The 144,179-nt window shown below is 43.4% G+C and overlaps 1 protein-coding gene across 6 annotated transcripts; it reads right to left on the bottom strand.

Annotated features, from left to right (window-relative positions):
* Positions 1–68,289: 68,289 nt before the first annotated feature.
* Positions 68,290–124,085, bottom strand: LOC309602833 (mothers against decapentaplegic homolog 2). 6 transcript variants are annotated; one of them, XM_082336839.1, is made up of 13 exons: positions 124,031–124,076; positions 123,264–123,488; positions 115,203–115,490; positions 111,293–111,585; positions 84,447–84,536; positions 83,097–83,290; positions 82,450–82,584; positions 79,197–79,271; positions 77,293–77,346; positions 75,997–76,209; positions 74,045–74,182; positions 73,736–73,880; positions 68,290–70,158 (listed from the first exon to the last, which is right to left on the bottom strand). In XM_082336839.1, exons 4-13 carry the CDS (start codon positions 111,526–111,528, stop codon positions 70,035–70,037), a joined length of 1,404 nt encoding a protein of 467 aa, XP_082192965.1. In that variant the 5' UTR covers positions 111,529–111,585; positions 115,203–115,490; positions 123,264–123,488; positions 124,031–124,076; the 3' UTR covers positions 68,290–70,034. The 6 variants fall into 6 exon arrangements, with proteins under 6 accessions (XP_082192965.1, XP_082192963.1, XP_082192966.1 ...); XM_082336837.1 differs by lacking the exon at positions 115,203–115,490; XM_082336840.1 differs by lacking the exon at positions 123,264–123,488 and having other exon boundaries at positions 124,031–124,070.
* Between the last annotated feature and the right edge of the window lie 20,094 nt (positions 124,086–144,179).

Below are 144,179 nucleotides of genomic sequence, written 5' to 3'. Positions count from 1 at the left end.
AAAAAAAATCCAAGTTGTCCTTATTTGTCACGCCTGGCTTCCTTAAATCACACTGGATGCTCAAAGTCTGCCTGAGCTCCAGGGGAGACAGATGAGCTCATGGAAGGGAGGTAATTTGCACAGAGCAACCATATTTAGCTCAGGTTGCACAAAAAATGGAAATTTTGGGGAGCTGGCAGAGAGTTCACAGGAAGCATCACATATAATGAATTACCCTTAATATGCATTGGTATTTTAAAGATGAAAGGTGGACTCAAATGCATTGATCTGTGCTTTCCATAGCTGTCTGCTGTGGCGGGAAGCGGTGCAGGAGAAGGCTGCACATGGTAGATATCAGCACCACCTGTCTGGATCTGGCAGACTTGCCCTCCTTCCACTGGTGGATATTTTTGCTTCACCCAGCTCCCGTTGTGCAAAAAGCGTAACTGCTGGCTTACCTTCGTGGGACTTTTCATAATTTCTTTAGTAATTTTAATCCCATTTTGGATGTTTTGTATGCCATCCTCTGTTATAGTCTCTTCCCTAGCAAAAATCAAGCATTTTCCATGCTATGGGAGATTTGGTTTTGTCTTAAAAGAGGTAGAAGGAAAAACAAGGCGTCACAACTGAATCTCCAAAACATTTTCAATTTCCATGAGACTTCTGGCATACACTGGCAAGAAAGCATAGCTAGGAAATACTGTAGCTGCTCGCTTTTCTGCTGAACAGTCTCCAAACAGCCCAATTCCATAGCATAGCTCCAGGGCAACGCCTTCTCCTCCAAGGCTACTCTTCTGCTGTTGATACGGACCCACCTGGGATCAAGCAGAGCATCCGAGGTGCTGGGAGGGTCCCATGAGATAGTTCAGGCTGGTGGCATTTCTGCCCTGACCCACAGGTAGGGTCTTGCTCTGCAAGACATGGAAGGCACTGCTTGCTGCACAGGGATAAATTGCTTCTCCAAGGTTAAGGTGACTCTGCAGCACAGTTTTCTTTGTATAACCCAGAGTAATTGTCTCCCACACCTGAAGGGACAAAGCAAAGGCTCTTTTACCACTGTACACCCCATCAACACACGCCTTCCCAAAGGACAAGCCTCTCACTTGGCATCCACAGGTGACAAATACCTCCTTTAGGGTCCTCTCCAGTCCTTCTCTGGGGACACACAACACAGCATCAGCTGCCATCTCCCTTTCCTCCAGACAGCCTGCTGGAGACAAGCCCTTTATAGCCTTTCCCCCATTTACCTGCAGGCTTTGCAGTAGTGCGCAGGATGAGATTAACAAAGGAAACCCACAAGTATTATTTTTTTTCCCAAAAGGATGTTTGAAAAGGTATTTCTTTTCCAAGATTATGGGGGATAAAAATGAGGCTGGGTAAATACTGTGATAAGAACATATCTAAAATGCAAAAATGCTGAGAAAGCCAGACATTTTTAACAGTAAGTGTTCTGCAACAATGTAATCTCACATTAAAAAAAAAGTGTTTTGGACAAGTTGCCAGAAGTCCTATAACCTAGGAAAAAAGTAAGTATGCATGACATCTTAGTCAGCACCTCCTAAACAAGTATTGACACAAATCACCCCAAAGACACGCTTCCTCCATGCCCAGAAAGCTCTCTGAGAGTCTCCAGCCAGAAGGAGATGCAGGAACAGCCTTGATAGCAGCCCAATGCCAAGTGTGCCCATAAGAACTTTTATCTTACTCCTGAATGACTTCATGGGCAATACAGTTGCTTGCTCCTAAGTAGATAATGGGAGTAATTTAGCTTGCAGTTAATCCAGTAAAAATTTCCTTTAAAACATCTGGGGAGAAAAGAAAACCTCATTCATTTTTAAGTGAAACCTAAAATAACCATTTTTTCCCCTTTTTAATTTTAATTTCACAAATTATGTCTTTACTTTGGTTTTGCATCTACAGAGTAGTACTTTCTGCAGTGTCCTCACAAGGATTAGTAAGACAATCTCCCGTCTGTTCCTCGTGGCTTTGTGTACTTGGATGGCTCTGAGTTGTCTGTAATTTAATTATATCTATATGCAAAGTCTTGAGTGCTGGGGAGAAGGTTCAAATGTCATCCGGGTAATGCTGGACCTGAGCCCTGGTGTTTGCAAGGAGAATGATAGGACCTGTGTTGGGTTAAACCCATTCTAAACACAGGTCATTCTAATAAGTAGTAAATGTGATTTTGGGGGAACACCATGCACATCCTAATTGATCCCTCAGGTTCCTACCAAGCCAACAGGAGCTCACCCCCTTGCCCTGCTCACATCCAGGAGTTTGGATAGTCAGTAATGAAGAGGAAATCCTGCCCTGGCAACGCCAATGAGACAGGCTGTTTGCTGGTCTCTTGGAGACAGCGCAGTGCTGCATTTTTGCAAGCAATGCTTTTAGTAGTCAAACATTACAGACCTCTCTCTGGTTGGCTTTTGATTCCCATTTAAGAACAAACCACTCTGGCAAATGGTCCTATTGACCCATCCGAATGTTTCACTTACTCCGTCCTGCTTAGATAAAGTCCCAGAAATGTTCTGTGAAGTAATACTTGCATGGTAAATATTTAACAAAGGGAATGCCTCGGGCCTTCCTCGTGCTCTCCGTATACTCAAGACGACTGTAATGCTTTATTTTGGGAAGGGAAAGTCTGTTCTTCTGCCCATCTCCTTTTCCCATTTCAAATTCCTGTTATGAACTAGCTTGCCCTTCTTATGGGACCATTAATGATTTACTCTTGCAGACTGCTGAGTCAAAGCTGGTACATAGAGGGCTGTAGACATGAAGGCCAGTCATGCAATTTAGCTATCACCTTTTAGCTAAATGGAGCCTTGTTCTTTTAACAAACTGATTCACAAATGGGGAAGCTAATGCTGCTCCAGTAAAACCATTTCCCATCCTTTTTGTTTTTGCTTGTTTTGTTTTAGTGGATTGAGTGAGCCAGTGATGCTGGACTCAAGTTTTCTTCAGACTTGATTCTGAAATGCGGGATATAAACAGAAATTCTGAACCTGAGTGAAGTATGTGTGTGGACAAGACACTGAGTGGGAGATGCTTTAGTGAAGTTATCCAGGAGTAGATACAGACTGAGAATAACCAGCTGGTTATTCTGCAGTAAGTCAAGGTATGAATATAAATCCCATGCTGGTGAGATGTGCAAGGTAGGCAAGCAGCAATTCTCTGTACCTTAATGCAAAGGATGCCAAGAAGTCCCCAAGCTCCAGAGCTGACCTAAGGACAGCTTACGGCCTCCTAACTTGTCATTATTATGCAAATGTTTATTTGTTCCAGGTTTTAGCTGATAAAACTGTCTGTCAGTAAAAAGACACCAATGGGCCAAAGGAGTGAGTAAAATAGGAACTGGGAGGTTGTTACTGTTTCCATGACTTGTAGGCTGTCTCCAAGCAGCCTGAATTATGAGATAGGTCCTGAGCAAGTGCTGAGTGACATCTCTTACCCTGGAAAATGATCCCCTTCTGCTTTGGGTCCCTGCTAAGTAATTTCTCTGCTCGTGGCTATGCTGCTAAGGACATAAAGCAGCAGAAAGAAAGCAGAACGAAGCATTCAGGAATTGGGCTTCTCTGATCAAACGCCCATTCTGACACTTGGACTAGCACTTTAATTTGGAGAGAGCATCTGGATCGCAAACAGAGCCCCAACAGCCAGGAAGCCGTGCTACACAGAATGCCTCATTCTCCAAAAGCATTTATCCCTCCCCCTCTACCCACCATTAGCCAGAGAAGATAGGCTCCGTCTATGTGGTTGACTTGTTAAAGTACCCATTGTGCCTAAACCTGCCAGTATCCATGATGTACGACTCACAGACAAGTGTGCAAACACATTGGCAGAGAGACCTGGTCCTCATAGCAAACGGTGCGCTGATAAGACAAGGCAGATGCTCAGTGGAGCATAGGATGCTCCAGCCAAGGCAGCAACAACGAAATGGGGTTATTGCCTAATCCTGTGATTAGCACGCAGGCTCCAACCAGGGTTGTCCGGCCACAGCCCAAGCCTTCATTTGTTTCAAGTTGTTTCAGGCGGGTTGTTGTGTTGGAAAGCTTTCGATTAGATTTCTCCAGCCAGCCTGGTGCTCTTATGGGAAACAGTGGGAGATCATTCCATGCATGGGAAAGTGTCTTTGCTCAGGGCAAAATGTGCTGGTTGGTGAACCGAGCTGCATTGCCTTTGTGTCAGGATGATTTGAGGGCAATGTTGAAGCTTTAACAATGCAGAAAATAAATTCATATCTCTCTGTGCGTCTTCCTGTGCACACACTTGTGAAAGGGGGAACTGCCAAACTTGAAACAGAGGAGCAGGGGAGGTTTTACACAAAACCTCTGTCTGGGTGGAGAAGCGCAATTGCTCTAACCCTCAGAGATGGGGCAAAGAGAATAAGGCATCCCTGTACCAGAGGCCACCATGCACCAGTAGTTTTAACCAAAATGGAAAAAAAAAAAATCACTTCTTTGTTGGCAGGAAGCAAAAATGTGCAGCCTGAACCCTTGATCAGCAGGAGCAGGGGAAGGAGTAGGGCAGCCCTCTGCAAATGGTGCAGGGATAACGGCAGGACCAGCCCTCCCTATCCACCACAGAATCATCACTGGGTGCTGTGGTCCCTCAGCTTGGTGGCTTGGTGAGGACTAGCCTTGGGGAGTGGTCAGCAAGGACCCCACAAGATCTCCCAATGACTGCTTTTAGGAAACGGCCATGACTTCTTCATCTACATCCTCAGTATCATCAGGAAGTTGCTGAGGACCACGGTGCAGCCTGCATCCATTTTGGGGGTGATAGAAATGGGATCAAACCCTTGTTGGTGACTTTTAGTGACAAAAACAGGGCCAGAAAGTGGGGTACAGAGCTCACTCTCATGTTAGAAGACTGGAGAGGGAAGAGGGCACTGGTGTGAACACAAGCCATACTGCACCTCTTGCTCTATGGGCTGGGGAGCACGTGTGGCCCACTTTACTTACTGGTAAAGACACAGCCATAAACCTCAGTGATGCTAAAATGATTTACATCCCCTGTCTATGTGGCCTTTAACCCTGGACTGTAAGAATGTCCTGAGGTACATGGTCAAGTTTTCCGTCCTTCCTTCTTTTTTTTTAATTTTTTTTTTTAAACCTGAAGTGAATGTCCTCTGTAATGATTTTTTTTTTTAATATCCTAGTTGAGTGGTATGGAGAGAAACAGGGGGAGGGGTGCCTGTGTTTTTCTTTCAGTATGAGCTCCTAATTCCCATCCATGCTAATGGGACTGGCACGCATGCATCAAGGGGAGAAGAGACCCCTGAGGGTTCACAAAATATGCAGATGACTGGTTTTTAATGAATGCAAAATGTAAAACAAAAGAAGTATCACAGTCAAGCTGCTCATGCATAATAAAGTCACAGTGAAAAGGGAGCAAATAAATAGAAAAGTCTTCTTGGCTATAACCATCCTTAATATGCAATGGACAATTGGGAACAGCAGGCCTTCCGAAGCCCACATCATCAAATAGCAAATACATTTTGGCAACATGAAACCATCTACGGCAGCATTTCTCAAGCTCTGTCCCACCAAGTTATAGCAAAAATACCCAGGCCTCTCCTGGCGTACATTTTTTAGGGGAAGCAGGGAGGTCTCCCCGAGGAGGCTGGAGAGCTCTGGCAAGATATTACAGCAGGGCGGTGGAGTCAAAGCCTGCGGAGAGGAGTGAATGCTCATTTCGCCTTGTTTTGGGAGGGGTTTCACCGGGAGTTCATGGAGGCAGAGCCGTAGACAGAGCAGTCATGCTGCAGGGCAGGGTGAAGCGAGGGAGTTGTCCCACCAAAGTCAATGCAATTTGTTCACTTGCTAATTTGATGACATTCTGGGCAGCAGACTTAATTAGACATAATTTGAGAAGTCCAGCATGGGAACCTGCTTAGAAGGATGCTGCTCCCTCCTCCTCCTCCCCTGAACAAGCACATCCCCTCCTTAGCATGTCTTTGCACCGCACAAAATCCCTTCTGAAATGGGACTTCATGTCCCTGTTGCAACCAAACACACACTTCCATGCTAGCAGTGTTATTCAGCTGTGTCCAGAAATCCAGGTCATACCTCCCCCTCTTTTTCTGCCGGCCTCCAGTCACTGGATCCTTATTTCCCAATATGACCTGCTTTTTCTACTGGTACAACCCCAAATACAAAGTCCTGCTCAACCTGAACCCAGCTGGGACAATTTGCTCTTCAGTCTGCTTATAGCAGCTATATCCAAGCATGAGAACATCCCAGTCTTTAGGCTTAGCTTTGGCTTTTTGGAGGAATGTGATTTTTTTTTTTTAAATCCAGGTCTTGACTCAGATGTGACTGCTAGAGGTTCAATACGTGTTCAGGTCTGCTCTGCTCTTTGTCTTGCCCCTGACTTGAGGGACTGCCTAAAAAAACTTTTCTCAAAAGCTTACTAGGGAGCATCAAATGCTCAGATGGAGGGTAATAAGACTAAACCCCTCTACAGTAATAGCACTTATCACATAATGAAAGTATTGGTGAAAACACAAGGAAGGCATACCACACCAAAACACAGTACTGCAGAGCTGTACTTAGTAAACCTTAAAATAAAAAATGAAACCTTAAAATAAAACCCCTGATAAAACAGTTTTCAGCACTTAGAAAAATCAGAGAAGTGATAATATCTGTGCTCTGTACCCGGCAACTAGGGGAGAGATTAAAGAGAACACATGTATAAATGTCATTAGCATGCTAGCAGTGATATAAAAAAACCTCCAACTTTTAAAATAAATGAGCTGCTACAAAATAAACTACCTTACAACAAAATGTACGTAGGGGATGTACAAAGTAAATTAAAAAACAGATTAAAGCAACATCTGTATATTAACATCGTCATAAAACAGCATAGTAGTAATAGCAGTGGCATGCAAAGGTATTATAAAATTATAATCTATCCAAGATGTTATGTCATCTTAATGAAACTGTACAGCCAATACATCTCAAGTATTATTCCTTTATGGTTCAAAAACATCCTTTGCTGCAGCTATGCAGAATCAGGCCACATCAGTCCTGGTGCAAGGGTCATGCCTCCTTGCAGGGTTGCACAAGTGATACCCAATGGTCAGCAGGGCCCACTAGTGTAGTGATTTGCCTTCAACACACTTTTTTGCCTTTACAAATTCCATTTTGCCCTTTTCTTTTTCTCCTAATTTGGGAAACAGAGCATGAAAACATCTATTTGTCTCTGAGTTTGCATCAGGACTTGCCTGTGAGGCATGCAGGACGGCAGCAAAGTCCCGGTCCACAGGTGACTTCTGGAGGGGAACTGGGCACGGTTTCCATCTCTTGGCAGAAATGTTTTTTTTCCACTGTTTCATATTCTGACATACACTCCCACTGATGTCAGTGAGCTGAAGACTCATGTCCATTGGTCATGATTCATAGCCTTTTCTGTCCCTATCCTTCCTGCTCTCTCTGGAAAGAGCTACAGAGTCACGGATTTTTGCTTTACAAAATTTTCACCACCACTTTTTGGTAAAGTCTGTTTCTCAGCTTTTCCATGACATCCAAATGAACATTCAGTGATCTCATGAAATTGTCTTTCCTCAAAAAACTGCATAGATTTTGAAAGAGTTGTGCTGCTTTCTCAGTGGGATTTGCTAGCCCAGGTTTCCTACCATTTCACTGAGAAACTAAGCAGACTTCTGCAACATTGAGATGAGGGTTGCCTGGGGCAAGGGGGTTGAAAATTTTGCCCTTGAACTGGTTCTCCTTGAACCTTGGTTGTTACACAAGGACCATGTCAGACTGAAGAGGCCTTCACCTTTTCTTCCTTCCCTGATTAGAGCTTGGTACAATAAAAATGTTGGATTTCCCTTTTTGAGGGGAGGTCCCCATAGGAAGAGGAGATGGAAAACATAGCATGGCATAAATGGAAATCCCTGATTGCCAGGGAGGACGCATGGGCAGACTGAGCCCATCTGCACATGACTGGCTTGGTCCCCATATAGGAAACATACTTGCCTGGATTCATCCCACCTAAAAGGAGGAGCTTACAGGAGACAGCTCGCTTTGGAGCATGGTTGCCCCATCTCCATTGCTCCTTGATAGAGGCAGACCTGCAAAGAGCAACTCAGTCTCCCTAAGTTCAGTGTTGTCCTGAAGTCTTCCACCGAGTGCCTTGAGTCTTTCACCAAGTGTCTAACAATAATGGGATTTATTGGCACAGATTTATGAACACACCTAAAAACCTCAGCATTTCCATTTACTTAACACTTATAACCAGCTTAAAGCCACCTACAAGTTGCCATGGGAGAGTTATGGACACTTACCTGTTTCTGTCATTTACCAGCTGACACACTGAAATAGTTCATGTGAGTTCAAAAGAGTCCAGAAAAATTTACAGAAGAAAAATACACCGAGACCTATGCAATACAAAGGCTGGGCCTGTGGCAAGGGAGGTCCCAGAGCCAAAGGGTTTGGGAGGTTGGGAGAGTATCCTGGGGTGGAATTTCTGCGTGTTCGCCCTGTTCCTATATCCTCCCCAAGGCACTGAGTGTTGGTCACTGTCGGATAGCGGTCTGGATTAATCTTTAGTCTGTGCTCTTTTGTTCTTGTGCTACACCCTTACAAGCAGCACGGCTAGCCAGCGAGACAGCAAAACATGCTCATTCTGCACTTGCAATTTCCCATTAATTTTCCATTACACGACGCTATGGCAGTAGAGGGCTAAAAACGTCTCGCTGGATTAGGACTAAAATCTCATAGATATTATTAGCATCACATAGCACAAGAGTCTACATTTGCTGCTATCACTAACTTAGCACATTAATGACTTATGTAGCAAGGCTAATGCTATAAGAATTATGCAATATATATCATAATTGCTGAAGCAACTGTGCAAGGCTAATGAGAAAGTGAAGAGCCTGCCTATGTGATACAAGGATGGAAAATCCTGATACTATGTGCCTACTAGTCTTTACTAGTGCCTTGTTTCCTTTCCTTTCTTTCTTGCTCCCAGAGAAAGGGCTGGAGGAAGGGGAGTGAGCAAAAAAGACAGCACAGCAGTAGGTGGGAGAACAGGGTTATGTATCTACTGGAAATGCACTTCTGCATGGGTCTCGCTTTCAGCTAATTCCCCTAAGATGTTACCTGCAAAAGTGGGCAGAGGTGGGAGAAATGCTCCATCTTTGAGGAAATGTGGTTTGGTTTCACCTGTTGCCCTGTAGTCCTGTGTTGGCATGGGGAAGATCCTCCTGAGCTGTGTTTGGCTCAGCAACGAGCTGGACCATCTAGGGTGAACACAGAAGAGCTGGGGAGGGGCAACAGTCCCATGAGGCTCTCCAAAAGCCATGAGTGACAGGGCAGGGCTCATGTCCAGCTCACGCATCGAGTTTAGCTGCTAAACCTGCTTCTGCTTGTGAAATGTATCGAACGCCCCTGGATGCCGTGGCTGCAAACTTGGCAAGGAGCGAAGTCGTGGCAATCCATACCAACAATGGGAAGATCCTCACCACAGCAGGTTGCTCAGGCCTGGGCAGATGTTTGTCTTTGGCAGGCAGCTGAGCAGACAATCTCAGGTAGGCTGCTGTTTGCATTAGGTATGGAAAGTTGAAAAGCAAAGCACTACCCACTTAACAAGAGGATTTGAATCCAGGATGTCTCCTATTCACTGAAAGGGTGGTGACGAGTAAACCTTGCAGATGGTTATAACTTGGCTCACTCCCATTCTGCCCTGTGGTGGTGCCTGCTAAAAAATACATTTCCAAAGCCTCAACAGTGTGATTTTTGTTACTACCAGGCAAAAGAAACGCGGAGAAACCACCTCTTTCAAACACAAACCCAAGCTCACAACACCGGTGCAGGGGAAGCACCCCGTTAGTGGTGAACACCACCTCTTGCATCTGCTCTTCCTGCCTCTGCAAATATGTGCACGGCCACGCAGCACATCCCAGCCTCATCCCAGCATCAACTCCTGCAACCCAGAGCCGTACGGCCACCTCTGTTATAAGACCTGCTGTGTGTGAGAACCACAGGTATATTTTTGTGTAGCTCCCTGCTGATCAAAGGACATATTGAGAGCTAACCCAGCCCAGCTCTGGCTTTAACCGCTGAGCCATGCCCTGCTCTTACTCCATCCACCATGGGCTTTGTGACTGTCTCTGAAGCAAATCTCTCTGCTGGTCTCTCTGTTTTGTTGGTGTTTTGGTGGTTTGTTTTTATTTTAATGCAATACATCAAGTGAAATGCAGAAGTTTTAATAAGAGAGCAACGATCATTCAGTGGATTTCACTGCAGTGGGAAGAAACCAAAAAGGAGGGGTAAAAAATGGGAACATTCACGGCTTATGGCAAGGGAAATGAAATATTTAATAAGCAAAACACTGTATGTGCAAGGAGGGCTCCCCCAGCCCCCCGCTTTCTTCCTTGGCAGAAATTAAACAACTTTTACACACCACGTAGTCTTCAGTACAGTATGCTAATGATGTCCCTGATGCCCTCTTCATCTGATCAAACTTAATTGTCTGTGTCAGGCTGCCAATTAACAAAAGGATCTCCTAGAGTACCAACTTCCAGAGCTACCTTAAAGGTTAATTGAATCATGTAAGCCCAATGCTCTGGCGGACTCAACTTCAGGATCCTATTCTAACCAGGGGTCTGTAGGGGTAACAAATAAAGGAAAAGTTTAATTGCTAAAGCAGCCAAATCTAACAGTCACATTAGGAAAGAAATGATCTTTCACAGCTCTCCCTCCCCCCCCTTTTTTTTTTTTCCAAAGCTTTGAAATAATCTTGGGCTTTTTATATATTTCAGACAGTTTCTAGATTTCACTAGCAGGGGGTAAATAGGAAGAACCAAATTTTGCTCTTCGATGTTTATGCAAACTGGGTCAAAAGAAGATACTCAGGTAAATCTGAAAGCACTTTACTTTGGTAAATCCAAAAATTCTTTTATTCACCCACTATTTTTGGAAATGTTCCCCTACCGAATGCAAAGCGGCAGCAGGTGGAGTGTCACAGCACAAGAGCTGTGGGGATATGGAAGCAACAAGCACAGCCATCGCTCAAGGCATTGAAAGCCACCTAAAAGGTATTCCTATTTCCTCTCCACCTGCATTGTTTTCCAAGATATTCATTATTACCCGTTTCTGATGGTTTCCCACTTTTTTTATAAATACATTTTTAAAGCGCCTGCCTTGCCATGAAAAAGTGTTATGGCTATTTCAAAGATGGTGAACTGAAAAACAGAGTACCCATAGGAAGTATTCAATAAAAAAAATAATACTATGACTAGGATATAGCCTGGGTTGTGAGTAGGGACCCTGAAATCATAGGCTGGAGCTGGGGTCCCCCATTCTTTTGGGAATATTTACTTCTGGGAGATATCCTGCCATGTTTGGACCAAGTGTGGCATCACCCCTATTTGCCTTGGTACCCCAGAGCTGGTGTTTGAGCTCGAGGGACCCCTGGGCATCTTATTTGTCTGGTTCCAAAAGCCAATAAATAACCCTTTGGGCCCTAAAAGTGTACAAACCCACAATGAAAGTGGTAAGAAATAAAGGAAATCCTAGTATTTTGGAGAGTATGAGGGGGGTTGGTTACAAGGAAATACGAAAAAAAATGAAAACAGGCTGGCAAAGCCATGCCCAAACTGCAATACCATGGATGAGACAACCAGGGGGCTGGTGAAGGGGGTACCTGAGCTGAGTGTGATTTCAAATTAACTCCATGAGTATGTAAACAGTGTGAGGACCAAGCAGAAAAAGGCATCCCTAAAGGGGTAAGAAATAATAAGTCAAATATATAAAAAAAAAAACCTTGCCAGCAGGATTTTATGAAGGCAACGGATGACGGTGTTTGGCCAAGTTGGCTTCTCTGGCATCCTGCTAACCCACTGGGTCACACAATCATAGAATCGTTTAGGTTGGAAAAGACCTTTAAGATCCTCAAGTCCAACCGTTAACCCAGCACTGCCAAGCCCACCACTAAACCATATCCTCAAGCACCACATCTCCCTGGCTTTTAAATACCTCCAAGGATGGGGACTCAACCCCTGCCCTGGGCAGCCTGTTCCAATGCTTGACAACCCTTGACAATGGGTCTCCGCGTGTTTCTCCCATCTTCACCCCAGAAGTGCAGGAAAGTGGCTGGTACCCTTTTTCCATAGCTGAAAAACTGAGATGTAGAAGATGGCAGTGCCAGGAGCAACAGAGGTGTGATGGGACAGGGCTGGGGATCCATGCCCCTGCCCACCATCTCGTCACCCATCTCATGTGAGGGGCTGGTTTCACTGCTCCCCATGTGGAGGGGCGACCTGAGAAGGGATGCAAGGGTGCTCATAGACCATGCTGCCCAACAGCTCGGCAAGGAGCAGTTTCCTACAACTGCTCTGGGGCAATTCCCCCATTTCCCCCAAAATAGCTCAGCAGGTCGGCACATCGTGGCTATCCCCTAGATGTGCCAAGTGCCTCTTCACCTCCTGAACCACGGGTGAGTTAAGCAAAGTAAAATCCACCACATCCACCATCAAAAAATGCGCTGCTCAGGAGGAGCAGACAAAATACCACAGCCAAGAGCTTAGGAATGCATTTTAAACTGCGAAGTCTGGGAAAAAAAGGGCTGTAAAGCTAACAGAGCTAACTTATGTTATACCCATGGATGATATGATCCTGGAGGTATTTATCCAGAATTTATTCCCAAAATTCTTTTATTTGCAGTTTGACGTCTCCATCCATTTTTCATTTAAATATATATCACTTTAATAGGCTAGGCTTGGTGAAAGTTTCCCTTGCTTAAATATTATGCTCCTCTTACAGCGTAACACTTCCTTTTCGCTCTTAAAGAAATAAATTAAAAATCACTACATTCCTCCCATTTTCCTGTTTTGTCTTTTCCAAGGGTACTCCGGCAGCTCTTGCGCTCTCTTGCAAGAGCTCTCTCCCCTCCCACAGCTGCTCATCCCGATGATGTTGGTGGTTTGCACTTAACTGACATTGTCTGCATGTGAGCAAACAGAAGCAGACACGACCGCCCCTCTAACAAACTCCTACAAACTGATCTATTATCAACGGCAGGGGCCTGCTGTATCGCTGGCGGGCACAGTAATTAATTTCCATGCATATCATTGCCAGGATCGCTTACTGATCCAGGGAGCAAGATCAGAGATGTCACACCATAAATTGAGTCAGAGCCTTCACCTCTGTGTTCAGCGTGCAATTTTACACGCGCTTGACAAAGTAACAAACAGGGGGTAAAAAAGGCAGCAGTTCCCCAGGGTGATGGACGGAGGGAATTGGCCCAATAAATTGTTCCCTGTAAAAAGCAATGTTTTCCTCATTAAAAGGCAGTGAATTCTCTATTGCTTTTCATTAGTTGTGGCCTTGCTAGACGTGAGGTTTAATTGGCAGTGTGTTTACAGGACGCCGGCCCCAGAGGTGAAGGAGACAAAGAGGCTGAAAAGAGATTCTTATTTATTAAGGAGAGGTGACAGGCAGCCGCTTAATAAGTTTTTGTGCGGGTCCTGGAAGAAGTTGCACCATGAAGAATGGCTGTGCAGGTGTAACCCCTTCTGTGACATTGCTTCATCCATTTTTGCCATCAGAATTTTAAGTCTACATCCTTCCCCTTCTTGCAAGGATAATAAAATAAATAATACTTGTTTTAAAATAATAAGATAATAATATAATAATAAAAATAAACTTGCATTGGTTTCAAAGGCCTTGGTTGACCACTGTGCTCTCAGATTCTTTTGAAATACTGAAGCACCCTTCCCCTGCTTGGTGTTGGTAAGAGAGGACGTATCGGGATTACCCCGTTGCTTGTTATTCACAGGAGAGTACAGATGCAGGGTCAGTGCCTCTGCACCCCGGTGAAGTGAGAAAAGCCCAGGTAAATGGAAAAATATCCGTGTGCAGAAGGATGGGCTTTTTGCAACCATCCTCTATGGGCAGCAGCATCTGCAAAAAGGCCCTCAGCACCCAGCAGTGGCACAAACACAGCAAAATTAAAAAAAAAAAAAAAATTAAAAAATTCACGTATAGCAGTGCAAGGATTAAATTAACTCACAGAGAAAATGCAAAAAGCGAGGTGCTTTTTAAAAGGAGAAAAGAGGCATGAGGAGGAGAGAAGAAGCTCTTCCCATTGATGTCCAGCAGAACTGGTTTTAGCTACAGATCTGAGCTGAATGGAAGAAAAAGCCTATGACTTAGCAAGCAATGTTATCTGTGACACTTTTCCCACCAAAAAGGATACATCCGTCCTTGAAAATTGTACATAAAATGAAACAAATCCACCTTTTTGGTAAATTCCCAGCTGTCTGTCTACCTATAAAAATACAGTACTGGAATTTTGTAGTGATTAAACACATGACAAATAAAAAAAATGTAAAGTGCCACAAGTTCTTGAAAAAAATAGAAGATGAGAGCATCTTTCTGTCTAAAGGAGCTTGAATGTTACACTTCATCTTAATTTAGCAATCAGAGAAACCCCTAAGTTTAACACAAAGTGTGTTTTGAATCCCATCGCCTGTCACCCAAGATTTTTTTGTCTTGCCTTTTAACAAGCACATGTAGAAATGCATCTCTTCAGCACATCTTCTTCCATGCTTTGAACTGTCTCCACCAAAGAAAAGGATTTATCAGGGTCTGCCTGGAAGCTTGTAGATGAAGAGCATCACATAAATCATTTCACTCTGTTAACATGGGTCTTTCCTTCTGATCATTGGATGGGCTATGAAATGAGGTGGATGGGCTGGGGCAGCGGTACAGACTGTGCTGTGCTGGCAAATCCAGCTTGCAGAGCAATTTGGGGTCCCCTCCCTGAGGTAACAAATGGAGGAGCTCAGTTTCTGGGTGCTACCTAAGGTTATAGATGCTTTATGTAACTTAGGGCAGCAAACTGCAAATAACATCTCCAAACAATATTGCAAATCAATGCTCCAACACTTACTCCCATTTTATATTTGTCTCTAATCAAAATGTTTAAGAGCAATACAGCCATCCTGGCACTCCGTATCTTGTTGTGCTTACAAGAAATACTGGTGGAATGGGAGCCTTAAAATTAAGTAGCATGGAGTGTCCAGTAATTAATTTGATTTTTACTTCCATTCTTTATTTAATGCAACTTTAAAACTACATTAGAAGCTGGAATTGAGCAGTGTAGCATGAAAATGAACTGGCCAGGTTCCAAGTGAGGCAGGGATTAGCATAATGTTAGATGTTGAGGATTGCCCTCATCACTGAGCTTGAGAGCAGGAGATCTTGATGGAGGGAGAGGCCATCCACATGCCTATCACCATACACCGAGAGATCAAAGTACAGTGCTGTGCCATGCAAAAAGACCATCTCTGCTCCAATCCCAACTGAAGAGAAGGGAGAGAAGGAAGCAAAGACCAGGGCTTTGACAGGGGCTTGGGAGGAGACTGGTGTCTGGATGGGAAGGCTGGAGCACTGACTGGTTCTGCTCTGGGGACCATCACACCTGCACTTTGCTCTTCATGATTCATGTTGCATTTGTGCCTTCACAAATTACTGTAATGGTCCCACTCCCCAGCATCAAATTGTTTAAACTGTATTTGAGGGGGATACCTATAGGAGCGGGAATGAATCGTTTCCTCCTCTAATCCCTGTAGTCACAGTTTTTCCCATCACTCCATCTGCTACATTCAGGTGAGCTGACCCAATAGCAACATTGCTCCTGTGATTCCCATCACTGTACAGTTGTTTTGGCAGTACAACTTCTTCATGCTGAACTTTGGGAGTGGAGGGACTGGTTTACCATGGAGCAATGCAAAAAAAAAATCCAGAAAATCCGGATCTTCAGAATAATTTTCAGTCCACAGAAATTCAGGCTAAACAGCAGCCAAATATTGCTTACCCTTCATGCTTTTCTATATCGGCCTACATACCAGTTCCTTAGACAATCTGTGCAACTTCCCCATCATCTAAGACTATCTGGATGAAGTTCTGCAATGGTCAAGAAAACGAAATTTTTCCCCTGAGTTCAGTGGGGTGGCAGCCATCTCCCCAAGCTCAAATCACATCTGGCACAACCTGTTTCTCCAGTTTTCTCCATTTCTCTTTCAATGAAATGCAGTGAGAAGAGACTAAGAGATGGGAAAAGTCAGTCTGGGTCTGAGCATAAAATATATAAAAATTGGAACTGTTTTACTTGGGTAAAAAACAGCCTAAGGAAAGCTGACAAAATCACGTACCGTCAGTGGTGATTGGCAGATTGGACAAACCAAACCCAAGCATTTTTTGAGGAACAAATTTCTCTTATGCTTAGGAAAAAAACCTCAAAACAGGATGCCTTTTAGTCCCTAAACAGAGATTTGGGGCTTGAAGGAAATGAAAAACCACTCTGCACTACAATAGGTAGTTCCTGAGCAAGGAACTTAGAAACACCCAAATTCAAACTTGAGGAATTTTTGCTGAAGTATGCCATCAGGGTATCCTGATTTGGTGGCAATGAAAGGAATGGCTGGGAAGCAGGGCTGGATCTGTGCAGAACTGTCCTTGGGAGTTATAACCTGCAGCCTTTCAAACCATCGGTCCCAGCCTTGATTCAATGACTGGAAAGGGATGCAGCAAAAGTGTTTATCATTCACAGATGCCATCCCCCAAGAAAGACATGATGGCTCACACTCACGTGCAGGATAAGGAGCTGGAGGGTTTAGGGATGCCCATGCTCAAGCCTCCACCCTGAGAGTGTGGGAGACAAATATTTTTGCAAGAAAAACAGGAGTTACAACAATAATATAACATTTCAGCATTTCCCCTAGAGTTTGTTGTTTCTTTAAGGTAACTGTACAGGATCAGTTCCCAGTTCTCTGATACCTTGTGTGTTCCTGCTCTGTATCTTTTTGGGGTATTGTCTTCTTCTCCATTTCTTACCAGATGTGAATGTCTTTTGGGCAGGATTTGGTCTGGTCATTGCTGCTGCTGTTTGCTGATACAGCACCTGGTCCTGAGATGTTGGGTGTTGTCAGGTTTGGAGCCAAGGAGACACTGGTGCTAATATACTGCTCTTGGATACTCTCTGATGTGTTGGTTCATGGACACTCCCATCTGTGAGCAGATTTAATGGCACAAGCTCTTGTGAAGACGTTCCTACATGTGGCTTTGCAAAGAGACTGTGCAGTGAGTCCCAGCCCAGCAAGAGATGACCTGTGGATGGGAAAGCCATGCATAGGACCTAACTGTGTGCAGTCCAGTTGTATGCCAGCAAGCCCTAGCACAAGTATGCATGTACTGGCCACATGTCTATGATGGTCCACCACAAGCCCAGCCTAATGCCCATGATTACAGGTCCATTGCCCACCTTGCTCATGCTGAAGCCAACAGCAGCACATTTCTACTGTTTGGTTCCAGCCATTGGGTTTCCTACTCCAATTTGTAAGAATAAAACCTTAAGGTATTGAGTACATAAAACGGGCCTCACAAGCCATTACTGCAGCACGCCCAACTTTTATGCAGGCTTTTTTCATACTGAATGGCCATTAATGTTAATGTTAATGGGTGTTACACTCCAAGAGCAGCAGCAAAGGCCCTGAGGAATGGCAACCTTTATAGCACTGCTGCTTTCTTTACGGAGCATGTCCTGGCTTAAGGTTATCAAAAATCTCTTCAGGCCTTTCTAATTGCAGTGAGTGGGTTTCAAAGCCAAAAGGAAAAGCATTCGTTGTCAGATGGGCAAGGTTCATATTATTGCACTGTCTCAAAGTCTGATGCACATTGCAGTATGTAACAGGTAGTGAAGCGGAAACCTGGCACGTGAAAATCAATCAGTCATTGAGAAGATTGTTTCTTGTGGACACCTGGATGGAACCCCTGATGGACATCTTGTGGACCTTTCTTATGGACACCTTGATGCCTACTTAAAAAGAGACTTTTATCGTCATCTTGAATAACTAGAGTATTTTCTCCCAGCAGCAGCATGGTTGTTTATTGTTGGCTGATGCATGGGACCCCAATTAAATATATGACAGCCCCAGTGCTGGATGCATGTGGCAGTGGTGACAGCATATAAAATGCTTTTCTGACTCATTTCTCCCAACACAAGGGGCTCGTTATTTCCACTCCATTCTTGCCCACTGCCCAGTGTTTGCTGTTCCACTTAGGTGATCTGTTCTCCAGATCTTCACACTGATTTTAGGTTTGATCTAATGGAGTGATACAGGAGAGCAGGATGGTTCCTGGATCTGTACTTGAGCCCCTTTGCTGGTGCCTTTGCAATAAAGCTGACCCTGGGGCAGAGCCTCAGAGCAGCTTTCCAACAAAGCGTGGCTCCACAGCACACCCAGGCATCACCTCGCAAAACATCCCAGGGCTGCACCCAGCCTGAGTGAATGAAAGCAAAGCCCACCAGCATCACCGAGATCCTCCATTGCTCCTTTTATTGCCATTTATTTATGGGATGTTCATTAATTGAATTAGGAACAAAGCAAAGGTACTGCTGCCTGTGTACAGCCCTACCTGGCTGGTGGTGTGCACCAGTGGTGTACGTTGGTGTTTTCCTTCGGAGACCTTAACAATCCAAAGGAAAGCCTGTATTTACAGCTGGAGAAGAGGGAATCATTGTAATCCCCCATGACCACCCAGCACAGCCAGGACTGAGCCGATGAGGAGTTGCCGCTGCCCATGGGTCACAGAGGAGAGCAGAAAGTCCCACCAGAAGCTTAAGAGGGAAATAAACAGGTCCTTTTTATAGCGTTTACCAAACTGTCCCAGCATTTACCAAAATATCCCAAGTGTCAGCCAAAGGGGCTCCAGCACGGACAGCCCAGATCGCGATGAGGGAGGTTGGGATTCCGCCGCAGGCTCCATCCCAGAGCTTTGCCAAGGACATGTCCTTTGTGGCTAATCCTGGGTGAATGAAGTTAAAACTTTTCCACATCAAAAAGAGAATATCCAGTGCTTAATACTAAGATGCTGAGGGATTCCTTGGCATCCAGGGAAATGCTGATTTTTTTTTTTTTTTAAACCAAGAGAGAAAACTATCTGGTTTCCCCCCTCCTCCCCCCCATCTCTGCATGGACCCATTAACGTTTAAGGACCTTTTTTTTTAAACAAAAGTTTTAACACAACAACCACTAGAATGGCTCTACACTGCCACCAGTAATGAAAGTCAGGCTTGCCAGCCGGGAAGGCAGTTTAACCCCTTGGTGACACCTCGCCTTTTAATTCCCTTTGAATAGGCCTGATACAGTTTTGATGGAAAACGCACCCGGTGCATGGTTCAGAAGGCTACAGAATTGAGAGCTATTAAATACTAAAAAGACAAGGTGAGAAACAATTTGCAAAATCTCCTCTTTTTATAGACTGCAGCTATTGAGAAAAATTGAGTAAATTCCCCAGCTACCAAGACTGCAGTCTGTTTCAAGATTCCATCAATTTTTTACGGTACAATCAATATTTATGAATCCCCAAAGAAATGTTGCAAAGAGAAACATGGTGAAACATTTTCCATGCAGTTGCAAAGATGTAACACGGGGACCTAAATAACTTTTAAAATAATCTCAATGACAATCAAAGTGCCTTACATAGCCAATATGGTTTAATGTCAGTGTTTATATTAGCTCTCTTCTAAAGAATAGATGGAAAAGAGAAAAAAAGTAAGGAAAATGTTTGCAGTTTAATCTCTCCTAAAGAAGACATTTTGCTATAATAAGTATTCTGTAATTTGGTGCTTAAAAATTCAAAGGAAGTGTAATATTGAAAGTTCTTTGATTTTTTTATGCATTAAAAATATTCACCATCATGCAAGCAATGGATTTTTCAGTCAGCTGGAAAAAAAAAAAGATTTCTATAAAAACTAGGCAAACAAATCCACATTCCTTTAATGGCTACTTTAGGTTTAATATCTAAACTTATTTAAATAACTCTGAACCCTCCTGCTGAGAAATATTGAAAGTAATGGATTCCTTTGTGTGTAATCTCCATTTACATGTAGAGTTTAATTTCCCTCTGGGCTGAACCTGTGTAAAACTTGCCTTGAAATGTCCCTCTGTAAAAATACAATGTTTAGGGGGATGCTTTTTATTTTATTTAAAATTTATTTTGCGCATTAGAAGCAAACAGCCAACTCGCCTATGAGCTGCCAAATGGTGACAGTGGTGTGAATTTCAAAATCAGTGATCACGGGAAAGGTCAGTCTGCACCCCAGATGCCCTGAAGTTCACCCAAAAGCTAGCTCAGCCCTGCTATGCTCATCACACCAGTGAGACAGGTCCCTCTGGTGATGCTGGTACCTCCAACCTCCCTGTGTAGTGGAAGCAGGAGGAACAGTTTTGCTATGACTTTTCTCCAAGGAAGTCAGACAGAGTTTGCTTTTTGGGTGGAGCGATTATAAATTTTAAGCTTCTCCCTTGATATTTGGATATCCTTTGGCTCCTTCCCTCACCTCAGTCTTGTCCCACCTGGCACCGTGCAAATTTTAGCTGCAAATGATCTATCATGCACATTTTTTGATCACCATCATCTCTTTTATTTTTCTTTTTCTTCTCTTTTTTTTAACTCTGAGGAGACAATGTTAGGAGAGATCTCCGTTAATGAAACAGTAACTCAAAGCATTTAATTACCTAAAACAAAGTCTTACCTTCAATGTTAATATTTTATTTTTAAACATTAGTGAGGGCTAAAGAAGTAAGGAAATCTGATGAATTTGCAAAACAAATAAGTGAAGCTTATTTCCCCAAATTCATCAGGCAAGTTGCAGTCCCAGCTATTTATAAGTCTAGTTAAATGTTGTTCCCTTGCGAGGTGTCTTTTCTTTTCCTCCCATACTTACTGAGGTATCTCAGTAATTCAGCCTCTTACCTAGATATCTCATCCGGGGGAATCTCGGTGGGAAGATCTGATATCTGATCTGTTTCTATATTTAATGGAATATTTCATCATGCGGGAATATTTTATTGAAGCTTCTCCCCTGAAATTGTATTTTTTTTTACAGTGAGCTACATTCAAAATAGCAATATTTTAAAACATGTTTTTGCTGGAAAATAGAAAAAAAATATTTTTTCTCTTCTTCCAGGAGGATTAAGCAGGATCTGCCATAGGGAGAGGGTGGGGCAGCAGGTAAAAGGGCTTGTCTTGAGAAAAATTTTGGAACATTATTTCATTTAAAAAAAAAAACCAAACCAAAATCCAAACCTCTGAAATAAAGGTACCTGAAGATGGGGATGATGAGAGGAAACATCCACAGCAGGGTGACCCATGGGTGCTGCACCACAATGGAGATGGGGATACCCTGGCCGTCTGCACTCTCTTCTGATAAACACTAGCAAGAGTTAAAAGATCAAATGCTCTTCAACCCCACGCAGCTCTCCGGTTTATAAAATATATATTTTTTAAAACGCCACCCCTGCTGGGACAAAAAATACAACAATAATGCTGCAGACTGGTTTTGTGACAGAAGCCTCCCTCTCCACCCAGGCATCCAGGGACGACTTGGCCAATGTTTAATGAGTTTACAATGTTACGTATCCCTTTATCTTTTAATCCATTTAAACAACAAAATTTCAAACAAATAAAAAAAAGACGAAACAACAACAACAAAAAACAATGCCCCCAATTTGTGTTTTGTTTGACTGCGAGTAATATTCATGTCTGCATGAGGATGGCATGTAATTAACATGTCATAATCAAAATGACTAAGTTTGACACATTATAATCACTGCATGGAGATTATAGCATAGCCACAGGCGATCTGCACAGCCTATCTTAATATCATTTGCATAATGAAAGCATGGTGGCAGTAATAGCTTTTTTCTCTTGTTATCATAATTTCACCCAGGGCTGCAAAGGGCTTTGGTACTGTCAGATGTTGCCTGTTAAAAGTCATTGCAAGTTGAAGACTTCGGTCCAAGTGACCTAAGTATTTCCGTGTGAGCAACCGCTGTGTGGCTGCATGAAAATACAATGAGATGGTGGTTTTTCTTCTGTGATTTCCCAGAAAACGTGTGCGCAGCCTTCGTTTCGGGGTCCTGATGGAGGACCCGTTTCTTACCTGCACAATTGGACTGCATTTTCTGAGCAACCTCCAAATGTCCCATGCATTGGGAATAACAAGGCATGCTGACACAGCACCTTCCCTGAAACATCCACAGAGGGTGGATTGATGGTGATGCTCCAGCCTCAGAGCATCCACCCACAGAGGATGCTGGTGACAGTGCTTCGCTCTTAGCCACCCACCCAGAACAGAGGGACCGCGTCCAAGCAGCTCATCTGGCTCAGACCACCGACCGTGGCTCTCCAAAGTGATCCCAGGCTGGAAGGTGATCTGGTGCTGAGAGATCAGCACTGCTTCCAAAATCTGAGAAATGTCTGCAAACTCTGGGGAAGAAAAAAAAAAAAGGCTTAGAATTGACACCAGGTCTCTCAGAGCCACTCAGATCGATGCCCTGTGTCCCCTAAGCGGCAAGAAGAGCCATGTGCTGAGAAGGGCTAGTAAGGAGCAACCTGCTGTCCCTATGCATGCAAAATGGATGGCACAGTGCAGAGAGCTGTTCTGTAAACCACAGTCCTGCTTTTGACTCAAGTGGCTGCAGACCACATCTTGGCAGCTCGAAGGGTCCCATCGTGGGTAGGGATTATCCCAGCAGCTCCCAAACTTTGTCCATCCCCCAGAATCATGGAACGGTTTGGGTTGGAAGGGACCTTTAAAGGCCATCTAGTCCAACCCCCCTGCCATGGGCAGGGACATCTTCAACCAGATCAGGTTGCTCAGAGCCCCGTCCAACCTGGCCTTGAATGTTTCCAGGGATGGGGCATCTCCCACCTCTCTGGGCAACTTGACCCAGCCAATGGCCACAATGCCTCTCTTGCCGGGCCAAACCAAACTCCTAAGGACAAATACTCAATACAGGGATGCATTTGAGCTGGACCTTGATCTGGATATGAACCTTGTGCTTCCAGTTTTACCTTTGCTCTAAGTAACGCTTGTAGAGTTTGGTATTGTTTCAGGAGTTCACTCATACCAGTAATTCCATATTTTGTAACTCACAGTATCAAGCTTTTCTATCATTTCTATATTGTTCCAGCCAGTATACAGTCCAATCACATTAACACACAATAATCCTCTGGCAGACATTACACCATTAGGAATTACAAATTTATCTTACAGTAAAGAGTGTTACAGTAGTTTGTGTACCATAAACATATATAATCCTCCCAGATACACGCAGGAAAGTTCCCGCAGAATTTGGAAAAGACAAGAGCTGACGAACTGAGTTATTTGTGTAGTATCCTAGCAGCTGGGTAAAATAGTGTCATATATACAGAATTATATAAAATTATTTTAGCATGGTGTGTTAAAATGATTACGTTAAGTTAGGTTTTGGTAATAAGCTCAAGTTGTTTGCTGGGATCCTAGCAGAGATATTATGTTGGCTCTTTTTATTTAAGTGGAATTTTTATCATATCCACGCACAAAGAACAAATGTGCTTTGTGAGGTAATTTTTAAATTGCAATGGTATCAGTTAAAAGATCAGCAGTTTTCCCTAATCTGAAATTACCCAACCAGATGTACAGGTCTGTCCGTGCTACACCTATTTGTCCTTTAAAATACCAGCCTTGAGTATTCACCCAGCTAAAAAGACAGGACATATAACATTTCCTAAATATTAAGAGAAACGATATAACTCCAGGACCACCAAAGTGAATTACAAAATAAAATGTCCTTCTGCCAGCAGCTCCTTTTCCAGTATTTGCCCTGTGTGATCAGCTCAGGCTGGTTACCACCTTCTAGTTCTTGTATCAGAGGATGCAACCTGGCCCCATGGTTTCTGATGCCCGTTCAGGTGTCCGAGGGCTCAGTACATTCATGTTGAAGCAGCAGGACCCAGGACAAAGCCCCGTTTCTCTGTGCAGGTCGTACAGCTGCCAGCAGTAGCTGCCATGGGACAACAGTGAGATGCACTGGGGGATGCACAAGAGCTGCTGCCTGTCCCCAGACTTGCAGCACCTTGATGTTTCCTTGTGGTCGAGTATCTGTATGGCATCATCCCAGGTCATTAGGTGGGGGCCCCAAGTGGGAGTTTTCCCAGCTAACAAATCAGGAACATAATGGCCTTCAAGACTGAATAATGTTTCTTCTAAAGCAACAAGGGTCCTTGCAGAATAGGCTCAGTGGGCAACTTGGTGATACACCTGTGGGACTTCAGGCTATTATAATCCAAAACTACTTCAGCTCCAGTTGTGGCCACCTCATGGAGACTTCACGTCTAGTTGTTAAAGAGTAAAGACCCTCGAAATGGTCCCCCATCTCATGGATCCCCATGTCAAACCTGCAGTGTCCTAGAAAGACCCACTCATTTCTATTTAGCCCCTGATTTTTCCAAATAAAGCATCTTTTGAATGACAGAAATACAAATTTTTATGTCAATCACGCGTTTGTCAGTGACATCTAACGCAGACGAATGCCAGCCTATGTCTAGAGTCCTGCTAATTTCTATGCTATTTACAGCGTATTTCTATCCTGCTGATGTCTGGGACCTTTACACATAGATTATAAAATATTTATCTTCTCCCATAAAGGGACCAAGGAGCTGTTTCCAGCCTAATTCAGAATCTCTTCGTGTAGCAGACTCAGCGACTGTGCCCCAACAGGTATTATTTATATGACAAAAGCACCCAGAGATCCTGTCTGAATTGCATTCAACTCCGAAGCCCTGTCTCATAAGAGGGAATGCATGCTCCAGAAAACTGGTATTTTAAACCAACAAAGCCCTGAGATGGAAAGCAGCTGAGCCAAGCTCATAAGCTGGTATTAGAGAAAGTACCAGGGCCTGGACAGGGCAGGACACTACAAGGCACCCAGGGCCATACCCTACACTTTTCAGCCAGACATCACCTCATAGAAAGGGTCGATGAAAAGTGCCATGTTGCTTCTGGAATTAGGATCATCCCAGTCCTCTGCTGAAAATACTGTGCTGTTTTTTCCCTTCTGGGTTGTCCCATTCCCGTACCCCATTAACAGCAGTAGGCTATCAGGGACCAGTGCCTTGCAATGCACATCCCACGCTGAACGCACCGGGGTTTCACCGAGAAGGATGCCTGGACTCTGAAAACCACTCGTAGGGTTGAGACACAGTGAGTGAGGGTCTTGTCACCAGCTTGGCTTCTCGCGACAGAAACGGCGGTGTGCTGTGCTCCCTCCCGGGGCAGCCACCTACCGCTATCGCTGCAACGGCTTCTGAAATTCTCGTTCTTAAGTCGGACTAAAGTCAAAGCCCATCTCGCTGTCATAATTCCAGTAGTTCATGTGTCTTCTAATCACATGTTTTATGGTTAGCAAAAATGCCCCATGGGAGCTGATTAAAGGTTTATGAGAACCAAGAAAATCTGATAGGATTTGGTTTGAATCCGACCAGTTTTTTAAGTTTCCTATCCATAAGCTTTTAAGTACTTACAAGCCATTATTTCTGTCTTTGATGCAGTAGGGTGGTTGTTTTTCCTTTTTTTTTTTTTCTTTTTTTTTTTTTTTTTCAGCGGGAGGGGGAAAGAAAAGCAACATAAATCTCAGAGCAGAGATTTTTAAAAATGATTATCAGATTTGGGCAAGATTTATCTTCCTCTTTAAAAAAAGCTTTTCACAATCACAATATAAATGCATTAGCACAAAAGCAGTCTAAACTCACATTCAGAAAGCACAACCCTCTGATATGGGGCTTCTTTAGTGGAAAGTACCTGGAACGTGAAAGCAGCTTAACTCTTTGTCTCCTGGGTCTTCATCCAGACCTTGCCTTGGTTATAGCCAGAGATACTGTAAATGTGATATTTCAAGCCCCATGAAGTTGCCTCAGTGGAATGTCGTTGTTTGTCTATACTGAGGGTTTGCAATGCAGCAGTTACACCAATTGCTGGTGCACGTGAAGTTGGGATATTTTCCAAACCAGTTTCTTCTTTCCAGTAGTATAGCACACGGCTTTTGTTTCCTTTTGATGGGAAATGTAGAAACACCACTGTTTCAGCTTGTCACTGCAATCAAGCAGTGCAACTAGCTCCCGACCAAAGCTGGTTGGCAAATATTAATTCAGAGACATTGGGCCTTCACCAAACCCTTTTTTCTTTTTCTTTTTTTGCTTTCTTCTTTCTTTCCTTCTCTCAGTAGGACTGCATATAGTCTATGGGTCTTGCTGTACATGACAGATTACTTTTTTTCCTTGACAGTCTTCCATGCTTCCCTTCTCATAGCAATGAAACACATTTGGTTCCTTCCAACCAAAATTATTCTGTAATTTTAAGGCTATCTACAGGAGGCAGACTGCATGAGCCAGGAGGCACCGAGTTGGACAGCTGATCCGTTCACAGCAGTAATGAGGGGGTCAGGATGTCTTAGTTCTGCATCCAAGCTCTTCTCTGAGCACTTTGAGGTGAGCTTCATTGTATTTCACCTCATTTATTCACCTACAGAAGAAGGGGTAAGAGTGCTTAGCTAGTAATACTGGTGAATAAAAAGACCTTACAGCTGCCAAAGTGGCAGAATGCAAATTCACCTATATTATACCTATTTTATATGTTGCAGTGCATGGTAGGTATAAAGACTAGCTGGCTAGTTCTGCTGTCACCAACCTCAACTGCAATCAAGAGCAGCTTCATGCAGCTTAGCATTGGAAGCAGCCCACAAAAATCATCAGGCACCAAAAGTCTCAATTGAAAAGCGTTTTGACAAAAAGTAGATGGATGCAGGAGCAATATCCAATGCCAAGGACGTGATGTAGGGACAAACACCTGCATAAATGTTCAAAAGCCTTTCTCAGAGTCTGCAAAACTCTCCCTCAAGCAGGAACTGTTAATTTGATGTCAGTTATTAAAGCCAGAGTTCTAGTGGGCATCTAGCAGGTCTTCATGAAGAACAGCAATCTATGGTCCCATAAATTCCCTTTTTTCCCCATAAAGTGTTTAGTCCCATCCTGATAATCCTGCAGCACAGTTGTCAAACTTCCACTTGTGCTGCTGGGGAGGAGGGCCACGACACTGCCTGGATGCTCTCCTTCCCCCTCCATCAGCATGAGAGCGAAGGTTTAAAAGGCATAGCAAAAACCAGAGAGGGAAAATATTTACTCACTTGACTGACACTTATTTGCCCCCCCAAAAAACCTAATCCACCAACAAAAAAAGTGCTTAAGAAAAAACATAAGACAATGGTCTCACAGGTGCACCTGGAAACATGCATTTCTGCAAAACATGGTCTTACCATCCCTTGGTGTGTACCACTGCTCCCAGGATCCTGTTCGTGTGTACAGATGTTTTGGGAATGGCAGCACCAAAGGAAGAGGTTGGGTTCAATCTGCGTCGTTCCCAGCATCGATGATACAGAAATATTTAAGCTGATGCACGCTCTATCCTGGCATTCAACAGAGAGCGATGCTAACTTGTGGAAAATAGAAGAGCCCCAGGGCAGGCTAATAACAGCACTACTTAAGAATGTAAGACAATTATTACCTCCAACTGTGAAGGAGTCTGAGTAATTAAAAAGGGTTCTTTATTTTGATTAAAAAAGATTCCTTTCAGTCTGTTTGAATCTTTAGTAAAAGCCCTGAATGATATTTTTAGATGCCAGAAAAGAGACTCTGCAATTGATGTAAGATGCATAACAAACTCATTTGAAAATTTCTCCTATTATCATCATATTGTCCAAAATCAATTAATTTCTCATTCTTTCACCCACATCACTTCCTGGAGACAATGCAGGTCTAACCCAAAGCTTCCGAAACCTTTTCTGGATTAACAGAAACCCAAAATTAATTGGGTTTAATTACTATAAATTTCCTTCCCAATAAAATCTCAAGAATTTCCAATCATGCTGATTTATTTGAGTAATTAGAAAGCCATTCACAGATGTCACACTGTTAGGTAGTGTGGATAATGCGGGGTTTGCTTAACTGGATCCTGAGACCACAGCGCTGTGAAGAATGACAACTAAAAAAACTCCAATAAAAAGCCGGAGATTAAGGGAAGGCGAATGACACAACCTCAGGCTGTGCAAGCAATGCCAGTGGCTTCCCGCGGGAAACTCCCTTCCCTCCTCTGTGCCTCCCTGTGTCTGCTGCTCCAAAATAACTTGCTCTGGTCCTTGCATTTTGCACCCGTAGGTCTTGAGGTGCTTTGCAACCATCCCTGTTTTACAGAGGAGGAACCTCAGGCTCCTACAGATGAGGGATCTAAACCAGGGTCGCCTCAAAGGATGGTATCAAAGCTAAAAGAAGACATGCACTGAAGTCTGCAAAATTCTCAGGGGCTCAGGCAGGTCCTACTTTTCCACAGGGGAAGGTGGTGCAGATCCAGCAGACCCCGTGTCCCCATGGGCTCATTATCTCATGAACCTGTAGAACAAATGGGACTGTGTTTTCTTGCAAAGGTATTTTGCAAAGCAGATGATCTGAGTGTGTGCTGAGGTGGAAATCATCCCACCTACCTTCAAACACCAATGATGGTGCTTCTGAGAGCTGGACCGATCCCTCTGTCCATTTGGCGGAGAAAAACAGATTCATGACTTCCTACCAGTCCTTGTTTTTTCTGTGGAAAGGCTGAAGGATCAGGGTGAGTCTGGAAGAGACTCTTAATTTGTTTTTTCTTCCCACCTCTTCTCAGCAAAGCAAACCCTCTGCTCAGCTAGCAGTGGGCTTTTTCTTGGGAGAGAAAAGTCCCCGAGTTTTCTTGAGTTTCCTTTGTAAGGGTTCTGGGAGTTTCAGGAATTTAAAAACTTGGGGAGAGTAACACAGATTTCAGGTTCTTCTTCCCTCCGAGCAAGGAGACGATATAACACAACCTCCCACAAGTGGAACACACTTGATTTAATTAGAAAGGTCATTCACTGATTTGTAAATGAAAAGAAAGCATGTCAGGGTCACCAAACTTTAATTTGGTGCCGTAAATATAAATCACAGTTTGTAAGAGGGGAAGCATGTATTTTTAAAGATCCAGTTGTGAGATGAATCTAACAGCTTAAATGTGAGCCTTGACAGTGAATTTCCCCCCTTCTTTACCCCCCCCCCCCAATTATCTTGGGTTTATACATGCCAGTATTTGACTAATAACATAATATTTAAATACCACAGTAATCTTAGCACCATAATCCTGATACTCACAGGTTATCTTAAATAAGGGTCAGCTGAAGAACATAGTGTTGTTCATCCCCCCTGGGCTGTCAGACATCCTCAGCCATAAGAAAATCATCTTTAGTTTTGGCCTGAGCCTTTAATGGCTCTGAAAGCTGCTGCTTTTGTCTAAATACATATATCGTGCGGCAGTTTAGGAAATAGGTGAAAAGGCTTTAATGGAGAGATTAGCGCTAGATATTGTGAAGCTGCAACTAGGTCGTAAGAGATTTCAGAGGTCAGAAAATTTTACAGGGCTTAAGTATTTTGTAATGTAGTTTAGTTTGCCCCTGGACCAGGACATAATGGATGCTTCAAAACTTGATTTGCATTGATTAAAAATAACGAGGCTACTACTGTGGGATAAGAGTCACTTGACAAACTCCGTCATGTACCAGCAACTGCTCTGGTTTCTGCAATCATTTTAATGGGCTGGGGTCAGGTGGCGCAGAAAAGGCATTTCTTGCCAAATAAAGGCCACCAAAGTCAATGAATCAGAAAATCAGACAGTTAACAAAACCAGAAGCTTTTTGTCCCTGTTGTATAGTCATAGTCTTCCTAGTCTTTCGTCGGATGGATTAGGGAACATCTCATTAAATAATTATATACCAACCATTTAAATAAGGTATTCATAGGGAAAGGAGGGGTTTAAGTGCAGAATGAGCCTTCCGTGTAAAATCAATGCTGTTAAACTCCATTACACTAACTTTCCTCCATGCCTAAGTAACCACCTTTGCAATACCCACCAGAGCATAACAGTGACCCCAACCGGCACCAGCAACCGCCAGGAAAAGAGAGAAGTCATCTTCAGATGAAGCATTCTTGGAGGGTTATTTAAAAATGAATACCTCAAAGACATAAGGTCTTTCTCCCCTCCACTGAGAGCTGCTCTTTACTCCTCTGCCCGATTTGCCTATTTTCTACTCTCCCACATTTGTATAATTTGGCAGAGACTTGAGGGAAGGCAACAGAGATGCACCAATATGGGTGAACATGAAATCAGTGAGCATTCAGTCAGTGAGAAGCCATGGAAGTCAATCAACACCACAGATGCTGACAGCTCTGTGCAGCCGTACTGTCTGAAATGACACCTTGGTGCAAATTTATTTGGGTACACAGAGCATGTGGATCGTCAATAATCCATGCTCAATGCCTGAGAACAGTTATTCTGACATTTGAGGGGGAACTTAAGCTGTGCTCATAGACAATCATAATAGCACCTCTCAAAGTCCCATTCATGTCCAAAATTGGGTCTCACTTTGGAGTAGTTTCTCAATAATTTATCTATGAAAAACCATGGATTTGATCCAAAAAAGATAATCCTTTGCAACCAAAACTTGTAATGAGTCATGGTCAATCTGGAAGAAGCCTCAATACTGGAAAAGCAGCCTTGAGCCCCTCAGAGGAATGTATTTCGTGCACCAAGGAGATACTGATCCTGGACTACTGAGTACACCCCCCAGCTTTAAAACAGATGAGATGCAAAAATTGACTGAGATTCAAAAAAGTGACATGGACAATTTGTGACTGGAGAAAACTTTGGACAGAGAGCAAGAGCTCCATGCATTTAGCATATCAAAAGAAAGAGATGAATTATTGCCCTCCATCATGAGACCAAGAACCTGCCCTTCTCAGGAGAAAGTACAAGGTACTAGGCAAGATCTGCAAATCTACCAGGACTGGCACAATAAAAACCCACAGCTGGAAATGAAAGCCAGGAAAATCGTAGCATGGCATTAGAAATCATTGGTAATTCTAAAATTAATTAACCATGCATCAAGTAATAGCAGTGTACCAAGAGATATGGTGGATTCCCCATTGATTGATGTCTTCCAGCCAAAAGCGTCATTGCTTCTCTGGAAGATATACTTCAGGCAGACACAAGTTCTTGGCTCAATCAAGGGGGTCACTGGACCAAGATACAGAGCAAGCCAGACTGGCTGATCCATTCTGGCCTTCATAAATCTCTGAAATCCTTCCACAGGGACTTGCCCTGGGATGCAAAAGATACAAAGACTAGGGTCAAAGTGTTGGGTCAGCCATGTACGGCTTTGTCCAAGACTTCTCTCCCTCCTCCCAGCTAAGCAAAAGCAGTGGAAGAGGTAGCCATCAAGCTGAGGGGCAGTTTGGTTAAAAACACTGATAATGCACTTCCAGTTCTTTCTTCGGAAGATCATGCGGTTTCTCAACGTGTGAGGCCAAAACAGATGTGTGGCCCAGTGCACTCTTGACAAAAGCATAGATTCACTGAAGCTTACAATTAATATTTAATACCAACAAGTCTTCTGTGATGCTGTGCGGATGTAAATAAGTGGAGAGAACGTGATATTTACCCCACTATAAAACATTCATGAGAGCTAAGCTATTTACAAAAGCTAAATACGACACTGTATTTACTGTAGGTCACCTCCTAGGGTTAGAGATGAAAAGTTTTTGGTCTAATGGAAAGTAACATAATACACCATAATAACGCAACCACTGTCTCGTCTGCAAAGAAATATCTCCTGGCTCCTTCTTTCTATTGCAATTACAGGTGGGTAAAGCCACTACAGGGGGAAAAAATAATAATAAAAAAAACAAAAGGAAAGGGTGCCTTAAGGAGACTTGATACCTTGGGCTTGTTTTACTGTGTGCTTTCCTTGCTCATTGTCGAACATTGTCATGTTCATGCAGGAACTCAGGTCAGTAGACAGGTATGTGGGATGACTTCACTTTAATTGAAGTTACACTGTCCCAGGATTGCAAATTAAATATCAAAGTGTGTTGAGGTGATCTGGGGCTTTCCTTCTGCTCCAGTGTAATTCAAATTCCCCATGAAAATGTTCCTTTGTATATACCAAAATCCACAATCAATATAGATGGTTAAATGGGATTGTCAAAATTTAAGATGCCAATATGCTGGGAGTGAATTCATTGATGCAAGTCTCATGGCATTAGGCTCAGGATTTATAGAACAGAATAGTTAGGAATTTGTTTCCACAAACTAACACCCACAGCAGACCCCCCACCAGCCAGCTGCATTATTCGCTATAAGTCTCAGAAATCACCAAAGAATTGTCAAAGCCAAAGCAGAGTCCTGATTTAGGAAGCTTTTGGGTGAAGCTGTAGTATAAGGACTAACAAAAAAATTGCTTAAAAAGACTCATTTATCTCAGAAGTCTGCTTGGTTTGACATCAAAAAGCAAGCTGAAAAATTATGTGAGTAATTTCTAACATGATAGGCACTTTTGGTGGAGCAGTGATAAACGAAAAAAGGCAAGGAAGCTTCAGTCTTTGGTGCATATGAAAAGAGAATATGTGTTATTGTGAGCAAATTAGAAATGAGTCAATACCACCTACCTCTGTTTACTCCTTACCTGAGTATTTTCCAGTTGGTGACTTAGAGATAGCTGTCTTCAGCCCTTTGACATTTTTCCAGGGAAGAAAAAATTAGGTTGGGTTGTTGGTTTACCATTAATTTAACAGATATGAAAATGATAGCTAGGGTCAAATCCAAAAATAATAGAATAGTTCAGTTAGAAGGGACCTACAATGACCATCTAATCCAACTGCCTATGAAGTCAAGTTTGGACTTCAAAGATAACTGCCTTGCGCCTTAGAGAGAATTTTGAGAAAACAGTCATTAAAAATGGAAATAGTAACTAACATCTCCCCTTCTCCTCACCTGCAGGAAATCTCCAAGTAAAATGGGACCCCCAGCGCATATTTGCCAACCCCACTTTCCCTACAAATCCCTTCCCCACAGCTGCCCCAAGGCACGTTGCTCCAATGGACAGCAGCATCCCAACGTTGCTCTAGATACCATGAAGTGGCGCCTTCTCTTACAGCTCCTGTGTGAGACCCTGCAGCCTTTCCACCTCCTCCATCTCCAGTGGACTGAAGCTCAGGAGCTGAAAGGGAAGTACACACTGACTCTAATATGACACAAGCAAAGGGTCCATATTCTCAAAAACTCTACAATCTTCCATCCACATCAACAAGCTTGAAGTGCTTGTATTTTTGGTGATCTAGGAGCAAGTGACTTGCCCAAGGTGATTCCACCTAGTCAGTGACAGAACCCCAGAGTGCTCCCCTTACCCAGTAATTAAGCTCTGCTTCCTATACAACCATCTATAGATCAAACCATTGTTGGAACCAGTGACAAGATAATGAATCGAGACAGTGGTCTTTAACTAAGGCCTGAGATCTATCTCTGGGGGATTCTCTTGGGAGTAAATCTTACTACTAATATGCTCAGTGTGCATACTTCAGGATAGATGATCCATCACTGTGCCATGCAAACCCTTTGTGATATCTACTTATTGAATTCCCACAGAGACAGACAAAGTTTCAGTGTGATTAATGAAAAAGAATCAGTAAAAATAGGGACGTCTGCACAGTTTCAGAATTATTTAAGATAAGATAGCTCACCCCATCCCCTCAAAATTTTCCACAAATATTGGATGATTACCCTTCATACGTGGTATTTGGTGCTTCTTAGAGCATGGGCGGAGGGAGATGCTGTGCTGAGAGGCCAACAGGACAACCCCTACTACTAACCTACTTTGCAGCCCGAAGGTGGTGTGATTTTGGACTCAAATTCAAGTTTGGTGAACATTTGGGCCCATTGGCAACATGGTACAGGAGCTTTAGGTAGCCTTGATGCTTGAACATCTCATCCACTCCACAATGATGGAGGTCAGCTGGATGGAGTCTCAGTGGATCTCAACGCATCTGCCAGACAAAAGAGGTCGGACAGTCTCCCTTGACCAAACTGCAAAGAGGGTGGGAATGAGGTGCCCAAACACAGGTATCCAGTGCCAGATGCCATAAAACTAGTCAAAACATCTCTAAGGGGATAGCAGATTGAAGACATAACCTCCAGGAGACACGTCTTGCACAGTAGCTGGTGATCATGTTGGGTGCATTGAGGCATCTCGGATGTGAGTGAACACCTGGGTTTCCACTCACCTGGGTTTTCATTCAACTCCAGGCCCTGTAGATTGTAGTCCAATCATCGCCCACACAAGTGTGATAACTGGGACAAACTGGGGGGACTCCTGAGCCACAGAATCAGTGGTGTTTGCCTTTGAGAAGCCCATGCCAGAGGAAATAACTCACTGATGAGATCAACCCTGCAAGTATATTGGGGGAAAAACATATTCCCATGGAAACTGTAATACCTGTTGCCTTGCAAGAATTACCTCTCAGACACACTGAGCAGATTTGCATGGATTTGTTCCAGGTGACTACAGACAAAAAACCATGTAGAGATTAAAAGATAGAATGGAGCAACTTTTCCATTGGAGCAAAGTGACATTCACCATGTTGGCAGCTCCCATTTTGCTCTTTGAGCAGATCTGACTTCCTCCCAGAATCTAATTTCAAAAAGGTACCAAAATATTGGCTTTTCATTCAAATTTGATGAAATGTGAATTTTGAAACATTGAAGTTTTTAAAAAAATAGAAAAAAATCTTTTTTCCAACCTGCTTTACACACAAAGCATCTCCCCAAAACTGAGATGTTCAAAAACATTGTCATTAGAAATTCTTTTCCCAAGACCCTGTTTTTGAATCTCGTTCCTCCCCATTTATTGTTGTTCTCTCAAAAGCTACTTTGAAGCACATTACCTTTTGCATCACTTTTCCCTACATTTCCAGCTGTAGTTTAGGAGAATTCAACTACAGAAAAACACTGTTGCTCCCATCACTTACACACATTATTTGGGAATATTCAGAGTGCAAGTTATTCACAAGAAAGGAGAAACGACCCCAAATGGAGTAGAGGAGATGTTTGGCCACAAGAGTTTTGAAATTCTCCTTCTAATGCCAACCCAGGGAGTTTCTCTAATTATGAATTTCTCTGTCAGCCACAGAAAAGTGATGCTTCTTGCTTATGTGAAGTGAATTAATGGGGTGCTGGTGAGGGTTTGTTCAGCATCTGCTCTGATTGTGGACAGCCTTTACCTGGGAGCGGCCCCTAAGCTGGGATTTCTGCAAATGAACCCTGGTCAAGCTATGGAGACACATGAGCAAGGTGGTGTGGCATCCTGTGCTTACAGACAATTTGTGAAGAGATGATGATAAATGCACCAAAATTGGTTGCAGAGTGTGAAGGTGGGTGAAGTGCTCCACAGCCCAGAAGACCAGCCCATCAGTTGGGGCTCTCCTGCCATGTGCAGCCTGCAGAGATGATGTGCAGGATTTACTCTCACTGCTTTTCTCTTCTTCATCTTAACCGCTCCGCAACATGCACTGATGCTCTGCTACATCCTGTGGGAGGGAATATTTCTCCATTTACCCTGTCCATCATCACCGTTAGGTTCACAACTACCAAGTTTCTCATGCAATGAAACGTCATCAGAGGAGACAGGATGGAAGGGAAGATGCCCCAAATTCTAGTTCCACCTCCAAGATATGGGCAAATCTTATTTTTATCTTTCCATTCCCATTTTCCTTCGTTTACTACCCTGTACAAAGATGAAAAGGAAAGCCACCGCCTTTAAAAGACTGACGACTAGAGCTATGACATTATGAAATTGATAATGCAAAAAATGTTTAAATATCCTCCCTGCAGAGCTGTGCTGAGTAAGTCAGGTAATCACTAAGGGGTGCACAACCATTTTATGGGTCATCAAGTGATAAAGCTAATATGCTGCTTAAACTCCCCGGGAGAGAGGTCTCATTTGGTTGCATCAGGCCATTACACAGGGCTGTAAAAAATGCAATTGTTTGATTTGCCTAAATACAGGTGAGATGTAATAAAACCCCTTATTTGCCATCCCTTGCTGTGTTATGGCAATCTCAAAGCAGAGACTGACCTTTTTATTTGTCTATGAAGCACTATTCTTACCTATAGTACCATAGAAATAAAACTTAAGTATGTGTATGCATACACATAATCTATCGATGGTATGGCATGGGGGAATAAAAAGCAAGAGGTCTTTTCGAGATGAGGCCACACAGATCAGGAAACATGATTTCCCCGAGTTCACACCAGTATCTTCAGGCTTGGGGGAAAGGAGGGAACAGGATAGAGGAGGGCGGCACGCTCTTGGTTAAAAGGGGAACGGATCCAAGCATCCCGAACACCAGAGCAAAAAGGTCAAAGAGTGAGAAATAAAAGCATTCACCAGTGCGGTGGGGGAGAAAAAGAGAAGGACCCCCAGAGCATTACATCTTGATCAAGGAATGACTGATAATATTCCAGCACACCATCTTTCAGGCCCCTCGTTTGATGACAAAGCACGGCCAACATCCCACATCCATTATCCGCTTCCCTCCCCGAGGCAAGCGCATCAATAACGCTCCCTCTGCCTCTCGATGCCGCGTCCCCCCGTCTGCGCCGCGGCCGCTGCTGAGGGCTGGTGGGCATTTCCATACAGCCCGCGCGCATCATTACAGCCCACCAATCTTTCACCGCTCACGCAGCGGATCCTGCTGCTACACAGGAGCTGCGGTTTTAACCAGTTCCTCTCCTTCAGGGATGCTCCATCCATCCCAGGAGGGTTGCAGAAAGAGCGCAGGGGCTGCTCTTTTATCATATAACGTCCACCTCTCCTCCCTTTACACTTGATTACAGGTGGTGAAAAACCATCTGGAATTTTGGCACAACCACCTTTTTTTGTGGTTTGTTTTGTTTTTTCTTCTCCCCACCTTTTAATTAACAAACACCCTCATCCTGCCTAGTTCATCCAAGAGGGTGAACAGTTTGAATTTGAATGTGAACATCTTCAAACATCTGTTGCCATAATTTGGCTGGATTAACGGTCTAGTTTGTTCGACCATCTGCTGCTCTCCAAGAGCAGAGTTGGCTCCTGGCACACATGGTCCCGACAGCCCTCCAGCCCACACCGAGGTGGGAATGGCCTCATCCATGCTTTGGTTTCCTCCTGAAAATCAGCAATGGGCTCTGATACCCTCATAAGTCAGGGTCGGGTCTGAACTCCTCACCTACCAACTCCAGGTGAAGACATAACAGTTCAGCTTGGGAGGGAGATGAGCTGGACACAACACTGGGACCCTGGTGTTGATCTTCTTGACAGCATTTTGGAGGGGTGCTCAAGCCTGCAAGCACCAACAGTGGGTATTATTTTAAATAATTATGGACCTTCCCTGAAGCTGCAGGTGGAGAGAGCTGCAGCTGAGGTGTTGTCGGTGTAATGGACACGAGATAAACACCAAGCGAGGGGACCAAATTTGGAAGATGCGCTGGTCAAGCCTCTGACTAGCACAAGATTGAAAAGATCTGAAGCAGACTTGGTTACGTGCCTGGCTTCTCAGCAGCCTTGAGTGACTCCTGGCAGTTGCTTCTGCATCTGTATTTTGCATTTATTCAGGCCAAAAACGTGCAGCTTCAGGTGTGGTGAACATCAATTTGGAGAGAGGAGCTACCTGGCTGGAGCTGTAACAGAGGCAGCTCTTCCACCTCTGCCATGCCCAGTGCAAAACCAATTTGCCCCTACAAACTGGAGCTGGCAGCAATTCCCTTTCTGCCTCTGCTGAAGTCAACCCACTGCCTGACTGCTCTGCCTGTTCATCACGGGTGACCCAACAAGATGGCTGGTGGTGGAAAGCAGAGCACACCTAAGAAAAGCAGCAGAGAGCTTTTCTTCAAATTACTGGCTCAAATCCCAGCAGGATCAGTGGTGGGTTTGAAACTAGATCAGTTAAGTTCCAGGCAGCTTCGTGAGCCGCAGGAAAAGATGACTCAGGTTCAAGTCCTTTGAAAATGAAATCTCAGCAAATCAGGAAAATTTCTGTCTCACACGGAGTCTCCCATTCATTCCTGGGATAAACGGATGAGATTGCAGGCAAATCAGCTGGTAACACCTGTAATGAACCTTTGATAATGTTATAAAATAAATAGGGATTTTTTTAGAGTTGAAGCATCCACCATAACAAGAAAAAGTTCCTAACAACATCTCAGACCCACTAGGGGTTTTTATTGCTTTAGAAGGAACGAAGGTAAGCTCAGCCCATTCCTCCTGCTTTCCTGATCACAGATTTGCTCTGCCTAAATGCCGCGATCAGAGCCAGGACTCAGCTGTCACACCACCAGCTTTACAGACACCAAATCTTTCCCCTCTGGCAGGAAAAGACAAGATATGTGGGACTGAAACCTGTGCTTAACACAGAGGGGTGAGGGCCAGGCAGTCTCCAACCTGTCGCCTGCTCCAGGACAGGCTAGGAGGGAAAGGTCAGCTCCATCAAAGCAACCAGCAAAGTAAGCCAGTTAATAGAAAACCTGTTTCTAATTGCTTGCTGTATTATAGCTACACCTTCAACCACCTGAGACCACCAGGAACCCATTCAAAGCCTTGCTTCCTAGCTTACACATAAGCCTTTCATGTTTTATTATAACCCTGCCGATTTTTGCTTTCATTTATGTGCGGGAGAAAATGGCTTCTTTTCTAACCTCAACACACAAGGGGACTTTTTTAAGCCTTATTTCCACATACATTGCTTCCAGAAGCCCCCAGCAGATCCCCTTTGGATTCCTACAGTCTGATGCTCAGTGCACAAACGGCTGTGTGCAACACGCCGCCAGCACGCTCGGGAGCAGGTTTTTCATCCTTTCTTGCTCTGTGTTCACATGGACAATGAAACCACGCCAGTGCTCTTCACATTTTGGTTGTGCTATTTTTAAGTGCAGCCTATTGTTTAAGTCCCCTGCCTTCTCGAATGCAGCAGCTACCAAGGCATGGAGGAGGTCCTCAAAGGAGCTCCACGAGAGCTCCCTGCACCAGCAGCTCTTACTGTGGCCTCTCACTCATGCCCAAATCCATGCAACCTCATATGACACCATGTGTGTGCTCCCTCCATCCCATCCCAGCCTCATCCAGGTCCCCTGTGATGTGACTCAAGCAATGGGTCAGGAAAGGGCTGGGATGCAAAGCATAGGGAGCAACCAGAGCCAGCCCCAGTGTTCCTCTCCTGACTCAGCCCCACAACATTTCAGCTCTTGCCCATCAGAGCATGACCTTGGGGTTCCAACTCCTACAGGAAGCACCACAAACTGGCTGTGCTCTCCTCCACTCCCCCAGGATCCCAACATCTGGGCTACCAAAAAGCCCCATATTTCTTTGGTGGGATGACAGGTCCTGGCCAGGTGTGGGAAGGAATTGCACCCCCTCCCCAGACCAGATCCCTGGCACTGAGCACCTCTCCCCTGCCTGATTCACCTTTCCCTTGACAGCCTACACCTCTGACAGTTAATTCCTCATCACCAACTGTTAATATTTCATAACAGCAGTCACCACTGGGAAGCCACCATCACGGCTGCTTCAGAGTTGCAGGTGGACCATCGAGATAGTCTGATCACTAAACGGATTAGGGTCGCTCCGGCATCACAGGGCATTTTTTTGGCATGGCTCAAGGTTACAGCACGGGGCACCCACCGGCAGCAGCGCCTTGCCCTGAGTTTTCAGGCAGATGTGGTGAGAATGCACTGAATTACAGCCAAACCCAGCCACACTCAGCACTTAATCCTGGCTCAGCTGAGCCCCAGCCACCTTGCTTCTGCTTTTTTTTTTTTGCCTTTTTTTTTTTTTCTTTTCCCTGTTATTTAAATGATTTTGAGCAAGAAAGTAGGCCATGAAAAAGGGGGTAGCATTGTTTTAATAATTAGCAATTATGATCGCTGCAATATTAATTGCATATTTCCATAGCAAACACCCCCCTGGAGGGGAAAAGTGAGCGGTGGTTAGAGACCGACGAAGCCTAAAACTGGAATTCCTGGTAACAGGGAGGGGAAAAAAAGGGAGAGAGAGAATGAACTTCTTACATTCAAGTAAATTACTACAGGGATTCCTTAGAAACCTTTAATTAGCCCTGCTCTGCTGTCACATTGATTGGTCTGAAACTCATCAATTATTCAATGGCAGCGGCTCTTTCTCTCTCTCTTTTTTTCCCCTTTTCATTCTTTAGGTGGAGGAGCCTGTTCTTAACCTGCTGGGGCGTTTCTGTTTCCATGCCATCGAGCCACGGGCCAGGAAACTCAGCTCGATTTCCCACCTCCAGCCCAAACCCTGCGGGGACCCGGTCTGATCTTCATGCCAGAGGATCCCGGTCCCGTGCCCTTGCCTTGCTGGGGTTGTCTCTCCCTGGCAGGGCTGGGATGGTTCGGGGGGGGAGCCATACTGGCTTTCAGGGATACCTCACTGGCCCTGGCTGCTTTCCAGCTTGGGTAATTGCACACCAGCCTCCAAAAGTGGGGCTTTTCAGGAGACAAGGTGCTCCTTATGCCTGGCATTCCTGCAAAGTGGCTGTCACCAGAGGGAAAGAAGGTGTCACAGCTCGTCCTGAGTGAGGGCTGCATTTCCATGTTGCATTTCCATGCAAAGCCATTTTGGGGAAAGCAAGAAAAGGAGATCCAGCAGACAGCCCTCATCAACTCTGGCAAGAAGATGGGGCTGACCTGGATATGTAGTTAATTGCTCCCCAGCCAAATTTGGCCCAGGAAGTTGAGAGTCATGCATGCAAGGCACTATTTGAAAGTTATTATTTCCACTGCTGGTTTGCGGCTGGGAATCAGTGATATCCATCCCAAATTGATCACTTTGTCCAAAAAGCCACAGTTTCCACGTGTTCATTTTCCAAACAAGGTACAGTCCTCATCAGCTGTCCCCTCTCACACCAGCGCTGTCCCAGCACCACCTTGCTGGGCTGATTTGTCCCACCAACCCAAGAGCAAACCCCTCCTCGTTACCTGTTGTTTGGCTACTGAAAGCACCCTGGACCTTGTCCTCCCAGCAGCAGTGAGCCACGGCGGTGGCTCGGCTGCGGCGCTGGAGCATCGCAGATGAAGATGAACTGCAATGATCAAAATTCATCCCTGGCTGCCTTGCACTATTTAAACTGTTAGGAGAACAGCTTTGCTCCCCATGTGTGTACACATATTAGCCTCTATGTTTTTCGATCCCACTTATCCCTGGGAATTTACTCTAAAGCTGGCTTTTGGAGACCCCTACGTATGATGCAGCTTCACAGACTGCATGGCCGCGCTTTGCGGTTCAGCGATGCCGGCTCCCGCACGGCGCAGATGAGCAGCCGAATCGCAGCGAGCGCCTGCTCACGTTAGTGCTTAGGAAAGAGAGGAAGTCGCTGGGAATATAGGGCACAAACCTAGGCAGGCTTATGTTTTTCAGGTTTTGGTCTAAACCGCAAGCCTTCCCTTGAATTTGTAACTTTGAAAAATTCTGGTTAGATATGCAACATTTGTTGATTCCAAATAATTTTTTTTTCCTTTAATAGATGATATTTTAATTTTTTAACTTTGAAAAAAAAACCCCACTTTTTAATGGATGAAATGGAGCTGTGAGGTTTTTGCTTTTCCCAGGCTGAACGTAATTTTTCTGTTCCTGCTTCTCCCCATGCAACCATCTTTAGACTTGCAGGAAGATAAGATACAAGATAAAGGACTTCAAAGGAATGAAAGTCCATGGGGAAAACACAAAATTCAAAGCCTTGACTCTGTGGGCAGCTCTGAAAGGTGCCGGTGGAGAAGTGGGGTGGGCAGCACTGCAGGCTGGCACAGAGGCAGTTCTCTTGGGCTGAGCAGACCCCGGTCCCCATATTTGCAACAGCAGTGGAAAAATTGAAGCCATTTTCATGACAAAGTGCCCAGAATTAATTTTCAAATGGTTACTCACCTAACTGAATGCAAACCATTATCACAAATGGTGACTGGCTTTTCAGAGAGATGAACTTCACTGCAAATGGAGTTTGTGTTTTCCCCTATCCGAAACAAAACTCTGAGGAGACCTAAATAATATCGAGATGAGGCAGAAAATTGGCAGCTATTCTCCACACTGAAAAACCTCAGTTTTCAATGAAAACCCCTTTGTTTCAGGGAATCCCAGCCACCTCCCGTGCCTTTTTGTAGTGCTATGGTCCCATTTTTCTCACCTTCTCAAGGAAAAGCTGGCAGGGCTGCACAAATTGCCCCGGAAAATTGCTTGTCCAGAAAAGAGCTCTCACCTTTTAACGGAAATGAGCTTGGAAGGGTGATGATGACTTTAGGATAATTTACCAAGAATTAACCTAAAAGTGGATGCACACCATGTAAGAGAAAAATAAAAATGCCAAACCTGGATGAACCCTCCAAGCACAGTGCATCTGTGCTGGTACCCTAGAAAAAGCCATATTTAAACCAATAGGGAGAGAAAATCAGGGCAGCAAAACCCCTTTTTCAGAGGTGCTGGCACAGATTAGAGCCACTCCAGTGCCCATCCTTCCCAGGGCAACCCGCATCCTCCCCAATGACCATCCACTGTCCCATGGATCAAGCTGAACTGTCATCCCTTATTTTCTGACCCGGGCAGAGTTCTTTTGGAGAAAAACAATTTGTCCAACACATAAGTAAAGTTAGTTATTTTTTTCTCTTAAAGTTAAGAACATTTATTTTAGATTAAAGGAATGTTTAATTTGACCCTGATTGTTTTACTTATATTCATTTTTTTATCAAGACAGCAGTGGGGGCAAGGGTTTCACATTTTCAAATTAATATTAGATACTCTCAAAATACTATTATGAAACGTAAATATACCATTTAGACTTACTTATAATGATGCCTCACCTTTAAATTTTTCGGGACACTTTTTTTTCCCCCAGACAAAATGTGTTTAATTTTATGCCATTTTGTGATGGTTTTGTTTATAGAATCATAGAATCGTTAAGGTTGGAAAAGACCCTTAAGATCATTGAGTCCAACCGTTAACCCAGCACTGCCAAGCCCACCACTAAACCATGTCCCTCAGCACCACATCTCCCCGGCTTTTAAATCCCTCCAGGGATGGGGACTCAACCCCTGCCCTGGGCAGCCTGGGCCAGGGCCTGACAGCCCTTTCGGGGAAGAAGTTTTTCCTAATATCCAACCCAAACCTGCCCTGGCGCAGCTTGAGGCCGTTCCCTCTCGTCCCATCGCTTGTTCCTGGGGAGCAGAGACCGACCCCCCCGGCTCCAGCCTCCTTTCAGGCCGCTGCAGAGAGCGATGAGGGCTCCCCTCAGCCTCCTCTTCTCCAGGCTGAGCCCCCCCAGCTCCCCCAGCCGCTCCTCCCCAGCCTTGTGCTCCAGCCCCTGCCCCAGCCTCGCTGCCCTGCTCTGGCCACGCTCCAGCCCCTCCATGGCCGCCTTGGGGTGCGGGGCCCAGCGCTGAGCACAGCATTCGAGGGGCGGCCTCACCAGTGCCCAGCGCAGGGGCACCATCCCCTCCCTGCTCCTGCTGGCCACACCGTTCCTGATACAAGCCAGGGTGCCACTGGCCCTCTTGGCCACCTGGGCACCCTGCTGGCTCATGTCCAGCGGCTGTCGACCAGCACCCCCAGGCCCTTTCCCGCCGGGCAGCTCCCAGCCGCTCCTCCCCACGCCTGCAGCGGTGCCTGGGGTTGCTGTGCCCCCAGGGCAGGACCCGGCCCTGAGCCTTGCTGACCCTCACCCCGTGGCCTGGGCCCATCGACCCGGCCTGGCCAGGGCCCTCTGCAGGGCCTCCTGCCCTCCAGCAGATCGACACTTCCACCCAGCTTGGTGTCCTCTGCAAACTTAGTGAGTTTACCCCAAAGTCCACCTTTTGACACGTGAATGATCTGTCTTTTCCCCCACTCCAGCTTTCAATCCCTTCTAATACATTCCACAGTTTCCTTTCAGTGAAGCTTGTTTTAAAATTTGCTATTTAAAACAAAGAGAGGAATGAGCAATTCACGTTGGCAACAAAAAAAATTAAAAAAAAATTGAAATTTACGATATTATCCAAAAATAGGACTTTTGGTACATCAGAGGAGCCCATCCCCAAGCAGCGTGGATGTGCATGGAGACCCTGGGAAGGTCGGGATGGTCCCACCGGGTACCTCAGGGTTCCCCCGCTCCTACTCTCACGTTCAGGGATAGCTGCAGAGAAGTCACTGCTGCATACAGGCAAAATAAAAAAATACCAAACCAAACAAAACATGAACCCCTTGCCCCAAGAGGGGGATAAGAAATGATCTATTGACTATGAATTTCATTTATCTTACCACCTTTCTCGGTTTGAGCAGTTGCAACAGCATCGCTTGCGATGTGTGTACACATATTAGCCTGTGTATTTCCCATCCTACTTATCCCCGGGAATTTATTCTAAAGCTTGCTTTTGGAAATCCATAAGTAGGACATAATTCGGAGGATTTGATGTTCTGGTCAATGTTTTGTCAAGTAGTTATTCTGCAAGCCCTGATATTGTGGAGAAAAATGTCCTTAAAAACATAGATATATATATATATAATTTTAGTTACCTTATATATATGTAAAAATCAGGTCCATACAAAACACAAATATCCAGAAACACACAGGACATTTCGTTTGCCTGTCTATGCCGGACAAACACTTTGAGCCTATTTTAGAGTAAAACAGGCACAAATGTGCTCCCTTGTTCAAGACAGCTCTTCGACCTCATGCTGGGCAGCCAGGCACAACTGTGCCACCCAGAATTGGCAAAAATGCTGCCAGTTAGAAACTTTTATTATGGATAATAATTTCTATCCCTCTGTTGAGAGCTGTAGCCCACATGCTCATCCCGTCACCTGCTGCAGCTGGCAGGACACAGGAATTCTTCTGCATCCTATGGTAAAACCCAATATATTACTATTAAATGTCCTCAGAAATATTCTTACTACAAGTTTTTTGAAAACAACTGGATTATTTTCTCTAGTTTTGAGGGGAGGAGGAGGAAAAAGGTGGCAGCTCTTTCCTGGCTTTCCATGTCCCACCATCCCCATCTGCCCTCTGAAAGCAAGGAAAGGGGAAGAAAAATTGAAAATAATACTTTTTCTTCATTTTTCTAATTTTGTTTCCCTTTTTAATTTCAGTAACAGGTGGGAAGCATTGCGGATAAAGAGGAGGGTGCTCGATTTCTATCAAAGTCATGATACTACATGAGAATTGACCAGATAATTGATTAAAAAAATTAACCAAAACCATACTTTCCTCTTGACCAAAAAAAACCTCAAAGCTCTAAGGTGTCTTAAAGACAAGTTGTATTTTCAGGGAAAATATTTAATTGGATTTTTAGAGGATATATTGAAAGACATTTGCTTCAAATGCGGTTTTGTCCTTGCTGTTAAATTTTGTGGATTAAAAAAATAAAAAAGTCAGAATTTTTCTTTTTTTTCTCCCTTTTCATAATTTTTAGAAACTTGTACTTTCAGTATAAACTTTTTTTCTATTCCTCCATGAAATACATTCTGGGGGTCCCCAGGGTGATGCTGGGGGGGGAAATGGGGTATATCTTGAGCCTCTCTGGCAGCTGCCTGCCTCTGCCTGCTGGGAGGCTGTGAAACCCCAGGGGGGTACAACCACTTGCTTTGCTGGATCTTGTCCTCGCTATAAACCCAAAGCCGTGGTCTTGCTGCAGGTCAGCTAGTCCCAGCTAAAAAAAAAAACCTTTATACACGGGAACGGCAGCAGGCGAGCCGGCCCTACAGCTGTAGGGTAGAAATCGACCACTGATAAATTAAAGTTTCATGCAGTGGGGAAGGTAAAGCTCTTTAAATCCTTACCCCTCACAAGAGAGGAGGGTAAGAATTTAATTGTTGCTAATTTTTTTTTAAATTTATTGCTCATTTTTTTTAATCCCCTGATCAAGCCACCATTGATCCCAACACCTTCCCTGGCATCACTAAAAGGTAACCCTTTCCCAGGAATTTACAAGTTTACACCCTGACTGCACCAAGGAAGGATTGCATGGGCTACAGGCCCACAAAACTTGCTCAAAGGCATTTAGGAAGCTGGAAAAAGGGCTGAAAGTGAAAATCGTCTTCTCAGCCCCCAAGGAAACCTTTTTTCCTCAGGATCAGCCTTGATGCCACAGCCTTGTGCCGCAAAGTGAGAGGGCAGGGACCAAAACTCCACCTGCCTTGCAATTTTTTTCCCTGTGCTAGTGGGTTTAAGGCTGGATCTCTACAGTATGTGAGAAAAGGCTTTTTTTGTTGTTTTGTTTTATTTTTTCTTTTCCCTGTGGGTTTTTTTTTTCACTTCTCTCCCTATCACTAAAGCAAACACACATGCTCGCACCCCTGCCTTTAAGAGAGTGCTGGTTACTTTGCCCCTCTCTTTCCCCCCACCCTCCCAAATTTCAAGGAGAACATACAGCTCATGAAAATTTAATGCCATATGTAACAAAGCAAAATGAATATTTAATTGGGGCTTTTATGTGAAACCAGATAACAAAACCAGTTACACACAGGAAAAAAAAAAATTAAGCCCCTCTAATGTTTGATAAAAACTGGTACTGAAGCAGTTAAGCTATTGGCAACAAGCGGCTCCTAATAAACACTCAGCTAATTCTGTAGGAAAAGCACTAATTAGAAAAGCAATAATAATCGGTGTAATTGCTCTAAATTACCCTCCTCACAGAGAAGTGTGTTTGGATACTGAAACGCAGCTGCTCCTGCTCCATCCAGGCGCTCGCAGCCAAGGATGCTCTGCTTTTCTCTGCTGCCCTCTCCAGGCCCAGGAAGGTGGACGAGCTGTCACCTCCCACATTCCAGGGAAAGGCAGGGGAAATCCTGCACCCTTGGGTGTCCCAACCTGCCTGGGCTCAGCCTGGGGTCCCTGGTAGCATCACCTGGATGTCTCTGGCTCTGGAAAACACAGCGTTGGGCTCCAGTGCTGGGATTGGGGTGGCTGAGGAGGTGTGAGGAGGGTTGGTAGGTCCCTCTGGACATCCAACTGCTCATTTATCTGCCCAAATAGAAACAATAGAGCTTAGTGGTTTGGACGCATTAGACAGGCCAGGGTTGCTTTGACGTTGCTTATAGCATTGTAAGTCCAAATGCTGAAACAGTCCGGGGGCTTGGAGCAAGAGCTGGAGAACAGCATCGCTCCTTGGGGCTTGCCACCCTCTCCTCGCATCTCCTCAACAAGGGGACCCACGGACACGCAGAGCAGAAGGGATGAAACCCACAGCTCTCAGACACCAAAACACAGCGGAGAAGCCAGAGCTCAGCTCTAGATGCAAAACCAGGAATATTAACTCCTCTCCGATGCACACGGTGCCCAGAGGAGAGACGCATGAAAGGGCGTGCAAGGACTGAATCGGCCCTTCCTCTGCAAGGGCTTTGCGGCATTTTATTTTAAAACTCATGGTTAGGAAGATGAGGACACTGAAGATGCTGTGTTTTTCACGGTTCAGCTTACAGTTAGATTTTGGACATTAGGAGCCCCCAAATGCTGCTGCGTGCTGTATACGGAGCATTGAAATTATTAGCTTAATGATGCTTTCTTGTGTGATACTTTTGATTATTGGCAAATTTGTTTACACTAACTTGAGTAATAATGAACAGAATAACAAACTTCCATTGATTGTGTGTCTGTACCAGCCAGTGAGGTTGCACTAGGGTTGATAACCAGTGTTTTCACAGCAGTAAATTACGCCCTCATGCAGTAAGGAGAAGATAAAAGACAAGCTCAGAGTAACCAGAGAAGGCCAGTATAAAACTGGGGGTTTTGCCCAACCTCACTGGTTTCCCCCAGCTGTGAAGCTGAGCTCTTCCTTCACCAAAAAAGCTAAATTAGCTGCAGACCAAGAAGCCCTGCAGTTAGTTACCAACCTACATGCCTGCACCAGTCAAAACCATCCTTGACTTGTTGCTTTGGTGACATGGGTGCTTTGAAGGCAAATAATCCCATCAGCATTTTATGGTGCATCCTCCCTGGTCTCACCTGCTTTAACAGCACAGACTAATTTAATCCAACAATACTTAAACTGTAACCCAGTGACATGCAACTATTAGCTGATAAAATAGAAATCTTCACCTCTTTGAGCGTTCTGTGACCTTCACCTGGGAGCTTTGCCTTTCTTGGTGCCAGGTTGGTGACCAGGAGATCAGAACACCTCGTTCCCACGTGATCGCAGCACAGCTTCCAGGTAGGGTTAGCCACAACCGGCCCAAAGCCGAATTCTTGCTCATCCATGCCAGGCTGGCCAGCACCTGGGAAAACAGCCCTGAAAATTTATTCTCTGCGAGTTGTGGTCTAAATATGCATTTTGCACTGCAAAGTCTACGCATCGTGCTGTGCTTTCATGCATGCTTTGCTCATATTGCATAGACCTTACCAGCAGCAGAGTTTGGCTTATATTACACAAAGTTAATTTTTTAACACTACATTATTTTATGGTTTGATCACCTTTCCCAAATAAATCTGCATCAGCTCTGCATGCTGCAAAGTCCTCAATAAATAAAAAGGTGGGTGGATGTCCTCAGGGTTGGTGTTTTCCAGGCTGGTAGCACGGATGGTGTGGCAAAGTCCCAGCCATCTCAGCTGAAATGGTCATCGAGTTCCCTTTCGGAGCTTGAATCTACAGATGGCAGACACACAAGGACAACTCCAAAATGTTTTGCAAAATTGGCCCCAAATGGCATGATATCTTGATTCACTTCACTTCCAGCAGCTCCCACTGCTGTAGAAGAGATGGTCTTTTTTTTATTTAATTTCATTGATCTTGATGGAATCATTACAGAGGAAATTATTCCAGGAACAAAAGGGACCAGATGCTGTCCTCAAATTTTCTCTTTAAGCAGAAGAGAAATGCAGAAACCTAAAGCAGTGCCTTGGAGAGTCAAACCCCTCCTGAGCTCAGTTTAATCCCCTTACTTTGGTGATGCTACTCATGCTGCACCGCAGCCTCAGAAAGCGGACAGTCACGCTCCAAGTTTCCCTGTGTAATTACATTTAAATCCTCGTTGCTTCCATGCATGCTTCACTGTTATTTATATTGGTTTAACGATCCATTAAACAAATACTGTACTTTGGGAAGTGCTACTTTGCTTATGAACAGTTACAGTTTCTCCAGCGTTCAGCAGTGCTAACCACAAGGAAGAGCACTCTGCTGCAGAGCTGGCTTGAAGTAAGGGCTTGGGGCTTTTGGCGGTGTGGGAAAGGGCTTTCAGCAATATTAATGTAACCCTTTCTGGTTTTGTGTATTTAAAAAAATATTTTGAGGACATTCAGAAGGGTTTTTTTGTTTGTTTATTTAAAAAGAACTTTCTGTAGGGACCCAAATTAATTGCAACCTGATAGCACTCAATAGTGATTCCTACCTGGTAGGATTTACTCAACTAGAGCCCAATCCTGCAAATGCTTCCAGAATTTTGGTGCTGCAGACAGGCTCCAGGCAACAAAGCACATCCCATGAGCCGACCTTACCTTCCTCATTGCAGACACTGTGCATCTAGCCATGCACATTGAAGCACGTCCCATGATGACCATGTGTTTGACCAAGAAGGGAAGACGTGGCCCGGGCCCCTGTGGCGAGGAGCCTGGTTCTCAGCTGTCCTCAGCCCTGGGATGGCCATGGGGTGGGAAGGAGCCCACAAATACCCTCCTGGAAAACTGGAGCTGCACTGGGACCTTGGCAATGGGGAGCAACAGATTTACCCCAAGAGGGTCTTTGCAGGCAAGAGGCACAAGGAAGGAAATCCCAATGCAAGGGAAGAGATGGGATTTAGGCCACTACCCTTCAAAGAGAGATTTCACCTAGATCAGCAATGGGATGTATCAGGCACAGAGGCACCGTGCAAATCCATCACTTCAGCCCAGGATTAATTCAATTATTTTTTAAAATTTTTAAATGGTCTTCAGTTGGGCAGTTGAGCTTATTTTATCCTTTCAGTTTGCTGCACGCATTAGGTGAGCCCCAGCACAAGGGAGGAGGGTGAAAAGGAACCAGAAGATAGAGGTGGGCAGAGACCAGCCCATGGCAAGGAGGTGGACAGGGAGGATTTGGGCACATCAGGGGAACCTGGCAGCATTCAGGGCTGTGAGACCCCACGAGTGCTGGCGGCAGCTCAGGTCTGCAGGATCGAGGGGATGGTTTTGTGTTGCACCTAATTAGGGTGGCCGGATCCACCCGAAACACGTGTCAGCTCCTTCATGTGCCCATTCACCCTTTACTCCTTTCCAAAGTGGTCTCTTGTGTCTTAAGACCTGCCTTATTGTGTTTGGTTTGGCAGAGTGGAAAATTTAATTTTAAACTAATTAGTTTCTAAGTTGCCGAATATCCTCAAATTACCGGGCATCACCTTTCCGAAAGGGGCAGAACAACATAACTCACCTGTATCCAACATTTGACACTGCTGGAGTCAAGAGCACAGAAACAAAGGATCCCCAATTACTTATTGTCTTGGCTCAAAGGTCAAGAGTCGTTTATGACAAAGCTCTAATTAATAGTTTATTACCTGTAACTGACCATAGTCTCTTTTGTTAGCATTTAATATTATTAGCTAAAGGTTTGCTTTGAATGCAGAATAAGGTTATCTTTGAAATCAGCTTGTCTGGCTTTCCTTGGTCTTCAAACAAGGCTGCCCTCCAGCCCGTTGCTGCCGTGTTCGCTGAGCATAGGCCTATTGGTGTCAGCAGCTTTTCACCTGACACCAAATCATTGACGTGCTGTTGCTCTGATTACTTGGTCACTGAAAGGTCACATGGATATAAATACTGTTTTCCAATTATTCTCATAAATGGACGAGTAATCATGCAAAGACCAGCCAGTGCTTTAAAGGTAACAACAGCAGTGATCACCATCCAAATTTAGTATTCCAAGTTCATATAACATCTGGGTTACTCTACCAGCATGCAATAGTTTTCAAAAGATTATGTTGGGGTTTTTTCCTTCTTTTTTTTTTTTTTTTTTTCCCTTCAGTCCTTTGAAAGGCACCAAAAGGAGAGCCCAGACATTGGGGTGTGGACACAGCGTCTGCCTTTGGGATGACAGCAAGCCTTCACCCCATGGTTGGTTTTGGAAGAGGCTTTGGGTGGAAGTGGCACCGCATTTTCATGTCACTAGCCCAAAGCATCCTCTCTCCTGGCTGGTGATCTGACCTGATAGCAATGGTGGGGACATCCTAAGGGGATTTGGGGAGGGAAGGGGCAGGAGGGGCTTCACACTGAGCAGCGTGGCACCCAGTGGGTCCTTTTTACCTTCCTTATGTCTCCACACAGTCATTTAAGTACTTATTCAAGGCACTTACAGATGAGCATTATATATAACAGGTTGGTGGAGATGCTGATGATTCCCTTTTGAGACCTCCTGCCACCATCAGAGCATGTTGTGCGAGAAGTTGGGTGGGAAGGGGCTGGGCAGAGCAGGCTTGGGGGGCAGCCCTTGCCCCAGCGACTTTTCCTATGCTAAAAAAAGCTCTGACCTCCCCGTTGCTGCCTTGAAGTCCTTTCCGTACGTGGGATCTGCACAGGGCAAGAGGAGAGAAAAGTTATTCTAAGCAAAAAAATTATCCTGTGCTCCCCCCACCCTTCTTTTTCACCCTCACTTCATCTCACTTCTTGACACAATATTTATTTTCTTAGTGTCAAATATGCCACAAGGTCCCAGTGACAGCACTGATCACAGCAGATGTAGAGCAGATCTTTCCACTTGCTGGCAATTAAAAAAGATAATGTAAGTGGGGGTATAATAGCAAAAAGTGTTAATAAATTTAGGAGTTAAATTGGGAGTCAAACTATTTTTCAATTGAAGCATTTAAAAGTATATTTTTCCCCAACAGAATTAAGTTAAAAATAAAAAAATATTTTGAGTAGAAAGAGTTATTTTGCTTTGAAAGTGTTCCTTTGAGATATTCACTAAAGCTTTTCTTAAATCCCCCTCCTGTGACTCAAGCAGTTTGGCAGAACAGACACTAAAAATCAAAGAATTGGGGTTATTCATCAGTAAGACCTTCAGTTAAGAAAGTTACCCCAAATTTCCTTTCATGCAACATGCCGTGGATGGCTGCATTTCCATGGCACATGGGAAGATGCACGTCCCTGCCTGTTTTGGCAAGCCCTGGGAAGATGCTGGTGGTACGAACAGAAAATGCTATTTGTGCTATGCAGAAAGGTGCTTACTCCAAATGGCGGTCACTGGTGGGTCTCACCCCTTTCCCTGAGATGTGCTTTGGTATCAAGACTTCTCCTGCTGTTGATGACTATTGTCCCTTGTAAAACAGCTCCCCAGTTTTGCTTCAGGAGCTCTCACACTTGAACACCCCACGGTAAGCTCCCAAATTCCCCGTTACATCCATCCATGTCCCACTCTCAGTCTCCTCCTGACACCTCTGGCCGCCACCAGAACTAGCGTCCGTGGCTGAAGGGACCGTGGCCGGATCCAGCACCACTCACAGGGGCAACCACGGACAACCAGCCTGCAGCCATACAATCACAGCCCTCGCCACCTGGTTTTTGGAGATGCTGCCATGTGGAAGAAGCGATCCTCCAAGCACGCTGGGCACTTCACGCTGCTCATCACATCATGGCATCCCCAACAGTGGTACCCGAACTCTGCGTGGCCTTTTCCTCTCCAGGAGGGCACAGGGATGCTGTTGGCGAGCTCTCCCTGGGGACAGGGAATACCGTGTTTCACCCTGGGAAAGCCACATCACCAAACCCCACTCCGTATTTCAGGACGGACAGCCGGGCTGGCCACCACTCACCCATTCCCCGTTCTCTGCTGCCATCAGGTGGATGTTTGGTTTTATTCAGGTTAAAGCTGCAAAAACCCGGAGTGTTTTCCGTCGGTTTAACCATCTTAGAATCATAGAAACGTTTAGGTTGGAAAACGACCCTTAAGATCATCGAGTCCAACCATTAACCCAGCACTGCCAAGCCCACCACTAAACCATGTCCCTCAGCACCACATCTCCCCGGCTTTTAAATACCTCCAGGGATGGGGACTCAGCCCCTGCCCTGGGCAGCCTGGGCCAGGGCCTGACAGCCCTTTGGGGGAAGAAGTTTTTCTTAATGTCCAATGTAAACCTCCCCTGGCGCAGCTTGGGTCACAAGTGGTGTTCCCCAGGGCTCAGTTTTGGGGTCGGTTCTGTTTAATATCTTTATAGGTGATCTGGATGAGGGGATGGAGGGCACCCTCAGTCAGTTTGCAGAGGACACCAAGCTGGGTGGAAGTGTCGATCTGCTGGAGGGCAGGGAGGCCCTGCAGAGGGCCCTGGCCAGGCCGGGTCGATGGGCCCAGGCCACGGGGTGAGGGTCAGCAAGGCTCAGGGCCGGGTCCTGCCCTGGGGGCACAGCAACCCCAGGCACCGCTGCAGGCGTGGGGAGGAGCGGCTGGGAGCTGCCCGGCGGGAAAGGGCCTGGGGGTGCTGGTCGACAGCCGCTGGACATGAGCCAGCAGGGTGCCCAGGTGGCCAAGGGGGCCAGTGGCATCCTGGCTTGTATCAGGAACGGTGTGGCCAGCAGGAGCAGGGAGGTGATGGTGCCCCTGCGCTGGGCACTGGTGAGGCCGCCCCTCGAATGCTGCGCTCAGCGCTGGGCCCCGCACCCCAAGGCGGCCATGGAGGGGCTGGAGCGTGGCCAGAGCAGGGCAGCGAGGCTGGGGCAGGGGCTGGAGCACAAGGCTGGGGAGGAGCGGCTGGGGGAGCTGGGGGGGCTCAGCCTGGAGAAGAGGAGGCTGAGGGGAGCCCTCATCGCTCTCTGCAACGGCCTGAAAGGAGGCTGGAGCCGGGGGGGTCGGTCTCTGCTCCCCAGGAACAAGCGATGGGACGAGAGGGAACGGCCTCAAGCTGCGCCAGGGCAGGTTTGGGTTGGGTATTAGGAAAAATTTCTTCACGGAGAGAGTGGTCAGGCCCTGGCACAGGCTGCCCAGGGTAGTGGTGCAATCACAGTCCCTGGAAGTATTCAAAAAACGTGTGGATGTGGTGCTTAGGGGCACGATTTAGAGGTGGACCAGGCAGTTAGGTTAACAGGTTGGATGCAATGATCTCAGAGGTCCTTTCCAGCCTTAATGATTCTATGATGGGGCACAGGCAGTAGATTCCCTGGCTTTTGATCATGCATATTTTCCCCCTTCCCAGAAATAAGGTGATTTTGGACATCACAGAGAGCTGGCAAGACCCAACAGGCAGCACTGTTGGGTCTTGGTCTTGTCTCTAAGTCAGTGGTCTGGATCCAACGCCACCTAGGAGACTGGCATTATTTATTGCTCCCCTTAGCCAGCATCTCCCTTGCAAATCCCACCCCAGGTGAGGAAAGATTTTAAGCAGTGGCAGGATTTAGCTCTAGCACCCACCTTGGCATGACCTCAAGGCCAGGAGATTTCCTTGCACACATTTGTTTAGGAGTCAGTAGTCTTCAGCACAGATGCCCAAGACACCACAGGGCAGGGTTCATGTTGACCAGGGAACCACAGTGTTTTGGAGATCTTCTGGTGCTGAATGCACTGGAAGTGAAGCTGCTGGCAGAGAAAGAAAAGCAATGCACATCTTAGTTTCCCACCCAGCTTTGCTGAGATAATCATCCAGCAGCCAAAATCTGCCATAGACAAGGTCCGCTCCTATTTAATACCTCAAATGTGTCTTCTTCGCAACATGCCCTCCCACATGACTTCTGAGAATTGCTTCAAACTGCAGCATTTCAAAAGCTTTTTGGCACCGTTTTGCACTTCCAGTGGAAAGCAGTAGCTAATTTAAAAGGTGTAAACCACTATTTTCCATGCCACAGCAGCAGCACCACCAAAAGCCCAGAGTATTATCTCAGTACTGAAATTTGGACAGATAGCATGCTTGTGCAGAAAAACCTTGGTTCTGTGATGGAGGAGTCAACCAGCGTGATACTGCTGAGACCCAGGATGCTGCCAAGATGCTCAGTGCTGATGCAGTATGATGTGATGTGTCACCTATAACCCAGGCCAAGGGGTTATTTTTGTACAGTAGTTAGTGACAACGATGCCAACTTGTTCACTAACCTTGCACAGGGCTATACAAAACCTAGATGTGTTGCTACCCCATCACCACTGAGCATCCACCTCTCGTGCTTTATTCCTGGATCTTCCATCGCAGAAGAAGTCCCCAAGGAGAGTTTTTCCAGTGATCGGATCTCCTCTCACCAGGCTGCATGCTCGCTCCCTGGCTGGCCAGTAGATACTGGTTCACCAGTGGTAGACCAAACAGAAGAGAAATATCAAGCTCACTTTGCAGCAGGGTAGTGATGTGGATCTTCCTTCTAGGTGGCCCTAGAAGATCCTACAAGGCTGAGTATCCTCTGTTGAATGTGACCTAAAACTGGTGAGTAGGTTTGAAAGGCCATGGGAGGGGAGAGCGTGGACTGACAACAGCACAGGCACAGATATACAAAATGAAAAACCACAGGAGATGTTTTCAAGTTAGGCAGAAAAATCACAAAGCAGAAAATCAGGATATTGAAAAAGATATCTTAATTTTTCCCCAGTGGATTTTGATCATCTACTAGTCATGAAGCCCTTCTCTTCCTATCTTGGTGGAAAGAGGAGGTAGGAAAGCAAAGTGACCACAGTGCAGGAGCCAGCACCACTTCTTGAAGCACCAGCATCTGCTGAGCCACAAGCAGAGTGTGGCAAAGGTAACAGGAGAGATAAAGAGAGAAGCAGCCACAGAATCTGGCTCCCACTTTCCGGGTATACAAAGTGCTCGTGGCCTGAAAGTCCTCTGTCAGCTCCTATTTTATCTTTGCCCCTAAAGTAAATAGGACGCTCAGGCATTGACAAAAGACTATCAGCAGAAAGCAAGGTTAAAAAAGCAATAATTCAGCCAGTTAACTGCCATCGTTTTTCCTTCCTATCTCTGCATTCTTGATAAACAAATTCATAACAAGATTTTACTGCTCTGTTCCCTGGAGCAGTCTATTAGTCTGTCGTTCAACATGCACTACCAGTCAAAGCCGAGCTCCCACAATACAATATCCCTTAAGATGATCTCCTTTGCATTCACTATGATGTAATTATGCTAATTATCCAGCCAGCTTTAATATCCTCATATTTTCCAGGAGGTTTATGATCAAACCTGTTCCTTTAATTTACTTTCTCTGCCATTGGAGCCAGGGTGTTTTGATGCACTCTGCCACACGTACATCTCTCTGCGGGCTGTTACAGCTTGTCAAGACCACGGGGAGCTTAGACATAACTTTGTCCCAGCTGACAAGAATTTTAAAAATCACTTCTCCTAACTAGCATTTAGCCAATGTGTGATGGCTTCTCCCATCTATAACATTACGCCGATAATGCCCGTGCATTTCAAGGTTTCATCTTTTTTTTTGCAGTGTAGTACATTTCCCAAGAAACCTTCACATATTCACCCTTCCACTTGCACTGAAAGCCTTGCCTGTTAGATTAATATTTATCTCTGAAAAAAACCAACCCCATAACCTAGAAATTTTGGAGGCCAGATTCTTACAGCTAGTATGAAACTGATGCATATTATAAAACTGATGCAACGTCTAAGAAGCCGGCCTTTCCATGTCTGGAATGAATTGCTTTAAGTAATATGTATGAAAAGTATCATTTGACATAAAAATCTCATTAGCTTCCCAGCAGCCTGAAATACAGCGTGGTTCAAACCCTACCAGAGTGGATGATAGAAAGTCCTTCTCATTCAATGAGTATTAGCTTATTTAGGAATATTTTCTTTCACGTTTATAAAGTTTCAGTGCAAAAGCTCTGCAGAATATGGTTTTGCTAGCTTTCTCATTTCAAGTTTTGCTGTACACTTTCTTTTTAAAAAATAAAATAAAATCTGAGTTTTCATGGCTTAGGGCTACCACAAATTTTTCTCCCCATTAAATGTGATTTAAATACCAAGAACAGTTGGCCATAATCATAATAAAATAACTAAACATGACCCAGATCCCTTTTACAGAGGGTTTTTTGGTGTACGTCATTTCCATAAATTCCTGGTGTGTGTGGTGGCTTTTAGTACTTTGTAATTTGAAAGCATTTTCTCAGAATATTTCCTGGTGTTTTTTTCCCCCTCCCTTACTGTTTGGCTGAATTGCCTCACATCATTACGTGAGAAAAATTATGTTCTTTGTAATATTTCATAGATTTATTCAGGGACTGTCAGAGGGTTTGTGTCGCAAGCTCTGTGTCTCCTTGCAACAGCCCCAGTGCAGCTCTGGAGACATGGAAATGGTGTGGTGATTTCTGCAGAGCCTGGACCAGCACCAGAGCTACCCACAACTCCTTGCATGGATGGATGAAGGTCCATCACACCTCTTTCATTTTCCTCTCTCACACAGAAACACAACTCCAAAAGACTCCATGCAAGCAGGTGGGAAGAGGCTAACCAGCACGCACGTCCCCTATGTACAGTTGTTTCATCCACATTGGATCTTATCTTCAAGTGACAATCCCAGCCTAATCCCAGCAATTTCCCTACACCACTAATTCAAAGGGCAGAGGGTCAGTCCTCCACACCAAATGCAACCATGAAGCTGCTCAGCCCAATGTTGCATCCGCCCTCAAGGCTTCAGAGATGAAACGCTGCTTGGAGAGAGATGGAAGATGACCCATGATGCATGAAGGAGCACCTCAGCTCCTTCAACTTGAACGAGAGGACCTGGTAGCTGAGCCTGGCAGTGGAGGCACCTCCGCAACATGGCAGCAAGCCTCAATGCACCCTCCTTGCCTTTGCTTGGAATTGCCAAATTCTTACCCTGCAGCAACAGCTGCAAATGACCCACCAGAACCACCTTCAAATGGGAGAACTTTCCTGACATGAAGGGTGTGAAAAAGAGACCCTTAGAGGTGTGAGGCTTGAGGAAGGAAACAAGATTAATCTCCTGGCTGAATTAGACACAGTCTTAGAGAAAAATGTGGGTAGACTCCGAAGGAACACTCTTCCCTTGACAGCTAACCTGTGTCAGTCATGAGGAGTCAGGTTTCCCCTGCCCTCCCACCACAGGCTAAGAAAGCAGATGAAGGAAACAGATGCCCAACCCACGACCAGGCATGAGGACAGAATGGATCTTAACAGAGGCAAAGGGGAAACCCAGGCTGCTGGTTCCACCAAGTATCCCAAAATAGTCAGAAGCTGTAACACGGAGAGGGGGAGATTCAGTTAGCCGCTCCTAGGAGACCTCCCTTTCCTAACTCTGACCTCTGATACTACAGGGGCCGAGGAGGTAGTGAGCAAGGAGACCTGTAGGGCATCCCAGCTCTGAGAAGCAGCATTGTAGAGTTGGGATGAATCAAGCCAGCAAGTCTCTGTCTCAGGAAGTCAGGGAATAGCCCAGATGGACTTCAGGGACCTCAACGGTTTTTACCAGACTGTGATATGAAGACTGCCTCCAACCTGCTTCAGTGACTAGAATCATCAGAGCATCACCCTGTCTTCCTCAGAGCTTCACAGAGAAACAGCAAAGCTCAGGAGATGAACTCCAGGAGAGTTCAGCCATGCAATCTGAAACACCTGAGAAAGACCCTGGGCATGAACCTACTGAAGAGCAGAAGCATCAACATTTCCCGGTCACATGGGAAATAAGCAGGCTGGGTTTATTTACATTGAACTAACCCCACATCACATGCCCTTGAAATAATTTCAAAATAGATCTCCTACCTGGGGGGAAAAAAGCAAAACTCCACTCAATTCATCTCCTAGAGCCTTCAAGGACAAGCAGGAGGGGAGCTGCTGAGACAAGCAAATCCTGTTGTCTTTACACCAAACCCACAGGGAAATCGGGACTGCCTGACAGAGAAAAAGGTAATCTTTTTGATATAGCAAACAGTGGTTGACAGACCAGAAAGCTTTGCATGAACGCCTTTTAAAACAGCCCAGAGCTTTAGGGCATGAATGCGAAATTTCTGTGTCTACCAGGACTATACCAAGGCTATTGAAGTTGCCTGTATGAGCTACTCCAACCAGAAAAGATGGTGTTTGCTAACACTAACCTGGGGAGGAAGACAGGCTTTTGTTCCCAGCCACTGAATGGGTCTTGCCACAGCACGAATGGTGACCAGGTTGTTGTGGGAAAGTCTGGCAGGAGAGTAAAGAGAGTGCAGCTTCATCTGGGAACACCTGAAGCAAAGCTTATATATGAAACTTCATGCGAAGAACAAAGACCATGTGCCCAAGAGCGATAGACACCATCTGACCATGGTGGTTGGCTGGGACGTCAACTGCAGAATCAAGTTTAGCATAGTGGAAAGCTTGCCCATAGGAAGTCAGGGTTGCCTTGCTAGGGAGTCACAAGATGCTCTAACAAACTCCATGCTCACAAATAATACATGATTCGAATCAAGCTTGGCACCTACTTGAGACCACAAGGTCTTACCTGCAGCCACTGTAGGACATCTTCAAAACATGTTTTTGCAGCCTTTTCCAGAATCTAGCTGCCCTAGGCTTTGTGAGACCTAGGGTTTTGCACAAACCATCTGGAGAGGGGAAAATGACACCTCTTGATGCAGATCAAGAGTTGCTTCCCCAAGTTGTAAAATAATGAGGCTGGAGAGTTAAATAATAGCATAGCACAGACAATTCTTGGAGGAAAAGACAGTCCCGTTGTTAGGAGGTAGGAAGAGGAGTGAAAACCATGAAGGGGCTTAGAAGTGGCCTGAATTCATATAACATCTTTGAGAAAGAGAAATGCTCACATCCAAACAGAAGTTATTGTGCCGTATATAACAACAGCTGGAGGAGCTTTAGAACTGAATGCCCACCCTATGTGGAGAGAGTCAGATCATTTTCATGTTATATGGGAAAGGAAAATTCAAAGTGAGAAATATCCAGTTGAAGCCTTGTCAGAAAAATTTAATTTTGGAGTAGCTGGAGACACATGGTGTGACATAAGTTCAGGGAGGTTCCCTGGCTGAGAAGATGACCAGGGGACCAACTTGTCTGCTCTGCTTTTATTCAACAGTCCCATGTAATCAGCACTTTTCCATATATCATTTCACCTCTGTCAGAAGTGCCTGGGTTTTTATTTTTTTAATCCAAAGCTAACAAAATCTGGTGGCTTCTTTTGTGTAGATTGAAAACGACCATCTAGCAATGTTCAGCAAAGGCTTTCTTGATACTACAAGTTCCTTAAAACATTAGAATCGACACAGGTACCCCCCTCTGTTTTGTTTTTTGTTAAGAGTAGTAATTTTCAAAGGATTGAGTTATTCTCAGTGCAACACTAAAGCCAAAGTGCTAACTTGCTTTTGTTCTTTCAAACTTTCTCACTCTTACAAGGAAGAGGTTATATTTAAAACCCTGCTAGCCGTGAAACAGCATGTGTCACTGGCCATTTTCACCCACCTTCTCTGTGAGGTGAGAAGTGCACAGATTGTTTATCAGATCGCTTCAGAAACATGCATTGGGGTGATGCCTAAGGTCAAATGAGCTTGTCTTACATAAGGAATCGAGGTCAGTGAAGGTCCTCAGGCCTTGTGCAAAGTACCTTTATCTTTACAATGAGCAAGGACAGCTTGTGGTAGTGTCACATCTGCAAATTCCAAGGCTACTAACAACAAAAATAGTCAGTCAACTGATGTACAACTAGTTTCATAAATATCAACACTCGTTTCTTGTTATTTTGCCTCTTTGAAGAAGATACTTTCCTATTTCAGCTGGTCAGAAGGCCAACCCCATCCTGAGTTACAGTCTGGTCACAGTACCTCCACCACTGCCTCATTAACTAAGGACAAGAGAGCCCCCCTCATGGGTTTCATTGGGCTGAAACCAGACCAATCTCACAAGCCAAAGGAAGGGGGACACAAAACAAAACACATCTCTTTAGTCATATACAAGTCACTTCAAAGTTTCCATGACTCAGAGCTATGGGCTGCCAACGGTGGCATCCTGTCAAAAAAATATTGTGGCTTAGTGAAATCAGCCTGAGGCTGGGAGGCAGGAAGATATGGGTTTTAATGCTGGCTCTGCTGCGGCATCATCGGGTAACAGCAACCAAAAAATTCCCCAGGAGTTTAAACTTATTTGAAAGTATGTAGGGCTGACACACACAAGAAGTACCTGAGCACTCCAGCAAAACAAGGGCATAAAATACTACCCACTGACTGTACTTATCTGCTTTCCATCTTTGCATAGATACTGTTCATCATACTCATACCCTTGGCACTCCTCCACACAAACTTTTAACAGATCATTTTCCCCCCTACTCCTCCATAGTTGTGGAGGTTTGACGCCCGCGTTGAGAGAACCTGATGCCTCTGCTGTATAAAACAACCCATGCAAGCACCTTTTAAGGGAGTGAGGCTGAGAAAGAAATCTTCTTTCTTTTTTTTTAAACTTCTGAAATTATGATCATGTTACCTCTATCATAGTCAATATCAGTATTTCATTTCTTTTTAATCTTCACACTTAATTGGTTCTTTTCTGTGGAAAAGAGGCTCTGAGGGACTTGGCTTGTGATAGAGCTGACATTGCCTTGACCACATGGATAATAAGAACACAAAATACAAAAAAGATCCCAGACTGCTGAGTGAAAGGCCAGGTTTTATCAATGCCAGCTAGAGCACAGGACATGTAAGAATATCAAATGAGGAGGAAGAGCTCCTGTACACCTCAAAAGGCACATCTTAAAAATCATTAGTTTTGGAATTAGCTCAGCCATGGCTGGGGAAAAGTCTCATAGCCAGAGCTCCGTGGCTGCAGACATGCCAATATTAGCATGAATTTTGGGTTGAACTGGAACTGCCACTTAAATATCCCATGACATGGGAAGAACTCCACCAATTCCTCCCCGCTCCCCGTTGTTTTAATCCAGCTACCTGTTCTCTTAACTAAATGTCTTTCAATGATTGCGCCTAATATTAAAGAAATGCAAATGCATTTCAATACCTAGCTAACTCATTAAGCTGGCTTTTGACAGGGTCCTAGCAAATTTAGCCTACCAGCAGCCTCTGCAAGCAGACTGGAGCTCCTCAAGCCAGCATCTGAACCACAGTCAAAAAAGTCAGTTAATCCATTGCCATCTGTCTTTATTTTGTTAGCCACCCAGTTGGACATAACAGTCCCAGCATTAGCAATTAGTGTGGCCAGTGCTACCTACTGCAGTGCTAATTAACAGCACATTAGTTCTTCCGAATGTATCCAGATCTTTTGACAGCACCAGACACGGGGCAGGGGGAAGGCAGGAGGAGAAGCATCTTTACTTACCCTAGGTCAGAGGTTCAACTTCCCAAAATCCTGCTCGTCCTCCCAATGTCATGCTAAATCATTCTTTCTGCTCATTTAAGTGTCTCAGCTCTCAGAGCATGTCCAGGGGAAGCAGTGGGTACAAGTAGATCCCCACAACTTCACAGTCGCCTTTTGGTTCCCTAACAAAGACAACGCTCAAGGGTTTTGACCCCAAATAGCGTCCGCTCAAGTGTAAGCTGGCCACAGTTTTACTGACAGCAGGTAGAGCTCAGAGAGAACACACAAATTATGGTCATTATCATGTAACTGTGGTATTACTACAGCAGCAGCAAAGCCTCCTGTTTATCCCCTTTGATTTCAACTAGATGATCAGAAATAAGGTCCGAGAGGGTACGTGTGAACACACACATGAGAAATGGGCCTACTGAGCTTTAGCTTGTGCCCTTGGGACGGCACCAAGGTCAGAACTGCCTTTCCAGATGCACCAAGTTCATTTCTTCCATCACACAAAATTAATAATTCAACTGATGTCTGACCTGCTTTGAAGTGTCTTCACTGGAGAGAGGACACCTTTGCCATATTGTTTGTCAGCCAAACAAAACTACACAAAACAGCATCTGTTGACAGAACAAACTAAAAATATAATACACATTTGTCATCAAGTGTTCTACACTTGAAATTAAGCCTCTTTGAGCTTAACTTCAACTAGGCTTTGGTCCATCAGCCAGGCAAGTTTCAACCCTGTGCTCTCAATCCAAACACAATTAAAATATTTAGACTGTTGTTTGCACACTAATTCCTTTCCTACCTCCCTCCCCTTTAAAGTAGATAACTTTGAAGCTGTTTTTTCCTCCCTCCTTCTAATACAACATCCTGCTGTTGGCAAATAAGCATTTTGGAAAAAATCCTCTTTAATATTCTTCCTCAGGGCCTCAGAAGAGCATAGTGCTTTCTCCACATTTAACAAGCACGTCTGCTGTTTGTCATGCAAAAATCCACTAACTTGGGATTTCAGTGTTTTTAGAACCAAATCAGGCGACAACGAACTCGGCTGCAGAGTTTCAGTAAGTCAGACTCTGCCAAGTCCCTAAAAAAAAAAAAAAATCCTCCCTCCCAAAACCCCACAACAAAACACCTTCACTCCACAGGATGAGACGTACTATTTGCTGAGGAGCACTTGAACACTCCCAAGGATTGTCCGAGCATTCTCATTAAAGAAAAAGCAAAAATGTCTTCTCCAAAAATCAAAATTCATGTAGATATTGCAGCAAACCTCTTCCCACAGAGGTTGTGGGCCTTTTATTACTATTTATTTATTCACAAGACTGCTTCTCCTTGTGGCCAGGTAAGGGCCTTCCATCCAGTGCCAGGCTGCAGAACAAGTTGTGTCAGTTCTTCACTCTTGAGCTCAAGTTGCTTCTCAAGGGACCACACTGAGTCTTAGCTTTGACAACAACAGAGATGCAGAACTAGACCTGTGCTCCCCTCAGCCCAATTTCCATTAAGCCCGCTCCTGTGCTCCAACAACTCTTTCAGTGCTGTAACAACAGGAAAACTAATTTTGTGATCTTTAACTGGCAGATACAGATCAAGAGTGTTCAGATAACTGGTAAGGGTGCTTTTGTGACCACGTATCACGGCTGAAGCTGAGCATCAGCCACTCTTTTCATTTTTTTTCAGGTTCACCACTTTTCCTGTTCTACCAAACCTCAGTACTTCTCAGCCCTGGCTCTTTGCCCATTTTAATTTCATACGCTGCACAAACCTCAAAGTCTGAGTACATTATGAAGATATTTTCCCTCACATCAGTACTAACATCAGCGTTGCTAATACCTGTGGTTTTTCCTCCCATTGGACTCATGCTTCTGAAGCTGTAAAAGAAAAGATAGTGTACTTGTCTAGGAGGGGATTATTGTTCCTAAATTAATGTTATCATTTCCAAGGCTTAACTACAAGACGAGGAGAGAGGGTTTATGTTGGTGTATGAATGTACACCTCAGTGCTGTATATGCAACTCTTCTGTAGACCAGGATCCTGCTAGGTTTATCCACTCTGGAGGTGGATGCTCTCAGCCTGCCTCCGTGCTCGACAGTCCTCCCATAGTTCTGAGACTGCTTAGCTCCTCAGATGCACGACAGTCCTCATCCAAAAGAGGACCCATTTCATTGGTTCCCCACTACAAATCTATTTTTTTCCAGATCCTCCTCTACCAAAGTCAATGCTCTTTGCTGTTCAGCAGACCGCTTATGAAAATACATGGCAACTAATTCTGAAGTCACTTCTCCACCTTAGACAGCAGCCTGGGTAGTGAACATTCATTCAGCCTGCAAGTGGACTCTGTTGAGCTCTTATCCATCTACACTGGCAGCAGAGACAAGCCAAGCTTCATCTGCCTTTGCTAGCTTTGGAACCAAGCATGTGATGAAGCACGGTACAGATGCACAGCATGGCTCTGGTCCCTAAGAAATTTCACTAGGACCTCTACCTGAGCTACCAGAGCTAACATCCCTCCGACAGCACGCAGTCCTTCTCCACATGGCATTACTCAGATTTCCACCGGCTCACAAATCTCGGCCCTGCCTGCGCCACTGTTTCGTGGCACGATAAACTTTGCTCTTCTCAGAGCTGCAGTAGGATCAAGTCTTGCTCCTCTCCTGACAAGCCTGCCTCTGCTGCCTGAAGCTTTTTTCTTTTAACCACAGCCTCCATCAGTGATTCCACAGGGAAAAAACACACCAACACCCAGCTGTGAAAGCCCTGGGGAGCCCATGCTGAATAATCCCCACCCAAATCTCACATCTTTTTCTCAGCCTCAATTTGTGAATCCTACAGATCAACTCCTCAAGGACACGCAACACAACCAGAAGAGACAGGACTTCTGAAGTGTTGCTGAACTCATTACGCACTAGTTTTATTTCAAAGTAATTCATGAATCTAGACAACCTAAGCTTACCTGTACACTATTCCCTGTCCAACTGTTTTGTATCTCTGATGAGTTTGGAGCATGTGACAATTAATCCCTGGTCCGGAGTGCGGCTCTACAGCTTGACCTGCCTCTACTCCAACTTCCTTGCAAACCGGTTGCACGCTTGAGGCTCCAGCCTCCCTGTCTTGTTACTCCTTGACCAAAGGTGACCAACCGCCCAGACAGCTCCTCGGAAAGATTAAATAAGAACGGATGGACAGCACCCACCCCTTTACCAGGAGATAAACTGCAACTGCTGGCAGCCTACGTTTAATGATTTTCTATGCCGCAGCTGTTCTTGGAATTCTACTTCAAAATGAAAAGGCAAGTAAGAAAGACTTTAGAGCAAAGACAGGCTTTAAAAATCAAATGGAATTTGCAGCCTCAGGTACACGTTGCTCATAAGCTCAATTAATTCATGAGGCATACATAATTTTTTTATGACACCTTACTACAGCTTTAGATGAGCAAATAGCTAGATGCTGTTAACACAGAAAAATCCAAGAGTGACACAAGCTTTGTTTCAACTTCCACTGGTGCAAATTAAAAGAAAAAAAACAGTAGGGCTGGAGCATGTATGTCCATCACCACTTTGGATCCTATGCCAAAAGGAACAGAACAAGCAACTGGGCTTTACTGAATCCATTCTGACTAGATCACCTACATGGGGGAAAGGATCAAGAGAATCGAGGCCTGACATCTTTACATATCCACTATTTGTCATTCATTTTTCTTCCGCCAACTAACTAGATTTAATCCTGATTACAGCTAATGAAACAACAGCTAACGTAACATCAAAGACCGTTCCAGCTTTGAAGCCTCGATCCTAGTTTTCGTAGCTGCGACAATCTGGTACTAGATACTTGCTCCACAAACTGGAGTTTTTGCTTTCCCAAGAGAAGAAACAGCAACCTCACTTGGAGAATTTTCTACAGAAGAGAGATGGAAAAGAGGACCAACATGACTGAAGGTTATTTTTAAACGTCCGCCTTTAATACAATTTATGACGTTTATTTACTAGCCAAGATTAAGTGGTCAGGAAAACACAGATTTCATTAGTATTTTCTTAATAGTAATAAACTTTCAGACCACCTGCAATTTAATTCCCTGAGCAGGTCCTTCGTGAAGCACTGGCATGTTACTTGCGATATGTGTAATTCTTCTAACGAAGACAGTACCTCACTGACACTTCAGAGCTAGCATTGAAGCTTCACTGTCCCCAAAATTAGGTTATAGTCAAACTTGTTTTGGTAAAAGGAACACTGCTTCGTACTCAAGTAAAACACTGCGTGGGTGGAGTATAGTGAAATCCTGTATTTCACAATATTTTAACTCAAAACCCAGCTGCAGTAAAATTTCAGTTTGCAATGCTAAAAAAAGCTGTAACCACAACGAAGTATGACAAGTTTGAAGGTTAAAACAAAACACTTACAGTTCACTGTGCCAACAATTTAGAGCTGCAGATGATTATCAAACCCCCAAACGTCACACCCTCCCACTTCCAACATGAGAAGTCAAGTTGGACACATAAAATTAAAAAGCTTAGTGAAGTACGGCAGTTGTGATTTCTACTTTTTGCTGTGTAAATTAGCTTAAAGTTATTATTCTTAAACATCTAAGCTGACTACTTTGATAGCACCCGAGAACTTCTTCAGGCAGATTTTTATAGGTACTTTATGCATTTCTATCAGGTACCTCAGCCAACAGCCTAGGCTCTCTACTAGAGAGCAATTCAGAGCCCCAAATTCAGACTTCACCTCTCCCTGCCGATTACACAGGGAGTCTGAAGTTCAACGATTTACACTGTGTGCCTGCGATCGGTCTCAAGGAGGGAATAAGAACAAGAGAATACCATAGCTTTCACCGTGTTCTAGATTTGTTTAACAGCACCTGGAAGCCAAAGGACTCCGTGAAAGATCCTAAAGTGACAGCAGAGAACTTCTGTTGCGGAGCTTACCCACCCTGATAGGAAACACGCCCAAAGGACGGGGGCAACACACAGAGGTGCTGCTCTACCATCAGTTCTCCCAGTTTAAAGGTGCAAGACTCCAAGCATTTGACATTGTGCTCAAAGCCCCATCCCTGGAAGAACTTCTACGTGAAATTGGGTTCTTTCTTTGGAGGGAGGAGGGTTCTGAAGTGTCAGCTCAGTGCATCCAAGCTGCTAAAAGGCAACTCAAAAAATAATTTTTAGGCTCAGGTGTTTACATCAACTACCTGATTTTTGATCACTTGGCTTTGGCAGTACTATGAAAATCAAGCTCAGGCAGGGCAAGTGACAAGAGAGAGATCAGAACCCAGGCACATGGTATCCCAGTCCAAACTTAGGGCAACGGTTACATACGGAGTTTTTCCAGCTTCATGATACAGATAAGCAGCTGGCTACCCACACTTGAAGTTATCTCCAGTTGAATACTCCCTGCTTGGTAAGTATTTTATTTAACAAAACAGCCTCATCGAAAAAAATAATTCACTTTTCGTTTGTACTTTGGACATCAGTACTTTGACTGGCAGAAGAGGGATGAAGTCACATTCCTTGCGTACCACAGGCATTCCACATTAAGATGCTTGAGCAGAGACGGGTCAGGTTTTGAGGAAGAGCAGAACAGCAGTGGAATAAGTCAGAAAGGCACTGGATTAAGAAACAGGAGTAGGTTAAAGTTACTCAAGAACTGCCAAAGGCATTTAAAGGAAATGCATGCAAGCAAACGTTTCGAATGCAGGTAAGTTCCCTTGTTCCAGTAAGCTGTGGCTGAAGCAGTAATGGCAGGAGAGAATATTTTAGTGGTACTAACAGAAGTCAAAAAACGTGACTTCTACACAGACTGAGACGGCCTCGCACACAGGCAGCACCACAGGTCCACAGATAACGTCTGCAGTGTCCTTGTACGCTACTTGGAAGAAGGCACCAGAAGAGGGTCCAGTCAAGGTTATTGCACTGTTCCAAGGCAGAGCAAGCAACCTCGCCATAACTGAAAGCACACATACAGAAATCCACAGTAAGGAGACTACAGAATTAGGTCACCCAACTGATTCAAGTTGCAACCTGCTCATAAATGCAATGGAGTCTTTCACCCACACAAGTCGCTCTTATCTAACTGTTCCACAGGTGAAGGTAAACATCTGAGCTAGCAGGGTGTAATTTGATTGCGACGGGAAAAAAGCAACTGCTTTAATAAACTTAATCTGCAGTAGAAGTCTGTATCATTAAACCCACACAGATCCAGAACCTCCACGACAGCTGTATAAGAAGTGATTTTAACATCTAAACTATCCCCTTCCAGCCACAACATGCAGGACACTTGTGTCATTTATTTGGGTTGGTTAGAATGATTCCCAGCCTTCAACAGAAAATATATATAGCAATTAATAAAAAAAACAAAACATAACCACCCATCATGAGAATTAAAACTTTTATTAGTGTATTCACATATTAGGCAAATGCAACACGCATGAAGCTTATTTCTTAGGTTCACAAGTTCTACCAATACATTAGTCTACTGGTAAAACTAGCACAAACTGGTAACTGCTCTGCCAATTTTTTTAAAGGTGTCTGGCCCACTTTTTCACGGCTTGATTTTTGGTATTGCTTCTATGCCCTAGTCATTACGGCATAAAAATATCCATTACTATCATCAATTCAGTCAACTGATTAAAAGCTGTAACACTGGCCACATTTTTGTTCTCAAAGCTAAGTTATCACTAGTTGTACTTACAAAGTACAGTACTAGTGTAATGGATGAAACAATGGGGAAAACAGACAAAGGCAATCCTGCTACTGCCACAATAACAAAAGAATGACAGACAGCTAGATCACAAGATTGTTAGTAAGATGTATATTTTTCAAGTCAGAATAACCCTTCTATACAGTTTCCCAACCCTTCCCCAACCCAGACTTATTTGTAGAATATATTTCAGAATATTTTTAATATGGTGCAGCTGTAGTGTCCAAGGGTTCACAATAACATGCACTGTCATGAAGAACCTAGAAGTCCTCCTTCGCTGGTCATACCTCAGCAACCACTATCCTAGAGGTTTTGCAGAAGCAACTACTTTTAATAACAAGGCCCATTATGACATAATGAATGCGTATGATCTGGTATGTAAGTAAGCTATACAAAGCCAATCAGATCAGAAATTTAAATTCTATTACTGAAATATGTTAAGAAGCTGCATCTATTTAAAACCTATACGAAAGAGTCTAGTTTACCCTGGGAAAGGAGTTTTCAAGGTATTTGGCTCCAAAAACTAAAAAACATGATTTTTAGTGACATCTGTTTAAGGAAAAAATACAGATGCAAGGGGTAAACCAATAACCTTGTGTACTTAATCCAGTATCCAATGCTATGGTAAATTCTCATTCCATGAGAAACAACACCGATTTCAATGATTCAAGGTACAAAAGTCCCAAATTACATCAGTGCCAGCAATACCGCTGGCAGCAGATGCATCAACTTAGATGGGTAGGGAAAAGTAGACTCCTAGTGTGATGGATACTTGGAATTTATAATATGAATTCATTTTAGGCCCCATTAAGCATATAAAGTGTCTTAAGATTTCACATATGAATCTCAAGACATTTCTTTCCCTTCCAATGGAGGGATTTTCTTTTTCTTTAAGAAGGCAGCAAAAAGTTAAGCTTTTCTACAAGGAAAGTCTGCTTGTTATGTTTAGGACAACTTGAAAACCTGCTTATATAAAAAAATATAAAAGAATAAAGGAGTAGAGTCTTGGAATTTTATGAGAGATTTGCCCCAATCAGAAAAACAAACAACTATTTATGGGAACTAAAATGTAGAACAGCACAATACTGTGATATTTGAGATCATGATATATTACCTGTACATATACTTAGCTATTCATGTTATTGATAAACCATTAGGACACTCAATTATATACCCAATAAAAACACCATTAAGAGTCTTTAGAACTGTCCCTTCTTCTTTCTGAAGAAGGCATTTCTATACACTAAATTTTCATCTAGTATCAGAGTATAGGAAACAGAATCCACAAGGTGCTTTAATTGATGAGACCTCAAGTGCTGTTTTTCTTTTTTTTTTTTAAAAACCTTTTTGAATAGTAAACAGTTCATGGGGACCACACACAAATACTACGACAGACGAGCTGTTATATTAAGTCTGTTGACTGGACTCGGTATTTAGCCCACTGGTAACGGAGGAAGGAGTTTTACGACATGCTGGAGCAGCGTACTGAAGGGGAGCCCATCTGAGTCAATACTTTGTCCAACCATTGTAGAGGTCCATTCAGATGAAGTTCAATCCAGCAAGGAGTGCTTGTTACTGTTTGCCGCCTAGAGAATAAAGAACAATAGCAAAGTCAGAAAGCAGCTTTGGCTGCCATAAACTTCTCCATCACATGATCAAATACATTTCCATCCATATCTATTACACAGAAAGATAAAAATCTGCAACCATTACTGTAACTGTTGCTAAGATCTCTAGAGACAGTCTTTGAGGAAAAAAAAGCAACAAAAAACCGCCCTAAAACACTCTGTAACTACAAAACACATCAATACATGCTTGTCCATAATACATTGAGAATATTCTGCTCTGCAGAATAAGGTAAGAACTGCAGCATTTATATCAAGTGCCACACCAAAAGCCTTACTTCTAAAAAGAAACTTAAGGTAGTCCAACCAATGTGGTGTTCACATCACACATAGCTGTGTGCAGCTGTATCTCAGCCTTCAAAGCATCTGTATCCATAACTGGGTTTGAATTTTGTAGACAACCACTGAGAAATACGAAATAGAAACACTTGGCTCTGCACTGTCAGCGTGGCCAAACAGCACAATATTATTGCAATTGTGAGGTATGTTTTTCTGGAGCAAATGATAAATGTATAGGAATGGACAAGATAAATGTATAAGGAAACTGCTAGATGTTGTCAGAAACAGTACGTCAAAACGCAGTGTGGTTATACTGTGCTAACTGATGCTATCTCAAAGGAACGCCAAACTTCATCTCTGATTTCCTGTAATCTTACACTTCTACATGTGTTTTGTACTGTAACATCCTCACACAAACAATTTAAGTAAAAATTGTGTTTCCCTTGTCTTCTACATAGACTTGTCTATATTTCCACAACAGAAGCTCTTAATTAAACACCACATAGAAAGCCTCAGTAAAGCTGAAGGATGGACAACCATAAAAGCCTCATTCACTCTCCCACATATCCTTGTTTCAGAGACCTGTTATTCAAAAATCTTCCTTCTCATCTCCAAAGTAAAGAAATCAGTATTGGACATACTCTGCCTGAGAAATCCTGTTATTTCATTGTACCCACTCCAGGCATGGGAGTTTTCCCAAACTAGACTGGCAAGACTACTGTTGCTAAGCCAGTTTTTCCTAGTAATTCTAGCTATCCCAAAGTCAAAGCAAGGAGGCATTAAGATTCAAAAGCAGCAGATTAGTCAGACACAAACCCAGCCCCTTCATTTTTACTCTTAGCAGTGCAACCCTTCGCTTTAAGGAAATCTGTTTACATAACCAGAGGAACTGAAAAGGCAGAAAGATTAAGCCAGTGAGCGGATGGATTTCAAAAGCTGTCTGTGGTTTCACATTTTCTAGGAGAAGAAAGTGGCTGGGGTCTGTGCTCTCTCAGCACTCTGAAAGACATTGTTATCTTAGTCCCAAATGCCTATGCCAAAACAAAGTGATCCAATAAAAGAACAATCTAAACCACAGGAAATATAACTCCATTTAGTCTCAAATCCTCTCCCAAAGAAGGAAGTTCATTATTCCACTGCTGTCAACTCCCCTACAATGTGTTCCACAACACACTTCCTCAAAATTTTATAACTGGTTCTGTTCAACAGCCCTGGCTTTGGACTGCAACGACAAAAGTTGATAAAATAGTGACAGTCACTTAGCAGCCATCTCAAAGCTAAAACTCAGCCTCTTCTACTGATGGATTTCCAGCTCACTTATCACTAAGTCTCTGTGCTGTAATTACCTCTACTTAACTTTCTTTAGAAGATGATCCTAGCTCTGGGTAGTTCCTGTGTGACCGTGAACACTTGATTGCCAATCTGAACTTCTACCACCATCCTCAATTCACGCCAACATGTATCGAGCAAAAAGCTATAAGCTATTTTGTCTACCAAGCTCACCCTATCTACACCTTTATGCATACATGCCATATGCCTAAAATGTAAGTAATGCTTTGGCTTTGCCAAAGCCTGTTCTACAAGAAATGTTTTTGACATAATAATGAAGCGTGGAAGTTTTAAGACGAATGATGTATTTTACCCTGCTTCCTGGTCTATTTTGACAATTCAGACTACATTCATTTAAATTCAAGGTTGTGTTTGCAGGAGCAACCTCTTCTTGCTTTAATCACAACTGCAGCATAATTTGCAGGTTTTGTGCATCAATAATTTATTAGCACCATCTTAAACAGAGACGCAAAGAAACTAGCTCAGCATTATGCCAGTAATCAGTTTCTGTGCTGTTCTGGCAGTGTTTCCACTGGAGCTTTCTCAACCCTATCATCTCTGAAGGGTTTATAGACTACTAACAACCAACATTCTCCCTCCTTAGAAATAACTTTACAAAAAGCCTCCCCACTGTTTTAACCCAGCACTTACAGTCCATTCACTTCAAGTTGTCTCCATGTGATCTGACTGATTAAGCCTTTCTTCTGTTCTGATTTGAATGTTGTATTTAATTATGTGTAAGTCTATACATATTCCTTTTGAGCCAAATCCAACAGTTCTTTAAACTTGAGCCAGATTCTTTCTTGTGTACCTCTTGCTAACAAAGAGGTACCAATTTATTCCATTACTTGAATTTCTCATTTCATCTAATTAGGCTTTTACAAAATTGGCTTCATTTAGCCAAGAAGCCTCCCCCATGTACTGATACTGCTATTTACATGTATGTATTTCAAGAGCAGATAAAAAAATCAAAACCCTAGGATTTACAGTGGAACCTGTATGCCATTATTCAACTTCAGAAATTATATAGATTTTTAAAAAATCATTATGTATTGCAATACGGTATTGGTATGTCAAGACTTCTGTTCTTTCAGTGGAGAATTTCTAGAGAGGTCTATGGGATTTGTTTAAAACCACATCTCTGGCTCTCCAAAATAATGAAATCTTCAATACTGCTCAGTTAGAAGTCAATGCCTTTTCTTCCCAAATTCCCATACTACTTTAAAGACAGGCACAGTCCTTAACTACAGTTCTTAGTTTGTGCTAATAGAGAATACAATTGGAACCTATTCAAAAGCAGATAAAAATCTATTTTTTCCACTCAAAAAACTGTTTTTAGCAGTTTTACTACATAAACACAGTCATCTTACTCCTGCAAAGCTTTTTCCACTACAAGTTCCAAAATATTTGCCATCCCTTAAATGTGTGTTCTCCAGCTGTTTTATTCTGCAGAATGCACTCCAAGTGACTCCAATTCTTTCTGCTGGATACTGTCAGCTGCATCCTGCATCACAACCTAACGAACTCATTATACTCCATATAGAACAGGACAGAGACCAAAATGACTGTACGTCTAAGAAACAGCAAATAATCTCACAGCACAAACTGTGAAACTTCTAGATGTTGTGAGTGGTTTCACCACAATAAGCAAGCAAGCAGGACTGAGTGAGGAAACAGAACTTCGATGAAAATCCTTGCTCAACAGCTGACTTCGATGCAATACTAAAATCAGTTTACTGGTCTTTATGACTAAGGAACTCCATAGCTGAGGGGGAGAAAAAGGAAAATACGGGTTCAACTTGCAGCCAGAATATCTACAACAGCAGTAAGAAGCCTGTCTGTATGGCTTTCAAGCCAGACAGAAATAGTGTATTAATGAAAGAAGAAAAATTATTAACTCTAAATCTAAAAGCACGGGTTTTTTTCTTACCTGTATTCAGCTCCCCATCCTTTAACAAAACTCATTCTTATGGTACACATTCTAGTAAGCTGATAAACTGCTTCAAAACCCTGATTCACAGATTGAGCCAGAAGAGCAGCAAATTCTTGGTTATTAAAGATTTTTAGATTGCATCCTATAAAGAAAAATGTCAAAGGGTAAAATCAATGAATACTTGTGTTAGCTACACAGAAGCCCAAAACCATGAAGAAACTCCTAGGTATCAAAAGGAAAGCAAATGTCATCCAGTGAATACATTCACTAGATATTTTTGTGTGAGACCTTTGGTAGGCTACTAACCTGGTGGAATTTTGCACACAGTTGCAGGATGCCAGCCATATCTCTGATTACAGTTGGGGCTCTGAACAAAAATCGCACTATCGCTTAGGCACTCAGCAAAAACTTCTCCACCAATGTAATAGAGACGGACTCCCCTTCCTGTAGCAAAATTCAAAGGAACTCTAGTTATGATATGACCCAAGCAGATTAACAAACAAGGGAGTATTTTGTTTCAGAAAAGGCGAAGGTTTTTCTTTATGACAGAAACATAGATCAATTATCTACAGGACCACACTGCTGGGCTAACCTCTGCAGCAGGGGCAAAGCACAATTAACTTGCATTTTTCTCCCACAAATACACAATATTTGAAGGAGAAACAGAGTAATTTTTGGTCAAGAGTGAGACAGAATTTTCTAGCCACGTAACGGCTTGTAACCAAATCCAAGTTAGGAAGCAGTGCTCATTACCAAAATAACTTCTTCACTTAAAGAAACACCAAAATTGAAATAAAAGGATTAGATTCCAACAGAATTAAAACTTGTGCTAATATTAAAGTGTTGTGTGTGAAGTGGCACAGGCTACTATGGCAAAAAAGGAAAACGCAAGTATACCACTTCAACACTCTCCACGTACACGCACCCACACTATTTCACAACCCACTGCATAGCCCCTCTTTGTGCTACTTTGACAAAAACAAGGACTTCACTTAGCCCTATGACACAAAAAGTACCCATAAGAAATCCTATTGCTCACTTTTAAATTGTCATCTTGTTCTCTCTCTCTGAGTGGAAAAAAAAAATCTGTATGGGTTATTTCTAGCACAAGTAAGAGAAGTAATGTACAACTGATCTCCCAAAGAAAACTATTCATAATTAACAGGTCCTTTAAAAGTGATAGTTTCTCTTCCCCTTTTTTCTTTAAAATTGTTTTTAGAACAAAATGTGAGCTGCTCTATAAAAAAGTGAGAGCTCCTTACATTTTTGCTTTTCCTTATCATTGACCATTTTGATCAGTCAGCACAGGCATAGCCTGGGTTTTTGCACATCTAAAGTTTTATTAGGCAGGCATTTGGATTTGGCATAGAGGGAGTCAGAAGGTTCTACTAAAGAGGGTGAACTTTTTTACTAAAAGTAAAAGCAAAAAAAATCTCACGAATGCTGCTAAATAAAAGAATCCAGGGGGAAGGGAAGAAAAAAGAAAAAAAACATAGTTTACTGAAGAACTTAAAGCCAAGATGCTGCACTGTGGAAAACAATATTCTTTACTAACCATTACAAAGAAAATCTTGATCATGTCAAAACAGCATGTTATCTCAATGGCAGCTGTTCCCATTTCAGGAAAGAATTCAAGTACTACCAATGTCCATTCTGCATTTTATGAATTAGATTAAACTAAGCAACATGTTAATATTTTGTAATTAAAGCTTAAATTTCAATTATAAGCAACTCTGCGCATAAATGCTACCCAGGGCAGAGTGGTCCAACAAGGAGCCTGAAAGCCAAAAACCTGCCCCTCGGGATGCTTTGGTGCATCATCTTTTTCCAGAAGGCACAGAACAGCAATGTGAGCAACAGAAATCCCATACAGTTGAGTGGCTTCCTCCTGTGCTGCTCTCAGCCTGACAGCCGTGGGACTGCTGCTGCCACGGACTTAGTGACTACTGATTGAGGAAAGGCAGCTCCTTTCGGCTCCAGCCATCACAGCATCTCTTCTCAATTGCACCTGGCTGTGGTAGCAGAAGCTACTACATTTCTCCCTGATTTCAGAAGCGGTGACCTCTGTGTCTTTCCACTTCTGACCTTAGCAAGAGAGACCAAGCTCCCCTTGGCAAGCCTCGAGAGAGAAGTTCAATGGCTGGCTGCACAAGGGTGAGAGGACCTCAACACACAGATCTGCCCATCTTACCTGGATCATTCCAGATAACTTAATGGCTAAAATGAAATTAAACAGTTAAAAGATCAGAGACTTTTACCTATGTGTCGCCTTGTCATTTCCACTGTAGCATTTCTGTTTACGTTGGAAAGCAGACCTAGACAAAATCGTTCTGAATTTGATGGATCTGTAAAGCCATCTACAGTCAGGGAAGGCTGTGATGCATGGAAGGTTTCTCCCACTCTTTGATTCAATTCATAGTATGCTATTGAACACCAAAATGCAGGCTCCGAGTAAGTAACTGGTTGCAAGTCTAAAAAAAATTTTAAAAAACAAGCTTAACACAGAATTTGAGGCTGAAAAGAAATCTATCTGCCCTGCTATTCATCTCTTCCAGAAACAACAGTGGTAGTCTCCTCAAACTACTCAAATTATATTTTGCTTGCTGTCATTTTTACCTACCCCAGTAAACAAAATGGAATTCAATATTCCACAGAAGGGAAGGAGGAGGGGAAGAAGGAGTGATCTAATCTGACCACAGCTCATGTAGTTCAGTACTCGCATTTTGCTTGGTAAAATGTAAGCTAATGTTGCTGTGAGTGCCAGATGTTGAGACATTTCTGTTGCCTTTCTATAACTTGCAAACATTTTGGCAACGTTAAAGAAAAGATTGAACCATCAAACACTGAACCACACATAGGAAAAAAATGTTAATAAGAAAATTATGTTCCCTTGTATTACACTATATCTTATACTGTCTCTTTATCTAAAGGCAGCTCTAAGCTCCTTTTACTCTCCCTGACTGGAGCTCAGTATCTTCCCTGTGCATCTTCAGCTTTTCCTCCACGGCTTCCCCTTTTTACCTACCCTAATTACTTACTCAGCCTTCTGAACAGCATTTTCCTGTCACATCCATTCCTTAAACAAACCCAAGGGAATCTGACCTTCCTGAGGCATTTATACAGACACACAGCAATGGCACCTGATCAAAGCAGGTGGGCAACTAATGTGGGAGCAACAATTGTGTTGCGGTCATGGGTGAACCAGTACATGAGAAGAGAAGCAGAACACACATACAAGGGAGACAGCAAGTCTGGGCAGCACTATGGATAGGTTAATGTCCTTTAAACTACTTATTTTATAAATGCTATTCCTGCACACACAACTATATTATTCTTTCTCTTTGCTAGAAGCTCAACAGTTACAGAAATAGAGTACTTATTAACAAGTTATTAACCCAGCCCTATTATGTTTATCATCAGGAAGCCAACCCAATGGTCTCCTCCTAATACAGCTCTTACTTTTTTAAAGTACATTTTCATTTTTCATGTAATTTTATATATATAAAGAAGAGTCACCACACACAGACAAACAATTAAAAGTATTTCCAGCTTACCCAAGCTATGATTAACTGGAGAGAGAGTACTAGGAGACAGCTCTGCCGGAGATCCTGTTGAAGCAATACAGATTGTTTCAGAGCAAATGATTCTTGTTATTTCAGATGGCTAGGTATAACCATTATCTAGATATAGTTTTACATTAAAATTCTTTGGAATAAGAAACCTCAGAAATCCTACAACCAGTTTTCCAGCATGTCACATGCTTATTCTGAATTAAGATTACATTTAATTTTCCAGACTCCTGGGAACCTACTCCTCCTTGTAAAGACTCGATTAACATCTTAGACTTGCATTTGGCAGAGCTCTCACTTCATGCACACTCCATGAACATAACTTTATTTATGCACTTCTCCAGTGAGAAGGTAGTGACTTCTTCCCCAATTCAGTGAAAAAAGCTAAGAAAAAGTGGACGAGACAGTCAAGATATTACCTCTCGATTCTCAAAGGAGAGGGTTTATCTCTAGAAAAGAACAAGCTGGATTTCCTCATTTGAGGAAATCATTCTTTCCTGCAAGGAGGAAGAAAAAAACTCAGAAAAACATGAGCTCTCCAACACAATTTGTGCACCGGTAGGCAAAATACAGAGAGACTGCACAGAAACATTCCTATAATGACTGCTGATGTCAGGCTTTTTTAGTTAAGGTACCTATTGTCACACAGTCCGAAAATATTGCAGTTCTTACAGAACTAGTGCAGTTGATTCCAATTAACTGAGAAAGGTTGCTAACATTAACTAACCAAACACACGCTCAAGTCTGCCAGCACATAGCAGCAGGTTCTTATCCAGCACATTAACTGTGCTTTGTCTAAGTCTAAGGCCAACCAGATTATCCAGAAACCATTTCATACAAAGGCACAAATGCTTTCAATAGAGCCTTCCATACAAGAATTAATTTGAAACGTGCCAGAAGTGATATGGTTGTCAGAGTTAAGACACAGATTCTCAAAATGCAGCATTTCTTTAACTTGGTCAGGCCAAACAGACATTTTCCTTCAATGAATCTGTTTCCAGAATGTAAAGTTAGGGGTAAGTTGAAACCAGTCAACTATTAAAATCTGCTTTAAGGCTTTCTGATGAAGCCTTAATTAGACCTGTATGCTTTTGTTACGAAACAAATCAAAAGTACTTAATACGGCACAGAACGTTTTAAAAGCATTCCCTTAACAAAAAATTACTTCGTTCACAAAAGATTGAACGAGTATTTTAAACAGAAAACACCAGGTTGTACAGAGCGCTATTGCCATCATCGTTCGGGCTGAATTCATGCCACTACACAGAGGGATCATAACTCGTAACCCCAAGTGTCATGGTTTAACCCCAGCCAGCAATTAACCACAACACAGCCACTCACTCGTTCCCCTCCCCGTGGGACGGGGGAAAGAATCGGAAGAGTAAAAGTGAGAAAATGCGTGGGTTAAGATAAAGACAGTTAAATAATTGAAATCAAATCAAATCAAGTAGTAATATTAATAATAATACTAAAAGAATATACTAAGCAAGAGGTGCACAATGCAATTGCTCACCATCCACTGACCAATGCCCACCCAGTCCCCAAGCAGCAGCCCCCCAAGCCAGCTTTCCCCCAGTTTACATACTGAGCATGGTGTCGTATAGTATGGGATAGCGCTTTGGCGAGTCCGGATCAGCTGTCCTGGCTGTGCCCCCTCCCAGCTTCTTGTGCATCTCCAGCCCTCTCAGTCGGTAGAGCACAAGAAGCTGAAAAGTCCTTGATTTAGCGTAAGCACTACTCAGTGACAACTAAAACATCAGTGTGCTATCAACATTATTCTCCTACCAAATCCAAAACACAGCACCATATCAGCTACTGGAAGAAAATTAACTCCATCGCAGCCAAAACCAGGACACCAAGTCTTGAAAATAGTGAAAAATAAATGTTACCTGTATCCATGCTTTGGTTCAACTGCTGGTCACTTGTTTCTCCATCTTCACTGATATATCCTGGAGGTGGTGTTTCTGTCAAAAAAAATATCCACCTATTGGTTCAATGACCGCGGAAATTTGTTAAGATTTAGCATTTGGGGTTTTTGTCCTCAAGTCTTCATGAGCTCCATGTGATACCTGAACACTGAATTAGAATTTCATTTTGCTGTCCCTTTTTCCTTCCAGTAGGACTTCAAACCCATTACCCGCCTTATTGTCTATGTAAAATGTATCATCTCTTGTATGCCAGTCAATTGCTCAAATGTTATATAATTAACATATAATTCTTGTTTGTTCCATTTAATACAAGATACTTTCACTACAATGAGTAACAATTTTGCAATTGTGATCAACAGCTTTCACATTTAGTAGAATTACAAATGAAAAAAACCATCTGGTGACTTCTACCAAAAAAAAAAAAAAAAAAAAAAAAGTGAGCTGTCTTTATGTAGTATAACCATCAGATCAGATACCCTCCCACGCCTTACAGAAGTTGCTAGATTTAAAGGTTATTTTTCAGTTCAGTCCCCAAATCCATTTTTCTTCAATGCCCAACAGCTGATTTCACTCATTAGTGATAACTATTTTGTCTAACTAGTTACACTGCACAAGCTCTACTGATGATTATTATTACTTCCAAGTAATATTACATGATTATTATTACTTCCAAGCTCTATTAATCTACTCTTTTAACTAGCTTTCTATAAAGGTGGAGTTTCACAGACCAAAGTAAACTCAGTAACAAGTTTGAAGCATTCTGATACTAGAAACTGTGTCTAATTCCACAGAAATATCTTCAAAACCCAGGAGAGTATGGTTGTTCCTTTTCTCCATTCGAAATGTATTTTGTAATCCAGATAATGAGTTAACCAACTGCCTTTCAGGAAATAATTTTCTTTGAACTGGGCAAATGTCTTTTCCTATATATTAAAGGCAAGACCTGGACTTCTTTAGTGAAAGTGTTTGAAACTCACTATCTCTACAGTCACCTTAGAATTGTCTCTGAGACATCTGAGAGATTAAACACATTTAATTCCATTATTACCAAACAGCAGAAATTTAAAGATAAAGCCTTTTGCTTAAGAATTAAAATCAAACTATATCAAGTATCGTGTCTGAGATTTACAGCAATATAGTTAAGATCAGAAGGAAGTCAGTGAGAGGAAACCAGATTAAGTCAGTTGATTAAATAAAAATGAACGCAAAGAATTGTATCTTTGGTTCATTCTGTAAAACTAGCATGCTAAATATAGATGTGACAAAATTTAAGTGAGAATTTAAAAGGAAGATAAAGGGAAATCTGTACTAGCAAGAAGTATGATGACAAAAATCATACTTGTTTTGAATATTTTTATAGAATTCATTGTGATAAAGTGGACTACACCCATTTCCAAATCATTCATTATAGTTAAGCCCACAGCCATGGTAAAAGGTCAATAACCATTTCCAATCCAACTCAGGCCACCTGTTTCCAGTTGCTAATCTAGGCTCTTTGGCACAGGTTATTTCCCGTACCTAGTCTCTGTCTGAACAGAGAAGATTTCCTCCACCTAGTACTATTAATAGTGTTTTAGAGTCAGAGGTTGAGCACCACCACAGCTGGAAATAAATGCCCAAGTGTAGCATTAACATTCTTAGCAGAGCCTGGAGGCTGCCAGAAGATTGGACAAGGCAGCATCTGTAACCCGAAAGGGAACATACAGCCCCAAAGGCCATCCTGCACCTTCACGACCACCATCTTCCCAGCTGTAGGTGAAATCAACCTCTCCGCAGACCAAGTACTGCGACAGTATTGCGGTGCAAAACTAGCATGGTTGTTAGCCTGGCCTACCGCTAAAGAAAACGGTTCTCTGAAGCAGGCTGTCTAGACACACAAGACTTATCAGAACCTAGCTAAGTATTCATGGTTAAGTTAGCAAGGTCAAATAAAGTAAGATGCCATGATATGAATACAACAGGAGGGTGTCAGTGACAAAGAGAAGGAGGGAAGGTGTGGTTAGCTGCATAAACATTTGTATATCACGTTGAATACCCGCAATCACCTTGAACAGACTTCCTGCAAATAACTACCTAGAGTTGCTTTAGCTCATTTCCATAGCACTGGATTTTCAAACTGTAGCTTTCCAGTAAGTTGTTTGCAAATGCTATCAAAAGCCCTCAGACGGAGTCAAAAAGTAATCATAAGTTAAGAAAGCAACACCATCTTCTAGCACCTTAAATTGCTCTTTAAAGATCTCCTGTCTCTAGGTGGCAACAAATGTGGCACAAATTAAACAGATGAGATCAAATGCATTGAAATTTTTTTGGTGCCATTTAAATTCTTGGACACATTTAAAGAAAACACAAGCGACAGCCTGTTTAAGACACGTAGATACAATTTGTACATTGCACGTATTTGAGTTTCAAGGAAGTCCTCTTATTCTTTGTGAAGGTCCAGATCTGAATTTTCAGCTTGTTTGTAACATAGCTGCATTAAACATTTATGAGAAAATTTCAGCTTTGCTTGGTTTCACACTCCAGGCAACTTCCTGAAGAGACAGGAAACAGGAAGTTGGGGCAGGAAACAAAGGTCACTGATTTTACGTTTCAGTAAGGGTACACGCTTTCAGGTGGACTGTAGCAGACTAGTCTTGGTATTTGTTTTGGGGTGGGGAAGAGGCAAATGGGGGAGGAGGAATTCTTTAAGAGTTCGATATTGTTACCTTGTTCTTTTGTACTAAAAAGACAAAACAATAGTAACAAATACACAAAGCAGACCTTGATCGATTGGAAACTACAGATCAAAACACTTTTCAAGTTACTGTTTTGCAACTTGAAGTTTTCTCCACATACTGCACATAGTGAGACTGAGCAGAAGTTTGCTACTCCATCTCCAATACACAGCATTTGGCAACCCCTGTATGTTTGTAAAACAGGCTTAAAGCATAAGGGGAAGGTCTACTTTGTACTCATTAGCATTCTGAATCTTAATTAAGCTATTGAAACCAAGTAAGCTATTGTGAAACCACAGCAATGTGGTTTCACACAGGATCGTGTTCTGCAAACAACAGTGTTCTGGTATTTCCATTGGAATTAATACAGTAAATCAACCACATTTAATTTATTGGTGCATCTTTCAATTAATATGATCACTTAGGAGGATGAAATTACCATCGTTGTTCCAGTGGCACATTGTTAAGTGTACTGTTTGCGGTGGGAGTTAAGAAAATACCTGGTATGTAATTGCTCTGTGGTTCAATTCCAGCTGGAAAGTTAGTGTTTTCAGGAATGGAATGGGTATAGTCATCAAGAGGCGGAAGCTCCGTTAGAATCTCAGTGTGCCGTGGCACTAGTACAGGAGGCAAGACTGGAAAAGCAAAGTTCAAAGCATTATTAAGACCTTCTAAATACACACTTCTGTGAACTAAAAGAAAAAAATATCTAAAACATCTAACAATTTTTTTCAGATATTTTGAAATTTTCTGACTCTCAGTACTGCTAATACTGCAATTGTACTGCTAGCTACTGGAAGAAACAGGTTCCTGAGGTGCCTCTTGAGTAAGACTGTTCCACATTAGCAAAGGTAAGTCATCTCTGCTCTCCTTCTCATGCCAGACTGTACTTAGCCAGCTGGAAACTGCTAGTGGCACTGGAAGCGTTCATTGGGTTATTCAACACATTTGTAAAGCAAAGATTTTTCAGTATCTTTACTATTAAAACTTTCACGGGATGGCATTCTCAAAAGCTGTATCTCTAATCATCTTGTACTTATGGCAAGAGAAAGCATCATCTTTCTCTATTTTTCATGTAAAACTTTATGCTGAACAAGTATGTACAGATGCTGCTACAGAAAGTCAGAAGCAGAAGCAGTCTTCCTACCTGGTGTCTCCACTCTCTGGTAGTGGTAAGGGTTTACACATACTTCATCCTTTTTAAGATTAAAAGCATATTCACAGTTTTCAATTGCTTTAAGTTCATGGTGACTGTGAAGATCTGGCCAGCGCCATAAACGACAGTAAATAACATGCGGTAATCCTTTACGATGAGATACCTGTAGACGGCCATCGAGAGATCTATATGGGAAAGATGTTGAGAAGCATTTACAGACTGCGTGCTGTCTTTTAATCGCGCAAGCAACAGTGTACACACATGGGACGGGCAGTTTATTTATTCTCAGAATTCAGCGGATTGACACTGTTAGTGACATTTATACTCTTGTTAAAAGGCTTCAAATGCGATAAGAATGATGGTATCAAGCAGTGTCTTAACTTATTTTTGAGCTGCTCAAATTATTGCCAGTGAATTTAGAGTTCATTAAAAGCCACTTTACCTCCAACCAAGTATTTAGGATGATTGCTTCATATACATTTTTTTAAATGCAGAAGACAGTTGTTAAAAAAAAAAAAAAAAAAAAATCACACATTTAATAGTCCCTTCCACTGCTAAACCTCAAGGCTTTGCTGTGGCATAGATGCTTTACGGCTTTAAGCTTAAGAATTCCCACAGGACTGCAAATAAGCCTATAAGCAGTCAGCTGCCCAAGTGATCCACATGGCAGTATAACTGTAATGCAAAAAGCATGAATGCACATCTTGTAAGGGCTGTACAGTTTATCTTCTGGACTTCATCTGCCTTGCTACCAGCTGAAAACGTTTTGCTAGTTTTAAGACAGACTGCATATGCTTACACAAATGCAGATGTTTATGATTGTTATGGGATGGGAGACAAACCTCAATACACAAATCAAGTAATGTGACATGAAAAAATAAAGACCCTATTTAGAATTTGCCCACCATTAACTACTGAAGAATTTACAAACAATTCTTTAGTAGCTCATATCTGAGCCAATTAGCAAGATTTAACTGAAAGCTTGTTGCATACAAAGCAGTTTAAACACTTTGTAAGATTAGGTCTAAAGAATTAAGTATCTCAACTTTGTTAATATAAATACCAAATCACATTAGACCTTGCATTTAACAAGTCTTCCCATTCTTTTAATGGCACTGGCGTGAAAAAGGAATATTCCAGAATTAGAGTTTCATTGGTCAAAACATCAGCTGAGAACACTTGGATTTCTACACTGGCAAGCAAATATTTTAAAATGCTGTACCATGAGAGGCCTAGGAAGCATTTGAGTCTATTTTACAGCTAAAGCATCCCATTACAGACCCTCCAAAGCCAATCCCTCCCACAAGATTTCTATGATGCGAGAGAGGGCAGAATATTCACCTGGTTTGTTCAGAGAAGCTGTAAAGGCCTGTTGTATCCCACTGATCTATCGTGTTTGGTGTACTCAGTCCCCAAATTTCAGAGCAAGTGCTGTGCATAAATTGAAAACAAAAACAAAAAATTGATATGAATATGGAACATGGTTATTCAAAACACCATGATGTCAAACATGGAAAAATGTACAGAATACTTCCTTTCACATAGAAGATAGAGCATTGTTAGACTTGCATTTAAACTGACATCTCATGCTATATTTTCTATATGAAGGAGGCTATCAAAATGGAACACGTGATTCAAGGTAAATGATAATGTTTTTAAAAGGTGAACAAGTTCTCTGCTTTTAAGTAGTCAATACAGTTATAATGTTCCTTAAAACAGGCAAAACTTCCTCAGCCTAGCTCTTAACAAAATTCAATTTTAAAGGGTAGTTTCTGGATTTTTTTTTTGTTTTTGTTTGTTTTTAAACATAAGCTTCCCTAAGATTTCAAACAAAGGCCATGTGTGTCTGAAACTGAATATCACAATCTAACTTTCAGGTACCACCACTTAAGCATCAATCTCATTCTCCATGCACATACTAATTTGCTGCTTTTCCCAAAACAGGAAAATTCAGACTCTGAAGAAAAGCACATAGTAGCTGATACTTCTCACTGTCTTCTCATTAAAAGCCTAAATATTCTTTTCCACTGTATACAAAACACAGAATGTTTAACACAGTTTTACAGTACAGTATTTTAAGTCTTAACTATAGAGTAACAAAACTTTAATTGCTAAATCAAGCAGGAGGAAGGGAAAGACAACTATTTCTTTACCAAACTGGTTCAATGACAAGATCACAACAGTAAAGAAGGAGCCTCCATTGGTAGGCATGAACTAAAAGCACCAGCAGATTTAAGTAAAACAAGAAAACAGCATGGGCTTGTAAACGGGCAGCACATTTTCAGAGTCATAAATCAAGCTTGGCTCTATCACAGACTTGCTCTGTGACCACTGAAAACTGACAGTTAACTTTACATAAATAACACACAATTAGACTTCGCACCTCAGAAACGAAGAGAATTTGGTTGATGAGCAACTTACAACTCCACTCCCTAATTACAAAGCCTGAAGTTTGACTGGCTACTACATTACCTTTAAAGTTAATAGCCTCTGAAAAGTTGCAACAGAAAGAAAAGAATCCAAGTTCACCAACTCCTGGTTTTAAATACAGGCTTTGCTATTTAAATTTAAGCTACTAAGCTTACTGATACACTCACAAGTTTGGATTGAGTGTTCAAGGGAAGAAAAGCGAAGCAGGTATTTTTATTTCTCACCCCTACACAGAGAAAATTCATTAGCGTTATGAAACAAAAGAGCAGACAGCACAGCACTGTACTTAAAACCATTTACAGGGCTGAAAACCACCTCAATTCCACGGTGACTTTAATAAAACTTAAGTGCGGGCTACTGACAAAGGGAAGGAATGGCTCTTGTCCCCTCCTTGCCTTGTCCCTCACACCTCATTTCTAATGACATCCCAGGGAGGCTGAAATGTCCGTGCAATTGAGCAGCAACCCAAATCAATGAACTGGCTATCTGACCGCAGGACATGTGGCTGAAAATTAACGTTTTGAGTTACTTTTCAGCCAGATCAGTTCTTCTCTTCACTGTGGAGCTACACAAGCACTACGAAAGAGGAGCAAGGGTGTAATTTTGGGCAGCAGCCTGCACTTACCACAAATAAAATTGTTGAATAAAACATGGCCTTCGACATTTTACTGATTAAGGCCACAAGTAGAACCTTGTACTAGATGACTTTGTCAAGTACGGAGCAGCAGAGCCACACACGAAGGCCCATTCTCTGGCACACATCCAGCTGTTCAAAAGAGCCAACTGTCCTGAACGAGTTACATCCATCTCAGACACAGGCAGCATCACAGTTCTCCAGAAACAGAGTGGGCAGCAGAGCAATACTGACCATCACTGCATCAGCAGAGCCTGCAACCTCTCTTTTTCATATTCCCCCGGGATAGTGGGCTGCCAGAAGCCACGTAAGGATTGAAATAGTTGCCCTGAAGACAGGCAGGCAGCCTGTGGGACACAGGGAGCATCCCCACACTGTACTCTCTGTCCTTAAATATGCACCACTACTGCTGGTAAGACAGATCATATGCACATTAAATTAGAAGAACAATCAGCCGACATAAAGCCTGCTGCATATTAATTGACACAGTCAGCTCTGACAGCTTACTACCTTTGAGCAATGGATCCTTTATACAAAGGAGTGCTCCAAAGCTGATACTGTCACACAGATTACACGTTCCCAAAATTGTGGGGTGCGTCACTGGTGTAAATGTGACATGCCACGCAGTTGCTACACAAGACTTTTAAGACAGCACACGCAAAAGTAAAATTCTATAGCCCCTGACAAAGCACGATGAACAAGAACAGTATTTTATATTGCTAACCTCTTCTCTCTATAAATATTGAAACTCTCAAAGCTGGCAGCATATTCCATAACCTACGGGAAGACAATCAGCACTCTGAAGTGACTGTGTGACGGAGCCATAGCTTGAAATGAAACTCAGGACACCATGGAGGGAGGGCAGGCCGGCAGGTACAGAAGAAGTGATCAGATAGAGCAAAACTGCTCCAATATTCAGCAGCTTACATGATATGCTGTCTTCCACGATGTATGCCTGCTTAGAGCTGGGATTAATATCAATGTTTTACTGGCTCACCTACGCTAGGACTATACTCCAATTCCAATAATCCACAATCAAACACTGAAGAGCCTGCAGGAAATCATCCTGTATGATCAATAAAGTCAGCTCAGCACAGCTTTTAATGTTCACTGGAAGAAACATCTGAGGAAATAAAGTGGTCTCCCCACTCTCCCGCTCACATAAAAGATCCACTGCCTAAAAGATGCAAGAGTGTCCCCCCACTACGTCACCCAGACAGTAAACTAGCGTTGTTAACATTCACACACACGCACACCAAATCGGAATTAAATTCCTCACAACCATAAAAAGCATACTTCATACGCAGCACTTCCACGAAAGGCCACAGTATGTTCATCCATACGCAAGCGATAGCGCGACGGGGTGCAGACGCTCCTGCTCATCCCAGAAAGTTAGTGGCTGGAAAGAAGGTGACTGCATTCTGAAAGATGTTTAAACAACCACTAAAACCATCTAACACAGAGACAGGAGGTACAGGCTTTTTAGTACTGCAGAATTACTGCCCCAGAATAAACAGGAGGCATTCTCTCCTAAACCGCCCTTTCTGAAGCGTCCCAAATTCCTTGTGATGTGAAGAATCCTTCTATGCCTTAGTCCATAAAGAATATGAAAGAATCAAGGACTAACATCTGTACTCCTAAGTCTTGCCTGGAAACATTCCCAGGCCCTGGAACATGATCATGTATGCTAGAAAGCAGCTAGGACATTCCCCAGCGCTGGGCCGTGCCAATTACTGTTCTCCCACACAATTCCCAGGTTTGTGAATCGCACACCATCGGGATCACTCACACTCGGCAGTTCAGATGCAGCCACCCTGCCCTGGTAGCTAAGAGTTTAAGAGTATGGACGAGGCAGTCCTAAGCCAGTTGGCCACGGTGCCCGGGAACATTCCCAGGCACGTTTAATTTATTAGGAGGAAGGCAGCCAAGACATATCACCATTAGGAAGCAGACTGCCCTCAAACCGAAGCCTAGAAGCACACTTCGGGCTTCATGTTTTACCAAACAGGGGTTTTTGGTTTTGAACTCACTGTATACCGCAGCACGGGTAAGCCATCGTTGTTTCCAAAATACAATTTGGCTCCTGCATCCAAGCTGTACTTAAATCTTTCCTGTGGAGACAGCACTTAAATATACTCCAAAATACATGCTTAAAGCTAATATACTTCCTCCTACCAGAGTGGACACTTCCATTCCAAAGAGCATTTTCATTGCTGTTCTCGAAACAATTTGTCTGTTGACAGAAACGAGGTCAACTGTACCAAAGCTAATATTTTTATCTTTTCAACACTATCTTAGATTAGCAAATCACGATGTTCTGTGACCTCTAGCACTCCCAGAGCAAGGTTGCTTGAATACTAGATTGCTGCTTTTGTAGACCCCACAAAGTAAGTTAATTTATTATATGGGACTTCAGGGACATAAAACATCAAATTGGCTCAGTTTCCATGGTGTTTTGAAGTTCTAACAAAAGAAAACTATTTCTTAGAGAAAGGAGAAATGCTCAAAGGACACTTGCAAGGAATAACAACTACTCTTTGAGACCCAGGGGTTTTTAGGGAAAAGTCAACGTCTAGCAGACATCTGGTTAAGCTGCTACACACTAAACCTGGGACAACTCAGTCCTGCACTTCCTACCTCATGACTGACCAGAGGACTGATGTGGTGAAGAAAGGGTCAGACAAGTAATTACTGGGTGGAATCGAACCTACTTCCATTGGAGCCTTTCCCTAAGGTGAAAGGGTTGCAAGAGCTGGCCTTTCAACCTGACTTTTCATCTGCTTATTAGGAGCAGCATCTCAGATGATATTGTACAATTCTGGCAAGAAGAATCTTTAATGTGGCTATCAGCATGCAACAGCACACAGTATGCCTTCACTTCTTCCATTTCATCATTTCCTTTAACAGGAAAGTCTGAGTTCCAAAAAACCCTACTCTGGGCAAGAAATTACCTAAACAGCAAAGAGCTGTAGCAATGCTTCACAATTTTGAGACAAAGTGCCAAAACTGCCTTTCTTTATTTAGTAAAACAGAAAATACTGACACACACAAGAAAAATGTGGACACAGGAAAAACCTAAATATCAAAGATAACCAAAAAGTATTTTTATCGCCTAGTCTACATATCATGGATGATGCTCCCAATCGCCATCAACAGTGCAAACTATCTTAGTGGAATGACAGTATCTATAAGTCTACTATAGAACTGGACTATCAAGTCTCTGTTCTAATACAGATGAATTCTTGATCTGCCCATGAAGAATGAACATGGACAAACGTGGTTCGTGGCACACTCATAAGTAAGCAGTATGATTGCTTGCTTTAATGTATTATACCCCTATTGGAGGAATCAAAGTCCATAACAAAATCCATAATAACCAGATATGAACCACATGGGATGAAACAGTCTGAAGTAACACACTATAGTCAAAATTCAAGAGTCCACAAACACAGATGGACATCACCTCAACTGGAACACACTGCCCAAAAATAGATTCTTGTATTTGCAATATGATTAGGTGGCAAAGAATGCTGACCTACCTAGGTGAAAGAAGGAACAGGATAAGGCTGCACAGGATAAGATGACCATTACCAACCGGTATGTTACTGTTAGCCTGTGACAGTACAACCTCATCTTAGTGAATACAGAAAGCCATTTGCATCCTAGCTTGTAGCAGCAGTAATTCTGAATTAGAAATTTCAGTAGTTGGAGATGCAGCTACACAGAACAACCCACAACCCCCTCACTGATGTCCAGATGCCAACAAATAAAGCCACCTCAGGCTGGTACTCAACCTAGGCCACTTAATTAGCTTCAGTTTCTCAGCACAGTTAAAAGCCAGATGTACTGATCCTGTAGATCCAAGCAAGTATGTGCAAGTACTGTCCAAACAGTCGTGACCACAGCATCAAACAAGCTGGTGCCTACTCATGGTACTGCATTGCCCACACTCCAAGGCACCCCTCTGCTTTCCCTAAGTACATCTGCAAAATAGAAGATACAACCAGGGATAAAGGTGGTAGGTCTTGTCAATAATAGTTTTATAGAGAAGCTGTTTTATTTGAGGCTATAGTTGAAAGAACCTAGAGCCAGCAGAGTTTTAAACAATACTCTATGTGCACCAAAGCTATCACACACATGCTTAGGCTGGTATATGCATATCACAGGTTGTTGCTACTATGAATTTATTACCAGTTTTTACTGAGACACAGAATGAACAAAGCAACTATCCTACCACTAACACTATTTACAGTATTGACAATACTGCATGCTGTAGGTAACTTTTGTACTAAATGAAGTGCTTGCAACAAGTACATCAGATGAAAGTAGGCAGAACCACTTCAAAGATATTTATATACGAAGTACCAGAAACCCTATACAGAAGTTGTTAAATATTGTCAAAATTCATACCTAACTACAATTCCACTTTCTTCTTCAAAGTCTTGCAAAGAAGTGGAACAGCTTTAAAGGAGCTAAAAGGCACAGAGTTCAGTTGACAGCCTTCTCTTTACCTGAAGTGGTAGCACTAGAAAGATGATAAATAAAACTTGAAATGCAAATTGCATAATGCTAGTCAAAGTCCATATTATACAGGAATCATTACAGAATGGTCTTGGACATTTAACATACTTATTTGTGAAGTACTACACTGAACAACTAACATTTTCCCCCAATCTTTCGTATCTTTCAGAATCTACAGCCACTAACAAGTTTGCAAGTCCATGTTCAAGGCAATCTTCTCCATTTGTCCTTCTCCTGCATCTTATCATCATAAGCTTTTCTTCCACTGAGTCTGATTTGTCTGTTCCTACATTTTCTGAGGCACTTGCAGTGCTGGAGCTGTGACTGAAATGAAAAATAATTTCAGTAAACTGTGATAGTGCCCCATTTATCTGTTTTAAAATGGGAGATGAGAATGAAAGTTACTTTTCAAATTCTAGAATTCTCATGTACAGTCTTCTCTAGATGCGAGACTGACATTTGTTTTCACTCAAAGACTAAGCAAGAAAAATGCAACAACAGAAAAGAAGATCATGTTTTCACTTGAACTGGAGAAGTTATTGCACGCACACACACACAAACACCTTTATACCAGCCTAACATTGACAGGACTTACTACCTTGACTGAGATTTTGTCAAGGGTGCAGAAAAGAGGTGCAGAATTTGCTTCAAGAGCTATACCACGCTATAAAAAATGGAGTTACAGCAGTAAGAAATGGTCACTAGATTTATGGAATTCCATTTTCTCACAACAAATGGGCAAATGCCATTGCTTTAACATTGCTCATGGCTGCTTCTGTAAAACTTCCTTGAGAGGTTATAGTCTATAGATTGAAGATCTGTACCTTCCATACTATCTTTTTTAGTTCGTTTGTTTGTTTTAAATCTTGCTATGTAAGATCTTAGATCCAAGACTTTATACAGCAACATACTGAGCATGAAACCAAGGTGGGAACACCACTATACTGACTTAGGCTCTGGTTCATCACTGGTGTAGCTGGATTGAAGTTGTACTCCTGTGAAGACACTGTCCATTACTCAACTGATACTAACTTTCAGAAAAGGATTGACTGATGGATGAAAGAACAGAATCCTTCCTCTCATACCAGTTATCTTCTTCCTGATGCAACTGGGGTTCAAGAACCCATAAAGCTGGGAGAGACATACACCAAACCTTTGGAACTAGCTCAGAGAGGGTCTCGAAGACAACTGTAACAGAAAAAACTGATTTTAAAGGCTTAGGTGTAGTCAGCAATTAAAAAAGTTCATTGGCTTACATACGGTATTGTATTCAGCACAGACGACAGTTCCTACCAAATCTGCCTGATCATGGTTTTCTTAATTCTGGGTTTCAAATGGAAACATGTGTAGCTGCTTTTATATTCTGACTTGACAGTCCTTTCTATATACTGGCAATTAGCATTTCTCCCTACTACAGCCTAAAATGTCTATGTACCAGCCAGCAGCAATCCTAATTATACTACCTGTCAGCAAACAGCACCTCAGCTAGCTGTATAGCCAGTTGTCTGAATAAAAGCTTACTGTAAAATGTAGTTTGGCTGACCTAAGTGTCTCAACTACTGAAACGTATGTTGCTCATGGTTTCTCTTCCCCATGCTGGGGGCGGCAGGGAAAAGGTTATTTGCACTATGCTCACTTAGAAAACATTAGAGAGATCTGCAATAACAATGCAAATGTTAAGTTACTTTCATGAGATTTCTACCCTACTCCTCTCTGAATCCTACATCACTTTGCGTCCCTGCAGAACTGACCAATCTGTCAAAATGTCATCTACTCACTTAAATGTACACAACCAGGCATGCACATTCATCAAATGGCATGACTCAAAGCTACAGCAGTTCATTCCTGCTTGTGAATGACGTAAAGTAACACAAAGGTCCTAATCTCATTTTCTTGCAACAGAAAATTTAAAGATTCAGTAACTCGGTATAAAATAATGGTTTTTCTTCTAAGGACCTGCTAGAGGGATGAGCTAGTATCTTGATCAATGCCGAATAAAAAGCACAAGTGTGAATTCCTCTTAAAAATGACTTCCACAGATCACAGTGGCACTCATCCTTAAGAAGAGCTGAACAAGATTCTTCCATGGAAACCATTCTGTGATAAACACTGGGGTAGAAAAGCAGACCACTAGGAAAGTTCTGTTAAAGGGTAGTATTAGCAACCAGAGGAAAAGGATATTTAGACATGTTGTAAGTACAGGTGGGCAGTCAGTTTGCTAACAGATTCTCCCGTTCTTCAAAGGAGAAACAGAGCCTATTAAGTCTAGGAAAAGGATATTAAGCAACGTCTAAAAGAGCCCTCGGCTCCAGAAAAGAAAGCTCTTACAGAACTGAAAGGACAGGTTTCTCTCTCAGAACAAACTCAACAAAAGTAAAACTGGCAGCTGAGGGAGTCAGCTCCCACAATTATGAGCACTTCCCCGAGTGTTTCCAAACCCTTAGATTTACTTGTAGTTAAGCAACTGGTCTTATATACATAACAAAAGCAGCCTTGTTTACCCTATCCCCCAGAATCCAAAACCAGACCTTTTTTCTTCAAGCCTATGCCACACAAAGATTACTTGCTCAAAACAGTAACTGTACCTTCTCTCCCTGTCTCCGTCCTCCCCTCACACACATTCAGGACATACTACATCCAAGAAAGAAATGTTTATGTATGTGCATATTTAGTGGAATATAAACCAGGAACCATTACACAACTTCTCAGAACCCTTTCATGAATGAAGTTTACATAGAATTTTATACAATACATTCAAAATCATTACATCAAATACAAAATGCAGCATCCGAACAGAGGAAAATGACTTAAGTAACCTTCCTTATAAATGGATGTATGCTAGAAAATTAACACATCAAAACAGCCAGAAAAGCAGGAGGCACAGGATACAATTAACCTCTCTAACACTGTGGGAAAAGAAAAAAGTCATTGAACAACTCCCATTTACTTCAGCTGAAACTTTAAGGATGTCCACAGGGGACGCAAAAGTGGAACGTAAGGTACAAAAGATACTCTGTTATAGCCTAACATCTGAGCCTCCCATTGCTCATTTCAGGGCCAGTAGCTAGTTTCTTCCAGTTTTCCAGAGTGCCAGGGCAACAAATCATCCTGACGAACAGTATATGCTTCTGTTGCCTTTTCTAAAGGCACACTTCTTCCTGGTCACATGTGCAATAAACTGCCTACAGAGGCAAAAATACAGATATAAGTCGGGCCTCTTCAAAGCACTTTATCCTCCTCCCTTCTCCCAAATCCTGACACGCCAGCCCAGCGCTGCCAGACAAAATAAAGCAGCCAACCACAATCAGTGTTACCTTTATTTTTCTCTTGATGCTAGGAGATGCTGGAAGGATAGCACCTCAAAGTTCAAGAGCAATTTTTCCAGGATGCCATGGAAACCAAGCAGAAGTAAAATATTTATTTCTTTTCTTGTTGTCCATATGGCCTGTTCAGATGCAGATCCTATCAAGAAGTCTTTACTCTCTGTTCAAAGTCAGGTGGAGAGCAGCCTGCAAACTTGTAAGCTTCTAAACGGCAAGGTCAAGCAGCACAGAGATGGTGTTCAGGAGTGAGAAACGAAAGGCAAGCAGTACAGCTCGGCCTCACTTCAGAGTCAGCAGGGAGCTGGCCACAAGTCTTACGCTAGAGAGACTGAAGACGGGGAGCGTGCAAAAGCAGCCTATGGAAATCATGAGCTAACAGATTTGCTGGGAAACTTGCCCTGCAGTTCCCCACTCCCAACACAACACCACAGCTTTCCACAGCTGCAATTCGTACCTCACGAACTCCGAGGCAGTCTTACTGGAGATAAGATGAACCACAACACAGACTGATACCCCCATTCATATGTTCAAAAAAGCCATCAAAAACAGTGACTTCTAGATGCCCTGCATCTAGCGAGGATGACAGATGTACAACCGCATTCATGATGGTAGCTCCCCAGACTAACCAGGCTGGACAATAAAAAAAAAAAAAAAAGGAGGGAAAAAAAAGGAAAAAAAAAATATCATCACATGGACCCACAAGCTCTGAGGACGTGGATGTTTGTACTTTAAGATGGCATTCTTGAAATGATAACTTGGAATGCCTACACTCCTTTTATTTCTTACACTAGTATATCTAATAAAGTTTTCCGATTGCTGTGTTATTTTGCAGTTTCTCACAGTATCTTCAGAAATGTAAATACAGTATTTCAACTGAGATAGAACTTTGCGATTTTGAAATTTCCATAGCTGAAAGTACCGTGTTCATCAGTAATGTCTGAGTGAATTCACACTGAAGGTAAGTTATCTGTATTTCACCTGAAAATGTCTTTGGACTTTCTGACAAAAGCTTTCCAGAGAACACAAGACCACCATCTCCTGAAAGAAATAAAGGATCAAGATTCTTTTGGAGTAAAGGAAGCATAACCAGGAACACATGCTCCAAAAATGCCCATTTAGGAAAAAGAATCAGAGCTCCGGGTAGCTAGTGAGATGTTGCACCACATCATGTAGCAGGCAGCTATGAAGCAAGTATGTTCAGCAACTCAGCCTAGCTGAGAAATCACCATCTGTCCTCCACTCTCATTATACCATGCCTATGAAAACAGTTGATCAAGCAATTCCTTTCTAATATTTAAATTACCACTGAAATGCTCCAACTAAAGAGACAGATGACTAGCACGGTCTTCCAGACCGGGAACAACGTCAAGCTGTTAAATACCTTTCTTTTACTTACAAGTTACATAAGGAATGAACAACCTAACAGATTAATCTCAGCATCATTTCACACCACATGTGGTTACTTTTTCTTTTTTCTGTTTTGTATTAGTAAGCAATATCATGCAGTGGGTTAAGATGACACCTAATACAGTTTCACAGATTAACTTTCTGTACCATCCTTAACAGACCTGAAGAGAATCAGAAGTATCAAAGGACAAAGAATCTTTACAGGAAGACATATCCATCATGATACTTGTTGATCTATCCACAACAAATTGCTTTGTTAACAGCAGATCGTAATCTCATAAAAGATCATACTTTCAAAAGGCATAAACAGAGCTCAGCACACATATTTCAGGACTAGCACCAGACAGACATTAAAAAATGACCTTTATCTCAAGTTCTCTAACCACCATTAGTCATAGTAGGTGTGGTGAAAGCTTTTCCCACAAGCTAGGAGGTACAGCTACCAAGGGCTAAGTCAAATAATTTTTCTCAAGTAGTCAGTCATCCTCCAAGTGGGTGAGCGGCTGATGCTACCGCGTGAGTGGGCTGTTTTGCAACTGATGGACAGCTGAAAAAAGATGTGACATTTTGATTAACCTTCTCAAACTAGTGGGTATTTGGGGTAGTGAGGGGGAGGGATTAGCTCTGCAAGACGTTTATCTTGTCCACATTCCTTGAAAAATACGCTAACTTGGCAAAAAGATTACTCTTACAGTAACAGTTACAGGATCTTTTAATACCTCATTTCAAACTGAAGCTGCCTCTGGACAGCTTCCCCTATGAATTACACACCCATCTCGCTAAACGCAGGAAGACAAACGAACACAGGGTACATAACATGAAGTGCTCAATGCAGGGAAGCCACTACCCCCAGGATGACCCCTGTTGCAGCCCAAGCCACGTATACCTAGCAGGAAATCAGTGAAACAGAGAATACATTGAACTTGATCCATGTCCGAACAAGAGACTATCTCTAAAGATGAGGGATACGAAAATTCAAAGAAACATCAAGTATTATATAACCAAGGCATGCAGTGTTTCCTATATGGTATTTCATAGAATGACAGAAAGGTTTGGGTTGGAAGGGATCATCTGGTTCCAACCCCCTGCCCTGGGCAGGGACACCTTCCACCAGACCAGGTTGCTCAAAGCCCCATCCAGCCTGGCCTTGAACACTGCCAGGGATGGGGCATCCACAGCTTCTCTGGGCAACCTGTGCCTGTGCCTCACCGCCCTCGCAGTAAAGAACTTCTTCCTTATATTTAATCTAAATCTACCCTCTTTCAGTTTAAAGCCATTCCCCCTTGTCCTATCACTATGGCCCTTGTGAAAAGTCCCTCTCCAGCTTTCTTGTAGGCCCCCTTCAGGTACTGGAAAGGTACAATAAGGTGTCCCTGGAGCCTTCTCTTCTCCAAATGAAGTTAAGGTTTGAGCCATAGAGGAAGCTCTCCCAAGCAACGTATGGGGGAAGTGAAAAGAACGGTACTTGTGCCATGACTGTTATATCATTTTCATAAATACGTAAATACAAAAATTAAACCATATAATGATGTTACCACCAAAGAAGGGCAGCGAGGCTGGGGCAGGGGCTGGAGCACAAGGCTGGGGAGGAGCGGCTGGGGGAGCTGGGGGGGCTCAGCCTGGAGAAGAGGAGGCTGAGGGGAGCCCTCATCGCTCTCTGCAACGGCCTGAAAGGAGGCTGGAGCCGGGGGGGTCGGTCTCTTCTCCCCAGGAACAAGCGATGGGACGAGAGGGAACGGCCTCAAGCTGCGCCAGGGCAGGTTTGGGTTGGATATTGGGAAAAACTTCTTCCCCGAAAGGGCTGTCAGGCCCTGGCCCAGGCTGCCCAGGGCAGGAGTTGAGTCCCCATCCCTGGAGGGATTTAAAAGCCAGGGAGGTGTGGTGCTTACGGACACGGTTTAGTGGTGGGCTTGGTAGTGTTAGGTTAACAGTTGTACGTGATGATCTTACGGGTCTTTCCCAACGTAAAGAACTGTAGGATTCTATCACTTAGAACAATGCCCATATTTTATGAGAAATATTAAAGAAAATTCAAAACTACCAAGGAAGCCATAAAAAGGCTTGAAGAGTTTCAGTGTTCAGATACAAGAAAGCAGTATTTTATTTTTAAAATGAACTTAGTGTGTTTGCTGAGACATTATAATGCCTTATGTGCTTAGCAAAAGCAAAATCAAGAAAGCAACTCAATAGCCGAGGTGCCTAACTACAAGCCTCTCCTCTCCTCAGGCCCTCCACAGAATACAGGACCCCACATTAGATACTATTGGCAGAAAATCTGAGCATGCAGGGGACGCCCCTACAAGAAGAATCAAAAATCTATTTATTTCCTGAGCTTTGCTGCCTAGAGCTAGACAGAAAGGAAGCGTTAAGATCACAGACAAGTCCTGAAGTCTTCGGCATCTTGCCCACGCTCCACACCCAGAACACGCATCTGAAGACGATGCCCACAAGCACTCTTGCCTCACATGCGATTGCTTAACAGTTAAAGCACTTTCCCAGGATATACAACAGTTTCTTTTCCTCACTCCACCTAACAGGAGTCAACCCTGATCTACCACCATCTGCCCTCTGCTGAGGTGGCAGTTGCCCTGCTCTCTCTCTGTCCTACCGCAGCCAAAAACATGAGAGTTTCAAAGGCTTGAGGAACATTGGCATTCGAGTAAACGGTTATGTGGCTTCTCGCGGCAAGGAGAGCTGCTTAAATCCTTCTTGGAATGTCTGTGGTTATTGGCCAAAACGTTGAAGGGTTCCCACATGATGAACAAACATGCTGACACTGGGCTCCAGTAAAATGTCTTCCTATCACTGAACTTATCACTATTACAGCGTTTTTAAAATGGCTGCCACCAGTGCAGCTTGCAACAGGCACAATCACTTCAGTAGGCCTTCTGTTCTCCTATATTCATCTAATTGAGACATATAGGGGACAGCAAAACACTGATTTTTGGTTACTAGCTGTGCTTAGGCAAGGCTTAAGTCTGCAAGACAGAAACAGGGAACATTAGACACTCAAAATTTAAATACAACGGAACTAAAAAGGTATTTTTATTATTAGCTTTGTGGAATTCATCAGAATGGACACACTTGAATTCCTCCCCTGATACGGCTCTTAAGTTTATATTCAAGTCTCCCCCACTATAACAGAAGGGGAGATTTATTACAGAAAGATGTAAAAACCCATCAGTAAGCTTTGGTGATGGGATGCTGCACTGCTGTAAGCTTACACAAACACAGCAAGGTTCAGAAGTGGTTCTTGGAAAACGTAGTTGGAGTCCATGAAATTAACATTTGAGTTGTCTACTAAAGAAAAAAGACTTTTTCAACCAAACACCCAAGAGTCAAACACCATTTCAAACAACTTTCCATGCCACAAAGCTGAAAGATTCCATATTCTTTGTTCAAAATTTCAGAACTACAGTACGAGTTAAAATTTTTTCAGATTTATCAACGGAGGAACTTGACTTGAAGCCTCCCACAAAACTAAGAGGAAGTGAAGACCAGTTCTGGGATATAGCTCACCAATTCAACTGAGCAGTAACTTTGAAATTCTGCATTTAAGCAAAACTCAGAGTTTGCTTCTTTTGCATCAGGCTTTTCTCTATCCAATATCTAAGAAAAGATAACCCAAGCACCCAAAGAAATGGTCAGTTTACTTATAATTACAAGCAAACACTCCAAATGAAAGCTTTCAATTCCTGCCCTATTGAAACTTGCTTGTACATTTTGGAATAAAAAGCCACAATTTGGGGGATCTTTTCTGAACAAACGCTGAAGTCAGATTACTGTGCAGCACTTGTCCAAGGGGATTTCCCCAATCTCATTGTTCTTCTGCCAATTCTGAAGCATATGCAGCGAGATGTGAACTTACTCCAGCTCCCGATTGTTCTCTTGTATCCTGCCGGTCTGCTTCAAACAATGCAGCATGACAGAAGCCAGCAAAAGCTGTTCGTGATGATACTACAGCATTGTGTACTGTAAATTTTAGAAGTTTTCCACCAATCAGTACTGCAACCAAGTCACAGTAAGTGAACAGAAACAAGTAGTAAACAAGACATGGGAAATTACTTTTATTAAATTAGCAGGTGTAGATTACAAGCAGGATTAAATCAGTAGGGAACCTGTAAACTAGCTATTTGTGTTCAAAGCTGCAGCAGTAAAAGAACTGCAGTATGTTGTTTATCCTATAAATTCTTCCTAGACTAACAGCCTGAGCTACACAATTGGGAAGTTTTTCCTGTAAAATTGCTCTGGTTGTCATAAAACATTCGCACTAGTAAAAACAGTGCTCAAGTGTTTTGTTACAGTACCAAGAAAACTAAATTGGCTGACTTCTACAAAAGAATATAACGAGGAGAGGAACCTTCGCCACACTGAATAGTTGGCCTGATAAAGACATTAATTACCACTGTAAGCTATGGAATAGTTTAGCATTGACTTGGGCTGACTAAAGCCCCAATTCCTTTATTGGAGAAAAGTAAATACTATTTATGAGATAATTTGGGGCTCAATATTGACAATAAAGCACAGTCAACATATTTCTCTTGAGCGACCAACTTGTCTTCTTAATGGTAGCATGAAATGTCAGAAACAGATACTATTCTTTCTAATTAGAGATTCGTACCAGGATCCACTGAGAAGGTAAATCGCTAAAGTAATCACAAATAGCTATTTTTCAGTTGCTTAAAATTCAGCAGCCCCAGCATCAGTTGTTAACCTGCCAGACAATTAATAGCATATAAAAATCAAGCAAGCTTTAACAGGTATTTTTGATTCTGACTCTTCCTGCTTCTTACCATTAAGACAATCCTTGAAGCTAAAAAACTTCCACAAATCCACCAAACTTTCCACCCCTAAATTTGCTTTCCATATCACTAATACTCCAATGGGAATGCCTTAAACTTACGCTCCCGAACTAAATAATTCAGCTTATACCAGGGAGGTGAAGAGGTGGCATTACCATATGTCTTACAAAAATTCATCTCAATTTATAGACTGAAAAATGACAGCAAATTAAAAACCTGTAAGGCTACCTGGGAAAAAGCAGCAGAGCCGAGGCTGGACTCCACATCCCCCAAGCCTTTATTCAGTGCTCCAGTTAGTATACAACATAGTCCCCCAAATTCAACAATTTTTCTTCGACTCGAGAGGCAAGCTCCCTTGAACTTATGCAGCATTTTGCTATTGGCTAAGTACCTTGCACATTTATATTTTTACATGTTGACCTAGCTCAAATGACATGCCAATACTTTCTGCTTGGCACACCAAGCCTGTAACAAATTATGTGGGTAAGTCACATGGCTTCCTGAATTGCACGAGCTTAAAACTGGCAGCCCGAAGTTTCTTTGTTTAATACTCTAACACTTCCTTTTTCAGGATGACATCAATATTATAAGATGCTGTAACCTGAGCTGTGTCTACACTAAAGCTTAACCTTAGTTACAGCAATTCAGTCCTCAACATCAGCCACAGCTGTGCAACTAACCAAGTTAACAGTTATGTTTTAGTATTTTTAATAAAACCTCACTCAATTACACTTGAACACAATCACTACTCAATTTCAATCAACACTGCATTAGAAGGCTAGAAAACTCGAGTCTTCAAATTCATCTTCTAGAGAATGAATTACCTACACTAGAGCAAGGCCCTGGCTGCTGCAATATGCACTGTCTAGGCAGTGCCCTACTGATGCACGTATATTCGCCTGTACACAGGTATCAGGAATGAGGTCTTGCTGCTAAAGCGGCCATTCAAGTAGGAAGTGCTGGTAGAGGAAAAATATGCTATTAGAAAAAAAAGAATTATCTTATGCTTATATTAATCCTGCATCCTACCCTACATATCAAATACACTGACACTATGAATCCAACAGGGGAAAGTAAGCATAATTTAACTTGAGGCTATAATTTTTAAGATAGTTTTGTAGTTCAAGGAAACACATAAGCGTAGATTTCAAACAGATGCAGGTAGTGTCACCAACACTGTCTTACTGATTGCTGACCTCAAGTTTAGAAATTAAATTCCATAGAGATTTGAAGTCAAACTTGACATATATATGTCCATGCAACATCTAAAAGTGTTCTGCAACCTAGAATTTAAGCATGTCATTTTAAGTATATTTAATTAGGGCCAGCATCCTTTCTACAACAACATCCTGAACATTTGGGAACTAAGAAGGGCTGGACCTGTTTATTTTTGGGTGGGAGATGGTCTTGGAAAACCAGGTGCCAGCCTCTGCCACCCCAGCTCCAAGAAAGACCCCAAGGAAGTTAGCGCCATCTCTCAGAGCACTCTTGTTCCTTCTCTGCACACTAAACCAGACTGCACATACAGCACTACAGAACATGGACCACGAAAGCTGTCATCATAAAATTACTGAAAGCAGCTCTCAACACAGATTAGAAGACACCGCAAAATGCCAGAAAAACACCGCCACTTTCAGCAACAACAGTATCTCTTGCAGGATCATCTCCTCTCATTTTGTGTTCAGGACTCTATTCGCTTGGCAAGCAGCTGCCTGGCGGTTTGCTAGGCCTGACTTCTGGGCCACACAACACCATTTAGTAAGAGGAAGTCAGGAAGCTACACAGTAAGCTGTTGGAGGAGTACGTACACATGGAGCAACCTGAGATGAAGGGATGTCTCACACAACAGGAAGGCACTGCAAAGCACGCTGTCATTCTGTCCTTAATGCCCTGCAAAGGCCAGAGCCTGGCACGACACACTTAAAGCACCGATAACTTCCTTTAGTCTTTCACAGAGAATGTTGAGACAATATTCAAGTCCCACCATAATTACGGGACTGAGAAAAGCAAGGACAATTTGATCCTCCTGCTATACCGTTCCAGTGAACACATCCCTAGTCTTCACAGCACCAGCTATCACAAAGAGGATCAGGGGATTTTGAAGCTAATCTTGGCCAAGACTCCCCAAAATCTCAGCCATCTCCTGTCATACTTCCAGGAAAGATCTCTTTGGCTTTGGTCTGAAGCATTACTTTTATTGAAATTCCAACAAGAGAAAAGCAGAGGGGGCTCTGCTTCATCCTCCATAATCCTGTCATGAGAAAAAGGAGTCAGCTTATCAACAAACAATTTACAAGCACGCTCTTCCTGTAATCTCAGCAATAAAAATGGTGCTTTACTGTATTCTGATGTACTGTCTTAAATATCTATACTTATTTTAGAACGCTTAAGATGTTCAACTATAGTCTTCAAACATTTATAGAACCAACTTACATCTAAAGTGAATGCATTCAGACTGAAATACAGTATGAGGTTGAAAACTTATGGCTAAGAATCAGAGACCGAGGCAACAAAGGGAACCTCGTGGTTGGTGTCTACAGGCCGCCCGATCAAGGGGAGCCTATTGATGAAGCTTTCTTACTCCAGCTCCAGGAGGCATCGCACTTGCAGGCTCTCGTTCAGGAGAGCAGGACTTCAACCACCCCGACATCTGCTGGCAAAGTAGCACAGCGAGCTGTAGGCAATCCAGGAGACTCCTGGAGAGCACTGAGGATAACTTCTTAAGCCATGTAACAGACAGCCCTACCAGAGGGGATGCAATACAGGACCCGTCAGTCACCAATGCAAATGAGCTAATCAATGACATCAAGATTGGAGGCAGCTTCACCTGCAGTGATCATGCACTGGTGGAGTTCGCAGTCCTGAGGGATGTGGGTCAGGCGAAGAGTAAAGTCAGGACCCTGAATTTTAGGAAAGCAAATTTCCAGCTGTTCAAGGAGTTGGTCAGTCAGACCCCCTGGGAAACTGCCCTCAGGGACAAGGGAGCAGAACAGAGCTGGCAGGTCTTTAAGGATCCTTTCCATAGAGCGCAAAAGCTCTCAATACCCAGTTTAAGAAATCACGCAAAGGCGGAAAGAGACAGGCATGGCTGAGTCAAAACCTCCTGGTCAAACTAAAGGGCAAGAAGGAAATGCACAGGCAGTGGAAGCAGGGACAGGTATCCTGGGAAGAGTATAGGGACACTGCCTGGTTGTGTAGAGATGGCATCAGGAAGGCCAAGGCGTAGATGGAACTGAACTTGGCAAGGGAGTTGGCAAGTGTAGGAGTCAACGGCTCAATGTCCAGATGGAGATCAGTGACAACTGTTGATCTTCAGCAGTCAGTACCGGGACCAGTACTGTTGAATATTTTCACCAATGACATAGACAGCAAGATCGAGTGCACCCTCAGCAAGTCTGCAGATGACGCCAAGCTGAGCGGTGCAGTTGACACGCCTGAGGGACGGGACGCCATCCAGAGGGACTTGCACAAGTTTGAGAAGTGGGCCTGTGTGAACCTCATGAGCTTCAACAAGGCCAAGTGCAAGGTCCTGCACCTGGGTCAGGGCAACCCCCCATACCAGTACAGGCTGGGGGATGAAGGGATGGAGAGCAGCCCTGCCAAGAAGGACTTGGGGGTGCTGGGGGATGAAAAACTGAACGAGCCAGCAATGTGCTCTTGCGGCCCAGAAAGCCAAGTGTCTCCTGGGCTGCATCCAGAGAAGTGTGGCCAGCAGGGCGAGGGAGGAGATTCTGCCCTTCTGCTCCACTCTGGGGAGACCCCCCTGGAGCCCTGCGTCCAGCTTGGGGGTCCGCAGCACGGGAAGGACATGGAGCTGTTGGACTGGGTCCAGAGGAGGACACAGCAATGATCCGAGGGATGGGACACCTCTGTTATGAGGACAGGCTGAGAGAGCTGGGATTGTTCAGCCTGGAGAAGAGAAGGCTGCGGGGAGACCTTATTGCGGCCTTCCAGTACTTAAAGGGGGCTTAGAAGAAAGATGGGGACAGACTTTTTAGCAAGGTCTGCTGCTACAGGACAAGGGGTGATGGTTTTAAACTAAAAGAGGGGAGATTTAGACTAGATGTAAGGAAGAAATGTTTTACGATGAGGGTGGTGAAACAGTGGCACAGGTTGCCCAGAGAGGTGGGAGATGCCCCATCCCTGGAAACATTCAAGGCCAGGCTGGACGGGGCTCTGAGCAACCTGATCGAGTTGAAGATGTCCCTGCTCATTGCAGGGGGATTGGACTAGATGGCCTTTAAAGGTCCCTTCCAATCCAAACTATGATTCTATATGTTTTGAGGGTGTTCTTTATACACAGCAGTTCTCAACTTGTGAGCTATGACTAAGAATCAATGTCCATCCCCAACTTGAATGGCAAATTATCCCAGCTCTGCTACCAACTAACAGACAGTGCCAAGTTGTTTCTCGGAAAACAGACTTCACCTCTGTCTGGACAGCAATATTATTTTAGGATCTACTGTGCCAATCCAACTGCCTGCTGTTGTTCTGTTAGCTAACTCGCTCATAGCTTAGCAGCAGATGTTGGGTACTCTCATAAAACAGTTCCCAAAGGAACCTTCTGACTCCCACCCAGTGTATTTGTTGAAATCACCCATCTCCTATGGCTTTAACCTGAGAAGGAACAAAGGAATTTCTGTATTGCTGTCCTCTCAAGTAACCTATTTTGGGGAAAGATCTTAAAGCTTGAAAGCAATCTATTCTAGAATCCACATTAGCTTGACAACTCTGCTCTAGGGGTGATCAAAAGCATCCCTAAATCTAGGTTACTGCATGCAGCTATGTAATCACTTACCTGACAAATATTCCCAAGGAATTCAAAGAAACATGCTAACTGGTAGCACAGGTTATATTCAAGGAGAACTGTGCCCTTTACACCTAAATTAGAAATTACTTTTTACTTGGTTATGTGAAGAAAAAAGCATCAAAATGTCATAATTTTAAAAGATTTGTTTGCTCTCAAACACCACTTCCAAGTCAGCTGTCCCATCTTTAAGCAGGTCTTTTCTTTACCCAGTTTACTTCTGCTGTTAACTCCTTTGTAGACACTTTGATCAGCACTAAAAGGTTCCACGTATGGAGGCTCATATTAACTAATGAAGAGAGCTAGCCTTCAGAAAACAATTTTAAATATGTGCCATTAGCTATGCCTAGGCTGCTTATCTTATCCATAGTGCTAACTCACAGCAGGGAATGAGGAAAGGGCTGCAGGACAAGCAAGAGAAGGAATAACACCAGCATAATAGACAAATTCATTCTTCAGAGAATTTTGACCCTATCAAATCGTCTTGCCTTCATGTGTGTGATGAACTTCCACCAGATTCTGCAGTTTTAAGTAGCTGAATCCTTGTAGAATACATCAGAAATACAACAAAATTCAGATGTACTGGATTTATTTCCTGGACATTGTAAGCAAGCCTAAGAAAAAGATGTCAAGTGTCAGTACCAGTAATCATTTTAACATCAAGGCAGCCTTTTGGGCTCGGAAGACACATGGAAAATAAACTCCTGGATATATAGATTTTTGCTTCACAAAAACAACCCCAAAATATTACAGCCTTCAGAAGCAGTCGATACATACTAGCACATTTTTACTTTCTTAAGGAAAAAATATTCTGAACGCAATGCTTAAATACCACTACCATGTTATTTCCTCAGGAGAATCAGATTGTGATTGGTTCCATGATAGCAGTTTAAAAAGTTACCAACCTTCACTACTGGATGACATGAAAGATATTCAACAGGTATGGCTTTAAAATACTACTACTTCATCCTAACAAGCTGTAAGAAACAGCAGTGTTAGTGAAATTGGTAAGTAGCTCCTAATTTCGAAGCCAACCAACCACTTCACTTGCAACTGTCTGCTTCACATTCCCAACACTCCCTCACAATCTTCCATATTCCCAAAACCATGGAACCCATTGTAGGGTTTCTTCTTTGCCTCCGGATGGTATAAACATGCAGAATTCATCTCCTATTTGAAGCAGAAGCTAGGTGCTTCAGAAGTCTAATTGTTAACTGTTAATTCCACAAATCAGCTACATTCTTAAAAATACCAGGATTTAAGCCCCTCTCACTATCTCTCTCACTGAAGTCAGAGCTGGGAGGCTGCTGAAAACAAAGCAAAAATAGGCTTCTGGAAACTAGGAAACGTAGCACAGGGATGCTATCCTCATGTTAAGCAAGAAGAACAGAAGGCACATGTAAGACTACGTTTTCTACATACGTATTGAACTGTTAAGCAAGAAAGAACATTTTTGAGATAATACCTTCTAAAACTCTCGTGGCACAGCAGGCTGGAAAGCAAGGGTTTGACAGGAGTACCGACCTTCTCTCTGTGCTGGAAGCAACTGCTGCATTTCGCCTAAGACTCTAAAGCACTTGCGTGGTACTAGCACCCCAGCAAACAATCTCTGAATTGGGATTTAAGGAAGTTGGTCTTAAAACCTTGCTTCAGCCAGTAATCTGCCAGATCACTTTTCATCAATGTTCAACATGGCTTTGCTTTTGCACTGTAGTTTTCTCTTACATAAAGTAGTGATAAAATTTGCCTCCTCTGCAGAAACTCAGGACCTCCCATCAAAGCTAAGGTGCAAGTGGTAAGAACTGTTCCACACAGTATCAAAAGCAAGTTTACATAATAACTGTAAGATAATTACTGCTATTAACATCAACAGAAATTTTATCTGTTCAAGAAGAAAGCTTGTTAAGTTATCAATCAGGAAGTTGTTTGATGCTGTATCAAACCCTTCTACAGTACTGAGATGAGTAAACAAACATCTGGAAAGAGAAAATAGAGGTATACTGTTATAGATGCATCTCTTAGCTGCCTCCTTTCCTCCCAACTACAGAGAGCCTTTGTCATGGCATGCGTGAAAGCTATAGTCACTATGCAAAGCTAAAATGAATGAAAGCTAGCAATGCTGAGACTGATGGGAGGCACCTATATCTTCTTTATCCTCATGCATATACTGGAAGAAAAAAGGTGCGCCTATACATTGAGTGATCTCATATACCTCAGTTAAGCATTGCATCACGCAGACCGCGTCAGCAGTCGAACAGGAAAGCTGCCAGCAAGGAGATGAGATACAGCAGTGCTCTGCGGGTTCAACAACAGGTAAGCGAAAGCAGAATGCAAGATGGAATCTTCTGGGGAAGAGTGAATGGGTTACAACATGCAACAAACAAGGACTACAGATGTACCTGGGGAGTACTCTATATAGGCAGGTCATCTCCATTACTGCTCATCCTTCATATAAGATAAGGCCGTAATACAGTTGTCACATTACCCAAATGTTGGCCTTATTCTGGAAGCAGAATTCAACATGGGATATGGATGTATCCAGCTACAGCTCAGAAAGGACACAGTCAGTTCTGCATTAGTTTTCAGATATGTATGCTCTAGAGGAACATAAGACATCACGAAGGAGTCTAAACTCAATGCTCTCCTTCCCCTAGTGTTTTTTTAAATTTTAAAAATACTAGAACTACAACAGCCCAGGTCAACATTAACCCAAACCTACTCCAACTAAACTCTATTCTTAGTTGTACACTATCAGACATTTTACAAAAGCAACCACATTTTGGCAAGTTTCATTTAAAAAAAACAAGAAGAAAGCAAGAAGCATATCTATTTTCTTTTTAAGACAGGAAGAACACACAGCTGATCACACCAAAATACCGGGACACTGAAACTAGTGATTTGTGTTTCCCTGTTTTGGATTCCAATACTCTGTACTGTCACCACTGAAACAACTTTTTAAATAATGAAGACAGACTATGAATATGCCAGTTGACTACTTACTACAATGGCATGGTTTGGTGTGTTAAAGGCTTGGATTTTAGCTACCACTTATTTCAACAGAACGATCCGTGCTAATAAGGAAGAAACTGCTCCATTAGAAGATGACTTATATAAATGGATGCTCATGCTCTGTTTCTTCACTGACTGCTTCTTGTGCCCCATTTGTGTCAAAACCACAAAGCAGAGTATAAAGACAGGATCTTAAGTTCTACCAAATTCATCATGTATTTTAGAAAAGTGAACTCACGTGCCAACATTTAGTTTTAGGATATACAGGGATTATGCGATTAAAATCCCACTGGCTTGCTGGGAGGATTCAGCAAGATAACTACAAATTACTTAGAGGGCTAGTGTCAAAAGGACCTCTGTACTTATTTAGCCTCTGCTCTAGATTACTGACCCACTTATGAAGAGCTAAGCACCACTGCTGTGCGATGCCAACACCCACTCCATCTGTTTGCTTCTGCTTTCTCAGAACCTCTATTAGTCTGCCTAAGAAGTTGTGTTAATTACCACATGAGCGGCTTTTGCATAGTACACATAGTATCAGCCTCACTTAGTATGTAGTCACCTTGACAAACAGTGCGGAAACAGAACAATCCTAATCGCAGCAGGATTACTGATGACATACAGTAAGTATAGGCAATTTAATTCAACTTCTGTCCGAGCCGCCCTCAGTTTTGAGAAAAGCTTGTAGGTGTTATTTGGTTTAGGTTTCAATAATGAACAAGTATACTAGAGTTAAGTACCGTATCAAACTCTGGAAATCTCCAAGGGGACCAGAAACTTGTGAAACCACAGGCGAAACTTCTGCTGAGGGAATAATGCAACAGTTGCAAACAGAAGCATCCCACAACACTTGTCAATATTGACACTGAGTTAAACAATATCAGTAATTAAATCTAAAGCTAGTTAAAAAACACACACACAAAACCAAACACAAAAACCCTCCCCAAGCAGAAGAACGATGGAAAGTTAGCCCAGCTGGCACATCAGAACTGCATCTCAACAGCTTAGCGCCTCAAACTTCCTGCTGACTAGGAAGAAAGAAAAAGTTTCAAATTCAGCATTTTATTATTTACCCCTGCTGATCTGCAGATCTTTAAGACATTCATTAAAGCGCGTCTCAAGCAGCAGTTTCATTAACTTACTAAATCCAAGAACAAGAATCTCCAGAAGTCATTACAGTACTGAGTTGACATTTGTTCTTTCTTGGGAACCCAGACTGCTGCTGTCAAAGTGAAATAATATCAACAGTCCAAAAGCCAGTTATGAAACTCAAGGATTCTGTATAGGACTGCTGGCAACCCCGATATCATCTCACCTCTTAATACCAAAGCCACTTCTTAGTTTAAAATTACACCTTGTATAACAGCCAACACCACTTGAAGAGCTCTCTAAACCCAGCTTACTCCTAAGGTAGTCAAGAAAAGTAAAACCTAGGTCCAGTCCTTTTTCCAGCTGACTGGAGGATAGATGAGAACAGTACATCACAGCCCAGCAAGAAGTGCTGATCACAACATGGAGGCTGTACAGAGTATAACAGAGCTTCGTATTCTGTTTAAAAGAATTATTTACCATGACTACTTTAACACAAAAGCTCATACAAGCAGGAAGAGATACTCAAATACAGACAACAAGTATCTAGCAAAACGATATATTAGCATACTGTTTGTATCTTCTAACATCATCTTCAAAATTCTATTTAGACAATTATTTTTCCAAAGTAGCAGTATTTACTGCCCCAGGACCTCTGCAGGAGAGCTCTAGTAAGTCTCTCTAAGAGCTTTAAAAGTTAGATACACATTTTTTTATCGAGTGCGCGGCATACTTAACTTCTGTCATATGAAACGCCTTCCAATTAAGCACTTTGTCATGGTAAAGACTTGCTATATAGAGTCATCTCATGTCAAGGCAAGAAATATATATCCCTACAGGTTTCAATCTTAGCCTACTGATATACATTAAGACAAGAAAGCTCTACTATTCTATTTCTGATTGTTTTCCAGCTGTCAAAAGGAAGAAAGCAGAAGGGAAACCCAGAGAATTTGGGGACTGCTCTAGGGAAGAAAACACAAGCAGAGGGCAGCATTAGAAACAAGTTTGTGAACAGAAAAGAGAGAACAGAATTAAAGCAGTCATTCATTCAGAGCATACTCATGATTTTCCCAGAAAGCTGTGTCAAATCTAAAAGAGAATGCTAAAACCATTATCAGATAACACCTATAACACATTTGATATATGGAAATCATTACTGACACCAATCAAATCTAGCTTGTGTTATGATTAATACAATGTTTAAAAGTAGCTGGGATGAATATGCTAATACAGAAATTAAGGTTGTAAACCAGATGCAGTTTCTCTCCCCTAGAAATTATTTTAAGCGTCAAGGGGCTAAGCGCCCAGAATATTCCTGTGCCACCAGATCCTCTAACTTTTTCTCAGAAAAACACACCTGTGAAATGATTTGATACTGATGTTGCACATAATGAGCTTACACATGCACCTTAGTGGGATTTCTGTACAACGTGAATCGAGAGCAGACTGCATTATACTTACAAACATAACCCTTGCCTCTCGCACAGCAGTTGCTATGAATTAAGTTGAGAAAGTCAAAGGGGTAGAATGCAAGTTGTTAACCTAAATGTATATACGTATCAGGAGCAGAAGAGCAGTTCTAGAAGTACTGCAAGTTATTAAATAAAAGGCACTTTCATGAACCAATAACAAATAATAATTACAGTAAATAAACTGGTTTTCAGACAACCTGCCTCCAAAGATAAAATTTCCCTTCAAAAGGGAGAATGGATGCAGCTTGTACAACTTAAAAGAAACTAACATACATAACTGAAAATTAGAGGACTGAAGTGTTGACCAAGGAAAACCTAGTCTTTTTTTTTTTTTTAAGTGGAAGCGTAGGTTCAAGTATGCCCCTCCAATTACAGACAGGGTTATTAAATAAAAGCATAAGGCAGTGCTACAAACTAAGAGCTGTGCTAGGCACCACCAGAATACACAGAAATTGGAATCTACATAGTAATGAAAATTGAAATGTAAAGTTATTATTAGAAACTGTGACTTTACAAAGCATGTGATTCAGTTATAAGCAAGCACTTATGTAAAACCAAAATAGGTTTTAGAGAATTTTTAAAGAATCAAAAGCATGCAACTCATTTTTTAGTCATTTGTTCACAGGACAGCGTAAACATCCATTTAGTCATTTCTTAAGTGGCTGTAACAATTTCAAACACAATAGCACTTACCTTGGTATCGTCACACATTTTGTATTGCAATTCTGAGTGGTAATCGCCTTCTCAAGCTCATCCAGCTGTCCTGTTTTCTTTAGCTTCTTGACCAAGCTTTTCACTGCTTTTTCGCACCACTTTTCCTCCTGACCATTCTGCTCACCACCACCAGCCCCGCCAGAGCCACCAGCAGATTTTTTCCACCCCAGAAGTCTCTTCACAACTGGTGGAGTGAATGGCAATATGGATGACATGACTTGCACCAGACAGAACACTCAGCAAGCAATAAATTAGAGATTCCCGTCTGATCCCTAAAAACACAAACCAAAACAGACACATTAGCATTGAGGTTTCACATGAAACAAATACCTTGCTTAGGAGCTTTCATAACCAAATGCCACAGGACACTGCATCCCAAAACAAGTCAGATAAGAGTTCAGAAGTAGTAACAGTCTGCATCATGGTTAAATACTTCATCAATAAAGTTAAAATGCAAGTCTGCTGCAGACTCTTCAACAGTTAGTGCAGACTAAGGTTACCGTTGGATTAGACATTGAATTTTTCCTTGAGTCTTTCCTGGCTGAAGTCAACTCCAGAAAATACAGAAGTTAACTTGAGTCTAGTTTTGCACCTAGGCTGGCTGGTTTTAGTAATTTATTAAAGTTTTCCACAAGTAATTGACAAATTGCATACACATATATGCATGTTCTGCCCATCTCCAAATTAATTTAGCAAGCAAAATTGTGTTTGGAATGTCATTTAGTCATTATGGCTTGACAGAAGTCTTCCAACAGTCAGCCATTTCACAAGTCTTTTCCCATTTTGTTTGTCATGTTTTAAGTAACTACCATTTTTTGTTCCTCTAGGGACACAGATTTGAAATTCACTCATAACTTTGGTAATAAGCTTAATCCCCTCTGTCAATTAGAGTTCAGTGGCCTACAGATAAGGAATCTTCTCAGCTTGCAGTACTTAAAATCATCAAGTCTTTCAAAATTCATTAAAGGGTATTTAAAATCTTAGTTTGCAGGCACGTGAGTAGTAGAACTGTCTGTTTTCAATTTTGATAGCCTTTCATTCAGTATCAACTACCTGATCAGGATGTTTATATAAAATCAAAGATTCGAAGGGCTGCTGGAACTTGGGCTATGTTTAGCATTCACTGCAATTTGCACGTCAAATCATTTAAAAGAGAAATTTAGGAAAAACATCTTGGTTTTGCAGCTTCTGTTAGGCTAGTTTTCAGTATTAAAACATAAGCCCCAAATGAATTGTACTATTTCAGACAGACAGCTGTTAGAAATTGCTTGAGGACATAATGGCATTTTGACTTCAATGGCATTGAAGTAAAAAACCACCTTATTTCCAGGAAGCAAACGGGTATTTGAAATCCAGATAGTTACCTTATTTCTAAGCTGTGTAAGTTAGTTCAGTCAGCTGAAAATACCTTGTTTTAGCTAAGAGCTAACACTACCTTCAGGCTACTCAATTTGAGCTTCCAAGGCAGCTTACGTGCCTCTCCATCCTGTACAGGTGCACACATCACTTCTATCCAAAATATACCAACTTCATTTTATTGAAATTTCCCATCTACAAAACAGCATGGCTGATCTGGGATACTTCAGGATACAGTATCCATAGCTAATTTACGCCTTGTCATGTCTTTGCTGTTTCAGTGAGGACCAACAATTCAACAAACACTAGGTTATATTCTACAGGTAACTTTAAATCATAGCTTTTCAACTTCCACAAAACAGAACCTTCAGTAGGAAAGACATTTCAGTTTCAACTAAATTATACCCCCATACACCAGCTTCTGAGAGCATCTAAAAATACAACTGAAGCAAGAATTGTAGTTTTCTGGGGTCAAGGAGACAGAGGTTCCAATTAACAGCGACTCAAGATTAACACTGGTAACTTTATGCAAGTGATTCAAAACAATCTATCCTAAATGAGAGAATCATAGAATGGTTTGGGTTGGAAGGGACCTTTAAAAATCATCTAGTCCAAATCCCCTGCCGTGGACAGGGACATCTTCAACCAGATCAGGTTGCTCAGAGCCCCGTCCAACCTGGCCTTGAATGTTTCTGGGGATGGGTCATCCACAACTTCTGTGGGCAACCTGTGCCAGTGCTTCACCAACCTCATTGTAAAATATTTCTTCCTTGTATCCAATGTAAATCTACTCCCCTTCAGTTTAAAACTGTTGCCCCTTGTCCTGTCAGTAGAGGCCTTGGTAAAAAGTCAAAGCATTCATTTTCACACAAGGCTATAATATGAAAAGAACTTCTTTCAATAACATCAAATCATTAGAGAATCGTCCCCATTATTTCAGACTGCAGGTTTTGCAGCGTGCAAAACCACTGCACTGGAGCCCCGGCTGCAACAAACACAAGAAAAATAAATTCAATATCCAGCATTGTCAAATTAAACACTGAATGGGACGCTCAGGGTATAGTTTCATAGGGAGCCAACTTGCTGCCACAGGTTGTCCACGTCTCCTTCCTTTCTCTCCTGTGGCATCACCACCACCTCAGCACCTTTCCACAAAGACTTGGCTAGATTATCAAGTAAAAACTGATCAGTTTTTTGGCTTTTTTTTCTGAGTTACTTCTCTTTCAGGTTAAGAAGTTGCACCGGCTGACACACGGTACTGTAAGTATTCACACTGATGTCAGGTGAGTCACAGGAATGGGGATGGAGGAGTCCATCCCCAGCCTTCAGCAGCAGTGTTAGCATTGACTGCATCGCCAGAAATGCAACTCGGGCATGTACTTTAATTTAGATAATCTATTTTGGTGGCAAAGCCAAATTAAGCAATCTTACACCCTTTTCCATGTGTTCTGAACTGTTCATGGGCCTGGGAGTGAAATACATTAGACCCCTCATCCATTACAGAGATGAAATGGGAGGCTTGCATGGCCACTGGTGTTTTAAGAAACACACACACTAAGTTTCTGAAACAGGGAACAGCAGTCACTGAGCTTTTTAAAAAGACTTCAATATTTGAGCAAGGCCAACATTAGATGCATCAGAGGCATATGCAAGAAATTTAGAAAGACCAAACCAAAGAGGATAGCCTCTTTTGCTTCAAAGATCACGTTTTAAACACTAGGAATTGATGGTATAATATCTGAACATTAAATTCAATGCTGACAGATGTAGGCAAGCAAGTACCACTATCATTGCTTATCCACATACCAATTCTTCTCCTGTTTATGGAGCTCACTGACACACAATATATGTATTTCCTGTTCTTTACCTTCAAATTTGACACCTTTCAATGCCCCGCTATACTCCTTTGATTGTCAGCCCTATAAAACACACACTTCAGTGGGATCTCATTTACCAGCAAGGAAAATTGCCAATTCTTCCAGGCCCTCTAAACATTCTCAATGCTTTTATTTAATTTTTCAGCTTTACAATATTCTTTATGATGAGGTGTCCAATTTTGCAGTATTCTCTCCCTTAAGACATAACACTGATCTATATATCATTTTCTGTATTCTCTGGTGCTTTTTTTTTTTTTAAAAAAATAGTACTTGCATTTCTGCTTCAAATGCATATTGAGTGATTTAAGTCTTGCAGCAGGAAAGAATGTAGAAACCCCATACATTTCAGTATTTCTTTATATTTGAACTCTCGTACTATTTTGACATATTCTGAGGCAAAAAAAAAAAAAAAAAAATCTTTCTTTTCCCATTTCCAGAAGACTGTAAGCTCAGATCTAACTAATCAGAAACTTCCAGATATTATACTTAGTTATAATCAGTTCCATTACATGTGCTCATCCAGCCTCTGTAGAAGCTGTCAGAAAGCACAGGTTGATCTACCACCCCTGTGAAAAATACAAAGGGACACACTCAAAGAGCCCTTTATTGCAATGACTACTGCAGCTTAGCAGCTATTTAAAAAAAACACAACATACACCACAGCTGCAGACTAAGACTCTGGGAGGCTTAAACTAACTCCTTCCTTCTAGCTATTGTTTTGTCATGTCAGGGATTTGCCAGGAGTATCAATAAGAATTTCACTAAGTTTTTCCAGTAGTGGCCCCGTATCTTTCAAAGGCTGAGCAGAGAGAATGTGACACAAGTAGGACAGGACTTCATTCAGCTTAATACTTCGGTCGATTGTGATGAGTACTCATAGGAGAGTATTTCAGCCAGCTTAATTTATGCAAAAGTGGCACTCTTCTCCAAGCCTAGAAGAGGCGCTGCAAAGTAGAAGGCATGGTTAGGCTGAATTCTGAGCAATTTTGATAAATGCGAATTATGCAAGGAAAAAGCAGCAATAAAGGAATTAATAAGAAATACCCTACTGGGTCTGAGGACTAGTGCACCTGGCATAGTGCTCCGTCTCCAAAGGTGGCAAAAAGACACGCTACTCAAGGAAAGCACATGAGCCTGGCTGTTTTCTCTAGCCCATTCTCCTCATAGTTCTTCAGCACAGAATCACTAAATGCTTTGGGATGGAAGGGACCTTTAAAGCCCATTCAGTCCATCCCCCCTGCCATCAGCAGGGACATCTTCAACCCGATCAGGTTGCTCAGAGCCCCATCCAGCCTGGCCTTGAATGTTTCCAGGGATGGGGCATCTCCCACCTCTCTGGGCAACCTGTGCCAGTGCTTCACCACCCTCACTGTAAAACATTTCTTCCTTACATCTAGTCAAAATCTCCCCTCTTTTAGTTTAAAACCATCAGCCCTTGTCCTATTGCTACAGGCCCTGCTAAAAAGTCTGTCCCCATCTTTCTTCTAAGCCCCCTTCAAGCACTGAAAGGCCGCAATCAGGTCTCCCCGCAGCCTTCTCCTCTCCAGGCTGAACACCCCCAGCTCTCAGCCTGTCCTCACGGCAGAGGTGTCCCAGCCCTCGGATCATTGCTGTGGCCTCCCCTGGCCCCGCTCCAACAGGTCCATGTCCTTCCCGTGCTGAGGACCCCCGAGCTGGATGCAGGGCTCCAGGGGGGTCTCCCCAGAGTGGAGCAGAGGGGCAGAATCCCTTCCCTCGCCCCGCTGCCCACGCTGCAGGGGATGCAGCCCAGGATACACTTGGCTTTCTAGGCCGCAGGACCACATTGCCGGCTCGTGGCCAGCTTTTCATCCACCAGCACCCCCAAGTCCTTCTTGGCAGGGCTGCTCTCCATCCCTTCATCCCCCAGCCTGTACTGGTATGGGGGGTTGCCCTGACCCAGGTGCAGGACCTCGCACTTGGCCTTGTTGAAGCTCATGAGGTTCACACAGGCCCACCTCTCCAGCCTGCCCAGGTCCCTCTGGATGGCGTCCCGTCCCTCAGGCGTGTCAACTGCACCGCTCAGCTTGGCATCATCTGCAGACTTGCTGAGGGTGCACTCGATCCTGTCGCATCTTAAACTGTTACAGCAGGAAATTAAAGGCTGCATTCCTACCTATTCCCTTTAGGAGTCATTTATGGACCTGTTGTCCACAAATTCATCTAACCACTTTTTGAACCTGCCTCCACAACCTCTTGTGGCAGACAGCACCAGAGTTTAACTGCGTGCTGTCTAAAGAAGTACTTTTAGCTGTTTTGATCTCTTTCTAGTGTCAGAAAGTGCCCCTTGTTCTACTGCTGCAAGCTTTCCTGAAGAACTGTTTGTATTCATCTTGTCTACAAGCTTCATGATTCTGTACATTTGAATCACGTCCCTCCCTCAAGCAGAGGACTATGAGCCTTTTGTCACAAAGAAAGTATCTGAACACAGCTCATACAGTTTGGGAAGCTCCTCTGGACAGGTGCCAAGCCTGAAAGCTTTACTACTTCAATTAAATTACAAGTACTTGAAGACATTGCACAAGGACTGATCTAAAGACCACAGAAAAATTGTATTACTCCATGGTTATCTTCTCACTTATCTTGTTGGTTGTATTACCCTAAAGCTCTCAACATTAAAATAAAAAGTACAAAGACAGAAACCTTCATCTCATGAGGAATTTGGAGATAGAAGGCAGACAGCACATGTCTGCTGCAGAACATCTGGCAGGAGCTCAAATAAAGATTAGGAGCCCTGCATTTGCGGTGGGTTCTATCTGTATCCACCTAGACAGCCTCAGACACCATGTTTATACCAATGGGCAGCTCATTTTTGCCCAGCAAATCCCATTTCGATTCAACACCTGTAACTTTTGCCTTCAAACTGATACAGTAATATAAGAGGTTTTGATCTTTGTTCCCAAAGAATCATTCTCTCAGACACTGTCACTGTTGACACTAGCCTCTTGCTAAAAACATTCCTCTCGTCTTTTTCCGTGTACACTTTCTTCATCCACAAAAAGATATAAAATGCTTTTTCCCCAAATGCACCCAGAAAACAATCTTTGCCAACACCGCAAGAAACATTTCCACATTGCTAAAATGGCCGCAGAGTAAATACACACTGAATACGTAACATCCCTTCTTCCTTGTGATACAGTTTTGTGATTTCCTCGTAACCTACAGCCAACCATCTCAAAAAACTGAGTACTCATTTACGGCATTTGCTTTTAAGGACCTTAAACGTGCTTTGCCATTGCTTATTCTCTGCACTGTCTCTCCTTTGCTCACTCTCTTCTACTGAGGCCCAACATCATAGCCCAAATCTGATCTTTTACCTTCCTGTGTGCTATTCCCACTACAACACACCAACACATCGGGACTCTGTGAGTAATTGCAGGGAGATTTTTCAAGACCCCTTTCTGAGCTCAACTATAGTTGAGCTATTTAGTATCAAGGCAGCAGTGCGATGCAGAGCAGAAAACTTCCACTGTTTTATGTCTTTTCACATTCTCTGGACTGTGCCTCAAAACTGCAGCTTTGAATACTCAAGGAGTACTCACTCTGTTGCCCAGAGAGGTATGAGTGTGATTGCTGGAACATAGGGAGCACATGCTGTTATTCCCAACAGATTAATACTGGAAAATTTACAAATTGCCTAACTTTGGTGGTATTTGTTTTATCTCTGCCCCCGTCGTGTATCTCTGCCTCCTGATGCACACATGTTTCTATAGTTGGTCAAACACTGTCATAGTTGGCACCTTTTAAAGTCACAGTTTGACTCATGTCTGCTATTACTCCATTCTACCGTGGTTCTCTGGAACAAGTATTAAATATTAAGCCCATGATCCCAGCAATAACTAAGCATAAAAGATGAAGAAAACCTTAAGGGCAGAATGCTAGCAGACTAAAATCTTCAAGGGAAATTTTCCTTTCCCGAGTATCTGGAACATACTATAAACACACTGGTGCTACCAAAAATATCAAGTGATTTCTGGCTAATTTATTCTAAAGCCTTATGCAACATATTTCATATCAGTCTGCTTATTCATCTTAAACTTGAAATAAAGAAATCTGATCTCTCCTGGTTTTACTAGAAGTATTCTGGCTTAGTGGAATTTCATTTGCGAGAGCTCTTCTGGAATAAAGAGGACAGAAGTTAAGCTCCTGAGGAAAGAAGATCGAGGAAAATAATTTGTGGCATTTGAGAGAGAGTCTACAAGTTCATTTCCTTCCTATTTTAGTCCCATTTTTGTGATTTTTTTTTTTTAAAGGCAATGTTTTTTTCATTAATTCTGGACTTTGGACAAGATTCTTTATCAATTTCACCAAGTGTACAATGTTTCAGATCTTTTAGAAGAGGAGGGAATATCCACCCTTTCCCTTCACATGCATCCCTGTGATATTAGTGGCTTCAGAATAAGGTAACATTAATTGAAGCACAGTCTATTTAAGGCAGTATCAAGACCTTACGTCAGGCTAAACAATACTGAGAGCTGAAGTTTTAAAGGGCACAGCTTATGCAGTACTGCATATGTCTCCTATATTAAGCCAAAGTCATTAAGACTTAAGAGAAACGATAAAACAAGTATTTCATCTTGCATTGAACAGAAGCAAAACAAAACTAATTTATGATCTGCTTCTGGATCTTTTAGGCTGTGTTATTCCAAACAACAAGGAGACAGCTTATTCTCAGCGGAATCTGAGAAAGTTCTCCCCCGTGTTAACGATCTCAACTCACAGGAAACCTGAATTCTGCATGAAGTCCAAACTAAAATCAAAGCCAGTCTTTTCCCTTTCAGATAGAATACACTCTAGTTAAAGCACTCAGCGGAACAGATGAGAGAAGACATTTCACTTCTTGTATTGCACCCACAACCCCTCCAAAAACTGCCTTTTGAGATTCCAGAAGGGCTAATTCTTTCTTCCGCTATAAGTGCCTCTTAGAGACGCCGGGTTTTGTCATACTGGAGAACCTCAAACCTACTGCCACATACATACTTTTCTGAAGAACCACCACACGAGAAGGTGAGATGGTGCCGACCCTTCTCTCCTCACATTCAGGTCAGAGTCAGACCTCAGCTTACTGGTTTTGGGGTGTTTGGTTTTTTTTTTGTTTTGGGGAAGGTGGGGGTAGAGAGCTGCAGGAAGGGGAATCCAGCCTTACTAAGCAATACCCCCAGATCCACCTCCCAGTTCAGCTTTTCAGCCAATTAGGCCAGCAGTGGGGAGTGGCTCTGAAGAGCTCCCTCCCAAGGGGCTCCAGCTGGCCCGCAGCTCCATCTGGCCAGCTCACCGGCCAAAGATCTGAGAAGTAAAGCCAAGGTCCCAGTTCAGCTTTGACACGGGCTGATGAAGTTCAAGGCAGGCTGCTTGTGATCTGGGGGGACAGGAGCAAAGAAAATCCTTCCTCTGGGTCAGCTTTAGAATGAGGATTTTGTAATATGCAGAATCAATTTACACATTAACTTTTAAGTTTACTATGCTCTAGTACTGCAATGCATCTTGAAACCCTGTATAACTGTATTATCTTTACACAGCTCATTGAAAACAGAATTACCCACCTACTTTGAAAGTAGACTTCTTTCCTCTCACTCATTTCATGAAGTTTGATTATGAATCAAATTAGAAAACTCATGTTTCTCATACACAGAACTAAAATAAGCATGATCATGATATTATGAAAGCTTCAGAAGTTGGATTTTTCTTCAATTACTAAGAATTGCTGCAAATTACAGACAAATGTAATAATGAAAAGCTATATTGCTATTAGAAAATTAGCACACTGTATTAACATATGGATTCATAGTACACTAAAATTGCATGCAACTGAGAAAGAAGAGATGTTAATTTTACTGACCTTTGATTAAACTACTAATAGGACGGATGTATTTTAGCAACGCTCCTAGAATTACAAAAGAGGAAGATTACCACAACTGTAGTCGGCCAATCCACCTGTCTCTGCAAAGCAGCAAACTCAGTACTAGGAACAACCTCTGGTATTGCTCCTTAAAACTAAAAGACCTTAATAGCCCCACAAAAGCACTGAATAAGTACTCCAAACCACAGCAGTTTAAGCCCTTCTCACCTCATTTGTTTTGACTAAAATTTTCCATGTGTAACAAGCAAGTGTCAGTTTCTTTATTTTAGAAAATAAATACTCCTGTGCTAAATTTGACAGGAATACTCACAGAACTGATTACCAGGTACCTGTTTCAGTTTTTATCTGTATAGCTTAGCAGTTTCTCCACTTTGTTAAACCATAAATAATTGCATTTAACAATTAGTTAATGCAAGTTCACTTTCAAAACAGGCCTGACATAAATGTTCTTCAAACAGGTCAGCCCCCCCCCCACCCCCTTGATAAGCAGAGTTCAGTCTGCACTGAAAGGTGTCTTATGTTAAGCTTGTATTGCTCCAGTGTAATTAAATCAAGCTTGAGCCCCAGACTAAACTGATAGGATACCCAGGAACTGCTCTCTTGCAGTCTCTTCTTGGTCTTGCTTCACACTATGGCTGTCGAACATACATAATCATAATAAAACGTTATGTGGAATGAAGCCTTACTGTTTGTAACCCAGTTTCTCTACTGGAAGTGGAAAGCAATGTTTAGGACGGTTTTCTGCAGTAGCCCATTTCTTCTAGCCCAGAGAGTATTGAACACAGGGCTGCCTGTACTCTCCACTCTATTACAAAAAACTAATCCCATCGCATGACCTGCAGCAATTCAGTTTAACAAATCAACAATTACAAATATTTTGGCAAAGTAAGCTTAGGTATTGTTTGCCTCTCGGCACAGTTCACAACCAGTTTGTGGCTTTATGATAAAAGTCATTAAATCCAATCTGAAAAGCAGAATTTACAGCTCACTTAGCAAGTCAGGCCCATAAATGGATGCTTTCAATTACAGGGCATTTACATGCACAATCATTAAAGCAGTGTTGAATACATTTGAAAACTCTAGAATACTTTTTATAATAATTAAAACTTTGCCTACTGAGTTTTATATAAACAAAACTTAGGAATTCTCTTCAGTCTCATGCAGAGCTCAGATTCGTTGTCATCCAGAACCTACTGCAAAGCCTGTTCTCCCAGTACTTTTGTGGGAAAGGGATTAGAGAGATGGAAACAAGCTTTGTTTTTTAAAGTTGCTCTCAGCAGCAGAGACTTTTTTGAGCTCCAATAAACTCAATTATATCAACTGGTGCTCAACACCTCTGAAAGATCAAGTGGAACAGGAAGATGGAGGAGGACCCAGGAGCACCTTTCATTTGGAGATTCTCTGGGTAATTCAAACTTATTTGATTTTGTTCATGAAACTAGCTTCTAGGTACAGGAAAAGAAAAAATCAGTTAAGAGACCAATTCTTTTAACCTCATTTTTTCAATTGTGTTCTTCTTTTTATCATCAAACAGAACCTCAGGAAAGTTGACAAATTAATCTCCAAGACTGTACTACACACACCCAGCTTCTTCCATAAAGAAAATTGGATTTTCAACCACTTATATTTGTTTTGGTGACTGTCAGTGTAGTCCAAGCCTGACTCACATAATGGCAGAACAACAACCAATTACCAGGTTACTCTATTAAACATCCCAATATATTGTGGAATATGTGCTTAGGCTCATCTTTGAGTTAAGTTTAAACCACCTTAAATGAGACTCTCCCGTTCCTCTTTTTAAAGGCATTTGCAACTAACGCTATCTTTCATCATGATAGTGCTAAGCAAACGGGGGGAAGGGACTTCAAAAACCTCCCCTTTGCTTACATTCTCATTCCCCGCTAATTCACTAGACTTTGTCAATGTTAAAGTTTTAAGCCATGCCTCAGAACAAACACACACACAAATAATCTACTCACACACCATGCAAGCTCCAACACTGCAATAAAGCATAGGAAAGTGTAAACAGAAACCTTGTTCTGCTAAGAGAAGCCTTTTGCCTGAACAAGAGGGTGCTTTTTTTTTTTTTTTTTTTCCCCAGTCTGGAGAACAGAGCAAAGACTAATCAGTCTCTCACTACACAGTCCAGCCCCCACAGAAATAATGTCATGAATCAGTCTGAAAGTACAGCTCTCCAGGCTAAGAGAGGAACACTTAAGAACAGACAAACCTGCTGTTATGTGCAGTCTCCTAATAAGCTGTCATTATAAACTTCTTGCTACAGATGGAATCCGGCTCGTTTATAACCATGAACTCCGATAACGTGAGTTCCACACGCAATGCACAGCGGTTGCAGCATTCGCTAGCAGCATTTTCAGAAATACTTGTTTGGTAAACCCAGGAAGCAAAACTTTTTCTTAATGCTATCCACTTGTTTGTAAAGTATTTGAAAAGAGCACAACACATGTGTTGGGGTTTTTTTTAGTCAAAAACTGTGACGGACAACCAAAAAGACATGAGACTAGGCTGCAGCCTGAATCCCAGCTGTTCAATTCAACAGCTCTCCAAGACTATCACAAGGGCTCTTCACCCACCCACTTTTTTTTTTTTCTTTCCTTCTTTTATTTCTCCAGAGTGAAGACTAAAAGACCACACTGTGTCATGCTTCTTCTCTTCCCCTCCACTTCCCACAGAAAAAAAAAAAAAAATAAAATTGCAACTAGGAACTCTACAACTCTGCAGTAACACCAACTACTGCTACTTATCACCACACAACTTCTCCCATGTGCTTATCTAGGTAGATGAAACACTTAACAGAATATGCTTGTTTACATCTTACAATGCATAGATAGCTACAGCATTAAAACCAGTGCCGTGAAGAAAGCCACGAATCTCAATTCGCATGTACGGGTCTGATGTAGGCAGTGTGTATTTCACATCCACGGCTCATGGAACAGACAAAAGGGCACTGGGCTGAAGCGGAGCCTGCAATCCTAAACGCTTCTTTACAACTCGCTCCTAACTTTCTCCACCACCCCGGCACGAAGTTTTGCACACCTGATCTCTGCAAGAAAAAAAGACCGGGCAGAGAGGGAGGGGGAAAAGAAGGAGAAGCAGAACTTTTTTATTTTTGTGTCCCCCCCTCCCCTCGCCGCCCACAGGCACACGGGGGGGCACAGGCCGGCCCTCCCCACCCCTCACCCCCCCGCCTCGGGGGCTACTCCGCCCTGCGGGCGCCGGGGGGTGACACCGACCCCCCCCCCCCCCCCGCCCCCGCCCCGCTTCCCCTCACGCCGACCCCGCCAGCGGCCGGCGGGACCCGCCCCCCGCCCTCTCCTCCCGCCGGGAGCGGCAGCCCCCGCCCCAAGCCCCGGGCCGCCGCCGCCGGGGCCCACCGCCGCCCTCAGCGCCGGCCGCGTCCCACCACAACAAAGGGGGAGGAGGGCGTGGGGAGGCGCCCCCGTCCCCCGCCGGGACCAGGCCCGTTCCGTCCCCCCCCAGCCTACAGGCAGCCGGCGGGGCCCCCCCTTCCCGAGCGGCGGCCACCCGGTTCCCCCTCTCCCCCGGCGCGGCCGGGCCGCCCGCCGAAACCGCCCCGGGACCAACCTCTTCCTCGGCGAGCTGCGCGGCCGCCCTCCTCCCTCAGCGCTGCCTACCCCTGCGCGCCCGCCCTCCCCGCGCCCATTGGCTCGCGCAGCGCCCCGCCCACCGTCGGGGGGCGGGGAGGCGGCTCATTGGCTCTACCGCCCATCACTTGTGAAACAGCGGGCGAGGATTGGGTAGCTGGCGCGGAGGCCCGGCCCGCGCCGCCGATTGGCGGATTGAGCAGCCAATCGAGTGCCGGCGGCGGAAAAAAAAAAATGAGGCGAGAGAAATTAAAAAAAAGACGCGAGGCGAAGGGAGACGGGGACGGGTGGGCGGGGCTGCGTGCCCCGCGCGGCGGGGGCGGGCGGCAACGCTCATTGGCCGCGCCGGCTGTCATTCTTCGCCCGACGCGGCCGCTAGGGGCGGTTGATCGGGCAAGGAGAGGCGGGAGGGAGGTTTGGGTGACCGGCAGGCGCGCAGGCGCAGTGGCGGAGTGAGCGAGCATCGCTGCCGCAACCCGTAACCTTCCGCGCCGGGCGCGGGTGGGAGCTGAGAAAAAGTAGTGCGCGCCTTCCCGCCAGAAATCCCCTCAGGGGACACCCCCGGGCCGCCTGCCCTCGAGCGGCCAGTAAAGCCACGGCTAAATCGAGGTTTAAATGTTCCTTAGGCAAGGGAGGGGGAAACCTCTTCCCTCAGAGCGCCGGTGCGGGGCGGCAGCCAAGGCGGCCCCTCAGGGCACGACGCCCCGCCGTCGCCGCAGCCGTGGCCTGAGGGCGGCACGGCCCGGCTCCCCCGGCCCCTCGCCAGGCCGCCGTTCCCTGAGCTCATCCCAAAACCAGATTTAAACCGCCGGAGGCTTTGTCTCCTGCGATCACCTACGGCTTCAGGCTGGGACGGTCCCCGAGGCGTGACGCTGAGGTAGGGCCACCCTGAAGCCTGCCTGCACCAGCCTCGGGGCTGCCCCCTCCTATTCAGTGGCTCCTCAGAGAGCGGTTTTCCCCTCATCTTTGTTTGTTTTTTTGTTTTTTTAGCGGCTGCCTTCAGTAGACTCTTGACAGCTTTAACCACCTGTGGTGTGGTAATGATGTCATATAACCAAATTCTGCACCTAAGTAAATGCCCAGGCTCACCACAAGTAAATTAGAGCCTGTTGGCAGCCGGGGACCTGCCAGCATGCAAAACCCGTCACTGCTTTGTCTACAGAGGTCCTTGCGGTGATGCTCGGCAGGTTCTCCGAAGTGTGAGTGGGAAACCACAAGATGGGAGTTTAATGGGGTTCGTTTGGGGTTTCTTTGGGTGAAAAAGTCTGTTCCTGCTTTGCTGTAAGTCTGTTGGAGATGCTCTGTTTTTTCGCTTCCACTTTTTGATACTTTTCCTTATCCCACCCTGCGTATATCTCAACTGTAGGCCACTTCTCTTATGCCTGAGGTCCCATCTCACCAGCGTAACAGCTTGCTTTCCAGAGGCATGCTCCTCTCCCAGACTGAAACGGTTTCTGCACTCGGTGACGTAGGTGGTGTGATTCAGCTTCTTGGGCACGTTTCCCATCTCAACAGGCTTGGTATTCTCAGGAGCCAGGTGAGGCACCTCTCCCATCGTTTAGCCCTTCTGACAGAATGATAGATGTGGACTCGCAGAAATCTCCCTCTTGCCTCGTCTGTGCTTGGATTTTTCCAGTTTGAAGCAGAGAGGTAGCTTATTCAGTTTTCTGTTGTATTTTTTCCCCCCAGTTCCATCAGTTTGAGATTCAGGCCAGTCGTGAAATAAACACAACAGTAAAATGGAGAAGATACCCGCTGCAGACAGTGCGGAGCTGCTAATAGATTACCATCGTGTTTTTGAAAGATAAGGAGGTGTTCCAGGCGGGTTGTACCTGGAAACAGATACAGGCTATTCAGCCAGCACAGCACTTGCTTTGTGGAGGTTTCACTGCATTCAGAGAGAATTTTTTTCTATGAACAGCAAGTTAATTAAGCTCAGTTTTTCTGTGGATTTGTGTCAGACATTCCCTTCACCTCTCCACTGCAATAAATCCACAGCCCCTTCTCCAGTTATATCCCCGAGGCTAACTTCTGATACTTCAAATCTCCCTCCTGTGCCCCCAACCTACTTTTACCAGCTTGCGGTCTGGGCACAGAGCAGCACAGGCTATGGCTGGTTCAGGGCTATGCGTGTTCTGGCTGGCCAGCTGCCCACCGTTCCTCTACTGCCAAGGAAGCCAAACAGTGCTGATAAGGGCTGAGCTTTCTCTACCCTTCTCCCAGGTGGAGCACTAACAAGGTTTTTCTTTTCTAATGTGGCCGATGTTTGCCATGAAACTTGACAGACCAACTTCCAAAAGCTCTGCGTCTCTTAGGTGTGGTTGAAATAGGTTGGAAGGTTGACAAGGTTATATTGGAGGACTCTGACAAAAAAAAACAACATTTGCATAAACCTCCTTTCTTTAGGAAAGCAAGTGGCAAGCAGCAGGAGAAATAAAGCAAATGGAAGAAGGCGGCATTGGGGTTGCAAATCACAGAGCCCAGAAGTTACCTGAGAAGCATGGTTCTTGGAGAGGCCAGGCAAGATGTGCATCTGCAACTTAAACACCGCTCTAGAAAGGGCGCCCGGCCACACACTTGCAGCTGCAGAAATAGTACCTGATTCGGTAAAAACAGAGAAACAGCAAAACTCAATCCCCAGTACCAAAGCTGGATACTGTTAACTAAACCATGCAGCTCAGCACGTTTTGGACATTAGCGGTTGGTTACAGATGGTTGACAGTCCCATTTGGATTTGAACCTGCAGTAGAAGAGCATCAGCATCTCTTGCAAGGTGTGTGAACGTGTGTCAGAGGGATCAACATCCTCACAAACGGCATTCTTGTACAGAGAGACAGAAACAGCACAGTGGTATTTCACAGTCACCTGTCTGCTAGAAAGAACAAGGGAAATAATCTAAGAACTAAAGAAAACATGATGAAACGGTAGCTAGCTGCAGTATGCTACAGAGAATACATGTTGAATTCCCAAAGGCTGTGACCAAATCCTATAAGAGGTAAAAGAAATACAACACCAATATCGGATAACTTCAAAGACACACGTAGGATTTCTAAATGACCGAACGCTATCAGATATCACTGCATGAAGGTGGAGACAAGCGTGAAGTGCAATGCCAGGAAGGCAGGGCTTGGAGGCAGAGCAGATAGTTTTTATGTTGAGGTCATTATTACCAATATGTCAAAATGACCTGTTAAACTGAAAAAAAAAAAAAAGAGCGAGCTTTGAGCAGAGTTGTGATACATAAAGATCAGCCAGCATATTCGAGACAGGAAATAACGTATGACAAAAATGACCATAAATCCATGGAGAACCACTGCTAAATGCTCCCAGATTTCTTAGCTCGTTCTGTTGAAGCACTAGTGTATACTTCAATAAGTGCTTTACTTCTTACATCAGTGACTGCATTGCTGCTTCCCTGCGTACTGTAAATGCCATTCAAGCGTGTTATTTTCTCTCTCAACTTATGTGAAGGTAGCTTTCATCATCCACAAATATGCAAAAGATTATGCAAGAGAGAATGGCGCGCAGAGGAGCTGGCTCTGGAAACTGTGAGAGGGAGAGATTCCCTTTCACGCCGCATTACTTCATGGCCAAATGGCATGAAAGCAGCCTTTCCATGTCATTGTAGGACTGCCTGCCACAGGGGTGAACACTGCAACACTTGCAAAAACTCCCCCCCGTCTAGGTAACAGCATGAAACTACTTGACGAGGATCAAGATTGTGTCTCCCGCAACCTCAGAGGGTTAAGTACGGGCTTAAACCACTTCTCCTTAAATCACATGAGGTTTGTAAGCAGCTCCACACAGCACAAAGAGGGTTAAAGAGGACACCACGCTATGCTTTTCCCACCATGTGATGAGGAGCACGTCAGTTGATTTTCAAGACAACTAACTGCTGGCATACTGTCCAAACAGGCGTTGCATTGAAGTGACTAGAGAAGAGCTTTAACATCATAAATGAAAAGGAAGCTATTGCATGAGGCATAAAAATCTCCAAAATGAATAGGAACTTCTACTCAGTCATACCGGCGCATAGTAGATTAAATATGGGCAAAGGGCCAAGTACTCCTCAAACTTCAAAAAAAAAAGCTGTGACTTAAGGCTGGGAGTAACAGCAAAATACATAAAAAGGCATTTCATATTTCTGCTCTTCTATTTATCTTTTCAGTAATGAAATTTCTCTGAAATGTTGAAACTCAAATCTGTTCACTACCTCTTCTGAAATGCAGAAGTATGTTTCCAACATTACATAAATCACTGTCGTTTCAGACTGGGCTGTTAGAAGATTTCAAAGCAAAGCAAAAAAAAAGGAAAGTCCCACAGCGCAAAAACGTTTGACAGCCTTTGATGTAAGCCTGCTGTGTCTGTCTTATACCCTTGTCAAAGTGGACTTAAGAAATAACTAGTATTCAAAATAATGCACTAAAAGCAAAGATTTGCCTTTCTGACCCATCATAGTACAAACTGGGTGGTGTTTATGTTATAAAGGACATTACATTTATCAGACGGAATGGAGTTAGACAGTAATCCTTAGAAGTGACATCTCCTGTAAGAAATTCATAACACAATGAGAAGATCTATATATCTGCTCACATTGCTCATTTACACTGTATAATTCTGATGAGTAAATGATTTAACTGCCTTATCTTAATTCCTAGTGCCTATTTGCACATAAACCCAGTTGCCCTGAGTAACCAAGAGCAGAGTGAGTTGAGAGAGACAACTTCAGCATAGTCAGACAAACGCTTGAATTTTGAATTCTTTTGAGGCTGCGTTAACTTGCTTTACTTTGTGCTGAAATGGATCGGGGGCTTTCGTACAATTGGGCACTAAGACCTTGCTACAGGAAAATCCCGAAGGCCCGGATCCATCCGGGGAGCTTGGTAGCTCAGATGCAATCATGGGTGTTACACATAAGCTTGGTGAACTCGATTTCATACTAGTCTCCTGGCTTCAAAGCCTCGGTTTTACGCCTAACTTTAGGTGTGGTCAGCCCCCGCGGTAACGGTAATCTCTTACACTGCTTGAACTCAAAGCACTTTTTAATTGTGGTTGGCTGGCAGGGGAGGTTGCAGTTAAGGAGACTGTGGAGCCTCCGAGATGGTTTTGCAGGACCTCCCTGGGGTCCAGCAGCACCTCGCTGCTCCCTCCCGAGACAAGGAGGGGCAGGGGCTCCCCATCTGAGCTCCCTGAGGACCCATTAGGACATACCCCCTGCACTCACTGCTAGCTGGGGGATGTCCAGTCCCAGTCGTCAATAGTCACTGAAACTGGCTTTTCTTTCCTCTGTTTTCCTGATTTTTACAGGTTAGAAACCTTTCATGTTGACAGCATATCTGTTTTTTCTCAGGTTATCCCTCTGTCCTTTCTTATTATTCCAAATACTACACCATTCATCTGCTTACATCCTTTATTTTGGATTAGTTGAAGTTGATTAGAAACACATTTATGCTAACCCCAAATAAGCCATCATTAAAGTGAAATAGCCTTGTTTACAAAGAGATTTACACAAGTTTATCTTTATTGACTTAAATAAACAAGCGTAATTTGTGAGTAAGCCTAGGGGACAATAGCTTTGTTTCTGAATTAATGGTAGGCCCTGGTCCAGCAAGGATTTGCGTACATGTTTAAATCTATGCAGTGAATAAGCCAGCTGAAGGTAGGGGGATCAGTCACCGGAACAAAATTCAGCATAAATGTAAACCTTGGTATGATTAATTTTTCTATCATCCTTATTTCCTTTTTCTGTTTGCTTTTTCCAGCAAGCTGAAATTAATTCATTACAGTAAAATCTGCAAAATAAAAAAATAGTTTGTACCTCCCTAGGAAGGATCAAAATAAACCAATTTATGCTGTGATCAGTTATTGCAATACAGTCTGTTTCTGTTTTACACTGTGTAAGATGCACTATGCTAATTAAGCATATGTTTGTGTAGATTAGTCTCAATGAGATTTACCCCAGTTTTCTACACCATCTGTGCAAGATTGGTAGCCGAGTTGGAAGTGATCTCTGTATATATTGTCTATATTAGTTGATGAAGTGTTTAGAATCCTCTGAGGTAAAAGTTTTCTTTATGTTATTATTGGTCTTGCAGAGCTTTAGTTACAGGTTTTGAACATTCTCTTTGCGCTTTCAAAAACTAGTGGTTTATGACAATATAATTTTAAAAGTTATTGTTATTCTGATAGACAGAATAGATCAAGCAAGAATTCAAAGAACCTGAAAAATCCTTTCTTGCATAGTTTTATTTAGAGATACAAAACATATATTACTGTTATGCAGGTGAAGCTATCACCAAATAAAAATGTTGCCGTAACAAAAAATTAGGCCTTAAAGATATACTGGGACTTTATAATTACAAAACTGTCATGTTGTTTATTTCACCTCTTGGCATTTATCATGATGAATAACTGATGCAAAAAATCTCTATCCTTCTAACACCGCTTGAAGCCAACTGATAGCTTTTTCTGTGTAATCCACAGGGAAGTCTGTGTTAGAGCCTCCATCCCTGGCACCCTGCATCACCAGGGAGGCAGGCTGATTTCTTCAACTGGGGTGACAGAAGAAGGAGTTCTCTGGACAGCCCTGGCGTGACACTGTGGACAGCCATCGTATTTACAGAGGATGTTGGGGAGAACTCAAGGAGTCATCCCTGCCTCTGCTGTTTGAGGTGTAAGAGTCTGCTCTGGTGTGTAAGAGTCAGCTGTTATTTGTCCTCTCCCAGCTTGGGATCAAGCTGGTGCAAGAAGCCAGTGCTGGGCACATGTCCTCTCTCAGCACAGCAAAATCTGCTCTCTGCAAAAGTAAGTTTTGCCCTGTTGTACTTAGAAAGTGCCTTTCTGGCAACACAGACCAGCTTCTCACCAATATGTGGGAGGATGTTGTCCTGACGCCATGTTCTGGCTGCAGAATTTAAGGCACTGAGAGGTTAAAAATCAACATTTACTAGAGTCTTCGAATTTATGGCTAAGATGGACCATTACAACCATCTAGTCTTATGTTATTAATTTCAAAGGCCAAATAATTTTCCCCACAGAATCCTTTTTCGAGCCCATAACCTTTGCAGCTCTGAGCTATTGCATATCACCTATGGAAAAGGAAGCTCAACAGCCCTGTGGTGGAAGGGATCCACCAACTGCCTGCTGAGTTGGTGTGGTGAAAATGGTGAAAATGGGTGCCTTTCTCCTTTGTCTGGAAGGGATCTTTTTTAGCTTCAACTTCATGCCATTAGATCTCGTTATACCTTTTTGTTGGTTTTGTTTTGCTAGACTGATGTCTTTACACAGAAATCTTTATTGCATATACGTATTTGGTGACTGGGAGCAAGTTGCATCTCGGTGTTTTTCTTAAATAAGCAAACTAAACTGAGTTTCTTTGGTGTTCCACCGCAAGGAGGTTCTCAAACTTCAGAGCTTATCCTGAATCCTCTTTACGTCTACAACTTCCTTTTTGAAGTATGGACACTGAAACCATGAACAGTCCTTTAATACATTACAGTGTTATAACACTTCTCTGCCTTTATTGAGTTGTCTTCTGCTTATGGATTCAAAGGCCCCATTTCTTCTGCTATGTAAAACCAGGAATATATGCTCACAGTGTTTTAAACAGTAACCTATAAATCCTTTTTAAAGTCACTGCTTTCCAAAATGCAGTCCCTGCTCTTAAAGTTGAGATGTGCAGCCTTGATTCCTTGAGACAGCTGTCTTAAAACCACCAATCTGAGTGACTACATTTACTGCACTGTGCAGATCGCTCTATAAAAGTAATTTGTCAATATTTATGAAACATGGCAGTAGGAAAAGACTCCCAGCTTACAGCCACAGGCAAGGACAGCTTCTGATTTTTCAGACCTTAGCATTTACAGGTGAAGAAAGGTCAGACAATAATGAGATCTTAAATGCTTTAGAGCAGTATTGCTAGTGAAAATGGCAATAGAAAGGTATGTCTTCTGATAGATGCAACCAAACAAAATCTGAAACTGCAGTGTAGCTGAGTTAGCTTCTTCATGCAAGTTTGACACAACTGAAAGCAAATATATTACAGATCATATAGTGTTAAGCACCAGAGATAAGGAGAGCAGAGCACATAGGCTGCAGAAATCAGATTCAGCCTGTTGGTATATGTCACAGCAACGAACAGGGCAAGAAAGAGCTACAAAAGATGAAAGCCTTAGAAAACATGGAAGATGCACGCCATGCACAAATAAGTAGAAGCAGCAACTGAAATAGAAGCAGTGGTCTGCAAAGAGCAAGAAACAAATGAAAGAGGCTAATGTCCAATAATAGTGTTGTATGTGTTCATTCCAAGATAAATCTCTTTCCAAGTCTGCAAACAGTAATCTGCAGCAATTTGTAATCTAGAGCAACTGAAGACAAACAGTAATGTCCCTGTCTTGTTCCCTATCCACTGGCTTGAAGATTAAAGCAAAAAAAAGCAGTTTGCACCTCAAGCACTGGCAAGACGTGGTATTAGAGATGTTCCAAGGACATTGTGTGTGCCTTTGCAGAATGAATGCAAGTGTCTTGCACAAACTTAAAAGCTAAATCTGATGGTAAGGATTTAAGGCAAGTTTTGGCAGTTATTTTTGGACTCAAGGACCCAGCTGCCCTCTGTGTGTAGTTTTGACCTTAACTGTCTTGAGTGTAACCATAGGCTTCTCCTTAGTGATAGATGTTTGTGCTTTTGCAGGGCAGAGACTGATAATTTTGGCCCTGTGGAGGTCCAAGTGGTCCTGATGGGTGACTTTATCACAATGCGAAGCCTTGAAGGACCTTGAATTGGGTGCAATTATTACTGTTAAATTTTGTGTATGAAGCTCAGCTTGCCTCTGGACCACCAGTGAGAAAAAAGCCCTGTTGAGTTAAAGGAAACAGAAGAATCATCTGGAAAGCCTTTTCCCAGACGTGTCCATAATTGAATCAGAGTTGAAAACTTCTTGATTGAACTCAATAGCTCAGGGTTTGCGAGTGCTGCAACCAGAGCAAGACGGCGTTCAGGGCTGGCTGCTTCCCCAGGTCCTGGGTCGGTTTTGCAATGCACCAAACGTGGCATTACAGGTGACTACACTGTGTGGGGAGGGAGAGAGTCGGGGAATGTCAGTCTGAACTCTGTCCACCCTTAAGAAACACAGCAAAGACATGCCTCGAGCAGGCTTTGAGTCCAGGAATTGTTCTGCACAAGAAAAGTGCCCGGCACAACCCCTAATGACTCTGCTGATGGGCACTGGCAGCTATGATGCTCCATGTATGAATAATCCTCTGCTGGAAATGCTTGGAGAAATGACAGCCAGCGTGCTTGGGCTTCTTTCTGATTATCCATTCCTGGCTGCTATCTTCTCATCCTTCAGCTGATGTTCCTGTTATTTCTCCTCTGGTTGAACCAGAGGAAAAGCGTATGTAGCGTCTCACCTACCACGTGTCAGTGCTAGACAGCTGATTGTCAGCCTACCCGCGAAACTGTCTAGACGCAGTGATGTGCTGTCAAACGCACAAAGTTAACAAAATGATAGGGGAGAATATTTTCCTCGTGAATCCTCTTTCAATCATCGTCTCAGAGGTTATTTGTGTCAGTGGCAGGTACAACATTTTCAGGCGAAGACATGATTTGATTAATCAACTCTACCTCTTTAAGATGTTCTAGGTTTTTTTCCAAAGTCCATCCCTGACATCAGCTCAGGCTTACATAAATTCCCCAGGCACAAGCAATGCTTCAGTTACTGGTAGTTTGCACTTATTTAACAGGTAATGTCAGTAGATAACGGTCTCCTGCTGCTAGATAAAGCCAGAAGACAAGCCATGACATTTTACACTTGGCATAAAGTTAAAAATGAAGGCTAGTGGCTTGGAAAAACATCTATTTTGAAACAAATCATCAGCTTCTCTTCTTAGGTTGCTTCTCAGCAAAAGGGTGAGGAATGGAGGGAAACAAGAGAATCATCCCAGCACCATTTACAGTTCCAGACAGATAAGATTGTCGCCATGAAGGGATCCCGCCCTTCCCCTCTCCTGACTTTTTGCCCTTTTTTCAGCATGAGGACTTAACAGTGGCTGATATGACTCAAGTCTGTGACATGGCCCAATTACAGTCTCAGCTGGAAACATTGGCAAAGCCATCAGGTCGCTCATAAAAGGCCTGAAAGATCTCCCTGCTCTGAGCCAGGAGCTGCATCGCATGGCCACTGTCTGGGGCAAGAACAAAGCCTAGAGAAGGGAGATCAGAGAAAAGGGGCCAGCCTCTCTGGCCATGCTGGTATACTTACAGTCCCAGAAAAGAATATTTGGAACATGGTTTTGCTCTATAACGTACACAAGAAAATGCATTTGTGGGATTTACAGGCTAGATCTGTAGTGTCTTTTGAGGGGTGCCTTGAGGCTACCTCCAACACCAGTCCCTTATCCCTGCAGACAGATGGTTGGATGCACTTCACCAAATGTTAGAAGTTAGATGTCGAAGTCTAAGTTACTAAACTTTCTACAGTCATCAGGAAAAGAGGCCCGTCTAGAGGGCAGTTCATCTGGCCTATTTTAGAGCTTGTTTTAGGGTGGGATGAATAACCCCCTGGAGTTCCTGTTATTCTGCACTGACTATAAAGGGAGCCTCTTAATTTTTAGATACCTCAGGATGCTTCAAGTCTGCAAGCCTGGCCCCGGGCACCCAGCAGAGCATGTGCGGTCTAAACCCGACCATAGCAGTATCGTCGTCTCTTTCATACAGCATCGTGGACACATCTGGTATACCAGTGCAGAGCGGCGCATGGTGTACGTACCATGCCAAGTGGCCGCAGCCAGAGACGCCAACTGGCGTGGAATGAGCAACACCCAGAGCATTAGACTTTCGGCTTTCAAAACAGGGCGGGCACATGAAAAACGTTGTTGCAAATGGTCCCTTACCTGACCTAAATCCCAGACCATGCCCAAGACTTGTCTGGAGGAGTGCAGCTGGCCCAGGACCAAGCCTTTTCCAGGGACTGTGGCAGCCAAAGAGCATAGACAAGGGAACTGTGTGTGTTGGGCTTCCTCTGGGACTGCCCATCTTCATCTACATGGTCCTGGGATCAGACTGAGCTGCCCCCAGGCTTTGGCATCCTGTCCTGCTGCTGCCAAGCAGCCCTGATGTCTTTCTTAGAGCAACTTGGAACTATCCTTCAGCAGGTTAATGCATACCAGGCAACAGGCTGGGGCACAGCTTTTTATTTTTAAGTTTTATTTTACAAATTGGGTAAAAAACCTTGCTGTTCCAAACATCCTCAGCACAGTTACAAGGTCAAACCTCAGTTCTCCAAAGGCAGACAGGTACATTGGCATGATGGACTGAAGAATTAAAAGACAAACCTGTTGACTACCAAGATGTCTATCTGACACGTAAGTCTCTGGTGTAACGCTGTAGTGCCCGGCTGAGCTAGGAAAACTGTATGGCATGCTCGGGACAGGGTTTGGTTCAGGAGCTCTGGTATTCCCTTCCCTGCTGCTCTTGCACAACATCACTACTTCCCACTTGTTGCCTTTGCCTCCCGCTCTTCATCCTGCAAATTCCAGCTTTTTAAACTATTGTGCAGTTATATTACAGCATGTTCAGGAAAAGAAAAGACTAAGAAACACTGGCTAAATGTTTTTACCCTATGATGTCTTATTTGTTTACATTTATGCAGCTGAATGTTTAGATGTCAGGTATGCTCCTATAGTACTACATAGGGGTCCTGCAAGGGGTTTTCAGATTTGCTTCTACTTGTATTCAAGGTAATCCCTATTTTGCTGCCCTTTGTGCCAGTGGACAGTTAGCTGTATCTGCTAGCTTTGTCACTGACAGCAGCTCCATCCTGCACAAGAGATGGAGGAGCTGGTGTGTGGTTGCAGGTTGTGTATACCCCCCTTCACAAAGAGCCAGTAATTGTTAAATAAATTATATGCTTTAGTGTCCGCATGTTAATAACTCTAATCCTACCTCCAACTACCAGGTTTAGAAATGTGATTAGGGAGGATTATACCTCACCTAATGCCTAATCACTTGTCTGTTCTTAGCTGGCCTTTTATTTCCACACACGCAGCATAAGGGATCTAACCAAACATCTCGCACGCATGGAAAATACCAAGTGAGTTAAAAATCAGTTGAGTGAGAGCAGGTAACAGCTAGAAACCAGACGTGACTGAGCACTGAAACATTAACCAGTGTGGTTATGACTCTGGGCAGCACCCAACCACTCCCTTTGCACCCTGACCATTTAAACAGCTGAAAAACCAAAAGGGCTGGACATAAATCTCCACTGGACTGGTGGTTTTTTTTTTTTTTCCAGATGAAAAGTGTTTTTTGTTTTTTTTTTTCTATACAACTCTTGATTTTATTTTACTTTACGTAGGAAAATATGGATGCCTTTTCCAGCAATACTAATGGGCAGGTTAGTAAGTGCTACAGTTCAAGAGCTGCCTAAACACGGTCCCCCACAGCTGGTCTCTGAGTGCAAGACTTAGTTAACTCCTTGCTCCCTGTCTTGATGTGAGATTCAGTTGCTAGGATGTGGCGATGAACATGAAGTGACATCCTGCTATCCCAAAGTAGTCCACGGGTTGAACACCAGTGAGCAGAATCAGGGGACATGATGCTTTTCCCTTGACCATGCAAACCGAAATCACCAGCTACTCCATCTTCTCTAGTGCTCTCCCAGAGATAGTTCACCTCTTCCCCGAATGATGATGAGGACAGACACGCAGCATCTCATGGAGTTCCCTAAGGGAAATGGGTTTATATGGGAACCGGTAGGAACAGGGTCTGAAAATCCTCTTCCAAAAAATGCAGGACCAAGTCCTTCCCTGCCATAAATTGCCATAAGTCTGCTGACACCATCAGGGCCACTCCAGTTGACCGGCTGACGCTTACCTCCTGTTTCTTGGAGCACCAGGTGCATCTGCTCCCTCCTTCCTTTGCCACATCCACACACCCAGCAACAGCTCTTGACCAGGCAAGGTAAAAGGGACCGAGCAACAGGGCACAGGGGTTAGATTTCATTTCTGGTAGCAGCAAACCAAACAAGAAGGTTTGTCAAGTCTGTGTACAAGTTTGTTAAAGTTTAAAAAAAACAAACCACCACCACCAACCTCTTTAAAGTGGTTTCATGTTGTTCTCGTCTTTTGTTTCAATATAATTAATTATAATTTGCTTTGAAATTTGAAATTACAACACCCTGCTGAGGTATGAAGTGTTGGGAACCTTGGGGAACCTGGGAGGAGTTGGTGGTATTGGTTTTTCTACAGTGTTTGCTCTCGGGAAAATAGGGGACTATCTTTAGGGGAGAGGAAGGGACAAGTATTTGTCAGAGAGCTGAAATTATGTCCTGAACATAGATGCAAATCAATCTGATAATGGAGAAATACCCAAGGATTTAGCAATTCTGGATTAGAAAGAGGATTTCAGCTGTGTACTTCAAATCTCTAATCTCGAGTGAGCAAGTAACCTAAATCCACCTAATAACAGTGAATGAAATTATAGCTTAGCTAAGTAATTACTCCCTTTTTTCCTTTGTATCATTCAGAGTAGGTTTATCTTTTATTAACTTTCATTGAGGCATTACTTTACCTTGCAATGACTTTAACTATCGAATTTTAAGTATCTGTTCTCTTGGTTGATCAAAAGCAAACTTGGTCTCTGTTTTTAGTTTTCAGTGTTGAAAAACCCCACTGTGCAGCCTGGTGCTAATGTAACCCCAGCTGCTTCCATACCAGACCTTGGTTTGTGAATTTAGCATCTTGGCTACTTCAGAGGGTTCCAAGTGTGCACTAGGTCTTGAAGCATCTGGCTCAGATGGACACAGATGGGTTGTGGTAGAGCCTGTAGCCAGCCACCTTCCTGATGGACACCCCAAAGTCTCCTCTAACGCTTAGCTCAGAGGTGTTGTTAAAGCAGTTCTAGTGAGGCGGCATATGGGAAATCCACCCGAGGACTGATGCGACACAATAAAAGCTAGGAGATGCTATGCTAGTGGTTATGCACGAGACCAAGCATGCTTATGCTTGGGTGTAAACTTACACTAAGTTCTGGCATCATCAGGAGGAGGGGAATCAGGACATATCTTAAGATGGACCCAAAGTTCATGTGACCTGGCTGGACTTGGACCATGTTTTGGCCCCGAGCCCAGGCTGTGCAAAGTGGCTGGACCAAAATTACGCACTTGGCTGTGAATGAATATGCAGTACCTGTTGCCATACAAGATAACTCCCAATTTTTACTCCGTGACTGCAATAACTTTAGGGTTTTGTTGCAGCCCACTAGACAAGATGTCATGCAGCATGATGTGGCCGCCTTGTTGGCCGTTGGTGGTGGGGGCTGCAGCTCTGCCTCTCAGTGCAGTCCTACAGCACAGATAGGCTCAGCCCTTTCCCTCTTCCTTACGTGAGCTTGAAGAGCCTTGGATGGATGCAAGCAAGTGGAAGCCTTTGTGGACCTACTCCATGGCTGAGCAGGCAGAGAGAGGCAGCGACTGGGGAGAAACAGGTCTAAGCTTTGCTAAGGAGCGCATGAGCCTGAGTCAGTGTATACCAGGATGGAGTAAATGTAATGATTTGCCTCGTAAGTGATTGCAGGCTTGGGGAAGAGAAAAGAAATCCTAAAACCAAGGAGTGGTGACTCAAGGGGTGTGCACGTAGCATGATGCTTCCTATGGCCAACGCCTGCTGGGGAATGTTCCCCCTACACCAAAATCTAACCTTGTGGTAAGCTGGCACGCTCCTTCTCCTCCTAGCCTGAAGCCTCTGTGTAAACCACAGTCTGCCGAGACAAGGCAAAAAGAGATTTTGACCCTTTTGCCTGTGATAATCCATGCCTTGCTATGCTCTCCAACCTGATCCCTCCCCAGCTGCGGGCAGGGTGCAGACCTTGCTGCCCAGTTCCAGCACTAGCCTGGAGCCTACGGGAGCACAAGTTATGTCAAACGCTGCCCAGACCTTCCTCCAGTTTCCACATCTCCCAGCTGGCTCAAAAAGTTGTGACCTACCATTTTCTAACCAACGTAACCCAGTCTTGGCTGTTCATGTGGCCAAGGAGGGGTAATTATTGGGTTTGAGGACTAGAGTAAATGGGAGTTAAAAATACTGAAGAAAAAAACGAGGCAGGGAAGGCAGACAGCATGGATGAGGTTAGCAGATTTGGGAGATGCACAATTAAAAGATTTCGGTGTTCCAGGCCTGACGCATGCTCTTGCCTCAGAGAGCTGCTTCACCAGGACAGCAGAGTATCCTCCTGGAGGAGGCAGTGCCCAGGTGTTTTAAGTCTTCCCATCAACATAAGATAAGTTTCAGGGCCATGTTGAGGAAGACAAGAAAAGTTGAGGGCTAACACCCTTCAGCAGCTGATGAATGACCTCTCCTGTCCCAGAAGTTTCCAGCACAAGCTACAGACCATCTCAGCAGCTGTCTGACAACTCTCAACACCGAGCAAGGGGAAACGCTGCCTACTGTTCAGTCACTTCTGCCAGCGAAAATTACTCACCCAGCAGCTTCCATCTCTGGCTGTCCGGTTGTGAATGATCCACAGGTGTCTTTTTAGTTATCTATCAGGCTGTTTTTTCCCTCCTCTCTGCCTCTGTGACAGCTGAAAATTCAACTGCTGGATGAATGCTGACCTGCAAATTGGAGGCAGGGCAGGTGAAGAGGGGGAACAGGCTTGTGCCTTCCTTGCTCCTCCAAGGAAGGAAAGCAAGACCGGCAAGCTTATACTTTAAAAGAAAAATTAGAAAACGGTGAAATCCTTTTTTCCCCACCATTATTTGTATTTTGCCTCAGCTGTATCTTGTATGCGAAGATGCGTATTAGAAGCAGGGACATTTGAGGGCTTCAGCGCATAGTTCAGCCTTGACCAGAGCAAGGACAACATGCACCAACAGACACAGGGGCCTGAGAGTCACTGAACTGGCATTACAGGAGCCACGCTTAGGGCAACTAGGGCAGCTCTTGGTGAATCACTGCCAAATCAGGCAGCTGAATCCTATTTTAGGTGTCCACATCAAAAATCCAAGCCCTGAATATCTATTTTCAGCCCATGTTGATGTTTGTCATCATCTGTCAGATTCTGGCCAAATCACCCAAGTCACTGCAGTGGCATCATTTCCCCCCCCCCCTCCACGTTCAGCCCTTGTCGTTTATCAAGCCTGAGTTTCATCTGCCATCCTGTGGCCTGCTCACTCTACACCACCAGTCCTCTGCTGCTTTTTGCCTTCAGCTACTCTGAAAAATATATATTCCCTCCAAATGCCTGTCCACCTATTTTTCATGCTCTGAAGGGACTTCTGCATATGTTGAATGGTGCAATGTCCAGCTGAGATCTGCTGGTGACCTCCCTTCAAACTGGACAACCACTCTGCAACTGGGATTTTTAGAGCAACATTAGCTTCTGTGAAGGCAGGATTAGGCCACAGATTTTTTTTTTTCCTCTCCCATAGTCTCCCTTTTTAACTTGAGTTTGCCACCAGTCCTCTCCTCTGTAGAGCTGGTAACACTGGTGTCTCATGTAAAGGACTCCTTGCTCTGTCAGGGCCTCTCCAAGGCAGAAGGATTTATAGACCTATTTCTCAGTTGATTAAAATAAAAGGACGTTTTTTCTCCCAAGACATAATAGTTTCCACTGAGAATGCCAGTGTCCCCCACAACTGTCCTTTCTTTGATTAGAAGAGAGCTATGAAAGGACATTGCTATTCAGTCTAACCATGTGTTTTACCTTCTCACTAATTGAAAACATCCCTGGTTTTCCTCTCATAAGCTGGCACGGGCTCCCATCCCAGCTTGTCTTTGAAGTTACAGTTTCTGACTTTCGCTATCTTTCCCTCCCACCCCCCTCATTTTGAAGTAAGAGATCATCCAAGGGACACCAGCGTATGCATGCTCGAGAGCCCTCCGGCTCTGCTCCAGAGCACGAGCAAGCAAGGCTGATGAACCAACATTCATCCTCCGTCTCCAAGGCAAAGGCTTACAAAAACGTCTGATTCCCAGCCTGGGAAGCAGGGCACGTGCCATCTGCACAGCGGTGCAGGCTCTCAGAGGGGCGGGCAGGTAGCGGTGCCCACCCCAGGGGCAGAATAGGTCTTAACAACAGATCCGTCCTCTTAGGAAATATAGATATTGCAGATATGAGGGATTTCCTGGGACACAAATCTTAATACTCATCAAGGCCCTACAGCTTGGGGGAAAGTCACTTTGGGAAAGAAACTGCCACTTTCTAGTGACGTTTGGGAGGTTGGTAGTCCATGTTCTTCAGGGTGTTCTTCTAAAACCATCTCTTCCAGCTCAACTAGAATTTATGGGTTTGACATGTAACCCCTGTCTGAGCAAATTAAAATAGAAAATTAGCTATCAATCAAAGCTGTTTGTCAAAGCTCCCTCTGTAGTCAGTTTTATGTTTTATTCTGCCTTAGACATTTGTCATAGGACAGGATGGGTTATTCCTTGGATAGACCTCTCACCACGGCACACAAAAGTAGCCTGGATGCCAACCCTATAGGTAGCCCAAGCCACCCTACACGGGGAAATTCTACGTTCTGTGTTACAGAAGAGTTGAGCAGATGATCACAGTGATGGGAAAGTCATAAAACATCAGTCACACACAGGGGTTAAGGCTCAATCTCACTCCCTGGACATGGAAGGAAGCAAAATCAGTCCTTCAAATTTGAAGGTTCTGGGGAATTTACAATATAAATGATTTCGTTGCCCTAAACAAAGACATTCCCTTATCTACCTCATCTCTACTTTGCTGAGCAATAAATATGGCTACAATTAATTCTGGTGCAGAAGAGCCAATAAAATTAATTATCTCCCATAAACCTTTCCTTCTGCATCCTATTTTAAGGGCAGTAACAAAAACACATTGCCGGAAGCTTCTTTCAGACATACCACGATGAATTATGAAGACGCTGGAGGACAATATGCACAGGCAGATCCTCTTAGGCTTTGGTCCCACACCAACAGAGACAACTGCAGCTCTGTCCTGTTGCCTTGACCAAGCTGAAGGCTTGCACAGCTGGATTTTGTCTCTCACGTGGGCAGGACTGGTGCTTACATGTTCCCAGTGCTGCAGGGACTCTTCCTCCCTCTATGCCTGCATGTCCAAGGCAAAACTGCCCAGCTGGATCCTTTAATTTACAGGAGATGAGCTCAAAATGCAAACTGCCCCAGCTGCATGCTCCCATGGCAGCCCCTTGGGCATGCAACCCAGAGCAAGCATCCTGTACCCCTTCAGAGGGGTCCTGAGCTGAAGCAGAGGACAGGGTTGAGGTTGGGCAAAAGGGCCTTTGCTGAGGACCGTTCGTTTTGCCATAGCAGCTAGATGCACTACCTGAAATCAGGGTTAGTTTTGGTGTCTACAGAGAGTGGGATTCCTCAATCCTAGCTTTAAATATCTTAGTAAGGAGACCTGCACTTGAGCAAGAGACTCTGGGCTCCCTCTGGAGTCAGTGGAGGACCACAGGCACTTCGGGGTATGATCCATTTGTGGCATTTAAAGGAAGATAAGACGAACCATGCCCTAAAAATGCCAGTTTAATCTGCAGTGACTACCTGGGGGTGCCACAGCAATGAGCTCTGATGCTCCAGCCCCATCGTCAAACCAACCCAACACCGCGTGGCCAGATCGCAGAGTCCTTGTTTGCCGTAGGTGGACACAACACAGCCCAGCTCATGCTGAAAGTCTGGGCAGGGTGGAGAACTGAGCATAGATTTTACATGTCTTGGGTTAATGCATTACCAGAAAAACCTCCTTTCTGACCAGGTTTCCAAACCTGAAGTAAACCAGAAAAAAACCCAAACGTACTGGGGTCCATTTCTACAAACTGCCCAAGCCCCTGAGCACAACCAGGCTTCGCTTAGTGGTACACAATGGCATTGCTGGGATTTTAAGTGTCTCCTAGCAATTAACAATCCTGAAGCAGGTTGAGCTTTTTCCCTTGGATGTCACAGCAACAGGAGCAAGGGCAGATATTGGAAGAAAAATGCTAAACAGCTGATGGTGGCTTTAAATAGCAAAAGGTCTTTGGTCAGGGTACTGGTGTGGGGCACCTAAACTGGTTGCATTCTGGATATTATCAACCATGTTACCCGTGACAACTGTGTTGGGAAAGAAATCAAGTTTTGTACTTAATCATTTAGTTGGAAATTTTGTCAGTAATAGGAAGAAAAGATTGGATGTCAGGTCAGTCTGGCATGTTCAGTGGTATTTATCCCTCCATCAGGCCCTCGTCCCTGCAAGCCCCTGACCTGCACTTGTCCCATCTCACTTCATCCTCCTGAGCTAGTGCTGTGCTTGCTCTGTCTGCAGCTGGGAGGGAGAAATGAGCAACTCCCAAAGGGGTTTCTGCTCACTCAGAACTCAACATCTATCCAGGAGGTGCCCCTGTGGCTTTTCCAGGACGTCGGGAGACAAGACGGTGTCCTGACTCAGGCATTAAACTTGGGTGCGTGCAGTGAAGCAGGCTGAATTAATGGATTTGCCTATACTACCAGGTTAAATCCCAGCTCAAACCCCCTTCTGAGACCAAAGCACATCTCTGTCCACATAAACTCTCTGCCTAAGGGGAGAGAGCCCCCGAAAAAGCTTGGCAGAAAGGACTCGGGACACCTTAGCTTATGCTTTGGTCCTTGACCCATACACCAAGAGAACAACCTGCTGCTGGCCCAGCCTGTGCACCACAGGGACATGCTGGGGTCAGGGTGCAGCTGGGTCAATGCACGCGGCGCAGGGGGAAGGCTGGTGGTTGCTCTCAAAACCACACTCTGCCCCACAGTGCAGAGGACCTGGCACAGCAGAGGAGATGGCTTTCTTTCCAAACCACATCCCTGCCATCCCCTCATCCCCTGATTTTTTCTCCTTTCCAGGCCCCTATAACTCCTGCTGTCCCACCAGCGCCCTGATTGCCTTTTCTTACAGCTTCTTTGTCACCTCCTGCTTCCAGCTTTTGCAATTTTCATGCTTTTCAGTGCTTGGAGGGAGATGTTTCCCATGTCTTGGCCGATAGTGGAAGCACACATGAAACCATCAATACATGCACACAGGTTAAGGGCACAGCAAGACTCATCTCTCCTTATAGTTAAATTTCCCCACCTCAGCCTGAGCAAGCTGCTTCCCAGTTGGCACATACCTGCTCCCCTACTCACCCTGA

Source organism: Platalea leucorodia (genome assembly GCF_965183815.1).
Source record: "Platalea leucorodia genome assembly, chromosome: Z".
NCBI classification, from domain to species: domain Eukaryota; kingdom Metazoa; phylum Chordata; class Aves; order Pelecaniformes; family Threskiornithidae; genus Platalea; species Platalea leucorodia.
The sequence above is the reverse complement of the archived record's forward strand: the minus strand, read 5'-3'. Positions and strand labels throughout refer to the sequence as shown.

What these genes read in the sequence shown, in the direction of transcription:
- LOC309602833 (XM_082336836.1), bottom strand. Translation starts at nt 111,528, where the DNA reads ATGTCATCCATATTGCCATTCACTCCACCAGTTGTGAAGAGACTTCTG. An exon ending in CCAGAGAGTGGAGACACCAG is followed by an intron (nt 82,585 to 83,096) that starts GTAGGAAGACTG and finishes TTGCTTTTCCAG; the next exon opens with TCTTGCCTCCTGTACTAGTG. An exon ending in AATGACAAGGCGACACATAG is followed by an intron (nt 74,183 to 75,996) that starts GTAAAAGTCTCT and finishes ATTTTGCTACAG; the next exon opens with GAAGGGGAGTCCGTCTCTAT.